Raw genomic sequence first — 144,179 nt, 5'->3', positions numbered from 1 at the left:
CTTGAACTATATATTACAGTGAACTTTATGTGGAGATATAAATAAGAATATGTAAGGCTTAGTATGGTGTCCCTTAAACCAAATAGTCCATGGTATTCTAGAAAATCATGGTCTACATTCTTTATAGTAAATTCTTGGTATATAATATCCTAATATGTTACAACATCTCTCCTCAAGATCAAGGTGGAGGCTCGACGAAACTAGAGTTTCAAAGAAAAGTTGTCAATGTAAGGAAGGTCTTTAATGCCCGTTGAATGAATCAAACCCATCAAGAATCATCTAAAAATATCATTGTCAAAGAGGAAAATGCTCGTGAAGCTCATAAAGCATGTGAAAACATGAAAAGATCTTTGGGCATGACAGTAAAATCTTCGTATTTTTATGATAAGAGAAAAAGATGATGTGCTAACTATTTATATAAACTTATGTATTATTACTAAATTATACCTTAATACACTTTGATTTGGTGAGCTACATATGATATTAGAGCAAAGTTAGTAACATAAGCATGTTATATCATATATTGCACTAATGTGCGTATTATTTTTTTTTAATAAAACTTCCATTTGATATTAAAAAAAATTCTAAAAAATACATATTTTAAACACATATTAAAACGTTTCTTGTATTATACCAGTACAAATAATCTTCAACCTAATGGAATTTGTTTGTTTTTTAGACCCCTTAAAACTCAATCAAATTAACCTAGTTAATTTGCCAAGTGATTGCTTAGTCAAATTATCAGATCTAGGCTAACACAATCATATAATCATATCAATGTAAAGTGCGGAATATAAATAATTCAAAGATATGATGACCCAAGAAAACCAAACTAGTAAAAAAACCTGGGAATGATTTAACCTAACTATCCTCAAGGAAAACCTAAATCCACTATAAAATAATCAAAATTTTACAATAGTGACTTAGACCACTAACATCTTATTGCTACCTCATATAGAAAACTTACTGACACGATCACGTGTAAGCTCCAAGACCATGGACTCCTTCTTTCTTGGATTCTCCGGCAAGTACAAGCATTTCCGCTTGCGTATCTTTAAGCTCTTTAGTGCAGCAACTAAATGATCATTAAGCTCTCAATAGAATCTCCTTCTTAATAATCCTAAATATGTGTGAAGGCAACCACCTCTCAAATCTCACAAGAGATTCACACACACAGCAAATAGAGCAACATCTAAAACGTGGCTAGGATTTCTTTTTTATACCTAAGGCAAAACATAAAACTCTATACGTCATATAGGCTTAGGGTTGAGTTGGAAATTCTGCAGAAAAAAAAAAAAAAATTGCACAACTTTCGATCGATCAAGTCTAATTTTCGATCGATTGAGTCAGTTAGAATTGCACACTCAATTCTGCAATTAACTCGATTCCAACATTACATAAAAGACATAATTTGAGCAAGTCTAAAATAATACTAACAACTTGTTTTGATCATGGTTTGCCAACAATACAAATTAGAGTTCCAATATATTAGTTCCTAAGTACTTAAAACCTAACAAAATTTCAATACTTTTATCGAGAGTATAGTTTTTTATTTTGTTAAGGCATGTCATTATACATAGCAATTATATTATTAAAATTAATCTTTTTAGTTCCATGTTTGATCTTATTTATATCAAACGTCTTTATTATAATCTTGAAAATTTTCCATTTATTAAGATTTTTTTTTTTATAATTTGAATTATTAGATGTTACTGCCATATATAATTTATTTACTGGATTTAAAATAAATAAAAATAAAATAATTTGAAACTATAATAACATGGGAGTTGGGACAATAAATACTTTTTCTTTTGGCTAAATAAGTATATGAAAGAATAAATTAAACATCATCTCATTCAATCACTTGTTATATATCTTCCTTAAAAACTTACGTAAATTAAAATTTTAAAAAATACATATACTAAATTTATTAAATTGTTAATTAATTGAATTTTTATAACATTTTATAAAATTATATTAAGATAATATAAGTATGCTATTATGCTAATGGGGGGGGGGGGGGGTCCAAGAGTAGCACCTCTACTGGATCATGTTTGAGGAGTGTGCGAGCCCAACAAACAGGCCCCGAGGTAGGAAACTTGATAGAACCTGGTACAAGGGGTGCGCTTAGATGAAGGTCCTATTTGACCCGAGGGCGTCCCTCGGTTGTGGTCCTCCTGAAGTAGGCGAGGGAAATCCTATCCTTGACTGGGAAGCATGAAACAAGGGAAGCAATAATAGCCAGTATTGGGAAAGAGAGGGAGGAAGGAAGCTTCCAAGAGAAGCCTCTATCGCCTCCGCATTAAATGCCCCGCAACAATTATGTCAGTTGCATAAATGCCTGAGTGACACCTGAACAATGTCAAGACAGCTTGTAGTTCACTCAACACCTCCTCCAAATGTGGGATAAAACAAATATCTAAAGGAGATCAGCCACCCTCCATGTGAAGGGTCATGATTAAAAGAAAACTGTTATAAAAGGAGGGGGATTCCTGTGAACAGGGATTAGAATCTTGAGATTAGAGAGAGAAAACGCTTAAAACTTGTAACCCCTAAAGTGTAAACAAGCTCCCTCAACTGACTGAGGAAACATCAATACACCTGCTTTATCCTAGTTTTACCTGTCAAATTTTTACTTTTTTCCATTTGGGCCCTTTCTTTGACTTCAACCCATTGGATTAGGAAACCAAGTGTTCGTCCGTCATACCTATCTCTATAAATTAATTGTAATGGGCTTGTCAGTGAGATGATTGTCCACACACGCACCAATTAAGGTACCTGAAGAATAAGAGAACAAAGAACCAACAGAGAGCACCGGTAGGATGCTGGCCAAAGACCCTCCAAAGGTTAAGTCAGTGATAGAAGAATCTCCAAGAACTCAATAGTGTGAGGATTGAGAAATTTCACGTACCTTAAGGAAGAAGTGGTTTGGTGTTTATATAATGGTGTAGAGCTTACCAAAATCCCTTGAATATAGGAGCTTTCTTTGTAGAGAAGATTTGGAGTTAAGGTTCCGAAATCTTAGGGTTTCTCTTCCCATATAGGGAAGATACGAACGTGTAGTCTGGTCTTTAGGCGTGGTGTGGAAGTTATTTCCATATAGGGACACATGTGTGGAGGATACGTAAAGGCTTGTGGGACACAATGTACTCAACCGTCTAGGGGCGGAGGGACATATAGTCATGCCCCCCCCCCCCCAAAAAAAATTTTTGAAACCCTTATAGTATTGTATAAAAATAAATTGGGTCCCTACAAAATGTAATGATTGGCCCCTCCAAAAATTTTTACAGAGGCAAGATTACTCTTAACTTAGTTTAAATCATATCATACTAAAAGAAAAGATAACCAAGTGGTCCACCTACTTGCATTACATGCCAAAAAAACTAGAGTTTTCTAAACTATTAGATAGAAGATCGTCCCCTAGTTTTAGAGTTCCAATTAGATATGAATGTTCATCATCTTCACAGTTCATGCTCTTTTTTTTACTGTTGTTTTGCTTCTTTTTTTTTTTAATAATGAAAACTTATGACTTTCCTTAAAAATCTCACAAATGTCAGTCCAGTGTTAGTTTTTATGTTTCTTCCCTTTAAAATCTAGCAATGACCACATTTGACTATTTAAAATTCCAATATTTAGTTAGTTTCTCAAGTATACTCCCAAACAAAACACACACTTTTACCAAAACCAAATAAATCCCTAGCCTCTAGGTGCCTTTCTTTTTATTTTTTCTAAGAATACAAATTGTTTACAATTGTGAAATGCAATATGCGTTGCTCGAATTGGTGTGTTTTTCTTTTTTCATTCTTGGTCTTCAAATTTAATTTATTTATTTTTCTCATTATTATCACCATAATCATCATTTTTTTCACAAAATTTGATCTTTTTCTCATATCACCAATTTGTTTTCCTCGTAGTTATATATTTTTTTTCTCACATTATCATCATAGTTATAGTTATATTTCAATAATAAAATATGGTTATTAGTTATGAGTTATGACTAACCTATAAATACATAATTCAACCCCTCAAGTGAAAAATCTTGGCTACGCCCCTGCAACCATCAGTATGATCATCCATTTGTCGGTATGACTATCCACCCGTTAGTATGCACATGATGAGGCGCGAATGTCCATCGGGCATATCCACAGCTACCCGACGGGACTTCAAGGAGTGGAGTGTCGGACTGTCGGAACTTCAAAGGGATCAAATGGGGACTTCATCCCAACGGGTCCTTGGTTGGTGGGTCCATTGGAGGAGGCGTTTATCTTAACGAATCAAAGACAAGGTATTTTACACTAAAAGGTCAAAGTGCACAAAAGATTTTTCTTGACAAAAATACCCCTATCACATGCCACCACAAACCACCAAATCAAACCGCTGACACCAACTCCACGACCCAACCCGATTGAGGCAATCCTCACAATTGAGATGACACCACGACCCTCGATTGGCCGTCCAATGCTGATGATCCACAGCCTTCCAACACTGATGAGAGAGGAGAGAGAGTGGCAGTCTAGCAAAGAGTGAATAAAAAAATCAGCTTAGCTATAGTGGATGTGTATATTTAGACATCCATTATAGCATTTGCAATTTTTTTAACAATGATAAATGACGGGGGTGTGAACTTTTTTATTTTTTTTTTATTATTTTTTTTTTTTGTGGTTATGATATTGGCTAATTTTGCTTAAAATATGTGGTATCCCACTAAATGAGAATGCTCTAATATCTATAAGGAGACGAATGTATCCAATGTTTAAGTCTGTTACTTTTCATTAGCTTAACTTGATTGATTGCGGGCGGTAGTCCAGGCCATGTACAATGAGATCAAGTTTCCCCCTTTTTTTCTATATTTTAAAGAATGCTCAACTTGCTTATTCATCAGGGCTTAAACTTAGGTCCAAGATTTTTTTTTTTTGGAAAGACTAGAAACTTAATTCAAGAATTAGAAAATGCAAGTACATCTTGAAGAAGAGTTTGCTCAAGGAATCAAGGACATTCAATCTAAGCAGAGAAATCAACAATACCTAAAGCATATTTTGCTAATAAATGGTCTGATCTATTACCATGCCTACGGGTATGAGAGAATTCAACCAGTCAGAAATCCCTACAAGCATTCTTGAGACCACAGCAGCTCTACAGAGGAAGGGGGAGGGGAGTATTCAGTTAAAGCATGGTTCACCAATAGAGAGTCACCTTCAATGATAAATCAGAGATTAACTTAATATTAACACTATTTTGAACTAACACTAAGTCTAGAAATTCAAGTCTCATTTTGAACTAACACTATTTTGAACTAACATTATTAACTTAATATTTCATTTACTAATTTAAATCAGAAATTCAAGTCTCAAATATACTTCTTGTTATATTGGATTATTGCAAGTGAAATATAAACATCTTTGATACTTCCCAAGAAATTCTGATAGATTTAAAGGAATTCTAAGGAGTCAGTGGGCTGGAATGTCTCCGGATGTTCTTGATCTAGTAAGATGAGTCCTGAGAAAACAAATAAAGAGTAAAACACCTCAAAGCTTTGGTCAAGCTTCTTAATTCCGTAAGTTCTTTTTTTTTTTTTTTTTTAATTTGTAAAAAAAAAAAATCATTTTGTTTTTATTTTTTCTACCTCTACCCAAATCACATTGAGAGAAAGAAGCAGATCTGCTTCTCTAGAGGTTTTTTTCTTTTTTCTTTTTTTTTACTGGTTAAGCAAGAGAGAGATAATAGGTGAGAGAAAGAAGAAGAGAATTTCGTTTTTATATTGGGCAAGCAAGAGATAGAAATTAGGATAGAATTAATTTGTAATAAATAAGGAAGAGAAACATAAAAGATGCTGTTTTAATTAGGTTGGTTGAGGTGGCTAATATTTTTTTTTAACCGTTAGATTTCCTACAAATCTACGGTGCAAAAAAGGTGTAACATTTACAAAGTACACCTGGTGTAACTTGAATCCATCTCAAAATAAATTGGGTCCCTACAAAATGTAATGATTGGCCCCTCCAAAAATTTTTACAGAGGCAAGATTACTCTTAACTTAGTTTAAATCATATCATACTAAAAGAAAAGATAACCAAGCAGTCCACCTACTTGCATTACATGCCAAAAAAACTGGAGTTTTCTAAACTATTGGATAGAAGATCGTCCCCTAGTTTTAGAGTTCCAATTAGATATGAATGTTCATCATCTTCACAGTTCATGCTCTTTTTTTTACTGTTGTTTTGCTTTTTTTTTTTTTTTTAATAATGAAAACTTATGACTTTCCTTAAAAATCTCACAAATGTCAATCCAGTGTTAGTTTTTATGTATCTTCCCTTTAAAATCTAGCAATGACCACATTTGACTATTTAAAATTCCAATATTTAGTTAGTTTCTCAAGTATACTCCCAAACAAAACACACACTTTTACCAAAACCAAATAAATCCCTAGCCTCTAGGTGCCTTTCTTTTTATTTTTTCTAAGAATACAAATTGTTTACAATTGTGAAATGCAATGTGCGTTGCTCGAATTGATGTGTTTTTCTTTTTTCATTCTTGGTCTTCAAATTTAATTTATTTATTTTTCTCATTATTATCACCACAATCATCATTTTTTTCACAAAATTTGATCTTTTTCTCATATCACCAATTTGTTTTCCTCATAGTTATATTTTTTTTTTCTCACATTATCATCATAGTTATAGTTATATTTCAATAATAAAATATGGTTATTAGTTATGAGTTATGACTAACCTATAAATACATAATTCAGCCCCTCAAGTGAAAAATCTTGGCTACGCCCCTGCAACCATCAATATGATCATCCATTTGTCGGTATGACTATCCACCCGTTAGTATGCACATGATGAGGCGCGAATGTCCATCGGGCATATCCACAGCTACCCGACGGGACTTCAAGGAGTGGAGTGTCGGACTGTCGGAACTTCAAAGGGATCAAATGGGGACTTCATCCCAACGGGTCCTTGGTTGGTGGGTCCATTGGAGGAGGCATTTATCTTAACAAATCAAAGACAAGGTATTTTACCCTAAAAGGTCAAAGTGCACAAAAGATTTTTCTTGACAAAAATACCCCTATCACATGCCACCATAAACCACCAAATCAAACCGCTGACACCAACTCCAAGACCCAACCCGATTGAGGCAATCCTCACAATTGAGATGACACCACGACCCTCGATTGGCCGTCCAATGCTGATGATCCACAGCCTTCCAACACCGATGAGAGAGGAGAGAAAGTGGCAGTCTAGCAAAGAGTGAATAAAAAAATCAGCTTAGCTATAGTGGATGTGTATATTTAGACATCCATTGTATCATTTGCAATTTTTTTAACAATGATAAATGACGGGTGTGTGAACTTTTTGATTTTTTTTTTTTTTTTTGTGGTTATGATATTGGCTAATTTTGCTTAAAATCTGTGGTATCCCACTAAATGAGAATGCTCTAATATCTATAAGGAGACGAATGTATCCAATGTTTAAGTCGGTTACTTTTCATTAACTTAACTTGATTGATTGCGGGCGGTAGTCCAGGCCATGTACAATGAGATCAAGTTTCCCCCTTTTTTTCTATATTTTAAAGAATGCTCAACTTGCTTATTCATCAGGGCTTAAACTTAGTTCCAAGATAAAAAAAAAAAAAAAAAAAAAAAAAAAAACCCTTTCACTAGAAACTTAATTCAAGAATTAGAAAATGCAAGTACATCTTGAAGAAGATTTTGCTCAAGGAATCAAGGACACTATTCAATCTAAGCAGAGAAATCAACAATACCTAAAGCATATTTTGCTAATAAATGGTCTGATCTATTACCATGCCTACGGGTATGAGAGAATTCAACCAGTCAGAAATCCCTACAAGCATTCTTGAGACCACAGCAGCTCTACAGAGGAAGGGGGAGGGGAGTATTCAGTTAAAGCATGGTTCACCAATAGAGAGTCACCTTCAATGATAAATCAGAGATTAACTTAATATTAACACTATTTTGAACTAACACTAAGTCTAAAAATTCAAGTCTCATTTTGAACTAACACTATTTTGAACTAACATTATTAACTTAATATTTCATTTACTAATTTAAATCAGAAATTCAAGTCTCAAATATACTTCTTGTTATATTGGACTATTGCAAGTGAAATATAAACATCTTAATTCTTTGTTTGTTGGATAGAATTTTCCTCTTGAAGAAAGTTCTTATAAGCCATGCTATGGCAGTTCAAATAATTATTCATGTGTATCTCTAATTACATGACAGATTAAATAGTCATAGGATTTGTTTTTAAATAATTTAGTGAGTTTTGTTATAAAAATACATGTGAATGATCTTCTGATTAAAACATAATTGGTTGGAGGATTTGTCCAACCACTTTATAGAAAATTATTGTATTTGTTTGTATTTTTGGAAAAATTTACCTCCAAATTAGTTTAGAATAAAAATTTTCTAACTTACTCTGTGACAATTAATAAGACTATCAACATCTATTTTTAGTTATATAACATATTTAATGAATTATATAACTTGTTTAAATAATGCATGTACATTCTTCTCAATAATAATAATAATAATAATGCATATGCATGGTTTAATGAGTCGATACCTAATAAATTGGAGAGGATTCCTTCAAACAGGTATGGTGGATAATTTTGTCCTTCACTTTGTTTACTAATTATGCGATTTGTTTCTAAATGGGTAAAATGAACATTTATTTGGCCTGGATTGACGGTTTTCCAACAAAACTACAAAGTTGTTCTTTTATAATTTTGTCTACCTTCTTTTGATTTTTCCCACTACTTTAGCCACTGCAAGATGTCCCTTCCCCACCCCCCCCCCCCCTCCCTTCCCTCTGCTCTGCTCTAGTGAATTTCTTGAGTTTTCATTCTTTAGAAAAGTTTTCTAAAGGCTCGTTTATAGAAGTATGAAGTCTACATTTTCCGAGCCTGATCGGTGACTTCCTACCTTTACTCAATCTTAACTTGTAAATTAGTTAGACCAATCTTTTTTTTCTTTTCCCTTTTTGTAATAAATAACTTATACAAAGACTCCCTTTTGTTTTGAATTCAAATCTTTTTTTTTTTTTTTTTTGGACAGTTCCATTGATAAAGTAAAAGGCTTGAATTATAGATATTTTTATTGAAAATACTATAAGGTGTCAATCATTAAACTACATTTTTGTATAGGCTAAATTTAAGTTTTAAATCTCTCATTCAACAACAAAAATTTTACCATTTGAACTAAATAAAACCGACCCAATAAATCTAAACCATGTAATTAGATTAGACATTTACAAAAAAATTCATATTACAATATAGTTTTCATCCTTATTATTAGTAACATGATTCAAACTCATGCTTAAGTCTAGCTCTTACTTGTCCTCCATCGCCAAAACTAAAACCCAAGTGTTTTTTTTTTTTTTTTTATCAGTATTTTCAAATACTGTAGATAAGTCGAGATTAGAACCTTGTAAATGGTAAATCAACTTCTTGACACTTCTAAGAGCATCTCCAATGGCTTCTTTAAAGCCAAATTTAGAGTATCAATCCCTCCAAAACCCACTCCAACAGCTTCTCTATCTCTATTTTTTAGAGTAGAGTTGCTACAGTGCTTCTTTATAAGTAGAGAATACTGTAGCTTTTACTATTCATTCTTCAAATATTTTTTTCTATAATAATAATTAGGTATTGAATAAAAAAAATATTGGAAGATGTGTAGTTGTTAAAAAAAGAATAAAGAATGAATAAAGAAATAATATTTAAATGAGATAAAGAATGGGATAGAGAATCTGTTGGAAATTATATTTGAAAAAGTTGGTAGTTAAAGGTAAAAGTCACTGTTCATTCTTCAAACAGTACAAAAATTTGGAGAATCTGCTTGAGATGCTCTAACTATGATAGAATGTTTGGCAAAAAAAAAAATGATAGAATGTGAGCGCAGTTGACACGTAAAAAAAATAGCGCGTGAAAAAGTATTTGTGAACCCAAAAAAAAAAGGGGTGACATAGACAGCATTAAAGTCACACAGTCCCCATGGAATCCAGTGGAGACAAACAAAGTCTGCGACGAATCAACCACGTAGGGACCATGATAAAATGACATGTGTCAAAACATGAGCAGAGACAGAGAACACTGATTAGGCTCCTACCTTACTCATTGATTAATGAGTAGTGTATGGTCACAATCACGAGGGATTTTGAAAAGCAAAGGGGAGAGACGAGAGGAAATTATAGCCGCAAGCTCCGCGTACAAGACATATGGGCCCCAGTCGTTTCAAGTAACCATGGATGTACTGAAAAATCCAGCATTTGAGGCCATCGCAGTTGACGTGGAACAGCAACGAGGACGTGACCGCTCTGTCACTTTGACATTGACACTGACACTGGTCGTCTATCGCTACTCCGTTTATACTGCCTCGTCACCTACTTGGATAGAATGGACCGACCCCAATGAATTTTCTCTTTTTCACTTTGTATTTTTTCTTTTCTTTTTTAAGGGCGTGCCAACTTATAACGTCGGTGGTTAATAATTCTTTATATCAAATTAAGATATTAATTAAGAGATTTTATCAATTACATTAATTGAAATTCACAATTTTTTTTTTTATCTCTTCAACTTTCATTTTGTGTAAAAAAAAAAAAAAAAGGGTTTATTAAGAGTATATGCTAGTGAATTATTTTTAAAAAATTTTTGAAAAAGTGGCTAACTTTTTAACAATTTTTTATATAACATTTTTAAAAATAATTAATTAATTTTTGCCAAAAGGTATATATTAAGTGTACCCAAGTTGTTATTTCTGCTATGTTCAAAATAATATTCCATTCTCGTCGCTCAAAAGTATGGTGGAGAAAGGATGTCTTTGTCTTTATAATTGTAATTCTGACAGAGAATGCCGACTATCATCAACAAATAGTAACATTGTTCTAACAATCATAATTGGGCAGTGGCCCGCTACCTTTTCTTTACTTTGATAAATATCTCATAGAACTCAAAGTTGAATTCTTGACTTCAATTTGGTGATGAATTATTTAATTCAAAACTATCGTGCTTTAATGCCAAAAATCTTGTAACTCAGTCGATATTTATGGTATTTTAAGATATGATCAAGATTTAAATATATATTATCAAAAGTGATAAAACACGAAAAGTGCGTAGTCAAAATGTTCCTCGTCAACCTAATGGACGACCGGGATATCCTATTAAGAGAAAACAAGTGATAATAAAAAACATAAGGTTGGTACCTGCCAAGTACAGATGATTAGCCTAACTATTCTTGTAATCTTGTACACATTCCCTTAAGATGGATGTTTTCTAAGATCTAAATATCCTTTATAACTGTCCATATGTTGAAGGGTGAAAGATTGTGCAGAAAACATAAACAAAGTTTATGCATAACATAGAGAATTTACTAAATAATAAGCATTTATAGACATATAATCATAGTAATCTTAAAGATACTTCTAAACAAATATGTCTTAAACATAGTTATAAACATATCAGCAACAATAATTATTTTCAAAATTTTCTTCAACTTCATCCATTCTAATGTTTATTATGTCATATTTGTGTAGGTATTCTTCTTGTTGATGTTTTATTTATTTACATCCAATACTTAATTATCATGTTTGGTTTTGATTGGTTAATTTTCCCCTTTAAAAATCATAACTATTATATATATCATGACACTTCCAAATTCCAAATAATATCCTAATACTTAGTTAATAGGGGATTTCATTTTATTAAGCCACAAATGATGAAGTTGAATAGAGGTCTTTTAATATCCAAAGTATGGTGGTTCCATATTTGCAAATAATTTTCTCATTTATAGTCTTTCCATTCAGTCAATATCTGTTAAACAAGAAGACATGAATTTTATCACACAATATTTATAGGAATCATGTTACAACATAATTTTATTATGGTTACTTACCATAGTTTCCAAACCAACATTTAGGATGATAAACGGTAACACGCCCTTGGTATTAATCAGCACTCTATGAGCGGCATTATCACGAAGAGGCATATTGAATATGACGCTCCTTACTATCATAAAACTAACAACATTGACTATAAAGCCCGTGCTTACAACCAATGGACCCGCGTAAAAAATCCCTTTGGAGAAATCTGCTTTTACACTGGTGCTGGCAAAGTAAAAAGCTAACATGATCTCATGCACAAAACCCTCCATTCTATGTAAAATAGTTTGACTTAAAGGCCCAGGGGGTACAAATAGCCCTACTGTAAAAGCAACCACTAAGGAGTAGACACCAATAGAATCTGTTATGCAACCACAAAACATAGCGCCAGCAAGAACAGAAACCAAAAGGTAGTCAATGAAAATTTTATTTAAAGAGTTGTGGTGATGCAAGAGAGGTTGGAGCACCAAGAAGCAAACCAACATAAACGCAGTTATAGCAGCTAAAGAATATAGGGTTGTATATAGGTTGATGCCTACTGGGATTAGGAGAGAGAGAGAGAGGTTGGGTCAAGAAGGGATCTAGGAGGCCATGGTGGGTAGCGGTTGGATCGGTTAGGTAGCATTGGTGGGTGGGGTGTGGTTTGTTGTGAACTGAGGGTGTAACTTGTTTATTACCCTCAAATTGACTTGCATTTTTAGCCACATTAAACACCAAAAATTGGGGAAACTAATTTCAAAAAATATTTTACGTCTAAACAAATGGATCCTAATTTATCTTATTAGACATATACTTTCTTAGAATGGAAATATAAGACATATTATGAGCTTTCCATTTTATAAGAAACAAAACCAATCCATTTCAAACTTTCAGATGATCCTACATACCTAGGGTTCAATTTATCAATATACTAATTCTAATAACTCCTTTCTTTGGATCAATTTTATGGAATTTCATATCCCTAACATCGAAATCAAATCCTTCATTCAATTGTCAGCATATGTAGTTTTCTATTAACTATAAACTATTTAAAATCTTTTATGAGTCAAATTAATTTTTTCAGGAGTCCTCTAAATGATTTATGGCCCAAGATTTTTTGCCAACAAACCAATCTACATTTTCTACATATAAAGCCTGTTGGTGCAAATACAATGATAATGGAAATAACACAACGAAAAACTGAATAATACTTCTAAATATTATTAATGTAAAGAAATGAATTACACAACACTATTTGGACTGAGGCGCAGCACTCGCTCTTTTTAAGGAGATTCAAGCTCTTCGTTGGCTAAATTTTGTAACCGGTGCAGACCGTCTCTGACTTGTCTCCCCCAAGATACAATAGCCTAACAAGTGTCGTATGACTAGAACAACCTTTGCACAAAGTTTTCAATCCCAAAACTCCACCAAAAAGAACACCCTTCCTTGCCAAGAATCGCTCTATATATATATATATTTTTTTTTTTTTTTTTTTTCCTTCCTTGCCAAGAATCGCTCTATATTTTTTTTTTTTTTTTTTTGGTGTATTGCAATGACATGAATTGGGTCTGAATGAGTCTATTTATAGGCTCAATGGGCTTCACAAAATTACTACCTAATTTATTCTGATTAATTAAGTCTATTATTCTAATTAAGTAGGTGTTACAAGATTAATTGTTAGATATTAATCTGATGGGCTGGAGTTACTCAATTAATGGTGAGACAAGGAGTTTTTGAAGAATGGAAAAGCCCAAACGGGTAGTTCATTAAGTGGGTTGATGGATCTTCATTGTCCATAATAAAAATGGAGTATTAATTCGGGCCATTTACTCACCAACGGATATGGTAATTACTCTAAATGGGCTTTCAAGTAGGAGGATCCAAGAGGCTGATTCATTTCCAATTTTGATACCTCCCCCTTGCGCATGTATCTAGCTCAATATCTGAAATAATACATTTTAACCCATTAATCACCACAATTAAAAAGAATAAAATAGCTGCTCTCCTTTTCAATGTGGGTTTAAACATTTTTACTAACTTTATCTTCCATATTTACTCCCACATCTTTACATTTATGTTAAAATGCTCCAACAATCCCCCACTCATTTTAATATTAAATTTTTTTAGTTAAAGAGAGATTACCAGGCAAAGACGGGTTACTATGCTTCATGAAGGTGTGCTCTGCATTAAACCTTCACTTAGTAAAACAGTGATCTCAACTCCAGAGTTCTAGTGGTCTCCGACTTGAATTAGGACTGCTTTAGGGAAATTAATCGTCACTACTTACACATAATAACCTAGGTGTTGACATGAGCTTTTATATCTAGCACTTTATGGCTGTGTGCTGATCCCTGTTTCATGAGTGTATTTGAGATTAAGTCTAAATCTCATAGGGAGTGGCCCCACCCCTACACTCACATAGGTCAAATTTTGTCAAGGGTGCTCCTATAATTCTGACACCCCACTTATACGAACTACAAATTTCATTAAGAGTTTTTTACTCAACCTTTCCATATTACATGATAAATGCACTTACATCATAGGGATGAACAATTAAAAAATTATTTACAAAATAAATAATTAAAAATAAATAAATTGTGCATTTCTTACGACCATTGTATGATTCGTTTTTCCTATTGAACCCAATTCTCAGGGTCTCTGGTCCTTGGGTTGGGTATCCTCATACATGGCTCATGATTCTATGGACTTTAGTCCCATCCCCCTCGATGTATTCCAAACTCTATCTTTTGCTAAGGCCTTGGTAAATGGATCTGCAAGATTATCATTAGATCTAATATAATCCACAGTTATGATGTCACTACTCAAATAAGATCGCACGGTACTGTGTTTTCTTCTTATAGGTTTGTATTTACCGTTGTAGTAATGGTTTTTAACTCTACCAATTGCGGCAGTGCTATCACAGTGAATTAATATAGGTGGAATTGGCTTTTCCCATGGTGGAATTTTATATAACAAATCTCTAAGCCAATTTGCCACTTCACTAGCTAAAGCTAATGCTATTAATTCAGCTTCCATTGTTGAATTAGCAATTTTTGTTTGCTTTTTAGATTTCCAACAAATAGCACCACTACCTAAGGTAAAAATATAACCAGTGGTAGAGAGAGAATCGCCTGACAAAGTATTCTAATCGGCATCACTAAAAGCTTTAATTACAGTAGGGTACTTTTTATAAAATAAGCCATAGTTTTTGGTACCAATTAAATATCTCATGACTCACTCAATAGCTAACCAATGATCTTTACTAGGCTTGCTAGTAAATCTACTAAACACTCCTACTGCATATGTAATGGCAAGTCTAGTACAATCAGTAGCATAACGCAAACTACTAATGATACTAGCATAATCCTTTTGATTAAAAATCTCATCATCATTATTCACAGGAAATAAATGAACACTAGAATTAAAAGGAGTAGTTACACTTTTGTGATCATGAAAATTATATTTTCTCAATATTTTATCAACATAATATGATTGATCAAGATATATTCCATCACATACTTTTGTAATTTTCATGCCCAAAATAAAATTAGTCTCATCAAGATCTTTCATATCAAAATGGCTTTTAAGCATATTTTTTGTCTCATTTATAATATGCATATTCGAGCCAAAAATCAACATATCACTACAAAAAACTTGGCCTATAGTGGCGTTTTTTTTAGCGGCGTTTGTCAAAAACGCCACTATAGGTACCCTATAGTGGCGTTTTATATAAACGCCACTATAGGTACCCTATAGCTGCGTTTAGCAAGTCCTATAATGGCGTTTTATATAAACGTTACTATAGGTACTCTATAGCAGCGTTTTTAAGGGCCTATAGTAGCGTTTTTAAAAACGCCACTATAGGTCCGACCTATAATGGCGTTCCTCATGGTACAAACGCTGCTATAGGCATTTTTTTTTACTTTTTTTTAATTTTTTTTTTTTTCGGCTGGGTTTAATTTCTTTTATAATTATAATAGACCTATAGTGGCGTTTGACAAACGCCACTATAGGCCCTTGTAAGTGTAGGACCTATAGTGGCATTTGTCAAACGCCACTATAGGCATTTTTTCTGGGATTTTTTAATTTGCGCATGCAGAGAAAAAGGCCCACAGTGGCGTCTGTCAAACGCCACCATAGGCCCTGTAAGTGTACGACCTATAGTGGCGTTTGACAAACGCCACTATAGGTTCTTAAAAAAAAAAAAAACATTTTCACAACAAATTTCACTACATTTTAACAACATTTTCACAACAAATTATGGGTAATTAATTGTTGTTAGTTCAAATTTGAATTTAGCAATGAGATTGCTTTTTTAACCCAACAATAAGAACCAATAATAACTCACCATTTAAAATTTGTTATAAAAATATTGTTGTAAAAATATTTTATGGTATGTTTCAAACTATTCTTTAAAAAAAAAAAAAAATCAATCCGTAAAAAAAAAAAAAAAAAGGTGATATATTCTAGCTAGGAATATGCCATAGAATATTCCTAGCATACAAACCATTCCTTAAAAAAAAATTTAAAAAAAAACCTAAAAAAAAATCAATCCGTAAACACAAAAACTATGATTTGTTTTAGGAATATGCCATAGAATATTCTATGGCATATTCTAAACTATTCTTAAAAGAAAAAAAAAAAGAAAAAAAAAAAACCGAATTGATTCAACGTTGAGGTAATATATATATATATATATATATTATTNCTTTTAAAAAATCTTGAAATTTTTCAAAAGCATCACTTTTATTTTTCAACAAATAAATAGTTGTATATTTTGAGAAATCATCAATAAAAGTGATAATATATCTATTTCCTCCACGAGTTAAAATTCCCTCAAATTCACATAAATCAAAGTGAATTAACTCAAGCAATTCGGTATTTCTTACAACACTTTTATGAGATTTTTTTGTAATCTTAGCTTGACTACAAGTTTCACATTTTTCAAAATCTTTTGACAGTCTTGAAATTAATCCTAAACTACTCATGATTCTCACATATCTACTATTTATATGACACAAACGAGCATGCCAAAAATTAATAGAAGAAAGCATATAAACTGAACTGGTAGATGCTTTATTATTCTCAACATTCAATTTAAACATTCCATTACAAGCAAAACCCTTGCCCACAAATAATCCATTTTTAGTGATTACATAATTATTAGATTCCATAGTTTGCTTGAAGCCAGCCTTGTTAAGCAAAAAACTTGACATTAAATTCTTCCTCATGGACAGAGTGTAAAGAACATCTTTCAATGTAAGCATGCGTCCAAAAGTGAATTTCAATTCAACCTCACCACTCCCAAGAACCTTGGTTTTGCTAGAATCACCAAGCATAACAATTTTTTCTTCTTCAAAAGGAGTGTACAATTTGAACCAATTTTTGTCATAGCAGACGTGTCTATTAGCACCAGAATATGCCCACCACCCTTCAACATATTGCACTATATTGATGTCTGTAATCATAGCCACTAAAGGCTCTTCGGTTACGTTAGCCTGATGGACAGATTCATGTTTTCGAAATTTGCAAAATCGAGCAATATGCCCACTCTTGCCACAGACAAAACAGGATCTATTAAATTGATCTTGTGGGAGTCCTTGGTTCTTATTGTAATTTTTATTTGGGTTTCCTCTTCCTTGAGGTCTATTATTATTTTTAAAGACTCTTTTTTTAGGTTTCAATTGACCATTTCTAGGAAAATGATTTTTGGGCATATTATTATTGGATGAAATAAGGTTTACCTTTGTGATGGAATTACCATTGCTCTCTTGTGTCATGAGTGCATCTTGTCCTCTAACCTCCTTCTCCACACGGATGTGTGTGATCAAAGTATCCAAGAATGTCTCCTTTTGTTTATGCCGCAAAGTCTTTTGGAACTCCCTCCAAGATTGTGGTAGTTTATCAATTATGCCAGCTACCACCAAATTGTCTCCAATCTTTATGCCTTCGGATCTCAATTCTGCCACAATCATTTGGAAGTCTTGTGCTTGATCCACCACCGATTTTCCATACATCATTTGGTAAGGGAAAAATCTACTAGCAGCATACTTCTTTGCACCTGCCTCCTCGGTATCATACTTGCTTTGTAAAACTTTCCAAATTTTCTTAGTAGAATTGTAAGTTGTATCATAATAATCATAGAAATAATCGGCAAGACAATTCAATAGATAAGAGTGACAATTATATTCATTTTTTGTATACTTATCTATTTTTTCTTGATGGAGAATAAATTCTTCCTCACTTATCTCATCAGTAGGAACTTTTGATAGATTTTTGTCAGTAAGGATGTAGGAGACTTTAAGAAGACTCAAGTAGAAGAGGACATTTCCTTTCCACCTCTTGAAGTGGACTCCCTTAAAACGAAAAGGCTTGTTAAGATCTCCAGCAGACTCATTTGGTTTCTCTTGTGTAGGCTCCATATGTGTTGAATCTCTTTAAAATTGTTGGTGCAAATATAATGATAATGGAAATAACACAACAAGAAACTGAATAATACTTCTGAATATTATTAATGTAAAGAAAGGAATTACACAACACTATTTAGACTGAGGCGCGGCACTCACTCTCTTTAAGGAGATTCAAGCCCTTGGTTGAATAAACTTTGTAACCGGTGCAGACAATCTCTGACTTGTCTCCCTCAGGATACAACAGCCCAACAAGTGTTGTATGGCTAGAACAACCTCTGCACAAAGTGTTTAAGCCGAAAACTCCACCAGAAAGAACACCCTTCCTTGCCAAGAATCTCTATATATATATATATATATATTTTGTATTGCAATGACATGGATTGGATCTGAATGAGTCTATTTATAGGCTCAATGGGCCTCACAAAATTACTACCCAATTTATTCTGATTAATTAGGTCCTTTATTCTGATTAAGTGGGTGTTACAAGATTAATTGTTGGATATTAATTTGATGGGCTGGAGTTACTCAATTAATTGTGAGATAAGGAGTTTCTGAAGAATGAAAAAGTCCAAATGGGTAGTCCATTAAGTGGGTTAATGGCTCTTCATTGTCCATAATAAAAATGGAGTATTAATTCAGGTCATTTACTCACCAACGAATATGGTAATTACTCTGAATGGGCTGTCAAGTAGGAGAATCCAAGAGTCTAATTCATTTCCAATTTTGATACCTCCACTCTTCACCTCCCGCTTGCGCACATATCTAGCCCAATATTTGAGACAATACATTTGGGCCCATTAATCACCACAATTAAAAAGAATAAAATAGCTTCTCTCATTTTCAATGTGAGATTAAACATTTTCACTAACACTTCATCTTCCATAATCACTCCCACATCTTTACATTTATGTTATAACATTTATTCATTTTAATTATTTAATATTAAAATGCTCCAACAAAGCCTCATAAAGGGTCATCTCAATACTAGACTAGTAGATATAATTATAGGCGAACCTCACTAAGTACAGATGATTAGCCTAACTAATCCTGAAATCTTGTACACATGCCCTTAAGATGTTTTCTAAGATCTAAATAGTCCTTTACAACTATCCATCTGTTGAAAGGTGAAAGGTTGGGTAGAAAAGCGAAGTTTATACATAACATAGAAAATATACTAAATAATAAGCATTTTAATAAACATATAACCACATTAACCTTAAACATGCATTTAAAAAAATGTCTTAAATATATGAAAAATGCTAAAGCCACAAACTGTTTTACAAACTGTTGGTGTGTTATATTATTATTAGTAAGTAAAAATGTAATGTTAGTAGTACGTAGGCCTATATGAAAATTAGAAATTTTTGTTATATCAATAATTTCTAAAATGTTGTAAAAGAGTTCGTGTCTACAACATTTCTCCAAACATATTTATAAACATATCAGCAAAAGCCTCTTCAACTACTTCACCCATTCTTGTATCTATAATGTCTTATCCATGTAGACCCCCCAATACTTAAATTAGTTAATCTCTTTAGGGAAATCTCTACTATGTATTGTAGCTTCAATTGTGTGTCTACTTACTTCCTCTTTTTGGCTTTATATAGCTAACTCAGGAGTAAATGCAAAATTTTTGGCTTCTCTTGATGTTGTGCATGAGATGAGAGATTAATGGCTTAGTAATGGCCATTAAACAGCTCATAAAGGTATTTGTAATGGCTATGAAACAGCTCATAAAAGAAGCTTGTAATGGCTTTGTAACTGTTGCTCATAACCAGCTTAAATGAAGGATTTATGTCTGGCTTCAATGTGATTACAGACGTCCATGTAATGGATGACCATTTGATCACTACTCATCAGTTGCCCCCTTTATTCCTTCATCATCCGAGTCTTGGATGAGCATAGGAATATGAACGGTCGTGGCAGTTTGGACCTTTCTTCGTTTCTCGATATTCTTTTCCATCATAATAAATGCGAAGTGATCTCTTTGTCTGACTACAAACATGTGTCCTTGTCTCATAGGTGAGGTGTGTGAATGTTTCATTGATTTTCCCATGCCTTGATTTCTTCCTTTCCTTTTTAAAAAAATAGTTCCCCTTCCTTTTCTTCTTCATTGTCCCTGCGCCTAAAGTCTGAAGCTTTTCAAATTTCAAAAACTTCCTCCTGGTAAGACTTCTTCACTTTAAAGCTCCACTAATGGTTGATTTTGCTTTTGTTAGACAATAATTTCCCTCTATATCTTTCTTCTTTGCTAGATTAGGGGCTTTTCTTGAGTATTCTTCTAGTTGACGTCCTCAAGTCGTCTGTTCATATCTCGTTTTACTTCTTTTAGACTTGTTCTTCTTACTCTTTATCCTTTGATTCGCCAATCTTTAATACAATATCACATTAGAGATAATCACCGTAAAGGATAGAGATGTTGAAATTAGGTTAAGTGAACTTGAAATGGATCTGTCATCAAATGCTGAGTCCATAGCTAAGGAAGTTGATACTGTTGTGTCAAACCCTCTTCATCTATCCCCCTTCATTTCCTCTCCGAATTTTTCTCTTTGATAGGGAAACAACTAAAGACTTTTAGGAAAAGGTTCCAATTTCCAAGTGACACCATTGTTCGTTTGCCTCATCCTAGTGAAAAGTCTTGTACTTTTGCTCACGTTGAAGTGTGTTTTAATGAAATGATAATAAAAGACACTAGGTTGGTGCCTAACAAGGACCCTCCGATACTTAAATTAGTTAATCTCTTCGGGGAAACCTCTAATATGTATTGTAGCTTCAATTATGTGTCTACTTACTTGCTCTTTATGGCTTTATATAGCCAACTCATGAGTAAATGCGAAGTTTGTTGGCTTCTCTTGGTCGTGTGCCTAAATTTTGGGACTTTGAACTTACTGTTTCTACTCCTTTGGCTAAAACAATGGTTGTCGAGTCCATAAGTAAGTCTTGTGTGATTAAGATTAGAGGAAATGAGTTGCTGGCTGATTTGATTCTCTTAGAAATTCAAGAATTTGATGTAATATTAGGCATGGATTGGTTAGCACTTAGCAGCTTACCATGCTAATGTTGCCTGTTACAAGAAGGAAGTGGTGTTTTGTATTCCAGGTCGACCCAAATTTGTGTTTCATGGGTTAAGAGAGAGCCTTGTGCCTAATGTTATTTATGACATTCATGCTAATAAGTTACTTAGAAAATGTTTTAAAAGTTATCCTGCATATGTGGTGGATAACCAGAATGAAGAGTTAAAGATTGACAACATTCTTATTGTGAGGGACTTTGTTAATGTATTTCCTGAAGATCTCCCTAGGCTACCATTTGATAGGGAGATAGAATTTGCCATTGACTTGGTGTCATAAACTACACCTATTTCTATAGCACCATATCGTATGGCACTTGCAAAGTTGAAGGATCTTAAATTGTAATTGCAAGAGCATTTAGAAAAGGGATTTATTCGACTTAGTGTATCTCCTTGGGGTGCTCCTGTTCTTTTTGTAAAGAAAAATGATGGGTCTATGAGATTATGCATTGATTATAGGCAGTTCAATAAGGTCACTGTGAGGAACAATTATCCTTTACCTAGGATTGATGATTTGTTTGATCAATTGCAAATTTTCTCCCTACTATTGCTTTATAGTTATCAAATATAAAGTGGGAATTTTATGTCATTAGCCCCCAATATAATGTCGGACAAATGAGTTGCTCAACTGCTCAATGTTCGCGAATGATGATGCAAGTAATTTGCTAAACCATACCCTTGTAGCTCCTCTAAGGGTGGCTAGGAAAGACCTATACTAGTCTAGAGTTTTTTGGAGGTTTAGTATTGTCTTGAACGCCCCTATGTGATCAAGGGGATCTTTGATACCATCATAGATATCTAGTTGTGGGAGATGGAACTTGGGAGGCAGAGGACACTCCAGAACACTAGTGGTGAAGGATGAGTCCGTCTTTTTGATCATGCCATCGAGGTTCAGGGCTGTCTTTCCTTTCATGGCATTCTTAACTTCAACTAGCTCTTTCCTCATATTCCTCATCAACTGGTCATTGTCGTGTGTTGACTGCTTAGTGCACTCAGAAGTATCTCTTTCTCTACCATTTTATGGGTTTAGCTTCATCGTCGTTTTGGCCACGGTTGCATCATGCAAAGGACGTATTACTTCCCACTAGACGTATCCATTACCTCTAGTCTTCATTCTACTTCATAAGCTCTTGCACGTTAGTTGTCAATGCTTGGGTTTGTTGGGCCATCACCACCGAATCCGGCAATGCAGTAGTAGTTGAGTCCACTGGTTTCAAGGAACTTGTCGATAGAGATATGATGACTTGTTGTATTGAGTTGCAATTCGTCGATTTTCATAGATGGTGCCAAACTGATAAGTGTGTTGTCAGTATGTTCCTCGTCAACCTAATGGACGACTGTGATATCTTGTTAAGAGAAAATAAGTGATAATAAAAGACACCGAGTTGGTTCCTACCAATGACCATCCGATACTTAAATTAGTTAATCTCTTTGAGGAAATCTCTAATGTGTATTGCAGCTTCAATTGTGTTACTTACTTGCTCTTATGGCTTCATATAGCCAACTCAGGAGTAAATTTGAAGTTTGTTAGCTTCTCTTGACGTTGTGCCTGAGCCCTGAGATTAATAGCTTAGTAATGACCATTAAATAGCTCATAAAGGTATTCGTAACGATCGTGAAACGGCTCAAAAGACACCTATAATGACTTTGTAACTGTTGCTCATAACTAGCTTAAATGAAGGATTTATGTTTGACTTAAATGTGCTAACAGTCATCCATGTAATGGACAACCATTTGATCACTACTCATCAAAAAGGAAACAAAATATAATATATGTGCACATTTTAGATTCAAGGGGAAATTTTAAATAAAATAAAATAAGTTTTGCTCATTTAATGAAGCCTGCATATACCAATGTTGATCAATTAATTCCTATTTTCGATAGTTTTAAGCTCAATAATTCACATTTTTAGTAAAAAAATATATAGGTAAACTCACTTACAATCCATGTGAATTAGGCTCAAATCAATAATTTATCTACCATTATTCATCTCAATTCACTTATTAAGACATTATCATCAACAACTTTTTTTTTAATCGTAAAAATCCTCTCTCCCGTCCATCATGGGATGATCAAAGTACATGTCGTATGTAGCTAATGCCCTAATAGATTAACACAACTAGGTTTCACTTCATTCATTATTCCGACCACGGGTAAAAAAATTTCCCCACACCACCCTACTTTTCCATGCGTAGGATTTCCCTGCCCCACAAAGTTTATTTCCCTGGACCGAGAAATCATCATGATTTTCTCCTACTACTTTCAGTTGGATGTGATAGGCCCAGACCTATACCAATAGCCTAGGCACTCTTCCTGATTCGTTAGGAACCCTATTAAGGGATAAGCCACATCACATTTAATGCTAAGAGAATGATCTGAATAGGATTGGTGGAGCAATTATTGTAGTCCTAATTGATGTGGCCTTCAATACAACTTTTGAAACAATAGAGTCTGATCACAATATAAGGGTGTTGTTCTACTGGCCAGAAAGTCTTCAAGTACAGGTCTAGCTAGACAAAGTTACAAAAATTCCCTTGCTTAATTACTACCCACTCACATTACCTTTACTATCAAAACAATGACATAATTTGCTAGTGTGGCTAAGAAAAAGTCAAAATAATGTTTTTCCGACACATTTTCTTACTATACCCATAATGCTTGCAAAATGTACTGTTAGATGACATTTTCTTCTTATACCCATAATGCTTGCAAAATGTCAAAGATGATCTAAGATCACTAGCTATCTCATTTTATAAAAAAATAAATTAATTAATTAATTTCAAGTTCATGGTTATTAAATTATATGTAAAATATGAGCTTATGAATATTCAAATAATAAAACACATCTGATTTGCATGATATTTGACAAATGTGTTAAAACAAGGAACACATTTTACTTAATAGTGAAAATTTAAAAATATTAATTCAATATATAAAATATTACAATGGAGTTTTAAAAAAAAAAAATTTATAATAGTAATGCCAAAACGGTGTATCAATATTAATCAATATAAAAATAATGTATTCTTCTAATCAAACTAAAACGATTGTCCGATATTGTATCATCAAGTTTGATTTGAGGGAGTTTGGAAGAGATTATGTAGGGTAACTTGTTACTACACAAGGGTGTGGTTTGATGATAGGAGTCATTTTCCCAACACCCAGAGAGGACCAGTTTGAGCAATAGCCCCAGTAAGGCCCTTATAGTACACATGGTATTACCCTTTACCATCACATGGCGTGGGGTCGATGAGCCCACACAAAAGACCCCTTTCTTTTTCATTAAGCAAAAAAAATGTAGGGTAACTTCCTTTTGTTCGTCCAATATTGCAATTCAAATTTAAACAATCCAATATGTTCACGTTGGTCCTATTAGATCCGATTATCCATAGGGATAGCAATTTTTGCCCAACCCGCGAGTACCCGGCCCAGCTCGACCCTAATAGGCTGGGTTTTACCCGGTCCGATTAGGAATAGGGTCGGGTATGGGTTTTAAAAAAAAAAAAAAAAAACCCAAAGCGGGTCCAGGTTAGGTCTAGGTTTTATCAAAAAAACCCAAGACCCAACCCGAAACTTGGCCCGATACCCTAAAATTACAAAAATACCCTATATATATTCCTATATTCTAACCCTAATCCCTCATTTCTTCACTCTTCAGCAGCAAATCACGCTGACACTCACACTCCCTCAGTCCTCACTCCTCACCTCAGTCCCTCATTTCAACTCAGTCCGACACTCCCTTTCCCTCTCCCTCTCCCTCAACTCAGTTCGACACTCCCTCTTCCTTTGCAACTCACTCCGACACTCCCTCACTCCGACACTCTCTCACTCCGACGGTGACACTCCCTCACTCCCTCAGTCACGCCTCCCTCGCCTCCTCACCCTCACTCTGAAGCTCATCTATCCAAGTTTTTGTTTTAAAATTTTGGATTTTTTTTTTTCAGTGTTTCATTAAAATTTGTTTGGAGGTTTTGATTGTGTGGTGGTTCATTGAATTTGTTGTGGGTTTGGAGGTTTTCAATTTTTTAGCTGTGGGTTAATTTTAAGGTTCAAAAATGATTTCGTATGTATTTCCTTTTACTTAAATGAATGGTTCTATATTTTGATAGTTTTGAACAATAAATGGTGTCTAAACATTTCTCTTGCAAATTCCTACAATTTGTCCTCTAGGTAACAAATATTGAGCTGTTGTATTCTATGAGAGAGAATATTTTATGAAGCTCATCTATCCAAGTTTTTGTTTTAAAATTTTGGATTTTTTTTTTTCAGTGTTTCATTAAAATTTGTTTGGAGGTTTTGATTGTGTGGTGGTTCATTGAATTTGTTGTGGGTTTGGAGGTTTTCAATTTTTTAGCTGTGGGTTAATTTTAAGGTTCAAAAATGATTTCGTATGTATTTCCTTTTACTTAAATGAATGGTTCTATATTTTGATAGTTTTGAACAATAAATGGTGTCTAAACATTTCTCTTGCAAATTCCTACAATTTGTCCTCTAGGTAACAAATATTGAGCTGTTGTATTCTATGAGAGAGAATATTTTAACTTTTTTTAAAAAAAATTAATGTTAATCATAAATTAACTTTGTTTGAAATTTATTTTCAATTAACAAGAGAACCAAGAAGACTGATTCGCGAACGCTATAGAACAGCTTCTCAAGTGGTCTAGAACCAAGTTAAAAGCTTTACACTTTCATTGTTGATATATGTATGTCTAGGGCTATGAAGCTGAAGTGTTGTTTAATGTGATCTATTGTTCAATACTTGCATTTCTTGTTTTCTTGTTGTGATTTTGTGATGTCCAAATGCATTTACCTCATTTATTCGTTTAGAGCATAATGGGCCGGGAAAAGATCCCTTCCAATTCCTCCAATTTATATTTAAATCTAAGACATGTGGCATTCAAAAATTAAATAATACCATGTGTCACACATAAGGCTAAAAATATGAGGGGATTGGAGGATGTTGAAATCAATGAAACTAAGTGTGAAATATAGCAGTGAAATATGATGGTGCAAGAAAATCACCAAGTCAATCATTCGTCCATTTGGTCGTCCATAGCAATGTGCAGAGTAGAAAGGAAACAGCTGATACCTTCGTCCTCTACCATTTTTCTTCTTCCTCCATTCACTCGTCCAGTGAAGGACGAGTAGGCAGTGAACCTCGTCCATCCTTAATGGACGAGGTAGGTTCACTTGGGAGTTACATTCATCACACCCTCAACCAAGAGTCATGTTGAAAAGTCATATTGCTTGAAGTTCAACACAGGTCCCGAAGAGATGACCCTTATGACGGTTAAGGAAGTTACCTTATGAATCCTCCAAACTTTACGACGATTAGGAGAAATAACCGATTCCTACCGCTATATAAAGGTCTTTCTGCACAGAGGTAAGGGGACTTTTCTTTTTCAAAAAAAATTTGAGATAAGAAGTTAAGGAAGTCTTGAGAGCTCTTTTTTCTTCAATCTACTAACTTTACCATCGAAGAATTAAAGGCCGGCTTCCACCGGTCTTCTCTGACTTTCTTTGGTTTTCCAGGATTCATTACTCAAGATCAAGTGCATCCGGAGATTTTTCAGCCCACTAATCTTATAGGACTTATCAAAATATATATATATATATATATATGTGTTTGTTAGGAATGCAGAACCTAAAACGGAGATGGAAGACACAAACACAGACACAAACAAATCTGGTTCTTCCTTGCCAAATGGCTCTCCCTTAAGAACCGGATGTTGTCCCTTGCCAAGTATGCGATCTCCTTCACCATTTTCACGATCACCCTCACCATTGTCGCCTGGCAGCTCACGCTCAGGATCACCATCACTTTTATGCCCATTAAACAATAAGTAAGTGTTTGAATTTGTTGTTAATCATGTCTAATTTGTGAATTCGTGTAATTATGAATTTGTTCCTATTAATCAATAAGTATGTGTAATAATAAATTTGTAATAATTTGTTTTGATTCTAACTCCTAAACTTCTGAACCAATTAGGAGTCCGAAATCCCCGATTGTGGACTTAGAGGTAGAGGAACAAGAAAGGAGTCAAGGGAGTCTAGGGACAGAGGAAGAGGGAGAGCAAGAGCCTACAAATGAGGACTTGGATACAAGTAAAAAAAGAAAGACTACCTCAGATGTTTGGACTCATTTTACAAGGAAGAAAGTTGAAGGAAAAGTTAAAGCCCAATGCCATCAATGTGGCAAACTTTACCTGAGTGAGTCTAGCCAAGGTACAACCCATTTGCGTAATCATTTAGCAAGATGTCCACGGATGAAGTTTAAAGATATAAGGGATATGCGACAACAAGTCTTAATTAAACAACAAAATAAGGCGGATGAAACTATGAGTTTAAATACTTACCAATTTGATCAAGCCAGAGTGAGGAATAAGCTTGCTCGTATGGTCATCCTACGTGAATATCCCCTTTCAATGGTTGATTACATTGAGTTTAAAGAATTTGTGGCTGATCTTCAACCTATGTTTAAACTTGTCACAAGAAATACTTTGAAGAGTGACATTCTTAAAATCTATGATAATGAGAGGGAGAAAACTTTGAAGATCACGGACAAGAATGGAAGTAGGATGGCAATTACAACTAATATGTGGACTTCAAGTAACAAAAAGAGAGGGTTTATAGTCATTACCACTCATTTTATTGATCATACTTTGACGTTGCAAAGCCGGGTTTTAAGGTAATTTTTTTATCTATAAATTGAATGTTAAAAACTTTTACATTTAGAATGTTTATTGAGTTATGTTAAATTGAATGTTTATTTAGTTATGTTATAATTATTCCTATTATTTTTCTAGGTTTGTTTATGTTCCTTCTCTACACACGAAAGATGTCCTTGCTGAAGTCCTTATTGATTGTTTTTTAGAGTGGAACATTGATAGGAAGTTGTCCACAATAACTGTAGATAATTGTAGTACTAATGATGTCCTGATAAGACTTTTCTTGAATAAGCTTAATACTAGTTCTCTTATGTTGAGTGGGTCAATGTTGCATATGAGGTGTGCTGCACATATTTTGAATTTGATTGTTCAAGATAGGTAGTCTCTTATTGGTGATGGTATTGAAAAGATTCGTGATAGTGTGATTTATTGGACTGGATCACAAAAAAGGAGGCAAAATTTTGAAGAAAATGCACGTCAATTGCGTGTTCAATGCACCAAGGAGTTAGTTTTAGATTGTAAAACTCATTGGAATTCAACTTACTTAATACTTTCTACTGCATTGATTTATAAAGATGTTTTCTCACATTTGGCTAAACGTGAAACATCTTATACTTGTCAGCCATATGATCATGATTGGGAGGTAGCCAAAGATATTTGTGGGAGGTTGGAGTTGTTTCATAATGTGACTAAGTTTTTTTTAGGTCATAAGTACCCCATAACTAATATGTATTTTACTTTGATGTGTGAGTTGAAAATTTCATTGAATGAATGGAGTTTGTCTTCAAATGAGATGATAAGTACGATGGCAGAAAGCATGCTTGCTAAATTTAATTCTTATTGGGCTAATATTAATGTTGTTATGGCTGTTGTCACTATCTTAGATTCAAGATATAAGATGAAGTTATTAGAGTTTTATTATCCTAACATTTATGGTGATAATTCTGATTTGAAGATTGAAAAAATTAAGAATCTTTGTTATGATTTGCTTGATGAGTATGGAGATATAGATGAGTCCCCTATAGATAATGAAGGAAGTTGTCATATTCCTGCAAGTACTTCAAGCCCTATGGCACAAATGAAGTTTAGGTTGAGTGGGGCAATGTCATTTTTTGATTTGTTTGTGAACAATAGTTCAGGTAGTTTAAAGAAACATGGGAGTGCTAGAATGGAATTTGATCATTTCATTGATGAGGGAGTGTTGAAGAGAAGTGAAGATTTTGATATTTTGGGATGGTGGAAAAGTAATGGTCTCAAATATCCTACTTTACAAAGTATTGCAAGATATATTTTAGCCATTCATGTCACAACTATTGCTTCAGAATCTACTTTTAGCACTAGTGGGAGACTTTTAAGTACACACCATAGTAGGCTACATCCCAAGACTATAGAGGCAATGATGTGTGCTCAAATTTGGTTATGAAGTGAAATCAACGGTTAGCAATTGTCTAATTTCTATTTATAAAATCAAATTTGTATTTTTATATTTGCTAGTTACAATTTGATGAAGTTTATTTCATTTTTTAATTCATTGTTGTTGTAGGTTCTTCAATTATGTCTGGAGATTGTACACTTCAATCAATTCTTGATGATGGAGAGCCTAATGAAGAGGATGGAAGTTGCGTCACAATTGTGGATGATTAGCTGGTGATAAGACATTTGTGGATGATTAGCTAATGATTAGCCCTTTGTAATTTCTTAAGTCTTTTTAATTTGTTGGTTTGTGGAGGATAAGACATTTTGTGATTTCTTAGCCTTTTTAATTTCTTAGACTTATGAGATTTGTTTTGTAGCTTTTTAATTTCTTGAACTTGTTGGACTTATGATACTTAGTTCTTAGACTTGTTGGATTTATTTTATTTTTATGTTTAACTGGTAATTTTAGTTATGATTTATTGATTTATAGATGTATAATTAACATGTGATTTATTGATTTATGATTAACCTATGCTTTGGATTGATCTGCTTGCATATGATTTGGATTGATTTGGCTGCCATATCACATGGCCCAAATGCCAAAAATCTTAATACAAAAAAATCTTAATGGGCTTGAATTGGCTGCCATATATGGCTTGAATCTGGCTAAAATCTTAATGGGCTTTAAAAAAAAATTGGTTGGGCCAGATTTGGGCCCAAGCGGCTAAATGAGGCCCGCGGGGCTGATCTGGGCCCAAAAAAAAAAACCTGATTAATAATCAGGTCAGGTCCGAGTAGCAAGTCTTGGCCCGGGGGTCAAGTCCGGGTATGCAAAAACCCGGCCCGAACCCGGCCCGTTGCCATTCCTAATTATCCATATATAAAAATTGGGAGCCATACAACTAAGGCCCCATCGTACCTAGATTTTACATGGCCTGCACTTTATTCTAATTACACAAATTTGAGCCTTTTAATTGGGATTAAAAAAAAAATTAACCCTCAACTTTTTACCATTTTATTTTTACATTTTATTTTTTCACCTCCCTCTCACACCTTATGATTAATTGCATGGTGCAATTGCAAATACTATTATTTGCTATTGTACTAGATCTCAATCCTTTCAATTACCTGGTATATTGGGCCCACATGTATCAATTGTAGAAATCTTTATAGAAAGCTCGATGCTAGGCCCGATAGTATCAAAAACCTATTTAAAAAGCCCATTTATTTTATTAGGCAAAATTTTCAACATGCATGAAAACCGGTTTCAGCTATACCCATCTCAATCCTCCATAAATAATAGGCTAAGTGGTAAACAGTTTTAGAAGTAACATGGGCTGGGCCACATTGCGGGGTTTTGTCCATAAAACTCACTACGGCTCAACTGATGTTGAAATTTGATATCATTTTTTTTTTTTTTTTTTTTGACAAACAAGAAATTTACCTACCTAATTGTGTGTTTTGGACAACTTATTTTTATAAAATTTTTATTGTTTTTATTTATTTATATATGTTTGTTTGTTTGCTACCTTGAATGAGATATGTGATGCAATGCTATGATAGATGGATGCTAGGATTTGGTATAAAATGTCATGTTATATGCTTAGGTGTATATTAGTGTGTGTGTGTGACTATAGAATACAATATTGAACTTGCCTTTAACGAAATTAAGACATAAGACACAATGAGTGGAAGCCGCCGACTCATGGGTCAGGTGGTTTTAGATACCTAACACATTTTCAAGCTGTACGTAAACTCCGAACCCATACTCTGGTAGTATGATCAGTCATTCCATGAAATGACGCTGTATATATATGGTTCTTAGACTTAAACTAGGCGACAACTCCATATATTTTCTCTGCCCCGGTTTACTCGGCCAAGACGTACTCCCCTCTCCGTTGTGCCCACACATGTGACACAAAATAGAGAATCCAATTAAAAGTTGCAAAAGTCACTTTTAATTTCAACCCTTGAATAAAAAAAATTTTAACTCTCAACTTTTTACCATTTCACTTTTACACTTTATTTTTTCATCTCTCTCACGTCTTATGGTTAATTGCACTAGATCTCAATTCTTTCAGTTGCTTGGTGCATTGAGCCCACATGTATCAATTGTAGAAATCCTGGAGTATCAAAAACCTATTTTAAATGCACAATTTTTTAGTAGGCAAAATTTTCAACATGCATGAAAACTGGTTTCAGCTATACCCATCTCAATCCGCCATAACTAATAGGATAATGGGTAAACAGTTTTAGAAGTAACATGGGCTAGGCCACATTACGGGGTTTTGTCCATAAAACTCACCACTGCTCAACTGATGTTGAAATTTGATATCTTTTTATTTTTATTTTTTATACATGTCAAGAAATTTACCTACCTAAATTATGTGTTTTGGACGAACTTATTTTTATTTTTTATTTTTAACTTTTGTTTAAAATTTAATTTGTGCAAAAATACACTACTTACAAACTTATATTCCAACAAGTTATGTTAAATAAAAATGATATCCTTTTGACTTGTCTTCAATGTTGTCCTTCGGTGACTGCACTGTTATGCTTACCAAAATGACTTCATTTTGGAAAATGGGAAAATGAAAAATATTTTAATTAATGGCAAGATTAGATTGAAGTAGACAAAAATACTACATTGAAAAATGATTAAAGTTCAAGGAGAAAAAAAATAAAGAAAGAAAATTTATTAAAGTTAAAGAATTGAAATGGGAATTTTTTAAAAATGCACTAAAAAGAACAAAACTTAATTGAAAACATGTCAGAGTGAGAGGATATAATTTCTATTTTAACCAAATATATACAGTAAGTTGGTAACCATGAAAATAAGTTGGGATCTAAAAAATTAAAACAAAAGACCCTATGTTAAAAGGACTAAAGAAGGTGAACCGTGAGGCGGTCTAATGAGATTTCTCTTTCTCACAACATGTGAGACTCATATGTGTAAGATTCACCCATTTTGTAACAGAGATGTCTATCAAAACTGTCTTATAATATAATTTCCCTTATGGTAATTGGGCCCGTGATCTGTAATTATATCTCAAAAAGTGCTAAAATCATTACGTCCTTCTCAATGACCATACCGAACTTAACCATAAAGGGACTAACTGGCTAAGGCCCATAGCCTCTTTATGTGGCCCAACAATTTGATATGACATGAAGAAACTTTACCATAAAAAAAAGTTAATTAGCACCTTCATCCCTATTTATATCTGAAAAGTGGATTGCAAATAAACAATCAGAAAAGCAATAGGGACCCAGCCCATTTCCAATGAGAATCCCAGGCTTTTGACCCTAGACCCAGAACAGTTTATGGGCTTTTAAAGTCTAGCTTGAAACGCAAGCCCATCTTAGTCCCTTGTTCCCAATTACCCTCTTTTTCAGGAGCAGACTTCCAATCCAATCTAAAGTCAAAATATTCAGCAACAACCGAAATCAAGCGGCAATCAATGATGTTTGGAATGTCAGCAATCTATGTTCTTCTTTTTTATATCCTAATATTCTTCCGGTGATTACGCGACCCAAAAAGAATTCCTTCAAGATTACTGAAAATTAAATCAAAGAGTAATCACATCTTAAAGTAATTATATATAGGCGTAAATTGATTGACCTCTGCCTTTTCATTTTCATACGCAAATTGAAATCTGTTTTTCTTCAAAAGAAAACCAAAAAAATAATTTGTTCGAAATTTTCAATATTTCAAGAATATATAAAAGGAGGAGATTCAATGGAAGGAAAGGAAAAGGGTACATATCATTTTACATCGGGATCAATATTTTTTATCTTGCATATTTAGGAGTAGTCTTAGCCTTGGCCTTAGTAGTAGTGTAGCAATTACTCTAATCTAAGTAATTGATTATTATATATAATAATATTTTTTTCCCAGATGAGGGTGGTCCTGTGACTACCCTGGCTTCAATGTGGAGCCGCCCAATAAGTGCACAAACAATTTGTTTACCTTACCCTGCTCAAAATGTGCATATTTGTAATACCATGATATTTTAGTTAAGCTGCAAGACTTTTAGCTATAGATATCATATTTATAATTTACTCTATTTATTTTTACATGTTTTATTACCATCCCAAAGCACATTTCCTTATCCCAAATTCGATCTTGCCCCGCACCTCTGTTCAAGGAATTTTGCAATGGACCACATAAATTTTAAAAGGAAAGAACATTCAAACTCCAAATTAAAGGCAGGGAGTTGGAATGGGATTAATTAACCCCACTCTTGACAGGTAAAGGGAGTACCGAAGTATCTCAAATCAAACCAAATTAAAGGTAAACACATTCAAACTTCAAAGCTTTTCCTCACAACTTTGAGAAAAGGGAAAAAGTAAAAGAATCTGCAAAAAAAGCTTGCAATAGAAGCAGGGTAACATGCCTACACCAAAGTAATTACTGTGGGCCTGTGGCCTCCCAGCTATCTTTGGTTAATTGAATAATTTCCTTATTTACTTTCTCCTCTTTCTTTTATAGTTTTTATTTTTTAACTTGCGTTTTTTTCTGGTTGGTGCCTAACTAACTCAACTGCTAATTGCTAAATGCTAGTAATTAGGACAGGGGCATGGCATGGCCGCATGGGTCCCCTCCTTAATTTCAGACAGGAAAAAGGTGTCTGTTTTCGAATCTAGAAAAAGAAAATTGCCACCCTTTTGACTTAGACTCCAATACAAATGTGCTCCTGTAGAAAAGATTAATAGGGGCCTCCCTTGTTAGACATTGTCATGAAATGCACATGCAGTGTGCGCTATATGCCATCATTTTCCATTTTTCCTACCCCACAGTCCTTGCCTTTCCTCAATCCACGCATAATTACCTGGTTCATTAAATGTGAGGGACGAGAGTTTATAAAAGGGATCACTTGGTTACATGAGAATTTCAGTACTGACAGAACTGTTTTCTCTATTTTTATTCTTCTAATGGCTTCCTTAGCAAAACACCTTTCTTTTTTCTTCCTCCTAGTTCTCTTCTCCTCACTGCAAATTCAAGCAAGAGAGAGCAGGTTCTTTAGCAAGTTCACCCATGACAATGCTAACAACAATTTGCCAGATCTCAAAGTCTCCCTTACAGCTGAAGCTCCTACACCAACACCAGAACCAACACAAACTGATCTCAATCCTTTCAATTACCTGGTATATTGGGCCCACATGTATCAATTGTAGAAATCTTTATAGAAAGCTCGATGCTAGGCCCGATAGTATCAAAAACCTATTTAAAAAGCCCATTTATTTTATTAGGCAAAATTTTCAACATGCATGAAAACCGGTTTCAGCTATACCCATCTCAATCCTCCATAAATAATAGGCTAAGTGGTAAACAGTTTTAGAAGTAACATGGGCTGGGCCACATTGCGGGGTTTTGTCCATAAAACTCACTACGGCTCAACTGATGTTGAAATTTGATATCATTTTTTTTTTTTTTTTGACAAACAAGAAATTTACCTACCTAATTGTGTGTTTTGGACAACTTATTTTTATAAAATTTTTATTGTTTTTATTTATTTATATATGTTTGTTTGTTTGCTACCTTGAATGAGATATGTGATGCAATGCTATGATAGATGGATGCTAGGATTTGGTATAAAATGTCATGTTATATGCTTAGGTGTATATTAGTGTGTGTGTGTGACTATAGAATACAATATTGAACTTGCCTTTAACGAAATTAAGACATAAGACACAATGAGTGGAAGCCGCCGACTCATGGGTCAAGTGGTTTTAGATACCTAACACATTTTCAAGCTGTACGTAAACTCCAAACCCATACTCTGGTAGTATGATCAGTCATTCCATGAAATGACGCTATATATATATGGTTCTTAGACTTAAACTAGGTGACAACTCCATATATTTTCTCTGCCCCGGTTTACTCGACCAAAACGTACTCTTCTCTCCGTTGTGCCCACACATGTGACACAAAATTGAGAATCCAATTAAAAGTTGCAAAAGTCACTTTTAATTTCAACCCTTGAATAAAAAAAATTTTAATTCTCAACTTTTTACCATTTCACTTTTACACTTTATTTTTTCATCTCTCTCACATCTTATGGTTAATTGCACTAGATCTCAATTCTTTCAGTTGCTTGGTGCATTGAGCCCACATGTATCAATTGTAGAAATCCTGGAGTATCAAAAACCTATTTTAAATGCACAATTTTTTAGTAGGCAAAATTTTCAACATGCATGAAAACTGGTTTCAGCTATACCCATCTCAATCCGCCATAACTAATAGGATAATGGGTAAACAGTTTTAGAAGTAACATGGGCTAGGCCACATTACGGGGTTTTGTCCATAAAACTCGCCACTGCTCAACTGATGTTGAAATTTGATATCTTTTTATTTTTATTTTTTATACATGTCAAGAAATTTACCTACCTAAATTATGTGTTTTGGACGAACTTATTTTTATTTTTTATTTTGAACTTTTGTTTAAAATTTAATTTGTGCAAAAATACACTACTTACAAACTTATATTCCAACAAGTTATGTTAAATAAAAATGATATCCTTTTGACTTGTCTTCAATGTTGTCCTTCGGTGACTGCACTGTTATGCTTACCAAAATGACTTCATTTTGGAAAATGGGAAAATGAAAAATATTTTAATTAATGGCAAGATTAGATTGAAGTAGACAAAAATACTACATTGAAAAATGATTAAAGTTCAAGGAGAAAAAAAATAAAGAAAGAAAATTTATTAAAGTTAAAGAATTGAAATGGGAATTTTTAAAAAATGCACTAAAAAGAACAAAACTTAATTGAAAACATGTCAGAGTGAGAGGATATAATTTCTATTTTAACCAAATATATACAATAAGTTGGTAACCATGAAAATAAGTTGGGATCTAAAAAATTAAAACAAAAGACCCTATGTTAAAAGGACTAAAGAAGGTGAATCATGAGGCAGTCTAATGAGATTTCTCTTTCTCACAACATATGAGACTCGTGCGCGTAAGATTCACACATTTTATAGCAGAGATGTCTACCAAACTGTCTTATAATATAATTTCCCTTACGGTAATTGGGCCCGTGATCCGTAATTTTATCTCAAAAAGTGCTAAAATCATTACGTCCTTCTCAATGAGCATACCGAACTTAACCATAAAGGGGCTAACTGGCTAAAGCCCATAGCCTCTTTATGTGGCCCAACCATTTGATATGACATGAAGAAACTTTACCATAAAAAAAGGTTAATTAGCACCTTCATCCCTATTTATATCTGAAAAGTGGATTGCAAATAAACAATTAGAAAAGCCATAGGGACCCAGCCCATTTCACAATGAGAATCCCAGGCTTTTGACCCTAGACCCAGAACAGTATATGGGCTTTTAAAGTCTAGCTTGAAACTCAAGCCCATCTCAGTCCCTTGTTCCCAATTTCCCTCTTTTTCAGGAGCAGACTTCCAATCTAAAGTCAAAATATTCACCAACAACCGAAATCAAGCGGCAATCAATGATGTTTGGAATGTCAGCAATCTATGTTCTTCTTTTTTTATATCCTACCATTCTTCCGGTGATTACGCGACCCAAAAAGAATTCCTTCAAGATTACTGAAAATTAAATCAAAGAGTAATCACATCTTAAAGTAATTATATATAGGCCTAAATTGATTGACCTCTGCCTTTTCATTTTCATACGCAAATTGAAATCTGTTTTTCTTCAAAAGAAAACCAAAATTTTAATTTGTTCGAAATTTTCAATATTTCAAGAATATATAAAAATTAGTAGTGTAGCAATTACTCTAATCTCTGTAATTGATTATTATATATAATAATTTTTTTTTTCCAGATGAGGGTGGTCTTGTGACTACCTGACTTCAATGTGGAGCCGCCCTCGAGGCACGAACGATTTGTTCACCTTACCCTACTCAAAATGTATATATTTGTAATACCAGGATATTTTAGTTAAGTTGCAAGACTTTTAGCTATAGATATTATATTTATAATTTATTTTTACATGTTTTATTACCATCCCAAAGCACATTTCCTTATCCCAAATTCGATCTTGCCCCGCACCTCTGTTCAAGGAATTTTGCAACGGACCACATAAATTTTAAAAGGAAAGAACATTCAAACTCCAAATTAAAGGCAGGGAGTTGGAGTGGGATTAAATAACCCCACTCTTGACAGTTAAAGGGAGTACCGAAGTATCTCAAATCAAACCAAATTAAAGGTAAACACATTCAAACTTCAAAGCTTTTCCTCATAACTTTGAGAAAAGGGAAAAAGTAAAAGAATCTGCCAAAAAAGCTTGCAATAGAAGCAGGGTAACATGCCTACACCAAAGTAATTATGTACTTTGTAGTACTACTGTGGCCTCCCAGCTATCTTTGGTTAATTGAATAATTTCCTTATTTACTTTCTCTTCTTTCTTTTATAGTTTTTATTTTTTAATTTGTGTTTTTTTCTGGTTGGTGCCTAACTAACTCAACTGCTAAATGCTAGTAATTAGGACAGGGGCATGGCATGGCCGCATGGGTCCCCTCCTTAATTTCAGACAGAAAAAAGGTGTCTGTTTTCGAATCTAGAAAAGAAAATTGCCACCCTTTTGACTTAGACCCCAATGCTAATGTGTTCTTGTAGAAAAGATTAATAGGGGCCTCCCTTGTTAGACATTGTCATGAAATGCACATGCAGTGTGCACTATATGCCATCATTTTCCATTTTTCCTACCCCACGGTCCTTGCCTTTCCTCAATCCACGCATAATTACCCGGTTCATTAAATGTGAGGGACGAGAGTTTATAAAAGGGATCACTTGGTAACATGAGAATTTCAGTACTGACAGAACTGGTTTCTCTATTTTTATTCTTCTAATGGCTTCCTTGGCAAAACACCTTTCTTTTTTCTTCCTCCTAGTTCTCTTCTCTTCACTGCAAATTCAAGCTAGAGAGAGCAGGTTCTTTAGCAAGTTCACCCATGACAATGCTAACAACAATTTGCCAGATCTCAAAGTCTCCCTTACAGCTGAAGCTCCTACACCAACACCAGAACCAACACAAACACCAGCACCAGCACCAGCAATAGAACCAGTAACAGTACAAACACCAGAAGTAACACCAGCACCAACTTACTCTGAAAGTGAAAAAGGCTATGGCTATGGCCTTTATGGTCATGGCTCCAACCAATTCCCTCCCACAAAGGAGACACCCACCACTACTACCACCAATTTTGAAGATGAAAATCTAACTGAAGAACTCACAGGTGAAAGGTATAAGACAGGGTATCCGAAAACAAACTTGTACAATTACAATGGCAACCCCAACAACTACAACAACAATGGCAACCCCAACAATTACAACAATGGCTTCAGCAGCAGCTACAGCAACAATAATCGTTATACAACCAACTATAATAGCAATGGCTATGCAAACAACTATAATACCAATGGCTACTACAACAGCAACGGCTATCAGAGTGAGAGACAAGGGATGAGTGACACGAGGTTCTTGGAGAATGGTAAGTACTATTTTGAAGTTCAAAATAAGAATACCAATCTTAATGGGTATGAGTCAGGGAGAGGAACAGCCAAAAATGAAGGTTACTATGGAAATAATATGTACCCAAATGAGTTCAACACCATGGAAGAGTACGAGAAGCGGGAGGAGAGCCAAGAGGAGTTTGTGCCATAAAGTATTGGTCCACGATCAACATATAGAGAGAGAGAGAGAGAGAGAGATCTAGTTTAATTTAAGGATGAAAACAAAATTATGGTGAATTTTTATGTGTACTCTTATTTTTCTGTCTGCACAGATTAAGATTTTATGCCTTGCAGAATCATGAAGATCATATTGTGTAATTTTGTACTTTTGCTGTTTTCCCTTTTGATGAAGACCGAATTAATCCATTTGGATTGTACCCGGGTGTGTACTATTGCTAAAAAATTTTAGCAATTGTCAACAGTAAGTTTGTATCTATAGCAACTATTGTAGCAAGTTTGTATTTATTTTTTAATCATTTTTAACTTCTCTCTCCTCCCTGACTCTCTCATTCAATCTCTCTCTCTATTATTTTATTATGTTGTATGTAAGAATAAGAAATTGAATGTTGGGTGTATTGTTAATGAGTTGGTAAAATAAATAAAATATTATTTTAAAATGTAAAATAAATACTTTTTAAGGCGAGTAAAGCTTTACTTGGTGCATGGGACTTCCATACCTTTTCCTTCACAAACAAAGGCAACTCTCCATATTGAAGACCAAACTTAGGTGGGTTGGTCTTAAACCCTCCGCCGATTAAGTCGGTGAAAGGAGTTAGTGAGAGGATAATAAGCAGTAATTATGGCAACATTGTCGTTTACTTTCACAAACTCTAAAGTTACAGAAAATGATTAATGTTGTTGGTAGGATTGAGATCTGGTATAATAGTTAGGGCAATAATTTTTTTTTCTACCTTGGATCAAAATGTTTAACTTTTAACTTTTTTACCATTTTACTTTCTCTAGTTATTGCACTTGATCCGGATCCTTTTTGGTAGACAGTTCCCAAAATCATAGGTAGAGTCGCTTGGACAACTTTTTGTCCCCTTGGGCTAAGTAAGGGGACATGGTGTAAGGTATCTATTCCTACAAGACCAACCTAGAGTGTGGTCTACCTACGCCCTTCGGCCAAGGCTTCATTGAAAGCTAAAATGGGACTCGATCAGCTGATTGATCATAAAACTTTTTCCACTGATCCAGATAGAATCATGCAATTCTTAAGAAATGAAAAGAAGCATGTTTATGTACCATGCGAACATTTAGCAAAGAGAAATGATATGTTTACAACAATTCTATAACATTTTTACAACAAATCCTAAGTGGCAGGTTGTTACTAGTCGTTATTATTGGGGCAAAAAAGTAATCTTAGTGTTAGTTTCAAATTTGAACTAAGAACAACTAACTACCTGTAATTTGTTGTAAAATTGTTATAGACGTAACATCTCTCTTTAGCAAATATTGATATTCTTGATGGACTAAAATCAAGGAACATTGATTGTTCTTGATTTTAGTCCAATTAAAAGATTCTCAAAAGTCAAAATTAGTTCTCATTTTTATCCAAAAAAAAAAAAAAATTAGATCTTATATATACCTAACTTAAGGTTCACGGTAAAAAAATTAAAAAAAAAAAAAATCAGAATTGTAAGATTTAGTTGTTTGGACTTTGGGGTTTTCCAATTTTGATTTTTCTTTTATAAATAAATAAATAAATAAATATATATATATATAGAGTAAAAAAAAATAAAAAAAATAAAAAAAAAACCTCATTAATGCTAATATTTTGATTAGAATCTCATTAATTATCTATCATTTATTATATTTTATATCTATCTCTAAACCCAAAAAAAGTGTTATATTTGACTCTCTCTCTCTCTCTCTCTTTCTCTCTCTCTCTCTACGTTTCTCTCTCTATCTCTTTCTCCTCCACTGTTGTTCCACCTCCATGGATAGATTGCCGGCAGAAGGTTGTGAAGCAATGGTCTCGCATCCCTGCAAATCATACATTCAAAAAAGAAATATATATGATGAGCGGACTTTTCAACACAAACCAGCAATAGCTACTAACCATAAACGCAAGAAAGCATGAAAACATCATAAAAAAATATTTTAAAAAATATATATATGTAGACTCCACCTAAAACTAGGGTAGTCGATACTGTACAGGTACACACACATATATTCTTTTTAAAATTTTCAATTTTGAATGAGTTTCTTTCAAATCTAAATCTCCCATGGATACTTGACACTCTTCATGGCCAAGCATGTTGGAAGAGAAGTGTAGCAAATCCAAAAGCAACACTGACCAACATCGATGAAGATAACGCACATAGACGTTGTTTTTCTATGCAACCAAGTTCTTTTATTAGAATCGCAGGTTACTTTATTTACATTTTTGCTTTAGTTAGGGTAGGAGAATAGTGGCCATAAATATATATATATATATATATATATATGGGCAAAACTTAAGTACAGTACTTTAGGTACAATACTTTAGGTTTTCCACTCAAAATTTTGACACATGTCCAACTTAACACCTCAAGCAAACGGCGTTAAAACTAATTTTTTTTTTTTCCCTTCTTCCTTCTTTTTGAACCACTGCTTCTACTAGGTTTCAAACTTAAAACTAAATTTTTTTTTTCCCTTCTTCCTTCTTTTTGAACCACGGCTTCTACTGGGTTTTAAACTTAAAACTAATTTTTTTTTTTTCCCTTCTTCCTTCTTTTTGAACCACGGCTTCTACTAGGTTTCAAACTTAAAACTAAAATTTTTTTTTCCCTTCTTCCTTCTTTTTGAACCATGGCTTCTACTCGGTTTCAAACCAAAAAGGACCTTTCTCCCTCATTTTCTCACTAACCAAACAGGATAGATAAAAATAAAAAAAAATAAAAAAAGCCAGATCAAAGAAGGGAAACAGATACACCCGAGAGAGAAAGAATCATAGATCAGAAAAGAATCAAAGATCAGAAAAGAAGGGAAACAGATACACCCCCACCGAGAGAGAAAGAAAGAATCATAGATCAGAAAGAATCAAAGATCAGAAAAGAAGGGAAACAGGTACACCCACACCGAGAGAGAAAGAAAGAATCATAGATCAGAAAAGAAGAAGGGAAATAGATACACCCACACCGAGAGAGAAGAAAGAATCATAGATCAGAAAACAAGAAAGAAAACATACCCACACACCGAGAGTGAAAGAGGAGATATAGATTTTCATTTTTTCTTTTTTCTTTTTTTGGGTTTTGGGTTTCAAAGAGAAGGGTCTTGGATGGTTTGGAAGAGAAGCAGTTTTCAGTACAGGAAAAAGAAGGAAGAAGGGGAAAAAAAAAATTTAACGCTGTTTGCTTAAGGTGTTAAGTTGGACAGGTGTCAAAATTTTGAGTGGGGAACTAAAGGTACTGTATCTAAAGTACTGTACCTAAATTTTGCCATATATATATATATATATATCTCAATGTTGGTAGAATTGCCTTAGTCAAATATTACACATATCTCAATGTTGACCAAACACCCAAAAAGGAGGGAAAAAAAAAAGGTGTGGTAAGACACAACAAAGAAAATCAATAAGCAAATAATTCTTGGTACCTCCATTAAAAGATCAACAGCTTCAGTTTAGCATTGTGCTGCAGTGCAATAACAATTGTCTAGAAACAAACCAATTTAAAAATAAAATAATAATAATAAAAACAACAACAATAGTAATAAAAACCTATCAAATGTTACCTTTTTTTTGGGTAGAATTAGAAAGAGGAATTCTATTAATTTACTCGTAATAGAAGCAAAAGAATAAGACCGTTCGTACAACAAACCAGAGGCATCTAAATTAAGCAAAAGAAAAACATTCACTGGAGGATCTAGGAAAATAACAAAATCCTGGTTGAAATTTACTCCACGTCTATCAAAAGCATCTGCACACTTGTTAGCTTCTCTATAGCAATGCTGGATTTTAACCAAGGAATGTGTTTCAGCCCCTCTCTATAATCTGCCAAGATAGCATCATTGGCACTAGAAGGGTCATTAGCCTGACTCAAGAGATCAACCACAAGTTTAGCATCAAACTCGAATTCCACTGCTAAAAGATTCAGAGAGATTCAAATACTAATATCGTCCCTCAAGGCCCAAAGCTCAACAGCAACACTCGAGGTAGGCCCAATTGCTCCAGTATACCCTCTGACCCAAAGCCCATTAGAGTCCCTAATCTAACCACCACCACCGGCACGGCCTAAATTGCCCAAGGAAGATCCATTAGAGTTTAACTTGAACCAATTTTGGGAGGTTTGGACCTCAAATGTCACCTATAGTCATATTGTAACACGCTATTGAATCATACCTTCATGTGAAAAGCAACTACTTCTTCAACAAGCTCCATGAGATCATCAGTTTTTTCATCGTCGCACTGATATGGTAAATGCAAAGAAATCAAATATAACTAAGATTTAGAATAAGTTCTTAAGAATCAGATATGGGACACCAAAGAACATAAAAATATTGAAAAAATTCTTTATTGATGGAACAACAAAGATTAAAAGAATAAGTTCCTAACTAATAGATATAGAACACTAGGCTGTTTAGTTCACCTGTTTCCATAACTCAATTTTCTGTTTCCATAACTCAATTCTCAAAAATGGTGGGACCCATAGCAAAATACTTGTTTGGCTGCACAATTTCTTTGTTTTCATAACTCTGTTTCCAACACTCAATTCTCTAATTTGTGAGTTATGAGTTATGAGTGATGAGTGATGGAAATTGAGTGACGGAAATTGAGTGATGAAAAAAGTGGTGCCAAATATGCCGCTGTTTGGATGGGTAATTTCTGTAACTCAATTCTCAGTTTTCATAACTCATAACTCAAAAATGGTGAGACCCATAACTCAATATCCGTTTGGCTGCACGATAACTCTGTTTCCATAACTTTATTTCCATCACTCAATTCTCTAATTTTTGAGTTATGAGTTATGGAAACTAAAAACACATTTTGGCTGTTTTCAGTTTCTATAACTCATAACTCAATGGCATTTCTGTAAATAACACTACATGGAGGGACCCACTTTCAATCAAAACTACAACTTTTGACTCTTTTTTTTTTCTTCACTGGGTTCGGTGCATGCGTTCATGTTCTTTTTTTTTTCTTTTTCCTTTCACACTAGTGGCTTCTTCACGTTCTTCACTGGGTTCAGTTCTTTATCTTTTTTTTTTTTTTAAAAAAAAAAAAAAAAATTGCACCGAGTGACAATTATGGGACCTACAAATAGTGTGAAAAATATTGAGTGATGGAAAGTGAGTGATGGTGCCAAACGGGTGTGAAAAATTAAGTAATGAGTGATGAGTGATGGAAATTGAGTGACGGAAATTGAGTGATGAAAAAAATTTATCCAAACAGCCTTGTTCTCGAGAAAAATCTTCATACATGCATGTTCCACTACTTTTTTCTGAAGGATGTTCCACTACTAATAAAACATATTGTACATGTGAGAGTACACTGTACACATGTATGTATGTATATAATACATTAATACTAGTACAAAACCATGCCCCATAATTACCATTTCATGGAAGTATGCATATTGTAGTACTAGTATACGATATTATAATAGAAAGTTTCACTTTAATATGTTCTTTAAGACATGCGAAATCAAATTTTAATGCTTGAAGATGTAAATGCAAATGAATAGAGAGCTTTTGTTCACTAATTCAAATAGAAGATTTATAACTTTCATAGCATTCATAAGTTTGATTTCTAACCATTCGCTCAACATAATTTGTGCAATTTCTCCATCTAAGTTCTTGATCACTAGTGAGGATAACATTCATTTATATAGATTGAACTTAAATCACTATTAACAAAAATAAAATAAAAAAATCTATAAGCTAAACCGTACCAAAAAAAATTGACAAGATCTAACTATATTTCAACTAAAAACCCAATGCTAACCACAATTTTTTTTAATCAGATGATGCTCACCTCACATATTCATGACCCCATGAGCCAATAATATCATCTTTTGAACCCAGCAATTTATATTTTAAATTCTCCTAAAAGAATTGACACCAAAAAAAATACAAAATAATTGTTAGAAAAAAGGACATCACAGGAAGGAAACACTAAAGAGAATATACTAAAAATAACCATTCATTTCATACCCTTGAACCCTCTTGACGACATGGTGAGGGCTAGAACCAATAGCACATCAGCGAGGCACTTTTGCATTGGTAGGAAAAGTTAACTAGTAAGCCAATAATGGACAATGTCTAACCAAATAAACTATACCCCGGTTGAGAACCGCATGCTTTCATAGCATGCTTTTAATGTTCCATAGTGTGGACAAAGAAAATTGGCCAAAATGGCAAAATATCCCTTTCGCCGAAACTTTCCAGCAAAATGTCCCCTATCTGAAACTATTTAGGGAAATGCCATTATTTGGAACTCAATTTAATCAAGTTTCAATGAAAAACTTGATTTGCTGAAAATCGAGTTGTTTGAAATGGAACTCGAGTTTCATGCATGATTTTTTTTTTTTTTTTTTTTTTTTAAGTTTGATTGCCTATAACTCGATTTTCGCCAAATCAAGTTTTTCATGGAAACTTGATTTTTAGAAAATTGAGTTTAAAATAGGGGCATATCCTTAAATAGTTTCAGACATGGGAGCATTTTGTTGAAAAATTTCAACAAAAGGGGTATATCCCCATTTTGGCAAAAGAAATTTCAACAGCTTTGGGAACGAAGTCATGGAACTCGTAGAGGTTTGAATTTCGTGCCCACAAGTACATTGTCAAATTTTACATGTTTTCAAAGTTAATCTAAAATCCCCAAAAAGTTTTCATTCAACAGTCCCTAACCCTAAATAAGCTTATGACTATATGATTGTAAATTAGTGAATGAGTGAAGTAAATAAGGATATTAGTTGTGGTTACCCCAAGCTCTGAAGCACATTTCTCTGAACCACAGGGTCAAAATTCAATTCAGAATATTTTCCACATGCAACTCCAATTGATGCTTCAATGACAAATTCTCCTCAGATTGCAATGCAAATACACAATCAAAATCACTACTTGTGATCCATTTAAATTAATCATATAGTACTATTCATTTGCTATGAGCATGACTTTAAAGCAAAGAACAACAACAACAAATTCTTTCAGCAACAAACTTAGAATGAAGCATTATTGCAAGGCTAAGCTAAAATTCCTTGCTAGGGTTTGAAAATACTGTGTTTGCTTCTCTAGAATTGAGTTTTCTTATTCCATAATTCCAAACTCTAGAGAAGCAAACATGATATTTCGAAACCCACCATTTCTTGGATCCCAAATTCTTAGATTTTACAACGTTCTTTCTTTCTTTCATAGATAGCAACCCAATTAGAGATTCTTTTCCTTGTTTTCTTTTTCTTTCACAAATAGCAACCCAATCACAGATAGCAACCCAATAAGTGCTTGTAGGATATGAGGGGCAAGGCCGGAGTTCAAGTCTCTAAGAGGAAGTTTTACACGCATATACACTTAAATTAAATTAAGCGAAAGTAGATTTTCTATCTTGTATCAAAAAAAGTAATGAGCAACCAAACCTGTCTAGTGATAACTCTCAACATTGATACGCATAAGCCCAAACCTTAGGCCCAGATTCTGTTTCCCTCTTTTTCTTATTTATCAGAATCTAGCTGGGAAAGGCAACCTTGCTACAAGGACAAAATTCAGGCCCTCAGTCCCTTACTCACTTGGGCAATTTTTTTTTTTTAATGATAAAATTTGCACAAAATTCAATTTAGTAATTTTTTATTTAACTTTTACTTTTATTCAATGTAATTTTTCTATCTAATTCTTAGTAATTTTTTTATTTAACTTTTGATCTTAGCTTGTGTTTGTTTCAGGTGTAATTGAATTTTTGAAATTGTTTTACACCGTTGCTGGTGTTTGGCAACGCTGGAAATTATGGTCAAACTAAAAATAGATTTCAATTGACCATAAAATACCCACCCCACACCCGTAAATCATTTTACACATTCAATTTACCTTCAAACTATTTCCATTCTCCTTAGAAAATTCCTATCATCACTCTCTAAGTTCACTCATGCCAAGCCAAAGTGGAAGGAGGGGAGAGAGCTAACACACCCGAAGAGAGAGAGAGAGAGAGAGAGAGAGAAAGAGAGATTGAATCGGGTCTGATCGTCGTCACCACCCTCTAGATCGCCTCATCCTTCTCTCGATGTCGTCACCACTGCCCTCTAGGTCAGATCATCTCCTCTCGATCTCGTCGCCGCCGCCCTCTGGGTCAAATTGTCTCCACCACTCACTGATCTGATTTCTCTCTCTTTCCCTCCAACCAACTAAGGCCGGATCGGACACTACATGTCACTAATCTAGTGCCTTAACTCAATAACCACACCCTCTCTTCCACTCTCACTCACGGCACTCTCTCTTATCTCACTTTTTTCCTCTTCTCAATTTGAATTTTGTGTGGGTGGTTGTGGATTGTGCTTGTCCTTGGTGGTGGTTGCTAGTTTGGGCTTACATTTTCTAGAGAATAGAGATTTTTTACATCCAAGAACAAACACAAGAAATAATTATTTGGTGTAATTTCCACAACACAGTCAAACAACAAAAAATGTTTTCCTTTACGAAAAATATTTTACATATTGCCAAACACAGTCTTATTCAATATAGTCTTCCAATCTAATTCTGCCACTTTAATATGACATCATTTTGGTATTTTAAAGAAAATTGAAAAATACTAAAACAAAGTCGTTTTGTGAAAAATTCTAAATGAAATAGACTACAAGTAATAATCAATTATGATAACAAGTGTCGGGTTTAGCACTTACCTCTAGGCTCTATAAGGCACGGTATGATGGATATGAGACACACTTTATCATCGAAGTGAGAGAACTTGTTTAGCAAGTCTTTTTGGTCTGGATCATTGGGTCATAGTCTTTGAGGTCTGTGATGAGCTCTGGACTCACTTGCTTTTTCTTTAATTTAGGCGAAGTGGATGGAATGATCACATTGATGATTGATCCATAAGACACTTAAAAAAACCCCATGAGCCATAATATGGTAGATTGAACCTAAAACTTCTGGTTTAGGTAATGTCCCACATCAATAAATCCACCAATCGGGTATATTTGTGGCATGCAGATCAGGAGAATTGAATGAATCCCATTGGGCTACATTTTATATCGTTCAATGATGTCGTGTATTTAATAAGACCCCACCCAAACACTATATAGGCCGTGAGGCCCAAATAAGAGATAGAGTTGGGTTAGGCTGCCTTCAAGCTAAGCAAACCCGGCCCAATATGTAGGGTTTTAGCTACCTTCTCTTTCGTTGTTAACAAAATACAATCACTCTCTCTCTCTCTCTTTCAGGGTTTTTGCTTGCCTCAGCAGACTGATTCATTCGTCTCTCTCTCTGCCTCTGATACACAATGAAGGTCAAAGCAATATCACGCTCCACAGATGAATTCACTCGAGAACGAAGCAACGATCTCCAGGTAACACCACCAACTCTCTCTCTCTCTCTCTCTAAAATTTTCATTCTGTCTTTCTCAAAGTTTAAATTTTGTTTGTTTGTATGATTCAATATGATTAGAGAGTGTTCCGGAACTATGACCCAAACCTTCGGCCTCAAGAAAAGGCGGTGGAGTACGTGCGAGCTCTTAACGCCGCCAAATTAGAGAAGGTGATTTCAAATTCCCCTTCAAATTGTTTCGGTTTTTGTCGATAAAATGACTAATTTTTTTTTTTGGGGGTTTAGATTTTTGGCAGGCCATTTGTTGGAGCAATGGAGCATAACGAAGCGATTTCGTGTATGGCAAAGAACCCTAATCATTTGAAAGGAATTTTTGCTGGTTCAGAGGATGGAGGTACTGATTCTTCAACATTTTTGTGAATTTCAATATTTATATGCTAAATTTAGATTTTTTTTTTTTTTTTTGTGGGTTTGGTTCATGCTGTAATTCGCAACATTGGCAACATATAAATTATTCTCTGTTTGAAAAATTCAGCAAAGGTAGCATTTTGTTTAGTTTATTTTGCACTGCAGTTCTTGAATTGGTGTGTTCTAGTCATGGGGTCTAAAACAAAACCCATAGAGAGTTCTGTTTCTTCGCATGAATTTTGGTACATATTATTTTGATGCTATTATCTACGCTGTGTATATTGCACTTTTGCCATTAAAATTCAGTGCTCTAGCTTTGTATAAACTTTCTGACTTTCTTTTTGCGATTGTTTTGTAGATATTCGTCTATGGGATATTACTTCCAGGTATCTCACAAAGCATTGAGCTGGAATTTTCTAAACTTTATAGATTACTAAAGATTTAAAACACGCACATTTGCATGCTTGAATGCATGAATTAGCTTATGTATTTAAATTTTTTGGGCGAGTTTGCCATATGTTTCTGGTAGAGTCTCCTTATTCTGGTCCCTTAGTACCCTTCTTAAGGAATTTGAGAAACTCATCTCTTGTTCTTGTTATTTTAAATGCATATAATATGCATGCATGGATGTTTAATTTTTTTGATAGATAGATACTGGGGGAGGGGGAGGTGGGGTTTGAAACACAGACTTAGGCATCACACAGACTTAGGCATAACAAATAATACCATTACTGCTAGGCTATCAGTTGAACCCCATATGTTAGAATATAGAATGATACTCTGTATTTTAATACACAGTAATATATTTGGTATGGTTTGGCCAGGCTTAGGCAGTCGGGCCACATATGCATCTAATCCTGAAGAATTAAGACCCCCATATCAAGCCATTTCTTCTTTTTCTACATGTGTATGTTGCACTTTTTTTTTCTTTCTTTTCTTTTTTTTTTTTTTTTTTTGGGCCACATATGCATCTAATCCTGAAGAATTAAGACCCCCATATCAAGCCATTTCTTCTTTTTCTACATGTGTATGTTGCACTTTTTTTTTCTTTCTTTTCTTTTTTTTTTTTTTTTTTGAGAATCTTATGTTGCACTATGTTAAGCTTAAATAGACCAGAGGGTCAATTAAACTAATTATTTTTTATTTCCTTTTTAGTAGACGTTTTCAGTTATATGTTTCTTTATTGATGCATTAAGCCATGCAATTGTGACATAAAACTTTGAAATTTGAATGCAAAGGCGAACAGTTAGGAAGTTTCCTGGTCACCGAGGTGCTGTACGAGGTCTGACAGCATCTACAGATGGAAGTCGACTTGTATCATGTGGAGCAGATTGCATGTAAGCTACAATTAGCTGGATGTAATTTCAGTTTTTGAAAATAGAGCATTAGTTGATGAATACATATAATCTCACTTAGTGAAATTGGGCATTGTTATTCAGTATCAGGCGATGGACTGTTCCTGTAGAGGACTCATCTGACGATTCTGTCAAGGTAGTGGTTTCTAGATATACACTAATGTTTTAAATTTAGTGAGTTTTCTGTTCTATTCCTACCATTCTGAACAAATTATGAATGGGTTTTTCCCCCCTTTTTTCAGCCAGAAGATTTTCATATTTCGAAGAATGCATATTGGTAAGATTTCCATGGTGACTTATCAAGGATATGCCATGAATTTTCATTTTCAAATAATTATAATGTGATAATTTTTCTGATTTATTATTATTACTTTCTCCTGAGGCCTACTATGTAATTTTCAGGGGTGTTGATCACCAGTGGAAGGGTGATCAATTTGCCACAGTTGGTGCTCAAGTAGATATATGGAATCACACTAGGTTGACTTCTCAACGTGTTTGTAATTTTTTTTTATCTAGTGTACAATTTATTCCAATTATGTTTTGATAATGTTTGTTCATGAAATTAGCAATGCCCCTGTACGGAGCTTTCAATGGGGAACGGACACTGTAATATCAGTCAGATTCAATCCTGGACATCCAGACCTATTGGCAACGTCAGCGAGGTATGCATGCTTACTGCAAGATTAAAAATTTGTGCTTGATGATACGTATGTAAGATAAAGATCTTAATATTTATTGCATAGTATATATTTTGTGAACAGTGAACTACCAAAAAAACACCATAGATCTGTTTTTTCCCCCTCCAAATTTGACTCCTTCCTTTTATTCCTAGGGGATTGAAGATGTTTTTATTGAGAATCTTCAGGTAGAAACTAACTTGATAAAGTCTCTCAGAATAGTACTAGGTGTTTCTGTTCTTCAACTAATGGTAATATATGAAACAAGTAATGGTTAAAAAAGTTTAACCTTTTTAAAAGCCGTAGATATGACATAGGAATTTTTTTTCATAAATTTTTCTAATGTTCCGGAGGGTCTTTTTATTCCATGTTTTATGACCTTGTAGAGAGTATGTAACTTGTAAAGGCTAGGGATCTTTTGAAGGTAAGGAGTAGGGATGCAACTTAGGCTTGGGGAATCAAAGAATCAAGCCAACATGATCACCTTGGGTTTAGTTTGGGCTTTTAGTCTTTTGCTTTATTTCTCGTTTTTGTATTTGGCAAACCTGACTAGGATGGATCTGTTCTCGCCTTTAGGTGGGTAAGCCAACTTGAAATCCAATATAATTTCATTTATATAAAACATATAAAAAATTAAGTTCTTACATGGTTGCATTTGACATGAAGTGCTTCTTTAGAAAGAAAAACTTCTCGCAACTATGTTTGTTTGAACCCAACGAGTCTCAACCTAGCCATGACTCAACTTGGTCTTCTAAACAATTCTAATTGACTGGATAACCTTTGAACAGACCTGAACTCATCTTGTTTAGTTGCTGTAAAGAATGGAGAAATAATCATCTAGCTTTAGGTTGTCAAAGCTCGCTTTCAAGTCAGCATCAAAGGGTTCACAATCTCTCTTCAAGTTCAGGTTGTTTAGATCCCTTGGTTGCCTTTGACTTATTTTAGGACTATCCCTTAAAAGCATAGTAAGTGATTTTAAAGGACATCAAAAACATACCTGGACAAAAGTCACAAAACCATGACAAGTATGACAATTTATTCTAAAAGTAGAACTACTACTTTCTTGTGATGAAGAAGTATTGGAACGAACATTCTTGTTTGTAGCATTAGAACTACCTTTAAGACTTATCAACATACTTCTCCCAATTTGCATCTACAATTGTTCTCTCACTTCTAATATTGTTTCCTACTGGAGCTCTCATTAAGGCTTTTTGTTTAGACTCTTCTAATCTTCTTCCACTTGGTATGCAACTTGAATTGCATCGCCATGGTATAAAGTCTACTTGCAGACAGACCTGAGGACATGTTACGGTTCAATCTTCAGCAATGCATAGAAATTATTACATCTTCATTCCTTGGAAATTCAATCCAAGCCCTAAAACTTGTTGGTGTACTCTTCAATAGAATAACTCCCTCGCACCAACTATATGTGAATAGTAGGTGACCTCCTTGCTTGTAATTAGGCAGTACAAAGCAATTTTTCATAGCAATCCATATGTCCCCTGAAAGATTTAATGGCTTACGGCTACATAATGAGTTTTTTTTATACTTTTCCCCCCAAATTCTAGCCAAACTTTGAGTTTATCCTTTGTGAAAAGGTGTTTTTTCTGTTTCCTTCTATTATATTATCTAAAATAGCTTGCCAAAATATGCAACCAATCGAAGAACCCTCTGGATTGCTCTCCTTGTAAAAATTAGTAAATTCAAGTTTAACGCCTCCATCTACATCAACCAATCTAGGATTTCCCTGAGATTGGACTAATGGTGGATGTTAAGGACCTTAAGGTTGATTTCATTCGATAAAGCTAACACCTTTGTGTGTGAATCCAATATTGGATTTTGTTTGATGTGGGGGCACTTGGCTAATTTTAAGCCCCTAGGAACTTATGGAAAATAATGGTATTGAGCTTGAGGGAAACATAAGGGCTGAACGTGGACCTGGTTTAAGGATTTGGAGTCTTGATCAATGGTTGTTTCGGCATAAACTTTTCCATGAACATTGGCTGACAACCTATCCAAAGATTTTTTTAATAGCAGATAATGTTTAAAGCTTCACTTCACCTTCTCTTTTAACTTATTCGAAGTCTTCTTTATTCCTTTGTAGTCTTGAGAAAAAGACTTAACTTGGAATCTAACTCTGCTTTAGTCCTCATTATCTTGGATAATAAATTTTTTTGAGCAGTTCAGTGAAAGAAATCTGCAAAGAACTTGTGGTAGGATTTCAGCTCTGATATTTATGTAGGAGAAATTGGAGAATTTGTCTATGTGTGCTTGTGGTGTGTTAAAGTTTAGGAGGATCTGTGGATTTAAGGCTTATAACTTTTTAAAAGAAAAGTTTTGTGAGGAAGAGAAAAAGAATTGATATATGGTTGAAAAGAGGTAAGAAGAAACGTAAATTGAATTTCTTCACAATCTGTGAATAGTTTGTGAACAGTGCCACATGGATGGTGCACATGAACACTAGTGTGAACAGTATCTGTGAATAGTGACACAATATCAAAGGGAAGGAAAATGGAGAAAAAAAAAGAATGAAGAACAATAAGGCCAACACGCCTCACTATTCAAAAACAATCAATATTTTATTGATTAACTCCTTGTTTGAGTACAATTATTCACTTATATAGACCCTAAATCTTTTTCTATTTTTTGATAAGTAAATATATTGACCCTAAATCTTTTTCTATTTTTTGATAAGTAAATATATTGACCCTAAATCTTAACTTCTCTCAATACAATTAAGACTAGGGGGTCCATGGGTTGAGTCAAATTGGGTTTGGGATGCACCCACCACTCGGCCTGACAACTTAGGATGTTGAATTGCGTCACCTACTGCCAACCGTGGGTACACAGGTTTCCAACTGCTATGGCTTCGATATTCCAGCAATCGGATGGGCCAAAGCTGATGGATCTGGTCAAGATTGGGTTGTCATGTTGGAGCTATTATGTCCGTTGAAGACTTGCTAGATCTCACCAGATTTGGTCGAAATATCTCTGAAATCTCAATCAATCCACAAATTATTAGCGGAACACAGTGAAGAACAATGGAGATCGATGAAGGTAGAAGGGATTTGTCAGTCAGATCAGGCTCGTCAGATTTTGAGGAAACCAGCCACCATCAGATTTTGAAGGAGGAAAACCGCTATCGACTGCCGCATTAATCTGATCTGTCAGTTTCCGTTTTGGGTGCAGTCAAATTCATCAGGTTTGTCAGGTCCTGGTTTGGATTGGACAGCCCTAATTAAGTGTCCTAGTTTATTAGTAAACAAAACCCTAATAAAAATCAAACCAAAGCTTACATATCAAACTAAATAAATAAATAAAACCAAAGCCCACATGTCAAGACATATAAATTAAACCTAGGACCCATAACCAACAATTACAGAATTACTAAAATACCTTTGAGTCTAGAATAACCAAATAAAATAGACATGGACGCTTATTCTTGGACTTTGGGCTTTCAAAGAGGATATTGTTTCTCTAACCATGTAATGATCATCTTTTATTTGTTCATAAGGAAATTGGTTTTGTAATCAGCTTCACTTCGTATTTAGTGGTGGAAGCTTAAAACATTATGATTTGTGTATGCTTTTTGGTGTTTGATGTTCTTTATAATTCATATATTACTTTCCAGTAATTGTTTGCATACTCTTTTTGGGTACAGTGACCGCAGCATAACATTATACGACGTAAAGACGACTATCCCAATAAAGAAACTGATCATGCAGGTATTGTTGGCACATCCTCATGAGTTATCATGTAATATAGTTCTTAGACTTTTTATTTCTTTAATGTTATTCCATAAACTTTTATAATGTCGTGAATTAACTAATTTAATGATTTATTCATAGCTGTTAAGTTTTAAAAAATGTTTCTAATTATGAGGTCTTACCAAATTTCACTTTTTCTTGCTCCTTGGTTGTTCACTTGGGTTTTATTGTAATCATCATAAAAGGCACCACACATGATCCCTGAATGACTGCAGAGGGATTTTTAGATCCTTTGAATTTTTATATTGTAAAGTAGTACATTTATGATGCCGATAACAAAGAGTATAAGGCAAAACAAGATCAAATAAAGATTCAATATTTGTGGTCTTGTTTTGATGTGGGGCTTTCTTGACACCTTTCATAGGTTTCTTTAATTACTATTGAGTCTTAGTACCAAGTTTTTTAGGTTAGAATTTTTCTGGTTTAGTTTTAATAAACTAGGGGGTAGTTTGGTAATGTCCAGATTTTCTGGAATGAGTGTTACTTTAGGAAAAATTTTGGAGGTATCTTCCTCCAACCCATATACCAGCGATTGAAGAGACCGTCTGTGTGTAGTTTCAGTTACATGACTTTTTTAATGAGTCTTGTGACTTATTTAAATAATGCACATAGATAGTCTTATAAGTCACCACGTATTATGTTGGAGGAGATTCCTTCAAACTAGTTTGGAGTTAAACTTTGTGCATTATTTTATGTTTAGAGTCCTTTTCCTATTTGGTTTAGAAGTTCTTAAGTTATTTTTGTTTGTTATCTATAATCCTAGTCATTCTAGCAACAGGTTATTTAAAGTCACAATGCTTCTAGGAAAGGTTTTAACAATAGCCCCTATAAAGGCTTTTTTTTAGTCTATGAAATTGATAGTGAATTGATTTTAACAAAAAATTCAGCAGCTTATTTTAAGCTTTGAGGGTGTGATTTTTTTCTCCTACCTATGTGTGATTGCTTGGTAAAACCCATGTGTGATTGACTACTGTTAGCTATCATATACTCTGTTATATTCCCTATTTTAACACCAAACACCCATCAACATATTCAGGATTCAATCTTTCCTTAACCTAACCCTTAAACATCAATCCTTGTTCAAGAATCCTTCAAGATCTCATCAAGAAATTCAATTTAGTGTTGAATTCTTAAAGACCCAATGTCAAAATTAGTATCAGAGCCCATTCAAGCTTCCACATACGTCAACTTTGTATTTGAGTTTTCTCCTTATATCAGTAAAATATCCTTGGCAAACCAGAGATTAAAAAAAAATACTACTGCCTTTGTATTGTTCTGATGCTTGCCTCTTAATATGTTGTTTGGACTTGGGATGCCAACTTTGCTCATTTGGAACAGAATTTATCACTTCTTCTCTTTACCTTCTCTCCCCACTGTTCTCTCTCTTTAATTGAAAGGATAGTGAGGATTCCAGTTATCACATGATGGAACTCTTCAAATTCAGACTTCTTGTCTAAGCTCATCATTGGTTGAAAGTATTTTATCAAGGTTTGAATATGAACAAATTTTTAGATATTGATCCGTCAAAGGTTGGACTTCAGACTTTTTTTTTTAACATGTAAGAGGTAAAACTGAGGTTATTTTGGTAAAATGATATTAAACTTGAGGGGTAAAAGTCAAGTTTTTAAAAGATGGTGAGATTCACTCCAGGCTCCAGCAGGAAAATTTCTCCTACTTTTCTTTCTTTCTTTTTATTTTATTTTTTCTAGGTAATTATTATCTTTTAGCTGCCCAAGCTCTTATATGGCTTTTGAGTGATATTCAATTCATCACTTGAGAAGCTCTGAATGTTATTTCCATAAAATTAAATAATAATAAAAAAAAAATTGTTATCTGACAGTCATAGCCAATCTGACATTTTTTTTTTTTTTTTTGTTACAGACAAAGACCAATTCTATTGCTTGGAACCCAATGGAGCCAATGAACTTCACAGCTGTAAGAACTGCCATTTTTTCTGTACAAGGGTGTGGTTTCAAGTTATCTTTCAGTGACAGTGTTGTATCTTGGATGTTTGAGAGTGCTGTCCAATTTCAGTCTACTTGTGGATTCTACAGTCAGAGTAGGGCATTAGTATTATATAGCCAACTTGTGATGGTTACCAGTCCATTAATTTTACCTATCCCCCTCCCAAACCTGTGATAATTACTGGTCAATAAATCTTATGCATCACCTCCCTTCCAGTGATCTGAACTAGAGACCCAACTCTTGTTTTTGGTTGTCATAGTGATATGGGTTTTACCCTTGTTAAAGCATGTAATAAGAAGTCAGACCTTTCTGAGGTTTGCGTATCACAAATTAAATTGATAATGTCTGCAAGTTTTCAGGTCATGAACCATGATAGGATGTGTGAACTTTGTGTACTTCATTTATAGCATCTTCTTTTCCCGCTTACTATTCACATTCCATAATGATGCAGGCTAATGAAGATGGCAACTGCTATAGCTATGATTTGAGAAAACTTAATGAGGCTACAATGGTACACACAGATCATGCTGCAGCCGTGTACGATGGTTTATGTGTACTTTTAAAATCATTATGTTCTTCATGCCTATATTTTTTTTATCCTTTGTTGACAGTCATTTTGGAAAAGATCTAATTTAACACCTCAATTTAATTTACCCAGGATGGATATTGATTACTCACCAACTGGTCGTGAATTTGTTACTGGATCTTATGATAGAACAGTGAGTTCTGCCTTGATCTGTGTCATATGATTATGTTCCATACTGAATGGAAGGAGATGATTGTAGTACTTAATTAAACTTGGTTACTATGCAGGTGAGAATATTCCGGTATAATGGTGGTCACAGCCGGGAAATCTATCACACAAGTAGAATGCAAAGGTTACACTAGTCATAATAGATGGATTTATTTAATTTCTTTTACTTCTGAGGAGGCCCTTGTGGGATAAACTCTAGCTTTTAAGAATATCTACTTGAAGATTGAAGAAACACACTTTTGAGTGTATAGATTTTTGTTTTCTGACTAAAATTTCCTATCTACACAGGGTATTCTGCATTAAGTTCAGTTGTGATGCAAGTTATGTTATTTCCGGGAGTGATGACTACAACCTTAGGCTTTGGAAAGCTATGGCATCAGAACAACTGGGAGTAGTAAGAAAGAAATTTCTTTCTGCATATATTGCATTTCTTGTAGAATTAAGAAATGAAAATTTTATTTATACTGAAATTAATTAATACACAGGATGATTATAGTACATCCTCTGAACAATATTTGCAGTCCTGTTTTAAAACAATATTTACATCATAAACGTTTACTTAACATCACAGATAGAATTTGTATGTTAAAGCCTAGTTTCTTCGGACAAAGTTTGGCTACAAACTTGGTTAGAACCTTAGGCTACAACCAACAATAGGAAGATGGCATGTGTCCTTGTCATGTGCATTGCACATGACACGCTTAAAATGATTGTATGCAATGCACGTGTCCCTGTCATCTTCCTATTGTTGGTTGTAGTCTAAGGCTCTAACCAAGTTTGTTGTCAAACTTTGTTCAACTTCTTATCTTTTAGACATCCATTACCTTGTCAGCTAATTTCTGTTGTTTGGATTATTGCATATTATGGTAGTGAGCATCTCTTTATGCTGCAGCTTCTCCCAAGGGAAAAGAAAAGGCACGAGTATGATGAGGCTCTCAAGAATCGTTACAAACACCTCCCTGAGGTCAAGCGTATTTTGAGGTATGTAGGGATACACACACTTTGGCTCTTAAGTAAGCCTGAGTTCTTCGAAGGATAGAGATGGCATTTAGAATATTTGCTCCCACTAAATGCTAGGACCTTATGATGAGTTTGCATGAAAGCATTCGTGAAGCATTGATGAGTGATCCTTATGCATTTAGCTTTAGCATATTATCATTTGTAGGTTTTTGGAGGCATCCCTTCAGAAGCCTACTGTACTTGTTTGCAATTAGCCCACTTATCTAATTTTATACACTTTGGCATGCTTGCCAATATGGAGCATTGCCATGTAGGTCCCACGATAAAATCAAGTTTTGCATTTACAGGCTTGGCTTAGGTACATTATTTTTGCTCTGCATAAAAGTTTATACATACCAGTACGAGTCAAGCTTCAGTCCACTGCTCCTGTGCACTGGATGAGACACTGGGACAACACGTGGCCACTTTAGACATGTGGTGCACCTGTGTCTCCTCCAGTGCACAGGAGCACTGGAGGTAAGCCCTGTCTTACCAGTGCTTTACAAGGTGCTCTAGCTTGTTTATTTGAAACCACAAAATGGATATGGATATATACATACCAATGCTTTTTTGATAGCTCTCTCTCTCCCCCTTTTTCCTTTTACATCCTGGTAGCTCACTTATCCATCTTGGTTTTAAATATGCAACTATGCCTTTTGCTAATCCATGCAATACAAAGAAGCTTAGCAAATTTTTGGGCACAAATGGGGACCTTTTTGTTTGGTGGAGGTCCCAAGATTGCAATGTGTTGAATTCTAGAAATGTTTTAGACCCTAGGTATGACTGCTAGGACAATGCTCTGAGGTGATGACAGATGAATACTCTTGAAAGAAATTATCACAGACAAGCTTATTATGTTGGATGATGATTATGCAGGCATAGGCACCTGCCATTACCAATATATAAGGCCGCTGCTCTCAGGCGCACCATGACTGAAGCTGCAAGGAAGAAAGAAGAGAGAAGGAAAGCTCACAGCGCCCCTGGAAGCATTTCAACGAAACCATTACGTAAAAGAAGAATTGTCAAAGAAGTTGAGTGAGTTACATATAAAGCAGTGCATGTAGGAAGCGTGCTTGTGCATAAATGGTTTTCTCATATTGGATTAGGCTTGAATTCCATTGGCAAGTTACTCTTCAGCTCAACACAAGGTTCCATCAGTTTCATAACCTACTAATCAATATGTCACGACTATTGCAGTCCAAAGCAAGAAAAGTAATGAGGTCTTTACATATAAGTTTTGATGGCCAAGTAATTTTATTGTCACTGATGTAATCTGTTGTATTTGTATCAGAATTAAGTTTTTTTTTTTTTTTTTTTTGGTTTTTTTCTTTTTTGGATAGATTTATAAAGTGGTACACCAGTTGAAGCATTAATTATTTTAATTTACAATGAAAAAGAAAAAGTTCAGAGTGCTCTTATGTGAATGTGTAGTTTTGTTTCTTTGCAGACTAAAGTGGATACTAGCCTGGATTGAGATCTGGTGCAATAGTTAGGGCTATTGCACCATGTAATACCTTCTCAGTGGTTCAAATCAAAAGTTAAAAAGTTAACTTTTGATATGAACTATTGGATTAAGGAAGTTAAAAAAGTAAAAAAGTTTAGGGTTAAAAAAAAGTTAATAATTTTGAAAAAATGAAAATGGTGTGAGAGGAATCGTAGGGTGCAATAGCCCTAACTATTGCACCGGATCCATATCCATACTAGCTTATATGGGTAATTGACTAAGGTCAACAATGTTATTCCAAGACTACTTGAGCTGCATCTATGAGCAACTGCCGTCTTATCCATGAGTTAGGGTGGATGTGGAAATGTATCTATAAATGGAACTTATAGTCATGGGTACTTATGTAGATTCTACTAATAAACTATATGTTGGATTATTTTATATATATATATATATATAAGATAGAAATTCTACTCTAACCTAGTCTAAGTGTATATGTATACGAAACTTCCTTCTAAAAACTTGAACCTTGTCTCCCCATACCTTACAAGTAATTATATTTGTGAAGTAATTATCGTGCTAACTTCAAGGGTGCATAGTGGTAGCTAACAGGATTAAAATGTTATATTTATGCTACTTTTATTGCAATGGTTTTAATTTTGTTTATATATAAATTTTTTAAAAAAAATCCCTAAATCTTATAAATTTGGGATTGAAATCACAAGAAACCCATCTTATACAATTTAACAAAAACACAAGAACTCAAAAACTGAACATTAAATCTATCACAAACATGAGATTTTCTTGTGCCACAGATTAAATCAAATCAAACCAAATCATTGCTTCTGTAATGATCATTTCAAAGTTTTTTTTCATTTCACTTGAGTCATGAAGACATTCTATATGGGGAAGTCGAATTTATGGAATCAAGAAACTCTAGCTTGGATTTCTTGATGGGGAAGAGTTTTGAGGCAATTTCAAAGGTTAATGTATACAAGTTCGCTCCTTGGATGGGAATATGCTTATACACAATGTTTTTACAACACGTTTTTATAATGCTTTGTTTGTTTCGATAGAAAACCTTGTGTAAAGATAATTTTCCAGTGTTTGGTAGCATAAAAAAATGAGTTAAAAAAAATTATCTTTAGTTAACATAAAAAGTATGACTTATTTTTAGAGATTGTTTTCCACTAAATTTTTTTGGAAAACGAATCTATCTCATAGCAAGCTAAAGAGAAGTTAGGAGATTATTTTTTAATTCATTTAAGTTTGCTACCAAATATTGGAAAATGAAATAGTTTTTAAAAAAATACTTTATAAAAAATACCCATTTTTTAGAAAATATCATTGCTAAAACAAACAAAGCGTAGGTCACACTCTTGGCTCTTTTGCTTTATTGATTAGTTTATTATGCTTTCTCTGTTTGTTTCTTAGTTCTTACTAAAGTGTGTTTTTGCATTTTACCTTTACCAGAAAATATCTTTGAAAGAGGATCTAAGATGCTATTTCTTTTGCCCAATTGGAGAGCTAAGAAAAAATATTCTGGCAGATTCAGGATTTTAGTATAGTTGAGTTTTTTTATTTTATTTTTCATAAATCCCCATGGCAGCCCACATGACAATATAGGTAACACAACAATTTTTTATATCAACTATTAACCACATCAGTTTTTACCATCCACTTAAAGGCAGAATAATAATTTTCTAATGTCAACTATTAACCACATCAGTTTTTACCATCCACTTAAAGGCATAAAGTATCTTGAGTGACTATCAAAAAGTTAGGAGCTAGACGAGTGCATTTGAAACGATAGAGATTATTTTAAGAGTGACCAAAATGATAACTAAAGCTAAAAAGATTACCGTTTCTTTGGGGGGAGCGAAAAGAGTTATTTCTTCTTTTCTTTTTTTGGTGCAATAGTACATCAAACAGTATTGCTGCTAAGTTCTAACCATGCGCTTCTCAATACATATAACGGTACAAATTGAAGTGCGTGCTGACGGCTGCATTTTCTTAACGTGCCATTTTCATTTCTCCAGTTCATTTGTTTCCATGTAGAAAACCACCCTCAAATTCAGAGACTGAACATAGCAGTGAAAATGCTTCAAATAAAAAGCAAAATCTGCTGTTTTCCAGTTGTTGCACTATTACATTGAAACATAACTAAATTCAGAAACATGTTCTCTTATCGAACCACAGAACAGAAATGCCAACAAAATGTCACTATATAAATCAAAATACAGTAACACGAATGTTACTAGGATCGTCGCTTCCGATCATCTTCCTCGTCATCATCAGAGTCACCACTCTCTCGGAATCGGGGATTCTTTTCCTGTCACATCAAAACAATGTGAAATTGATAGAAAATATCAATATTGAAAAAATTACAACAGAAGCACATAGCATCCATGATTCCTGGCCTCTACCAATGCCAAAAATTGTGGCTGTTGCCACTTTGTAATGGCAGTTATCACTTGTTGACAATTTAATGAAATGGAAGCACATTATATAAGTTCTGTGGAAAGATGTTTGCAACAGGTTGGCAATTGCAACCATGTGTTATGTGCACGTACCCATTTGGGAGAGCGGTTTAAAACCGCACCTTATCAAAGAACAGTTTTTTTTAGCCCAAATTTTTTAGGAACAGCCTTTTCAAACAGTCCAGTTTCAAAAAAACTGAAAAATAACCACATGAATTAGGCCAATTCATTAGAAATTTACCGGTCTCGAGTCATGATCAGAACTTCTCCTGGATTCATGATCTGAGATTCTCTTTGAGGTCTCATGCCCATGGCGGTCATCATCTCGGTGTCGCTTCCTATGGTAATCTGTGTCATAAGAGACATCAATTAGAATACAATCTCCAACCATATGAAAGTCTAATACAATACATAAATGAACCAAACAATTGTATGGACCTAAAAAAAATCAAATAATAAATATTCTTGAAAAGCAGTTACCTCTACGATAAGATCCCCCATGACCATGGCTTCCACCATGTCTACCATCTGCAAGACTTAACAGTCAAGTGATTGTTGAAGCAGTAATTTTAATGCATAATAGATTTAACGAGGAGAGTGGGGGTGGGATAACTATGCATAATAGATTAAAATTTATGCCAACAATAAAGCTTTTCTAAGGGCCCAATATGCAAAACCCTGAATGACTTCAAAAACCAAAGGAAGATAAAAAATAAAATAAAAAGTCTGTTAATCTAATGGTATCCAAGAGGCCACCAAGTGATCTTGGTGTAAGATTAGGTTCATGCCACTCCATGCCATGTAAAGGGGTCACATGTCACGTTAGGACTAATGTGGTTTTCCAAGAATTTTGTACATAAGTTTGTTTTGTCGGCAATAATAAATATATTTAAGAGATAGTGGGTGCAAAGGAACTACCATCAATCTATTAGCACTCTGCAAAAAAGCGTGCTTTTACTAACCAAAAATAAACTTCTTAACTGCACAACCCCCCCCCCCCCCCCCCCCCCCCCTCAAACCCCCCCTTCCTTTTTTCTCTAAAAAAATTATTTTAAAAATATAACCAAGAATGAGTTGTATGATAGAGAGGGAATCATGGTAGTCCAGGTGGGCACTTAGAACCAAGGTAAACAATTTGTCAACTGAATAACATTATTTCAAACAATGGTTCTCTAGGTCCAGTCGCTTTTCCATGATGCTTGATCCTCCTTTTATAACAGTTGTCTATTTTTCATTGTGCATTTCTTCTCAATAACAAAAACTAGCTGTACATTTATCCACACATGTAACCAATTTACCAATACAACACCCTTACAATTGATTGAATAATTAATAGTCAACCAGGATTCACATGAAAATTAAAACGGACATGGGTGTATTTTGTAACCTAGAGATCTATATATGAAAAGAATCGGAATAACTTACACTGAGGTGGCATAACTGGTGGGAAAGAGCCCAAGGAACCAGCACCATAATCTACAAGCTGCCTTTGTGCTTCCAGCTCTCTCTGTACTAACTTCCCATAACCTCCTCTACGTATAACATATTAAGGAAACTAATCGAGCATGTCTAAAGTTTTACAGCAAATGATTAAGAAGGCAAGGGTACAAATGCATGTCAGCAACTTGAGACAACTTTTCTTTTGAGAGCACAAGTCAAATGAAGTTAATTTGCAAGACATACCATATATAAATTTGAGGCTAAATTGCACATTTGAATTTGATCCTCGAATTTTAAACCTTGTTTTTAAAATCGTTCCTATAGTTTTAAGTGTTTCATTTTAGACCTTATATTTTTAAAAATTTTCCAAAAAGTAATCACCATTCCATTGATTGATGGAAAATGCTAATGTGGCAAACAGAATTCATTTAACTAAGGACACTCAGATGGCATCAAATCTACATGTAAATAAATCTGAACAAAGGAAAAAAAAGGGCCAAATCAGCAACAAGTGTGATTTGCAAGTACTACACAGGTGATTAACATATTGGGAATAAATTTGAACTCCCTAAGCTATTCTCTCTCTTTCAAAATCATCTGAACACCAGAAAATCAGCAAAAGATGATTTTGAAACAAGGACCAAACTTGGAAGCTCAAACGTGCAATTTAACCAAAATTTGACAAATGGAAAAGAAGTTGACAGAACAAACATGCACTGTCATTTACATCCCAACAACTTAGAACCTCAAATGACAATGAAATCTTTCTTCTTTTTTACAAAACCCAAATAGTAGTGAACTCAATCCCAGAACAAGTTAGACTTACTTTAAAAATCAAGCATATCCTACTTATCAAAAAAAAAAAAATCAAGCATATCCCATTTGGAAGCTCCTAGAGTTGTCATGAATGATCTTTACTTCTTTATATATGCAACTCTTAGCACCCTTCACCTAGGAGGATTCTAGTTCCTACTATACACTCAAGAAAATATTATTGAGTAAAAACATGACTGCTCAGAAAAATCAGCACTATCATGACAAAAAAACCACATTGTAAGACATTACAGATATGTTAAACTAAAATGCCACTGCCAAAAGGATATCAGGATCGTAATCAGTACGATATTCATCACGCACCTGTACAAACAAGACTAAATTAAAGCAAGTAAAAGGGTAATGTTTGGCAATAAATTTCAGGCACAGCAGCTTACCTGCCCACCACTTCGCCCACGGCCCCATTGCCTTCCTTCCTGGAATCCCCAGTCAAAATCAACACGAATAGGGCGATCATCGAGAATTGTGCCGCTTATATATTTGACAGCATCCTCAGCATCTTCTCGAGAGTAGAATCTGATAAGCACAAACTTAATGATCAATAAGGAGATTTAGTTATGATAAATAAGTTGCTGCAAGAAACCTGGCATCCTTCTTCGCAACTTAGTACCAATATAAAGCACATAATTCATGAAAAATGGTACCAAGATATGACAATTTCATGAATGGATTACCAAAAATAAACATTACACAAGCAACTTGCCCCATCCAATACTGGAATAAAATTATAAATCTGGGTATTGGCATTATCAAGTTCATAAAATAGATAAAGTGAATTTTATTTTTATTTTTTTGATAAGTAATAGAATAAAGTGAATATTAATTATGGAAAATTGCAACTCACGATAACAAATAGTTTATTTATATCAAAGCATGCAAAAGAACCAACTTTAGAGAGTAAATAAACAAGCAGGGACACATATAGAAAATACCATACATGATAGGTATACAAGAGATACACAAAAGGAAAAACTAACTAAAGGAAATTCTAGATTTAATATGCTCAGCAACAAACTATATTTTTTATGATATAATAAGCAAACATACCAACAAGCTCTAGCTAAAACGGCACCTCCTCCCCTTGTTAAAGCAAGGTAGAGGATGAGATCATGGGTTCAAGATTCACCAGGTGCTTGTGTAAACTTACCAATAAAAAAATAGATGAGGGATGGATATTTATCATAATCAAATTGATATGCTAGTTTCAGTACATGTCAGGTTGACAAGAATTGAGTTATATTTGATTTAGAACTGTCCATTCAGGCTGCCATCACTTCTTAGAAAGCTTGGCGTGAGTGGATTGACATGCAGTAACAACAAAAATTACTTCTAAAAAGTCCAAATGTGACATACAGAATAGGAAGTGATGAAGCATGAAGCAGCTTAAACATTTTAAAGAAAAACATTGGACGGTCTTAGCTTATGAAAGATTAAAACAGTCAAAGAAATCGCTTAAAAAGTGTTAACCAACCAAAATTAAAATATAAGAGCACTAGAAATGGACTAGCCATCTGGATAGTCCAGTTAAAATTTTGTAAACCAACCCGAAAAAAAGGGCAAGAGTTGGAAGGAAAGTTAGACTATTTATACCATCAAAACTTCTTTCCAATATGTTAACGATTAAGAAGTACAGAGCCTTACAAGACAAAACAAAAGCCGCAAGGTGTTTTTGTGTTCTTATCCAAGCCCATAATTATCTTCTTAATTTCTCCAGCTCGGGAGAAAAGCTCATAAACTTGCTCTTCTGTTGTATAAAAGGACATATTCCCTACATAGACAGTTATTGATGCCAGGAGTGCACGTTCAAAGTCTTCTTGTGATCCAGAAAACCTTCTATCCCTATATGCTGAAAGCTTTGTTGGATCCTAAAAATAATGCGAAACAAGATGATCAGTTCGTTACATAAATAGTTTAGGAACAATGACTGGTAGCTTCAAGCACACAGCAACTGTTGAATTGTCATCGCGGTCTTTTTCATCAAAAAGAACAGAATAGTCTGGTAATAAATAAAGTAAAAATACTTTGATTTTTAACAAGCACTGATTTTTTTTTTTTTTTTTTTTTTTTTTTTTTAGGAGGATTCTAGTTCCTACTATACACTCAAGAAAATATTATTGAGTAAAAACATGACTGCTCAGAAAAATCAGCACTATCATGACAAAAAAACCACATTGTAAGACATTACAGATATGTTAAACTAAAATGCCACTGCCAAAAGGATATCAGGATCGTAATCAGTACGATATTCATCACGCACCTGTACAAACAAGACTAAATTAAAGCAAGTAAAAGGGTAATGTTTGGCAATAAATTTCAGGCACAGCAGCTTACCTGCCCACCACTTCGCCCACGGCCCCATTGCCTTCCTTCCTGGAATCCCCAGTCAAAATCAACACGAATAGGGCGATCATCGAGAATTGTGCCGCTTATATATTTGACAGCATCCTCAGCATCTTCTCGAGAGTAGAATCTGATAAGCACAAACTTAATGATCAATAAGGAGATTTAGTTATGATAAATAAGTTGCTGCAAGAAACCTGGCATCCTTCTTCGCAACTTAGTACCAATATAAAGCACATAATTCATGAAAAATGGTACCAAGATATGACAATTTCATGAATGGATTACCAAAAATAAACATTACACAAGCAACTTGCCCCATCCAATACTGGAATAAAATTATAAATCTGGGTATTGGCATTATCAAGTTCATAAAATAGATAAAGTGAATTTTATTTTTATTTTTTTGATAAGTAATAGAATAAAGTGAATATTAATTATGGAAAATTGCAACTCACGATAACAAATAGTTTATTTATATCAAAGCATGCAAAAGAACCAACTTTAGAGAGTAAATAAACAAGCAGGGACACATATAGAAAATACCATACATGATAGGTATACAAGAGATACACAAAAGGAAAAACTAACTAAAGGAAATTCTAGATTTAATATGCTCAGCAACAAACTATATTTTTTATGATATAATAAGCAAACATACCAACAAGCTCTAGCTAAAACGGCACCTCCTCCCCTTGTTAAAGCAAGGTAGAGGATGAGATCATGGGTTCAAGATTCACCAGGTGCTTGTGTAAACTTACCAATAAAAAAATAGATGAGGGATGGATATTTATCATAATCAAATTGATATGCTAGTTTCAGTACATGTCAGGTTGACAAGAATTGAGTTATATTTGATTTAGAACTGTCCATTCAGGCTGCCATCACTTCTTAGAAAGCTTGGCGTGAGTGGATTGACATGCAGTAACAACAAAAATTACTTCTAAAAAGTCCAAATGTGACATACAGAATAGGAAGTGATGAAGCATGAAGCAGCTTAAACATTTTAAAGAAAAACATTGGACCGTCTTAGCTTATGAAAGATTAAAACAGTCGAAGAAATCGCTTAAAAAGTGTTAACCAACCAAAATTAAAATATAAGAGCACTAGAAATGGACTAGCCATCTGGATAGTCCAGTTAAAATTTTGTAAACCAACCCGAAAAAAAGGGCAAGAGTTGGAAGGAAAGTTAGACTATTTATACCATCAAAACTTCTTTCCAATATGTTAACGATTAAGAAGTACAGAGCCTTACAAGACAAAACAAAAGCCGCAAGGTGTTTTTGTGTTCTTATCCAAGCCCATAATTATCTTCTTAATTTCTCCAGCTCGGGAGAAAAGCTCATAAACTTGCTCTTCTGTTGTATAAAAGGACATATTCCCTACATAGACAGTTATTGATGCCAGGAGTGCACGTTCAAAGTCTTCTTGTGATCCAGAAAACCTTCTATCCCTATATGCTGAAAGCTTTGTTGGATCCTAAAAATAATGCGAAACAAGATGATCAGTTCGTTACATAAATAGTTTAGGAACAATGACTGGTAGCTTCAAGCACACAGCAACTGTTGAATTGTCATCGCGGTCTTTTTCATCAAAAAGAACAGAATAGTCTGGTAATAAATAAAGTAAAAATACTTTGATTTTTAACAAGCACTGATTTTTTTTTTTTTTTTTTTTTTGGGAGGGGAGGGAGAATTGAGAGAGCGGTGTTAATGCTCAATTTTACTTCTTGGCAGTTAAGCACTTCAAAATATAAAATAAAACAATATATGCAATTAGAACCACGTATAAAAACCAATCGAAAAAAACATATCGATCAAGAAACCTAAAACACATGCACAGAACAATTAGGGCCAGTTTTGTTTGTCCTCTAAAAACAATAACAGATAAGTCAAAAAAACCAAATTCATCCACAAGAATCCATGATATACTTTTGCTTCAATCTTCTATTATGCTATTTCCCATCCTTGAATTGCCCCCTTCTTAGTTACAATATACTATCATGACAACCGACAAGGTCAAAAATTTCATGGGACAACCACAGCCACTCTCGAAAATGCACGTTTCCGAAAGCAAGAACATCTTACCCTTCTTAACACAATTACATATGAACTTCCTACTTATTAATTTTGTTAATACACAAAATTAACAACAACAACAACAACAACAAAACCCAATTCTACTTCAAGTTTTGAAAATCTAAAAATTTTCGGCTCTAATATACGAAAACTTAAACACATTTTACAAACATTACTAAAAAAAAAAAAAAAGAAAGGCGGGCAGCGATTTTACCTTGAACAGAGAAGCCATGGCCCTCCGAACTAAGCTTGAAGTTGAAATTCGAGAATTATGCTCCACAAAAAATTATCAATCTGCAAGTTCACAAATCCATTACACTAATATGCGATTGCTGCTATAAACAATTACTCGCAACTACATTATCAAATTTCGCGAAAATTTTGTCCACACAAGAAAAACCCTAGGTTCACTCTAAAACCCTATATTTTATGAAACGCACACTCCACAGAGAGAGAGAGAGAGAGAGAGAGAGGAGAGAACCTGTTGTTTCGCGCTGATTTGCTTTCCTTTTATCTCTCCTTGACCATTTGATTTGNCAAGAAAAACCCTAGGTTCACTCTAAAACCCTATATTTTATGAAACGCACACTCCACAGAGAGAGAGAGAGAGAGAGAGAGAGGAGAGAACCTGTTGTTTCGCGCTGATTTGCTTTCCTTTTATCTCTCCTTGACCATTTGATTTGTTAGGTTCGAACTTCGAACTGGCTTGAGTTTTGTGTATGGGGGGCAACAGTGGGTGTGTGTTTTTTATTTTAATAGCTTCCTATTTGTGGATTAATTAAAAAATTTATGAAAATAAAAGACTATAAGCAAATTAATATAATATAAGCAAATTATTAACTAATTAAAAGAAAATTCGTTTTATTTTAATTTTTCAAAAATTTTAAATTAGATAATAGAATTTTACTTAAATTTTTTTTTTGATAACTACTTAAAATTAAATTATCATATCCATTACTAATTACTAATATAAATAGAATTTTAATTGGAGTAGAATTTTCACTTTAAATAATAAAAAATTTTGGTTTTTTTTAATGAAATAAACTAATTTAATAATTATTAAACCTATGATGATCACTTTTTATTATTACTTTTTATTATCAAACAAAAACACCAATTAGTTTTTAATGTCAACAGAAATCAAATCTTATATCTCTTATTCGTCGACAAAAAATTCTACCAAATTTTTTACCTAATCTAATAATTAATAATTGTGCAACAACTTGTCACATATAAAAAATTAAAAATATATATATATATTAGTCATTTGGCACAACCTCAACTTCTAAAACCCAATTTTTATAATATAAAAAAAAAAATTTATATGATATGATATGGAGTTACGAGCAAATATCATATATGGTTGTATTTGTTTTATAGCAAAGAGTATCCTAAAACAAGGATAACACGATATTGAGGTTTGTTTTCTAAATCACTTTGTTCTTTCGTTGTTTACTCCTTTATTCTTTCACCTGTAATTTACATGATCAATGGTCAAATTGTTCAATTTAAAGAAAAAATATATAAATGCATGGAATAGTCATGTTAACATTATTTTGATATAACATTAATAACATCTTTTTTTTATTAAAAAAAATGTAATTCAATAGTTATGATGGGTAACTTGAACTCATATTACAATAAAAAAGATATTAAGTAGTTTTGTAACTATTGTTCTTTCAACACGAAATCAAATAATTCAACAAAAATATTGTTTGTTTTTTGGTGTTATTATATATATATTATATATATATATATATATATAATTTCACGTATTAATGTTTCACAACTTTTACATTAAATTATTTTTCTTTATTTATTCTTAGTGAGTTATTTGATTATTTCTATATAATAAGTTTTTTTTTTTTTTTCTTTTTCTTACGCTTCTCTCTTAAATCTCAAGTTTATAAAAATTCTTGTTTGGAATCAATAAAACCAAATCAATTTTAGATCTTTTACTTGTTATTATGATTAATAAAATTGTTTTATATAACAAAAGTCTAGAACCCTATAAAAAATTGTTACGCCAAATTCACTCTGTAGCAGGCTGACCCACTTTAACCCGGCTAAAATTGGGGATAGATTCACCTTAGAACAAGACCCTGATCTAAGATTAGAGCCAACACCAAGCAGAGCATTAGCATGACTCCGAAACATTGATACAGTTGATAAACATTATGCACAGCAGGAGCATTTCTGCACATAAATAATAAAAAGGGGAGGGAGAGATGAGGTTCAAATTACAAACACGGCACATCACAAATGATAACATTATCACTAGGCTATCACTTAAAACGCCAGAAAAACAACGTTAATGGAATTACCTAGAATGATTACATTGATAATAAATAACAACATAAGAGACATAAATTTAAACTACAATGAAGAAAAAAAATAGAATGATCCATTTAGCTGGTCACATTTTTCTGGAACCCACCCTAATGATCTTCTTCTCTATAGTCTGGATTCTCCTTCAAGATTACAAACCCTTCTAATATTGGGGATAGTGGAATATATCTACAACAAAAAAAGAAGTGATGTGAGCAATTTAATAGCACATAAAGGCTATAGAGTGACTTTTTATTTGTGAAAATTGCAAAGACACTGAAGGGAATGCTTACTTCTCAGTGGCCAATTCTGCTCTATCACCAGCAGCCAAAAGAACTGGTGTTGTGTGTGTCTGAAAACCAGTGATGGTCTTGGGACGACCCGCCTGACCAACAACATCAACAGCTTGACCCACTCGAACAGGTACGGAAAGAGGCTTGTTATTCTCATCAACAGTCATCAACATTCTTGGCTGTCAAAGCAACAAAAAGGATTAACCATCAGAGGCCAATATATTAAATTAAAAATTGACCACCAAATTGAAGAACAAGAGATAGGGAGAACCCAAACCTGCATGGCCAAAACGAGGAAGTAGAGCATGTAATGATATTTTGCCAATACAACTGTTTTCATATCAAGGCATGCATGTAGCATGACAGTTATTCCAGCAAGTGCAGTCCTGATGGATAAAAAGAATTTGTTTACACAATATACAATGGAACAAAAGGCAAGAGAAAATAATGGAGGGGAATCCTCAATGACTTAGGTTAGGGTGGTAAAGATAATATACATTTTAAACAAGTGAAGTGGGCTGCAAAGGTTTCCATGAAAAACAATTACTTACGGGGAAAGCAAGAACCGTTCAGAATGAAATGGATTAAGAGTTAATAAGCCTTTCCCCATATGTACAAGACCTTGAGCAATTCGCACCTGTAAAAAAGGCAAAGGAACTCCATCATTTTCATATAAAAAAAAAAAAAACTCTATGAAATACTGTATAGAAAAGTATAAGAAATTCAATAGAAGCATTACACAGAAAAGAAGGCTGGCATCTTTGTAGTAATAACTTGAAAGATTACGAAGCATGCCAGCTATTCGAGCATTGTTGGTGCCCGCACCTATCAAGCCTAACGACATTACTGCAGCCTGTAGCATCCAAATACATACTTTTAGCCTTAAAACGGTAACTGAAGAAATAACAATACAAATAGATATAAAAGTTCTAATATCATATTACCATTGCTACTTCTGAATCTGTGTCATGGCTAAGTCTGCTTAATGTGTCCATAACATTGACCTGACCATAACAACCAATCAACAAATTGATAAGCAAAGCAAAATCACGGAGAAATACTGTTTGTCCTCAGCTTAAAAGCGATTCAAACAGCTTATCTGCACACATCATCGTTATATAATTTCCTTAGATTACAAGGGGATGAATACTCAGATTACAAGCAAAATGCAGAAAGTAGACTTCCAATACAGGTTTTCCTTGAATTTGGGTGTCAAGTGAATTCAATTTTGTATAGATGAGTTTTGTTAATTTGCTTATCCAATACTTAGGAAGCATTTCAAAAGCCATTTAAAGTCAATCCAGCTGAGACTGATGAGCAGGAATTTCTTCTCTTTCTTTCCTTATAATTTTTTATTTTTTATACCTTGATCGTTGGGGGATGGGGGATTTGAACCAAAGACGTCTCCATTGGAAACACCAAGATGTGTCAGTTGAGCTACAAGGCACTTGGCATGAGCAGGCATTTCTAACCCCACCATCTGTGGCTATCTCACTCATCCAAGAAAAGATACAACCTAATGGTCCGTTTGGATTGAAGGGGAGGGAGGGAGAGTAGAGGGCAAGAAAGTGGAGTTGGCTGGAAATTAACTTACTTTTTAGCCAAATCTACTCTACTCTCCCTTGCTCCCCCTCCCTCCTGGGAGGGAGAAAGAGTAGAGGAGTAGAGGGCAGGAGAGTAGAGTTAGCTGGAAATTAACCTACTTTTTAGCCAAATCTACTCTACTCCCCCTCCCTCCCCCCTCTATCCAAACAAGCCATAAGATTTATATAAGGACCAAATTGTCCCAACCAAAGAGTAATCAGCAAGGGCTAGAAAGATAAATACCTTAGGGTTTGATATGCAAAGGAGACCAAGAGCCAAAGGAACAGCACGGCGAATATTCTGCTCTCCATACTGCAAAAGATGCTCTAATGAACGAATTGCCATCTCAAGCCCCAATTCTTCAGCCATTGCAACCATAGCAATTCCAAGCACAGCAGGACCCTGGTGAGTTTCACCTTTGTCTAGATGTTGTGAACAATGACCCAGAAGATTTTGAACCTACACAGAAAAAGTATCAGTTACTATGGACAAGTAAAAGAAAGTAATAAATTATATAATTTACTACCAAAAAAATAAATATTCGTAATTTACACATGCCCAATTATTGTGAACCCACGACCTGAAGCTCCACCCATTTTGAGGAAAAGCCTTTTGAGCCAAAGCTCATTGGCAATGGACTATAAAAATTTACAAATGGTATGATTAAATTGCCTTTAAAAGAATACCTTAAGAACATTCCCTGTTCCAGCATAGGCACAGGAAAGTAATGTCATATCACAGTATTTTCTGATTTTTTCATTAAAGGTCTTAGAAACTTCAGCCGTTGCCTCCACACTTTCCTGTCAAACACCAGAGACAAATTGAAAGATAACCAAAGGGTTAGAGTCGTAACCTTCAATAGTCATGTTGTATGGCATCTTTGGCCACATTGATGGTAAACCAAGAAATAAAAATTAACATTAACAGCTCACTTGGGAGGAGGGAAACAGTTGGAAAGGAATGGAATGATCATTCCCATCTTTAGAAGTTTAAATAGGAGAAAATGATGGCTAAGGAACACCCTTTTTCTTTTTTCTTTTTTTTGATAAGTAATAATGCTTCATTGAACCAAAAAAGAAAATACCCCTCTTTTTTATTTGTCTCACCTTACCCAATAATACCTCATTATTTTTTATACTCCTAAATTTTTGTAATTGAATCTTGTTGTCTTACACAAAATGTGATATAATTTTGATCCCCCTATTCATAAAATAAGCTCTAAGCTATCATCAGAATCAGTTTGTTTTTAGCGCTATTATCTTCTTGCTTCTTTTATTTTATTTTTATCCCTTTTAAAGGACAGTTTTCTCCCAACCGGTTTGAAAGAATCTCATTTAACCCATTACGTGGCAACTCATGACATTATCCAAATGTTTTTTTTTTTTTTTAAGTCACAGCAATCATCAAAAAAGGCATTGACTAAAAAGTACATGTCAATGTTTTATCAATTGCCACATAGTGGTATTAAGGAATTTTCTTCTAATCTGATTTGCAGATAATCTTTTTCCTTTTCTAGTACTAATAATAATTATTATTGATACTAATATAAATATATGAAAATAATATAATGTTATAAAAAATGCCCCTTTCTTACATTTTTCTAAAAGGAAGGGAATAAATGTAATGTTATTATAAAAGTATTTATCAACATTCCTTTCCATTTCTTTTTCTTTTTTTTTTAATTCAAACAAGATAGTTTAGTTCCATTTCATTTAATTCCATTCCGTTCCTTGCCATTCTTTTTACCCACTCCATTCGTTTCGCTCATTTCAACTCCTTTATAATTTAGTCATTCCATTCCATTCCTTTAATATGAATGCTCCCAAACAATGCCTAAAGAAATTTACATAATGGAACGAAAAAAATCCATGTTCTCAAATCAACCAGTACAAGAGTAAGAAGGGAAGTAGTAGAGGGTACCTGCTTCCCGAGGTATAGAAGACCAAGCCCAAGTGGTAAAAGACGAGTTAGGGGCTCCGTCAACTCTGACTCACTTCGGTCCATCAATGCAAATATAATTGCCTGAGCAACCTCTTCGTTGCAAGAACCCACGTATATTAAACCCAATGAGATTGCAGTGAAAGCAATCACGTCAAGAGGAGCTTTAGTATCATTGAGTATAGGAGCCAATTTACTCCGTAACTGACAAAAAGAGTTATAAGTTAGCTTTCATATGAAAAGACATTACAAGCCCAAATCTTTACAATTTAAAGACTTTTTCAACCAAGTAATTTTATATATCAACCTCAGTAACCATTAGTGAAATAAAGCATCACTGCATGGGATCAGTAAATACATGCAGACATGTTATTCTTTGCATAAAGGATAAAGAATGACATCACAAAACATTCACCAACATAAAGAAAAAAGATACTTCACCTGCTCATTCTGAGCACCAGCATACGCAATCCCAAGGCCCATTATTGCCCCAATCCGAATGAATGGGTCTTCTTTATCTATATACTCTCCTAGAAGTGCCAGTGCCTGATAAAAAAAGAGTAAGACTAATGCAATTCAGGTCATACAATCTTCAGTGTAAAGAAAAATAGTTGATTAAACTCACCGGATCACAATCATTCTTGATACCACAATTTACGATCCCAACTCCTAATAACGCACCAGCATTGACATGATTGTCACTAGCGTGGAAGTATTTGTCCATTTGGGCAAGTCCAGAGTCAACATCCCACAGTAATATCATACCCTGTTAGGATAGAAGGCAATAAGAATTTGGCATAGAGGATGAATACATAAAAATAGATAAACCATGCAGTATAGGGATGCATACAAGACTTGCTGTGGCACTAGTCTTCCCGTGTTCTTTATTTTTGAAAAGCCAGTTAGCAGAAGAACCAGAACTTGAATTGTCAGATGGGACTGTCATTAACTTATCCTGCAGCAAAAATAAGACTCAAAATCAAGAGAACTCACACCCGTATGATATCATTCATGCAAATAAAAAACCACGTTACCTGACCAAAGCCAGCATTTACAAAAGCATTAACAAAGGTGGCAGCAAGGTTTTGTCTAGCCGAATCAACAGTTGCACCAGCACTAGCCCGGCCATCAAGCAAGTGTGCCTATAAAAATGCAAGAAAAAGCAAATTAGTCAACATGACACAAATTCTACTTTCCTTTTTTTATTATCTCCATTTATGGTAATTAATGCACTTAGGATAAAAACTTTAAGTTATAAAATCACAAACATTGTTGCCCAAGCAATTCAATGATTATGATTTTTACCTAGCTAGTCATATAGGCTACGAGCACGTTGCATAAAACACACACGCACATGTAAGTAATGATTTTATTAAAGAAAAAAAGTATATAAGTGATAAAAAGGAAGGAACAAAGAGACTAGCATAACATCAATATATTGGCAGCAAAGTATTCCTAGACTACTCCATAAAAAATTGGAAGCATCATAATTAGAAGAAATAAATCACTATATGCATAGTAGAACTACTAAATGACATTGTTTGTCATCAAGGTCTCCAAACAAAGAAATAAGAGCAATACCTTTAAATGTCTTAAATATCAAATCAAATATTCAAGATAGAAGAGCAATAATTTTAAATGTCTTAAAAATTAGGGCCCATAAATTATTATCAACAATCACAATATAGAAGTTCTTTATTTGAACTAGCTACCTTTAGTCAATAAAACTCGGCTCAAATGCCACTTCCTCTCCCCATAAGAATAGAGTGGAAGGATAAAATCATGAGTTAAAAACTAACTGTGGTAGTGTGACTAACCAATAAAAATAAAACAACAGTATATTGAACTTCTATTATCATATATGGGAAGACTTCTGATAGGACAATAGCACAACTCAAGAGGAACCCAAGAAAAAGATTTAAGCAATCTTTTCCTACTTTTTTTTTAAAAAAAAGGGGGGGAAAAAAGAACAAAGAACAAAGAAAAGAAAAAAAGAAAAAGAAAGAAAGAAGAAGAGAAGAAAAGAAGAGAGAAGAAGAAACAAGTGATGAGAACATTTTGGCAAAAGTATAGACTAAGAACCATAAACAAACAGAGGAATCATATATGAGGAGTGAAACTTCATGATATCACTAGATGAAATTCCTCCATGAAAAAATGTAATAATAAACAACGCTAGGGCAGGTACCTCTAAAATACATAAAACAAACAACTCTTTTTTACTTTTTTTGATAAGTAAAACAACCAACTCTTAAATCTTTAGAAAACCAAACTAAAAACTCTATGGTCATTGAGGGTCAAATCTATCTAGCATTATGAATTATACAGATCAAAAGCTCAAACCTTGTAAATATCTTCAGGAGATTTGGGCTCCATAACCTCAATATCACGAGCAAGTGTTAGATATCCTTCACTTAGCTTGGTGTTGTTTATTATGTCCTGTAACGCTTCCCGGTCATCATCATTTGCAGCCATCTCTTCATCTAGCTCAAATGTAATACCCTGAATGGAAGAACAAACAACCAAATATCAGTTAGCAAACAAAGTACCAATAACAAAAATTCATACATAAGAATAGTTAAATTGATGCCTTTCAAACAAAATGACAACAGCAACTCCCTCACATCCAATTCCAAGCCTCACCCACAAGTTTCTTACCACTTGCACCCTCTCTGTTAATCATCTAGCATAAGTTACCCTTCCCATGTCAAAAAATAGCAACAAAGTACAAGAAATTATCAAACTCTACAATCCATCCCTAAAAAATAAAATAAAAGAAATATGCTGACCAAGGACAACAGTCATGACTATTTCATCATCCTATAATAATACCCAGCAACAATGATCAGGACAGAGTAACTATATTAGACAGATGCTATAACCCAATAATATGGACATGACTGCCTTTAAATACAAAAAGAGGAAATTCCTATATAATCCTAGCAACAGTGCAGGATCATGCCAAATAGTTCAATTCATAAAGAATACAAAATCAAACCCAATCTCTAAAATTCATCCAGATGAACAAGTTAGTCAACAATATAAACTCAAAGGAAATCAAAAGTATGTAGAATTCAAGACTTACATGGCGAGCAAGGATGTAACAGAATTGCTTCTTTCTCAGCTGATCATCACAGGAAGTAAAAACTTGCTTCACATACTGCCAACAAATACTTTAGACTATGAGGACCAAACCAAAATAACATTTTAAGGATTGCATCATAATTTTAACAAGTATTTAATAAGATTTCCTAGTAATGTGTAGCTGTGAAATTCTTCAATCAATGAAGAAATATAATTCCTCTTGCAGCTCTTCACCAAATACAGGTGAACACAATGCACAATTGAATAGTAAGGGAAGGATGAGTTGTAAAAAGTATTTTTCTTAAAGTACAAACCTGCATGTTATCCAGAAATAGGGCAATCTGAAGTGCATTTGGATACTCCTCAAATTTTAAATAAATCATGTAGGCAATATCTAGAACCAACATGTCATCAGGTCCAGGGAGGTATCTGCATTATGTTGCAATGTGAAATGTCATCAAGGGGGGGAGAGAGAAAGAGAGAGGTGAAATAAACAACACGAGTCAAAAGATTGTAGTTTACTGAGCAATGATAAACTTAGTTTTGATGCAGCATTTCATGCATGACAAAAAACTAATGTTGCAAGTTGCAATACTCTTTAGAAATAAGAACCTAAGGAAAAAGGTTGTCATTTACTGAACGTATTGGTATAGCATTTCATATAAGGCAGAAAATTTATGTTGCAATGTTCTTTAGTAAATAATAACCTGTTCATCTCAACCCTTAACAAGCAGCAAAAGTGTTCCAATTATTATCAAGTATAGTGTTCCAAATCCTTGAACAAGAGCAAGCTCATGTCAGATGTCAATCTTTTACATAGTTACATAGTATTCTCAAGGGATTTAATTTTTGAGCCCAAATGCAGATATCTTTTTATTTTAAGAAATAAATAAACTTTCATGTGACTTGACCAGAAAAAGAGCAATAAATGACCAAAACAGAACTCAAAATTAAACATACTTAAAAATAAAATAAAATAAAAAAACAACAACAACATAATAATAAGTAATACATGCACCAAATTGGTCTAACCACGAACCAGTACCCCCCCTATAAAAATCCCATGCTAGCTGGGGAACCGTAACTTTTAATTCCTCTCCTGTTTTTTTTAATTCAGGCTTCTATAGTCTTAAATGATTAATCTTTTTTTTTTTTTTTGTGACAAGTAAAAAGATTAATCCATTGGATAAAAATCTCCACAAATTTATGGTATAATCCCACTTACCTAGCCGAACTAGTCAGATAAAGACACGTCCTTCGGAAATTCGTGCTGTCGACATGCTCTATTAAAAGATCAAGGTCTTCAACCTAGCATTAGTCAGATTACACAAATCTCATTATCGGCCAAACACCAAAAGGAGAAAAAAAATTTGAGGGCAGGAAAGCACAATAAACAAATCAGATCAAAAGAGAAATACTGCTCAATACCTCCATTAGAAGATCAACAGCTTCAGGCTCGGCATTGTGCTGCATTGCAATTCACATTGATTAGAACAAAACTAAAAACTAAAAATAAAATAAAATAATCCTATCAAATGTCACCTAAAGTCGCCATACTGTAACATGTTACTGAATCATACCTTCATGTGAAAAGCAACTATTTGTTGAACAAGCTCCATAAGATCCTCGATTGGAACTTCTTCACTCTGTTGTGGTAAATTCAAAGAAATTAAATATATTAAAATTAAGAACGAGTTCTTAACAATAAAGTATGTAAGGCCAAAGAAGATAAAATTCTAGAGAAAATACTCTATTGAAAGAGAATGCACCACTCTTTGAAGCAATGAGCATTATTAAGATGTAATACTACTCCAATGCCATACCACATAATACATATTTTCAAATCCAGGGAAGCAAGGATATCGTAATAAATAATAGTATAAAGTTTAAAGGACTTTAATCTGTTTATCAAGATGCATATGGAACCAAATATTAAATTTTTATTGCTTTGAGCTGTAAATGCATATGAATGAAAAGTTGTTTTTTACTGATTTTTAAAAATAAGATTTATAGAATGGTCCTAGTACCTCTAACAAGCTTTTTTTTCATAAAGAAAACTAATATAGCATTGATTTCTAACCTGTCGCTTAGCATATTCCTGTGAAATTTCTCCAGCTAAATTCCTGATTACACATAAAAAATAATAATAATCAATAGTGAGTGAGGGTAATATTCATTTATATGGATTGAACTTCAAACACTACCATAACCTAAAAGCCATACAATGAAATTTGATTTGACCAGATCAAACTACATACCACCACCTAAAAACCCAATAGAGACCACAATGTATTTTAATCAGATGACACTCACCTCACATATTCATGGCCCCATGAGCCAATATCACCTCCTGAACCCTCCAATCTATATTTTAAGCTCTCCTAAAAGAAATTTCAGCAATAGAAAAAGCAATGAAATATATGTTAGTCCCAAATAACATGAAAGGAATTTACTTTAGCAATTGTAAATAGAATCAACTTAACAAATCAGCAAAAATAATACACTAAACTTCAGCCGTACCCTTTCTCCCTCAGCAGACATGGTGAGAGCCAGAACGGATAGTATATCAGCGAGGTACTTCTGCATTGACAAAGAAAGTTAATTAGATAAGCCAGAATGCTACTTCTATAATAGACAATGTCCAAGCAAACAAAATTATACCTTCAATTCCGAGTTCCCCATGGTTTCATAAAATGCCTTTAATGTTCCATAGTGTGGACGCAGAAATTTCAATGGCTTTGGGACCGAAGTCATGGAGCTCGTAGAGGTTCGGATTTCCTGCCTACAATTATCAAAATTTTACATGCTATCATGACATATGTTTCCATTCTATACAAGGAGCTAATGTTTTCAAAGTTAATCTAAAACCCCAAATATGTTTTTAACTTTTTATCAATCAAGGAACCAAATTGATGAATTCTAACTTATACCCAAAAATGCTAACAAAGTCCCAAACTTAAACCATAACATTAAGATCAGAATTATATAAAGTGAAAGCAACTATTACCTCATGCTCTCAAGCGCAACCTTCTGTAAGTTAGGGTCAGCATCCTGAACTCTCTCCACATACAGCTCCAATTGTTGCTTCAGAGCAAGATCCTCTTCAGACTGAAACACAATACACAACACAAAATTTGTTATGCGAATGACCCAACAACAACCAAAAAAAAAAATCAATAGCTACTATACAACAACGACATCAACTATGTGTTAAAATGAAACCCACCAGATCTTCGTCTCTCTTCTCGTCCTTCTTGTTCTTCTTAGTATCATTTGAATCCTTTGCCATTGTTAGTTTTGATTACAACTGAATGAAACCCAGGCAAAACTCAGTGGTCAAATAACGCCGATGTTAAACCTTGTTGCAGAGAGGAAGAAGGACAAGACAACCTTCTCTCTTTTTTTCCTTTTTCTTTCTAAGAATCGGACAGACAACTTGTTCGCTAGGAAACCTCTTTTAGGCCGAGCCCAGTTCTGAATATAACTTTCAAACCCAAGCCCATTTTAAAAAATAAACGGGCCTCAATTTTTTTTCTTTTTTCTTTTTTGTGGAAACAATCATTCCCAAATATTTTGATGTCTTAGTGCAATTGTTAATAAACCATAATAAAAAAATTTTACATTACTTTCATTAAAAATATAAAACTTTCAACAACATTTTTATTTTATTATTTTAAAAATACTTCTAAACTAATGTCCTAAGGATTGGTTAACATTCTCAAAATAATAATAATAACTTATTAACTTCAGTATTGTAATTCTTAAAAAAAAAAAAAAAAAGGTATTTGGTAGTGAAGCCTATGTTTATGCTTCAAATCCTACCTTTTTTTTACCGCACTATTTATTAATCCTAGATTGGTATAATTAATCTAACCATTTTCCTAATGTAATGTTTTATAATTTCACCTTAAAAACACAATTTGTCTCTTTTTTTAACTCAAGTTTATAACTAAGATGCACGGACACTTATTTGGGTGTCATACTCGTATTCTTATTTGTGTCATACTCATGTCGTGATAGTGTCCTATCAACTATATCATATTATAATTTTCAAAAATTGTTCGTATTACTATATTGTACTTGTAATATTATTTGTGTTCGTATTTGTGTATCATAGATTTATAGGAGTCCTTAATCATATTTTTTAATATTGAACTAGTGATTACAATATAATTTATGGGGTGTTTAACGTTTTTCATATGTTAAATGAGATTTTTATGATTAAATACTTTTATTTAAACTAGACCTTGTATGCTATATATTTTTATTGAAATCATAAATATATATATATATAGAAGAAGTTTAATAATTAAGTGTATTTGATAAAACATATTTTGGTAATATGAAAAAAAAAAAAAAAAAAAAAAAGAGTTTGACTAATAATCTTTATCAAACAACATTTTGCATTATTTATCACAAGAATCATCTAAAAACTTGAAAATTTTCATGCATGCTTAATAAAATAAAATAAATAAAAAAAAAATAAAAAAAGAAGTTCATAATCCCAAAACCTTAAAAAATAAAGAAAATATCATCTAACCCAATGGCGGAGCCACATAATAGGTCCCCAAACTGAAATATTTTAATATCCTATATCTCTTAACTATATAAAGAGCGGCTATGCCACTATAGTGCTCTGCATTGTGCATTTTGGTTTCGTGAGCCACATAATAAAAAATAAAGAAAAAATATATATCATCTAATCCAATGGCGGAGCCACATAATAGGTCCCCAAACTGAAATATTTTAATATCCTATATCTCTTAACTATATAAAGAGCGGCTATGCCGCTACAGTGCTCTGCATTGTGCATTTTGGTTTCATGAGGTAGCCTTCCTTTCTTTTTTTTTTTCTTTTTTTTCTTGTTTTCAACAGTAGCTACCGTACCAAGCAATACTGTAGCTCCAAGTTTTTTTTTTTTTTTCTTTAGTATTCCATATGTACTTTTTTTTTTCCTTTTATATATATTGTTATGTTGACACAATAAATTTCACAATTATTGAGGTGTCAATTTCATATAAGTCAAAATAAAATAATAAAATATGAAACTATGACCAACCACAACTACGCGAATACGCATACAGTGTACAGTGTACATTTGGTTTAGTGAGCCTCTGTCTTTTTTCCCCCCAAGTTTTGAACAGTAGCTATAGTACCAAGCAGTGCTGTAGCTACAATAGGTACAGTTTTTTTTTTTTTTTTGTCTTTCGTTTGTACTTTTTTTTCCTTTTACATATATTGTTATACTGACACAACAAATTTCACAATTATTGAGGTGTCAATTTCTTATGAGTCAAAATAAAATAATAAAATATGAAACTGTGACCAACCACAACTGAAAATAGATGTTTTGTGAAAATGTTATGACACTTGTTAGGTGAATATGTAAAAGTTACAGAACTTTTGTTTGTTCAATATGTACTTTTTTTTTTTTTTTCAATCATCGATTTGTGCCCCTTTTGGTATAGTGAGCCATTTTTTTCCCCAAGTTTTGAACAGTTGCTACAATGCCTCTTTGGTTTGTTCAAGTAGCACTGTAGCTACAGTAGCTACAACTTTTTTTTTTTTTAGTATTCTGTTTGTACTTTTTTTCTTTTAAATATTTATAAGAACCTGCATATATATTGTTATACTGACGTAATAAATTTCACAATATTTTCACAATTATTGAGGTGTCAATTTCTTATAAGTCAAAATAAAATAATAAAAAATGAAATTGTGACCAACTACAACTGAAAATAAATGTTTTGTGAAAATGTTGTGACACTTGTTGGGTGAATGTGTAAAAGTTACAATACTTTTGGTTTGTTCAATATGTACTGTTCATCTTTTTTTTTTTTTTTTAATAATTTTTCCCCAGTCATGAATTTGTGCTCCTTTTTTCTATATATAAAAAGAACGAATGAGCTCATGAATAGTGTTATAAACAGTATTTTTTGTTTAGTAACTTACGTTTTTCCTCCTTTTTTTTCCTTCAAGTTCACCAACTTGGTCTGAGCTTGTTTTTTTTTTTAAAGGATCTTTATATGTTTACTTTCTACTTGTAATGTAAGCTTACATTGTGTACACACAAAAAGTAGCAAATATTATACACATTTGCAAAAAAAAATTGTACAAATTTTACAAATGTGTACAACATTTACCAATTTTTATGTGTTTACAATATAAATTACATTGTAAGTGCAATGTATATTTTATATATATACATTATATATAAAAAGAGTGAATAGGAAAAGTTACAGTAATTTCACTACAGTAGTTATGATTTGTCCACAATAATTTATATTGTTGTACACAAATATGGTTCAATAATTTCGCTACAGTAATTTTTTTTTTTTTTGTGAATGAATAAAGTTGTAGTATATTTGCTATATTATTTTTTGTTTGTCCACAATAATTTTCACAACACTTTCATAACAAATCAAATATGGTCAATTGTTATTGTTCTAATTTATACTTATCAATGAAACCACTTTTTACTCACCAATAACAACTTGTAGTAACCTACTATTTATGATTTGTTGTGAATATGTCATGGACATAACATTTTTTTGTGTGAAAAATGTTAAGACATCTTGATGTTGTCACAATATTTTTCAAAACTGATGAGCTATCAATTCTTTACAAGTAAAAATAAAATATAACAAAATTATAAAGGTATTATGAAAATGTTGCGTCATTCTGTTGTGTTTTTAGAAATTTTTGTCGTTTAATCAACTTTGTTGAACCAAAATTCACTATTTCACATACAATTTTTTTGAGTTGACTTTTTGTATTTTTTTTTCTTTGCACACTATTTTAAGTAAAAACACATAGTTTTGCAAAAAAAAAAAAAAAAACAAAAAAAACAAAATAAAATTAGGAAAAAACATTTTTCATCCTTTATGTTTGGGGTAGATTACAATTTTTCATTAAACTTTAAAATCATGCAATTTTTCTCTTAATATTTTGGAAAATAGCAAATATGTCATATTGTTTTACTCTCAGTTAAACCTTAATGAAAGTTTATGATTCTTAAAATATTTATTGTGTAATGTCTAAATTACTCCTGCTAAATTTGAAAATCCTAAAAATTTTCTTTAAGAATTTTGAGTTTTAAATGATAAAAAATTCTTAGAAAGTTAGAATGATGATATTCGATTACACAAGCCTTTTGTTATCTTTTTTTTTTTTTTTTTTAATTTCTTAGCAAAACTCAATTGTTTATTAATGGAAGATGATGATATTCATTATCATTCTTAGAAGTTTTTAGAGAATAGATATATTGTTTTTAGTAAGTAGGTACTAAAAAACTATTATAGTTAAATAAATATTTATATGTTAAATAGCTACCCTAACTTTATGGTTGATCAAAATTCTTAAACGAATGAGATTAACTTTTTTTGACATAATTCTCAAAATTCTTAAAATTAATGTCTCTTTTGATTAATGTAAATTATATATACTTTAAAAATCAAATTATTCGTATCTTTGTTTTGTAATACAAAAAAAATTTAGAATTGACCTTAATTACTACAATACTTTTTTTCCACGACAAGCACGTGCTTTGCATGTGCTACCCTAACTAGTATATGTTATAAATTGGTTAAGTGGGGCAAAGAAAAATGAGATTCCCCCCCCCCCCCCCCCCAAATTTGAGTTGCTCTCCAATAACATTAGGAAAAAAAAATTGGCTTCCCCCAAGAAAAAACAAAAATAAATAGCTTAATTTTCCAAAACAATTTAAAAAAAAAAAAAAAAAAACTTACACAAAAATCTCCATTATATATTTTTTCTTTTTTTATCTTTTCATTTATACATCCAATCAATTGAGTTACAAACTCCTGGCTCCATTATATTTAAAAATTAATCATTTTTCTCTTTGGATTATTTTCCATACATGTTTAGAGTAAAGTAGACAATTTGTGTATACTCATTAAAGTTTAGAAAGATTATGTTCATTAAAAAAAAAATTAGGAAAATAACGAGTTCCTGCTAATCTAATTGTATATGAATATGTTTTGAATTTATCTAGACCTATTTATGAATACCATAGTTTGGCTTCCCTAAGCCAAAATTCCTAGCTCTGCCACTGATCTGACCTAAGTACAAAAAACACTAACTAAGGGCCTGTTTGGATTGAGAGGGAGGGAAGAGAGTAGAGTAAAGTTGAATGAATATAGGCTAATTTTAGGTCAACTCTACTTTACTCTCCCTTCCTCTTTCTCAATCCAAACGATCATAAAAATCAAAGAAAGATAAAGATAGATACCTTTACAATCAAAATCTCCAACATCAAACTCTCTAATTCTAAAACAAGGGCAAAAAAAATTGTTAAAGCAAAGATACACAAAAAAAAATTTTAAAATAAAATAAAATAAGAACCCAAAAACAAAGAAGCATTAATTTTTCTTTTTCTTTTTTATTTTATTCATTAAAAAAAAAAAAAACCGTAAACTGTATAAGTTTCTCATTCTCATTGTGTGAGAAACTTTTGATTGTTTTCATTTTTTTTTTCTTCAATATAATTATAGAAGATTTTTTTTTTAGTGTGACCATACAAGAGTTCAAAGGCAGAGAGTCTTGCAGTAGTCTTTCTATAGACCAAAAATGAAATAGTGGGTATTTAATGCATTAATCTTTTGTTGTATAAATAGATATACGAAGTGCTTGACCAAGTTAAAATGTCTACCATAATTTAAATGAAAATAACTTATATGGTTTTAGCTTACCATATAGCAATAGCACTCAGCAAGTAAACTTTAGGAATTAAAACTAATGACGTAGTTTCACCATTTTTTTTTTATCCTTTCTGTTGGGTGATTGAATACCATGACTTAAAATAGTAAACGTGAATTTTTTATTTTTTTTAGAATACTAAGTATTTTTAACAAACACACACACATAGAGAGGGGAGAATGTCTTAAAGAATCTGACAGTGGTGTATATCCAAAAGGGTCTAACTCTTGGATACATAGCACAGGCTTTAAACCTCTTTAACTCTACTCGGCAATGGTTTGTTAAATGGTGGGACAAGTTTTCCCACACTCAAGATGTTATTGATAATGTTACCAGAGAGCTCCCTACCGTTACTCAAAGCACTGTTAACACTATTACTCATGTTAAAACTCAAGATCTAGCTTACCCCTTTGGCAAGCAGCCATGCCTTAACCCACTACACCTGCTACCACATTTGCTACTAAACCTACTAAGTCTTTTGCCAAGACCAAAAAGAAAAGCTCTGCTTTTGATGGTCTCAGCAAATCTAATATAATTGCACTGTTAAAACAAAAATGAAATGATAAAAAAGAACCTGCAAATGCTAACTCAAAAGCAGAAGAAGATGACCAAGAATCCAAAGCATCCTCAGAAGCCTCTTTTGCTAATGACAATCCTTATTACCCATATAATCATGAATTATTTAGTCATGATGAAGCTTCCACACCAGACTTAGGTGAGGATTAACTTTGTTAGCATAATGGCCAAAATTGCTTAGTCCACAGACAAAGAATCTCATGTTAAAGTTATTGATCTACATTGATTCCCTGCTAAAGTTACTAAAGCTATTTTGATTCCCTAATAGAAGTATGGCTTTTGTTGTGACTGTTCTCCACGGGGGATGATTCCCTCCAGACAGCACATGTTGACAAATTTGCTAACCTGCTATGAATAGTAAAAAAATCAATTTTACTATTTATTATTCACTGTTTAAATAGTGTTTTATTTTGCCTATAAAGGGGTGATGTCCCTTTTAGATGAAGGCATCACTTAATTTTCCTAATTTCAAATTCCATATAGTTTCAAGACTGCTTCCTAAGCTTGTAACCTTTTTCTGTTCCGGTTCAAAGCTTTGTATCTACTATTATCTCCTCTAAGTGTTTAAATCTATTATTAAAATCTTATTAAAATACCTATTGTTATTATTTAAAGCTTTCTGATTTTCATCATTTATTTTAAGCATTTATACCTACTACTATTGTGCACTTCTGCCCCCCTTATCTATATATCTATATCTACATCTAAATCTACATATTACTAAAAGCTGAAGCATAAAATTTAATATTGCTATACTCATGTTGAGCCACGTCAACAGCCATGTCATTTTCATCATCTTTTTTGTATTTGTCCAACAATTTTAAAATAGTTTTTATCAATTTTAAAAAACTAATAAATATAAAATAAATATTAGCTCTATTTCCACCATAAAACCCACTTCTTATTTATTTAATTCCATCATAAAGCCCAAACTCAAAGTCTTTTCAACCTAAACCCTTTGTGAAACCCTTCATTTTCACGGTTACAAACTTTCTATTTTTCCTTTCCTTTTGTTGCACGCACAGTTTCAAATTCCTTCCCCTTCCCCGTGTTTTGTTTCTCATGCAAAACCCTTTGTGAAACCCTTTTTCACGGTTTCAAACTTTCTGTTTTTCGTTTCCTTTTCAAAATTACACAATTCAAATGACACTTACACTAATGAACATCCCTCACACACTACTTTAAGGTTTGTCTTCGAGTAGCCATGTGTTTATGGTATTACACAGTATCATGGGGCAAGCCATAACCATCCACATTCCCCATTATCTCTACTCCATTTGCTCAAAATCAAATACACCAAACATCAGGCATCTTATATGCACTGGCCTTCCTATAATTATTTTCCCATTTTTAATTTTTTTTTAGGTGGTTCTTACTTATTCAATTGAGGTGTCCATCTTTAACTTCAAATAAATGTTTTATTTCTCAAACAATTTAATAAATCTACAAAAAAATCAAAGTGACAATTTCCTAATCAATCTAATTTTTACATAACAATCACCAAAGTCAATAACTTTGTCTTCGGTAACTGATGTAGATATTAATGAATTTTCAGCTATTTCAAAATTATTAATAAATTATTTATATATCGATACAACTTATGCATGGTTTGTGTTTGGACGACCCTTTTCCTATTTCTTCTTGCAATATTCAATGCTTGCACTATCATCTTGCAGATGAACTTTTGTCATGCTGATTGTTGTTCTCTTTATTCAAGAGCCTATCAAGGTAACACCGGTCAAGAAAATGAATCAACTTGGGGTCATATTTACTTCTCGCTAGCAAAGTTGTGGATATATGACACCAGTTTGTCAAGATAAAAGGGACGACTATTTATTGAATAGGTTACATGTTCAATCTAAAATTTACTGCTCTGTTATGCAAAAGATATAGAACTATTCAATTGCTTCACAACTATTATTTTACCATTAATGAAAATAATAGACATGTGTTAATTTATTTGCTACTCTCATCATTTGCTAATTATTTAGATACATGGAATATGTGATTGCTAATGAAAACCCTATCCTATTGATTAAGACATGGCTAGGTTGGCGGATCAAAATTATGCAACACAAATCAATTCAAATCAAGACACCTCAATAATGATACACTTTATGGAGGAGAACATTTAAATGTAAGTTACAATTGAAATATATATATTCAATACAATAAGATTTAAGCTTTATAGTGGAGGGTATATGAAAGATTTCTATTACCAAAAAAAAAAAAAAATTGCTAATAACTTAAACAGTCACTCATCCCTAAAACAAGCACAACACTATAAATTACAATCCTAAACAATTTCGAAAAATACAAACCAAAAATATCATAAAAATACTTTCTACACAATCACAAAAATGAGCGTACAATATGAATTACTTACAAAATTATTGCTCGAAATATTTTTCAATGTTGAAAGACGAGGTACACATATTTAAATTCACAACTGATGTCTGTTACTTTCACATAAACTCTCCACTTTTTCTCTACTAATCACAATCTTCCATGTTCAAAATTGTTGCACAAAATATTGTAGTCCTATATTTTCTCTTTTTATTAATTTTATACAATGAAGTTGTGCATAGTTCTAGAGTTAATGTTATATTTTTGAAAAAAAAAAAAAAAAAACTTTGACTTCATGGATCCAATATTGCAATTGTGATGATAATAATGTTCACGTGTCATCCTTAGTATATAATTATTATCATGTTTTATCACCAGTTGATTTTTTTTTTAGCACATTCATTTCTTAATATGTGTTTCTATTTAACAACTGCAAGTGATTCAATCGGCTAACCAAAAAAACAAAAGTTCTTCACCACATCAATTTGACTGGACTACTCCAAAATCCTTTATTCATTCGAAATAATGAATTAAAACTCATTCATCAATGCTTTAGGGTTGAAAACAAACAAGCACTATTTTGGTTCGGAGCTCACAAATATTTGTACAAGATCAAACTAAAGCGGGAAAATAAATCTTTCTTTAAGCCAACATAGAAGGAGACAAAAATGCAAAATATGGACTCACAATTTTGCTGTTATGCAAATCAAATGATGAAGGAATACAACTACTATTATTAATTCTAAACCAACCAGATCGAAAACAATTTTTGCAAAACTATCGACAGTCCTTTGACAAACTACTTTTGGAACAAACACATTTCACATCCCAAAATACCAAGCAAGCAAGGAAAAATGGAGTGGGTCATTGGGATCATGAATGCCCTTACCCTTATGGAAACAGAGAATTACATGTTGTTAGGGTTATATTTTATGTAATTGACTAATCTTTTGACAAAATACACTTTACTTGTAATTGGGTAGATCTAAAATGGGTTTAATAAATCAAGAAATATGTTGTTCAAGCATATAAAGTTTTTGTATTAAAAGACATGAAGATTGGTCCAAGAAACAAGTGAAAAAAAGCTATTCATTAAGTCTCGACAAATAATTCGACAAATGCCTGCTATTGAGACTTAATGTGAAGCTCAATAGATAGCTCGACAATAGCTTAATTTATTGAAAACTACGATTTTCAGTTTTTTAGATCTGAATTTCGGCCCAGACTTTTGTATTTGATTTGGGTTTCTTTTCTCACAACCCTAGACATATATATATATATATATATATATTTTTAAGCCATTAACACGTATTCAGTGACCAAGAGATTTATTTTTCTCTGTGAGAAGCTACTTCGTTTGTACGCCATAAGGTTTTGTGACCAAGTGCTTCCAAATCTTCATTGTTGATGAAGTGAAGAACTTTGCAGCCAACAACATTATTCAAGTTGTTGGAGTTAGTTATGTACTAAGATCCGTGCAAAAGGTTAGTCACAGATTGAAGATTTGTGCATCAAGGGAAAGAATGCTACTACAAGATCAAGTCCAATTGGGTATTGGAGTGAAGGTTCAACTGTAGGTTGGTATTTTGGGATAGGTCAGGGTAATTGGTAAGATTTTTTATACTTGTAACAGCTTGATTGTTGATTAGTGGATTTTTTGGAGTGGTGACCTTAAAATCTCCCAACTGAATTTTTGCCTTGCGAAAGGTTTTTCCCGTTTGTCAACAAATCATCATGTCAATTTAATTTCCGTTGTATTTAGTTTATTTGGTGATTTGTTGGTACATTCACGATTTGCATACAATTGAACCTAATTAATCAACTTGGTAATTGAATTAATTAATCGGGGTCAAGGTATATTAACCCAACGCATGTAACATGCAAAATGTGTTCAATTGACTTGAAAATGTACAAATTAGCCAACTGAGTATGGTAGAAATTATGTTTCAAAAAAAAAAAATCTACAATAAAATTTCCTCTTTCTATTCCAAATACTAATCTCCAATAATACAAAATTAATTCCATGACCAAAACCTCCGGTCACCATGAATCCTACAATATATGGTCATACATACATACATACATATATATATATATATATATTGAGAAGATATACATATATAATGCAACTTGAGTAGTAATACATAGAAAATATACTAATAATAATAACACTACCATAAAAAATTTATCACGCACAATGTGCGGGTCTGCGACTAGTATATATAAAACCGAAATCCCTAACTTTTGGTTGACCTCTCTATAATTTTGCACATCAGCATTATCAATAATTATTGTAATTTAGAAATAAAAACACAATTGGTTCTTTTCTAATATTATTCATTTTTCAAACAACAACTTTAGACAGTCTCACAATGCAACAATAAAACGAATACAGTAAATAGATTTTGTATAAAAGACAAATTGTCGAAAGTTGTTATATACTGTTGCTTTAGTCTTTGATATAAAGAAGTATATATAAAACTATCAAATTGGTTTTGAGTTGCTATTTGGTGGATTTTTTGGACGACTTATATGCATTTATTTATTGCATAAACAGCATGATTGTTTGATTTATAGGCTATATATATTTGATGAGAATACATGTCTAAGTAGGGAGCCATTCTTTTCTTTCATGAAACTGCAAATGGTTTGATGACCCAAGCCTTGTACGGGTTTCGGTTAATGGAGGAAAAGAAAGAAACAGTCGTGAAACCACAAATAGTTTGATGATCCAGGCCTTGTACAAGTTTAGGTTAATGGAGGAAAAGAAATAAACAGGTTTTGTTCTAGAAGGTATATGGTTTCTGACTTATGTGCAAGATTGTAATGGCAAGAGTTAATGGTATGTAATCTATGAGTCATACATTTTTTTTTTTTTAGAATCATGAGTAATACATATATATTGATACAATGGTTGATATCTTTTGTTAAATACGAACATTAGTTGTGTATTTGGCAATACATGCATACATTATGAAAGATCACATGGATTTAAATGACAGTTAAACATGTCATTAATGGTAATACCATAGCTTTGGCCTTTTATGTGCAAAGGTGTATGAATTTGATGAAAAATTGGTCAATATAATAGAGTCAAATATTTTTGAATCTATTTTGTGGGGGGAAAAATGCCCAATCTAATACAGGGGGCCTAGAGCCCCATGTAAGGATTACTGTGCGTCCGAAGAGAAGGAGAGGTAAGGGCAAGGCCCATCTGGAAGAGGGACCCCCAGAGAGAAAAGTGATTACAATCCGAAGAGGTCGCCTTCTGTCCGAAGAGGTTATACTCCTCTGATGCGAATAGTATGGATCAATTGAACGTATAAAAGGTCAAGATGATCTTTCGAGGACTCCTCCTGATCAAGATAAGCTCTAAGTATACTTAGAAACGATAAGGATGAAGAACTATCTAAAGAGAAAGCTGCTACCACCGTATTTAATGCTCTGCAACAACTTTTCTGGCCCATTTATGTGGAGAAGACCCCTGAACAGTGTATCCTCACCTACCGCCACTTACACAGAGTTAAAAGAGATGCTTGGCATGACATATACTCAAGTATATTCACAGATGAGGTACAAGTGGACGATGGAGATGAGGAGAAGGGAGGTTATATAAAGGAAAAAAGCTCCTGAGGAAAGGGGGAGGAAGAAAAAAAAAGGAAAAATGAGAGAAAAGAAAAGAGGAGGAGCTTTATTATAACCCTAAGATCTGTATTCACCACATAATCAATAATATAGCTCTTCGGACACCCATTCTTTACGTGTAAATTCATGTTGGTTTGTGCTTGAAGGTTGTGATTAGTTGTTATCGACCCCATAATCAACCTAACTCTTTCACTCATACTCTACAAATTCATTGTTTTGGGCTTGGGCCACAAATCCTAACCCTACAATTGGTGCCGTCTGTGGGAAGAGTTTGAGTGTAAGGGGAAGCAGCAGCAGTTGGTCATGGCCGAACTAGGGCAACAAGCGGCAGAATCTGGGGCGTCCCAGCATATAAACCCTTTTCTCAATTTGGAGCGGAGACAAGATCGTGAAGGCAGTGTGCATACTACACACACTGAGCGAACTCAACCTTGTAGCAAAAGTCATGTGTCTCATGTAGAGAAGAATAGCATGCAAATAGAGATTGAAAGGTTAAGGAGGGAGTTGCGCCATGCAAAAAGAAAACATACTGCCTCACATTCTGATGCAGACTCGGGTGACGAACAAGACTTCACTTATGAACAAAGGTCTCGGACTCCAATCAGTGAATCTTTTTCATATGAAGATGAACACCCTCGCAAGAAGTAACCTCAAAGGCCATCACATAGAGGGGTGAGAAATGATGCCATGAGTAAGGTGTTGAATCAAATCTCTAGGTCACCTTTCACGCGTAGGATTAAAGGAGCAAAGCTTCCTCGGCGCTTTAACCAGCCAACCTTCACTATTTATAACAGTAAAACGGACCCTGTGGAACATGTGAGCCATCTCCAGAGATGAAGCTTTGATGTGCAAGGTATTCCCTTCTAGTCTTGGACCCGGGGCAATGAGGTGGTTTGACAACCTGAAAGCAGACTCCATTAATTCCTACCAAGAGCTCACTCAAGCTTTTGGTTCACATTTTGTCACATGCCAAAGGGTGGCCAAGCCCTTGTCTTCTCTGCCATCCTTGAGCATGCGTGAAGGTGAGTCCCTTAAGGCGTATTCGAATAGATATTGAGAGATGTTTAATGATATGGAGGGCAACTTTGATGCAATGGCCCTAGACACGTTTAAGCTGGGTCTCCCCACTGATCATGGTTTAAGGACATCCTTGTCCGGCAATCCTGTCACTAACATGTGTCAACTTATGGACCGTATTGAAAAATATAAAAGGGTTGAAGAAGATCAGCAGCAAGGGAAGGGTAAGGATAAGGTTATCCCCCAAGACAGGAAGGACTTCAGGTCGGATCGTTACAACAACAATAAGCCGAGGAGAGATTTCGCTGGGTAGTTGGGGTCAACAAATGCTCAAGCAGTCAATGCAGTGTTCAAGGAGCCAGTTCATCAAGTTCTGGAAAAGATAAAAAATGAATCATTTTTTAGGTCGCCGAGTAAAATGGTAGGGAACCCTGAGAGACACAATCACAACCTCTATTGTCAATACCATGGGTATGCCACTGAAGACTGCAGAAGTTTGTGGGATCATTTGGACCAGTTGGTCCGTGAAGGCAGGTTGAGGCACCTTTTGCACCACTCCAGTGGCCGAGGAGGTCAAGTGAATTTTGAGTTCAAGAAGAGAGATTCTACGAAACCTCCATTAGGTACTAGTAATGTCATTTTCGCAGCGCCAGAAAGAACAGGGTCATGGCCATCCAAAGTTATGTCAATGGCTCAGCTACTAGCAAGGGATATTGGTCGAGATCTGAGGAGCTTTAGAGAGGCTGTCCCGCCTGTCTTAGGCTTTTCAGACGAGGATAAAGCTGGAACCATTCAACCTCACGACGATACTTTGGTAGTCACACTCAGAATCGGGGGATATGATATGAAGAAGGTGATGGTGGATCAAGGTAGCGCGGTGGAGATTATGTATCCTGACCTCTATAAGGGGCTGAACCTCAAGCTTGATGACTTAACTCCTTACTGTTCTCCCCTGGTTAGTTTCGAGGGAAGGATGGTCACCCCAAAAGGACAGATACGGCTGCCCGTACAGATTGGCTCAGAAGTAGTTGAAGTGGACTTTATTGTTGTAGATGTTTATTCCCCTTATACGGCAATTGTAGCCAGACCTTGGTTACACATGCTGAGGGCTGTTTCCTCCACTTTGCATCAAAAAGTTAAATATCCATCCGAATGGCGCGTTTATGAAATCCGCGGAGATCAATCCTCGGCTAGGCAATGTTTGGTGGCTGCCATACGGCACGAGCCCGAAACTGAATCCTCAGCCAGGGCGAAGGGAGACTTATAGCAGTTAAGAGGTCAGTTATCACCCGTCGAAGATCTTGATAAAGGCGCTAAATGCGAGGACTTAGTGCAGGTTTTAATTGGAAGCAATCCTGAAAGGTACTTTCAAATCGGGTCTCAGATACCTCAACCAGAAAAGGATGAGCTAATTGATTTCCTTAAAAGAAATATTGACGTATTCGCCTAGAGTACTTACGAGGCCCCAGGGGTGGATCCAGAGTTCATTTGCCATCATTTGAGGGTCAACCCACTGAGTGTACCCAAGAAGCAGCCTCCTCGGCGGCCATCCAAAGAGCATGCGGATGCAGTTAAAGAAAAGGTGATGAAGCTCAAACAGGCTGGGGCTATTAAAGAAGTTTTTTATCCCGAATGCCTGGCAAATATTGTGGTGGTAAAGAAGAAGAGTGGAAAGTGGCAAGTTTGTGTGGACTTCACGGACTTAAATAAGGCTTGTCCTAAGGATCCTTTCCCTATGCCGAAAATTGATCAATTAGTAGATGCTACTGTCGGCCATCCTCGGATGAGTTTCTTGGATGCTTTCCAAGGTTACCATCAGATACCGTTAGCCCCAGATGACCAAGAGAAAACCGCTTTTGTTACCTCCATTGGTAATTACCATTATAAAGTCATGCCTTTTGGTCTGAAAAACGCAGGTTCTACTTATCAGCGGATGATGACCAAGATGTTTGAATTACAATTGGGCAAAAGCGTTGAGGTCTATATAGACGATATGGTGGTAAAAGCAAGGTTATTTCTGAGCATGTGAAGGACCTTGATAACGTTTTTGAAACCCTGAGAAAACACAAATTGCGCTTGAATGCCTCGAAGTGCTCATTTAGTGTGGGATCAGGCAAATTTTTGGGTTACATGGTAACGCACAGGGGAATTGAGATCAATCCCGATCAAATAAAGGCTATTCAAAATCTGCAGCCTCCTCGGAATCCGAAAGAGGTTCAGAAGTTAATAAGGATGGCAGCTGCCTTGAACCGATTCATCTCTAGGTCCGCGGATAGGTGTAAACCCTTCTTCTCGCTAATCAACAAGTGGAAGGGATTTGAATGGACTGAAGAATGTGCCTCGGCTTTCCAACAACTTAAAGACTACTAGGCTCGGCCGCCGATTATGTCCAGCCCTGAACCAGATGAGGTCTTATTTGCCTATATCGTGGTGGTTCCCCATGCTGTAAGTCTAGTATTGATAAGAGTGGATCAAGGTATACAAATGCCGGTTTATTGTGTGAGTAAGTCTCTACATGAGGCCGAGATCAGATACTTGCCACTGGAAAAAGCTATTTTGGCAGTAGTACTTGGAACACGAAAATTGCCCCACTACTTCCAAGCACATACTGTCGTTGTGCTCACGCAACTCTCGCTTAAGACAGTACTCCGAAGTGCCGACTACACGGGGAGGATAGCCAAGTGGGGCACTATTTTAGGAGCTTTTGATATCAAGTATATGCCTCGCACTTCAGTCAGAGGGCAGATCCTTGCGGATTTAGTGGCCGAGTTCACAGAACCCAGCTTAGAAGAAATAACGACAAAGAGAGATATGGATGAAAAATCGGTTGGCATGATTTCTCAACAAGATCCTGCCCGCTAGGAAGTATATGTAGACGGTGCTGCGAACTGAAAAGGTTCTGGAGTAGGACTAATCTTGATATCTCCAGAGAGAATCATCATCGAAAAATCATTAAGGCTGGATTTCGGTGCGACCAATAACGAGGTAGAATATGAAGCTCTATTGATGGGAATGTCTATGGTCCGAAGAATGGGAGGAAAGGCAGTGGAGTTGTTCTCGGACTCAAGATTAGTTGTGGGCCAAGTACAGGGGGAGTTTGAAGCGAAGGATGAAAGAATGCAAGGATACTTGAATCGAGTCAAATGTCTGGAGTCGGAATTTGAATTTTTCAGCTTGCTACATGTTCCTAGAAGCAGTAACACACATGCAGATTCTTTGGCCACACTAGCCACCTCTTCGGAGCAACACTTGCCGAGAGTTATTCTCGTCGAGGATTTCCATGAGCCCACCGGGACAAAAGGGGATGCAGTCCGAGTCTACCAGATCAGAGATAGTCTCTGCTGGATGGACCCTATAATCAAATTCTTGAAAGATGACATTTTGCCCATAGAGCAGGGAGAGGCTGACAAAATTCAAAGGAAGGCTACCAGATTTTGGCTGTCCGAAGACCGAAAATTATACAAACGATCCTATTCAGAACCATACCTGTTATGTATTCATCCAGAGATGGCTGAGTCGCTACTAGAAGAGTTGCATGAAGGAATTTGTGGAAGTCACACGGGAGGTAGGTCTTTGGCTTACCGAGCCATTACTCAAGGGTATTGGTGGCCGAACATGCAAAAAGAAGCCCATGATTATGCAAAGAAGTGCGATCAATGTCAACGATTTGCGCCGAACAAACACCAACCAGGTGGAGTCCTCAACCCACTATCTAGTCTGTGGCCGTTTGCACTGTGGGGTTTGGATATAGTGGGTCCATTCCTAAAGGCCGCAGGAAACAGGAAGTACCTTCTGGTCGGCACAGACTATTTCATCAAATGGGTTGAAGCTGAACCTCTGGCCAATATCCGAGACATAGATGTGCAAAGATTTGTGTGGAAGAATATCATTACTCGTTTTGGAGTTCCTCATACTCTCATCTCAGACAACGGCTTACAGTTCGACAGTAATGCATTTCGGAGTTATTGTAGCGAACTGGAAATCACGAATAGATATTCTACCCATGCCTATCCTCAGGGGAATGGGCAAGCTAAAGCAGTTAACAAAGTCATAGTTAATGGATTGAAGAAGAGATTGGACGATGCGAAAGGCAAGTGGGTTGAAGAGTTGCCACACGTACTTTAGGCTTACAAAACTACACCTCGCAGATCTACTAGAGAAACCCCTTTTTCGATGACTTATGGCGCTGAAGCTGTCATTCCTTTGGAGACGGGGTTCCCAACTCTAAAAACTAGCTCATTCAGTCTGACCAGCAATGATGAACTCCTAGAAGCGGGCTTAGATTTGATCGAAGAAAGGAGAGAAAATGCAATGGTTCGGCTGGCGCACTACTAGCAGAAACTCAGGTAGGGCTATGATGCCAACGTAAAGCTAAGACCCCTAGAACCCGGTGATTTGGTACTCAGGAAAGTCGTTGGCACTGCGAAAAACCCAGCCTGGAGGAAATTAGGACCAAACTGGGAAGGACATCGTATTAGTTCAGGGGCTGGCATTGGGGCATATTTCTTGGAAGACTTGGATAGTTATGTAATACCACGCCCCTGGAATGTAAATAACCTCAAAAGGTACTATTATTAATCGAATCATTTCTTTGTTCACTGTGATAACTTGTCATCCTTATCGATTCTCTAAGTGTTTAAACTTAAATCCAATCATGCTTGTAGTCCTCGGACCAGATGATTTGAGTTAGTTAACACTCCTTATCAATTCTCTAAGTGTTTAAACTTAAATCCAATCATGCCCGTAGTCCTCGGACCAGATGATTTGGGTTAGTTAACACTCCTTATCGATTCTCTAAGTGTTTAAACTTAAATCCAATCATGCCTGTAGTTCTCGGACCAGATGATTTGGGTTAGTTAACACTCCTTATCGGTTCTCTAAGTGTTTAAACTTAAATCCAATCATGCCTGTAGTCCTCGGACCAGATGATTTGGATTAGTTAACACTCCTTATCGGTTCTCTAAGTGTTTAAACTTAAATCCAATCATGCCTGTAGTCCTCGGACCAGATGATTTGGGTTAATTAACACTCTTTATCGGTTCTCTAAGTGTTTAAACTTAAATCCAATCATGCCTGTAGTCCTCGGACCAGATGATTTGGGTTAGTTAACACTCCTTATCGGTTCTCTAAGTGTTTAAACTTAAATCTAATCATGCATGTAGTCCTCGGACCAGATGATTTGGGTTAGTTAACACCCCTTGGTTATTCTCCATAAGTATTTAAACTTAAACCCAATCCTGCCTGTGACCCTCGGACCAGGTGATTTTTAGTTAGTTAATACTTTTGTGTTGTTATTAATACTGAAGGTTAATTTTAGAATAAATCTTGCCTGACATTCTTAACTATGTTTAATAGCAACTCTAACCTATGCTAACATTTCTAGTGTACGTGCGAAAAGATCTATCCAACTTTTATAATACTTATGTTCATTACTGAACAGCAACTTTTATGTACTGTCCTCTTCGGAATTAATTTTAGTTATATATATTATTTGCCAGATCTGATGATTATGTTTGCCTATGTTACCATAATTACAAAGTAAAGTTACTTGTAGCAAAAGTAAGTCATATGGTATGCAACAAATACACCAAAAGTAAAAGAGAAACTGTTTCATTGATCAAAACAAGATAGTTTACAATCCCTTGCATAGAAGGAGAACAAGAGTAAGAAAATAGTATAAAAAAAAAAAAAAAAAAAACTAAAATCTAAGTGTCTAAGCTTCTGCTGGAGCCTGGCCCTTGGGCTCTGAGGATGTTTTCTTTTTTTCCAAGCCCTCGCCCATATTCTTAGGTGGCTCAGCTGGGGTGTTCTGATCACCTGGCTGGCCAAAATCCTTGGGAGGCTCAAGGGTGATTAGGGGAGCTTGGCTGACCAAGGGTTGCTCCGAGGCCTCTGAGAGTTGTGTTGGAGGAGGGGGATCAGACTCTAGGAGCTCTCGGATGTCTGGGTTGTAATAAATGCTCCTAGGCAGCCTCAGTTTCGAGTCAGCAGACACCCTAGCAGCATCCAGCGCCTTGCCCCATGTCATATCGCAGTAGTCTCGGGCGACCGAAGCAAATTGCTCAGTAAGACCTTTTTCGGTCACCTCCACTCCCAGTTGGTAGGCTGCTTTCTTTTCGGCCTTGTTCGCCTCATTGGCCAGCTGAGCGTCCCTCTGAGTCTGCTTGGTAGCCTCCCTGGCCTTCTGGAGTTCGGCGCGAAGTTCCTTCACAAGAGCTTTCTCAGATGCCAGATTGTTCTGAGTGTCATTTAGCAGCTTGCGTTGGGCTTCGGCCTGGGTCTCAGCATTTCTGAGACCAGCATTGAGGCTATCCCTTTCCTGGGTCACCCCTTTTAGTTGGTCCGAGATCTGAGAGACCTCCTCCTTTAGGCTGCCCAATGCTTTTTCCACCTCGGACCTAGAGTGGGCCTCCGCTTGGGTTTCAACATAGGGTTTTCGGTTCCACTCTTCGGCCACGAAGACTTGCTGGGTAATTTGAACAAGTAAAGTAATAGAATTAGCATAAAATATAGAAAATTAATATGCCAACCGAAGAGCTGGATAAGCACGCTTACCATGGCCAGGTCCCTCTTCAGGGACATGAAAAGATCATACCGGCTGAAGCGCCTGTATGACTCCATGTCTCGGGGGAGGAGCAATGGTTGCTCTAAAGCTTCAACTATCAATCCCGCTCTACCCCTATCATAGTTCCTAACAGAGGTCTCTTAGGAAAAAGGGACACCATCTAGTTCCAGCCTGGGAGACCACGTGCGTTGCCCTCGGCGCACGTCGGCCACAGGAGGCTCCTCCCTCCTCTCCACGGATGAGTCCCTCTTGCTCCGATGGTCCCTTACCACCTTTTGTTGCTTTGTGGTCTTTGGTGGCACCACCACCTCCCGCTCCTCAGGCTCGAGAGACCTCTTTTTCTTTAAGTCTGATATTGGTTTCAAGGCCGGATCAGGAACCTGAGGTAGGGGTGGAGGAGGTAAGTTCACCATTGGTCGAGAAGTCCCCATCCCCTTGGACTCAGCCTTCTTACCCCTTGTCTTCAGCAGAAGCTTTAGGTCAAACATCTCTTCTTCCTCCGAAGAGTCCTCGGGGAGAGTAGTTAGCAAAAGTGGTGGGTGGACACTGGATTGCCTGTCAGCCTTGACCTCGGAATCTGTGGAGGGTATTACTTGCACTCCCCCTGAAACTTCCCCTTCAAATCTAAACTTGTCTATCTATCCTCTAGCGAAGAGGATGAAGAGCCGACCCTTTCTCCTACGACCACCGGCTTGATGGGAACTTGTTGAACCGGTTTGATTAGCAATGGAATGCCCTGTGGGTTGGGGTGTGGAACTGGCTCAAGGTCGTATGGCGCTAAAAAGTGTCGCCGAGCGACGTCTATTCGCCGAAGCCGGTGATCACCTCGTATAATGGCATTGTCGGCCAGCTGGATATCTGCTTTCTTGGGCGCATAGCCGAGTATAAGTGGGATGGACCGGAGCTGTCTGTCTTCACTCATGAATATCTCCGAGCATAGTAGATAATTAAGGGCGGGGGCATTGATAAGGCTAAGCCGAAGAGCAGTATGTGCCTTATCTGTAAACAAACAAACAAACAGATCCGGTCAGAAGACTGAAATATGATGGCATAAAAAACAGGTTATGAAGAACGAAGATCCTAAGACTCTTGTTAGAAATCCTAAGTCTAGGAAGTCACACCTGGCTCTCTTGGCTCGGTCGGACAGTGTAGACCGTCATGCCATGCGCCCGAGACGATTAAATAGTTGTCTTTCATCTCTTTATTTGATTTGGGAAGGCAGGAGAACAATCTAATGATATCGGATCGGGATTTAAGGTAGTATCCCACCCCTTTTTGGCTATGACATTCATACATATATGCCAGGTCATGCCAGGTCAGCCCTAATCCTAACTGTTGGTTCAAGGCATTGATAGCTCCTAATATCCTAAAGGTGTTGGGCGCGCACTGCTCAGGAGAGAGCCTGTGGTTGCGAAGGTAGTTCAAGGTGATGGAACCCATTGGGAGGGTCATTCCCCCTTCGATGAAGGCTATCATTAGGATTACGACCTCTCCCTTTCTTCGGGCCGTTAGTATCTACTCCGGAGGGCAATATCTCAGATTCACCCCCTGCGGTATACCATAATTTTGCTTAAATTCCTCTATCAACGCCGGACTATCGACGAGATGTTGAAATTTGCCCATTCTTAGACAGTGATTGAAGCAGTGGACAGGAAATGGGTTTCGAAGGTAGAAAATACTAGCCGAGAAGAAAATAAAGGACCAAGAGATGCCGAAACTTACACAGACAAGAGTGGAGCACAAGCCCTGGACTCGAAATGGACTCTTGGTGGATCTTGGAAGAAAAGAAGACAGGAAATCGAAGAAGCTTGAAGGGTTTTGAATGAAAGAGCTCGCTGGGTATTCTGAGGATGCGTAAAGTAAAGAAAAAAAACCTCCTCAGAGGGTTTATATACGGGGACAGGTGAAAGGGTGTAATTCATCCCGTCCAAATCTCGAAGAAGAACCCTGTCCATTAGATCAACAACCCACCGTTGGATGCAAAAGACAAAACGCCGCCTGGAGTAATTAATACAACGCTTTGGGTATACGAAACTGAGAGCAGCAATAATGAAGCGCTTGTCTCTATGCCCGCGCACGTGTAAACTGGGGTATTTATGAATTCTTTCTTTTAAACTTGTTTATTTTTATTTCTTTTTCGTTACGTGGCAGGTCAAAATCTTATTCTTTCTCCTCGGATGCGAGGGAAAAATTAAAATTTTGAGGGGCTATTGTGGAAGGAAAAATGCCCAATCTAACATAGGGGGCCTAGAACCCCATGTAAGGATTACTGTGCATTTGAAGAGAATGAGAGGTAAGGGCAAGACCCATCTGGAAGAGGGACCCCTAGAGAGAAAAGTGATTACAATTCGAAGAGGTCGCCTTTTGTCCGAAGAGGTTATACTCCTCTGATGCGAATAGTATGGATCAATTGAACGTATAAAAGGTCAAGATGATCTTCCGAGGACTCCTCCTGATCAAGATAAACTTTAAGTATACTTGGAGACGATAAGGATGAAGAAATATCTAAAGAGAAAACTGCTACCACCGTATTTAATGCTCTGCAGCAACTTTTCTAACCGCATTTATGTGGAGAAGACCCCTGAACAATGTATCCTCACCTACCGCCACTTACACAGAGCTAAAGGAGATGCTTGACATGACATATACTCAAGTAGATTCACGGATGAGGTACAAGTGGACAATGGAGATGAGGAGAATGGAGGTTATATAAAGGAAAGAAGCTCCTGAGGAAAGGGGGAAGAAGAAAAAAAAGGGAAAAAGGAGAGAGAAGAAAAAATGAGGAGCTTTATTATAACCCTAAGACCTGTATTCACCACATAATCAATAATATAGCTCTTCGGACACCCATTCTTTACGTGTAAATTCATGTTAGTTTCTGCTTTAGGGTTGTGATTAGTTGTTGTCAATCCCATAATCAACCTAGCTCTTTCATCCATACTCTACAAATTCATTGTTTTGGGCTTGGGTCACAAATCCTAACCCTACATATTTTATTACTCAATTTTGGCGTGGCTGCCACTTTTGTTATTGGTTAGCATTTTTACTAATTCATCAAGGGACTCATTAATTAATAATTAAAATTGCATTATGAGAGCTATTGTTAATATTTTCGAAAAATTGGAGCATAAGCCCAATATTTGGATGCGTCGAATTTTATTAAAAAAAAAAAAAAAAGACGGATTGCACACTGTTGGGGTTGTATAATATAAAAGCAAAATGTTATACTTTTTGTTGACTACTCCTTATTGCACCATATGACTATATAAATTTATGTCATGTATATATTTAAAAACACCATATGATTGTGCCTTTTCATTTTTCAATAGGCACATTTTCATTCTTCAATAGACACATTTACGATTAATAGACACATTTTCATTTAATAGACGCCTTTTAAATCAATATGCACATTTTCATTCAATAGGCACATTTTCGGTCAATAGGCACCTTTTGGTGTATCAAATATGAAGAGTTATGACATTTTAATATGCAACTTTTGATATATCTAATTTGAAGGGTTATGACTTTTTAATAGGCACCTTTTGGTATATATATAACAACCTATCTTATATATACCTATATATACAACACAAATTAAACTAGAGACACAATATTCTATCTCTTATTTATTCCCTTAAAAAAGCTTTCTTCTGTCTAATTAATAAAATTTTGTGCTATTTCTTTTAATATCATTTTAAAAAAATCATGCATTGTTGCTTACTACTCCAACTAAAAAATAATGGTTTTTTTTTCCTCAAAACTCATCCAGTAGCTATTCCCGTGCATCGCACGGGTTAGCGACTAGTGTGTATGTGTATATATATATATATATACGTATGTATATCTCGGTAACTCTGAAATTGTAAGTCAAAATAAGAATATATTTATTTATATTTTAGTTAATTTTATATTTTTATTAATTTAATATATTTATTTATATATATTAAATAATTATAAAATTAATTATGACATCATCACGGTTCGACCTCAGTTCAATCTCGATCCAATCTTAAAAACCGTGTACGACATTGGTACGTTGGCTATTTCACTGTGTTTATGCTTTCGATGATTAAATAACAACGTTGATCATTTTACAATTCTAGTTTATTGCATTTGGATACACTGCAATAAATAATTTCTATTGCAACGGCCACATAATGTTGCTAAAAGCCCAAAAATGCTACAAAACGTTTTGCATCATTTTTTTAGCGCCTTCCCAACCGTTGCAAGAGTTGTGCTGCAATTTCCCTATTGCAATACTTTTTGAAAGCATTGCAATAAAGTTTTTGTTTAGTAGCGGGCTTTGACAAGCATTGCAATAAAGTATGCATTGCAACATTTTTCAAAACATTGCTAAAAGTTTCAATTTTTTTATTATAAAAATAATTTTTCACTAAAATTGATTTTGAAAATTTAACATTTATTTTTGTAACTTGATTGCAAATACATAATGCTCAAAATATTAAAAAGTACACATGGAAAAAAATGTCATTTATTCAAATAACGTAATTACACCATTAAGTTTCACCAATACACTTTAAGTACAAAGATCAATGTTGTGAAATTCAACACTAAAATTTACATTCTATTCAATTTAATAGGGTTTTTGCCATGTTTGAATTTATTAGTTTATCGTACGAGTTAATGATTTGGTGATTTTGAATGATTTTCTATTATTCTTCACCACTATTTGGGTTTAGATTTTGGGTTTTTGGTTCTTTTCTCTCTATCTGTCTTTCACTTGGTTCTTGATCTTTTCTCTATTTTTTCTGTTTAATTAATCTTATTAGAGTCAATAAACTAATTCGATTCCCTTTTACACACCCAAACCAAGAAAAACCAAAAAAACCCAAACAAACAAAACAACAAAAAAGAAAATAGAATCATTTTCCTCGTTTGATTCCCACCAACCCAAATTTCATGCCTTTATACATTGCTTTCATTTGCCTCTTCAATAATCAGGTTAGTAATTCAATTCCCAATTTTTTATTTTTAGAAGAGAATTCATCTTTAACTATTATTTTTATTGTTTATCAGTAATATTCATGTCTTTCTTTTTTCTTTTTCTTTTTTCTTTTTTTTTTAGGTGTGGAAATATTGAGAATCTGAATTCTGGGTTTATTTGTAGCTGAAATTGTGATGGGTTTTAAGCTCTAATCAAAATTTTTTGATCCAGTGATTTTTATTTATTTTTTTAAGTTGGGGTAAACCCTGCTAATTGTGGCTGTGTTCTCTACTACGTTGACTTTAAAGAATTCTTGGTAATGGCAATGATGTTTGATCGCTGGATTCATATTGGTTTTGCATGTTTGTCATTTTTGCTTGGTGGGTTTTTGATGTCTATGTGGTTGGAATGGTTTTTGGAAAATGTTTTTTGGGAATTCTTGTTTTTGTTCTTTTTAAAGAGCATCGTCATAATTTCCATATGATTCTGTGAATTTTCGTTTCTGAATGTGATTTTCATTGATAATGCATGAATATGTGTGTTTCTGTAGCCAAAAATTAAAAGATTTATTAACAAATGTATGAGTTCCTATTGCATTGAATTCTGTGGGCCATGAATTAAAAAGTAGTGAAAATCTTAGAGTTCTTGTTCCAATTGACTTGTGTAGCTGTGTGTGTGTGTGTAAATAATTCTATGAATGAAAATGTAAGTGACTAATCTAAGAGTTCATGTTGCATTGAGTTGTGTAGTTCTAGAATGTGGTAATTTATGTTGCTTGGTTCCATGAGATTTTGTGAAAATTGTTTTTGAATGTACAATCTTAATTGTGAGATCTCTTGTGCTGTTAATATTTTGGGCTGAGAATGAAAAATTTATGGACAGCTTTGAGGTTGAGTTTTTTAGAATGTGGCGATCATTGTAGTTTTGTTCCTTATGGTTTCTGTGTAATTGAGGTAAATTATTGTTAATTACTTGAAACTGTGATAGAACTGGGAGTTTGATGCCAATAAACTATGTACCGGTGAGACTAACATGTCCTGAAACCGTGTCCTTAGAGTTTGTCTACCCTGCCATAGGCAATTTCTTTTTAGTTATTTAAATCACCACAACGTTTTTTATTTTTCTTTTACAAACTGTTCATACAATTATACATAGATGTTATCAGTTTCCATGTGAAGATGTTTGTGTCAAAATTATCTTTGTATCCAAGTACCACAAGTATGAAAAAGAGATGCTCCTTTATGTTGGGGCTTAGATAAGCTTAATATTTTTTTTTTCCTGCACCTATAAGAGGGACACTGACTTTATAGAGGAAGGATAATTGCATTGCACCAAAAAAATAAGGTAATAAAGAATTTACAAGATACTGACAGTAGGGAATAAACTTTGAGGAAATAATGGTCCAAAGTTTCAATTAGAGAAAGCTTAACCATTAAGTACTTGAGCCAATAGATAAGTGATACTATGACCTAATTTACCATTGGTTTCTACATGTTTTATGGCTTTTTGAGCTCAATATATGATTTGCTTGAAGGGTTTCTTCAAGTTGTGAAATATGCCTGAGTGCGTTTGTTTTAATTTTTCCAAGTTGTGAAATATGTCTGAAGGGTTTCTTACAATATCAATATGTGAATTGTTCACACATGCATCACTAATTGTGTGTGTGTGTGTGTGTGTTTTTTTTTTTTTTTTTGCGGCAGCAAATTGGGAAATTTGTTCCATGGGTCGTAATACAAACTATGCACGTAATATGCTTCTAAATGACTTGGATTCTGATGATGATTTTGAGATAATTGCGCTTCTTGCATTGGAAGAAGAACGATTAGAAAGAGAGAAGGCATCAACATCACATCGTGGTTTTGTTCCAGGCCATAGGTTCATCCAACGTGATCATGAGCAAGGCCACCAAAGACTTTTTCAAGACTATTTTGTAGAATCACTAGTATATCCTCTTAACGTATTTCAAAGGAGGCTTTGAATGAGTCGTTCTCTTTTTCTATGTATTAAATCTAATCTAGAAGAGAAAGATGAATATTTTGTTCAAAAAAGAAATGTTGCCTGAGTGCTTGGTTTGTCTTCCCTTCAGAAGATGACTGCCGCACTAAGGATGCTTGCGTATGGAGTAGTGGTGGATTTTACAGATGAATATGTGAGAATTGGAGAAAGCACTGCAATAGAGAGTTTCCAAAATTAGAATTATGAACAAGTGCCTGAAAGCATCCCTACAACAATGTCCCATGAGCCTACAGAAGAATTTAGTCAATTTACGGCGTTCATTGCAGCCCATGAAAAAATTAGAAATAAAGAAACTCATTCTGAACTCCAATTGGATCTCGTTGAGCACTTATGGCAATAATACAACGATCTGTAAGATCATCTAATTTTAAGTTTTATGCTCGCATTAATTTTTATGTCTTTAGTCTTTATTGTAATTTGAAATTTCTCTTCATTTATGTTAGTCTTGTATAGGTAAAATTCGATGTAATTTGAAATTTATCAAATCTATGTTAATCTTGAAATTTATCAAGTCGTTTGGAAGAATATGACAATTGAGAAATATTACCATTTGAAAAAATGACCCTTTAAAAAAAGGGTATTTGGAAAATATAATTATTGAAAATTTTGAAAATGTTATCGTTGGGAAATTTCAAAATATAGCTGTTAGGCATTTGAAATATAGTTGTTTGGAATGAATAAAGAAAGATTAAAGAAGATTAAAGAAAGAATGAAGAATGAATGAAGAAATAATATTTAAATGGGATAGAGAATGTGATATAAAATCTGTTGGAAAGTGTATTTGAAAAAATAAGTAACTAAAAGGTAAAAGTCACTGTTTATTTTCCAAACAGTACAAAAATTTGGAAAATTTGTTGGAGATGCTCTTAAGTTACATATATATTATCCTTATTATATTATTTAAAAAATTATTGTTAATTTGTTACTATTATTATTATTGAATTGATATTTGGGCTTAGAGATTGAAATATGAACAAATAATTTTAAGACTCTATGTGTAGGAATGGCAACAGGTCGAGTTCGGGCCAGGTTTCTTTATGCCCGAACCCAACCCGCGGGTCTATCCCAGAAATTCGAATCCGCCCCGTTTAGTAAACGTGTTTTTTCTACGCCCTAGACCTACCCCGTCGTGCCCCATGGGCCCCGCCCAGCCCATGCCACTTCTAAGGCCCAATTCGTGGCCTAATCAAAAAAAAAAAAAAAAAGGTTGCTTGAAGCCCTAAACCTAGATCAAAAATCCCCCCCCACCCCCCCAAAATCTTGTTAATTAACCTAGATCAGAATCCCAAAAACAAAAACCCTAGGATCTTATTCTTCAATCAGACCAGAGTAGTAACTAAAAACCCAAAAAAAAAAACACAAAATTTCAAATTTTTTATTTTCCCTTTCAAAATCACAAACACAAATACAAACACAAACACAGAAATCACAAACCCAAACCAAATTCTCAAAAAAAAAAAAAAGAAAAAAAAGAAAGGGAACCCAAACCCTAACAATCCCAAAGGTCCTAAACTGTAATGAACCCAAACAGGAATGGCAAAAGAAAAAGAAAAAAGAAAAAGAAAAAAGAGAAGAACATATTGTGATGTTAGAGGCATAGGAAGGAAGGAGAGTGGAAGCGATTGAGGGGGGCGACAGTGAGGCAGTCAGTGTGGCTGTACGGGTTGGTAAGAGGGACGGCTTGAGGAGTTGAAGGCGGCGGCGGCGAGGCGTGGCCGTGTGGCTGTGGCTGTGGCCGTGAGAGTGACTGGAGTTTGGAGATTTGAGAGAGGGAAGGTAGCAGCTTAGAGATGAGAATGGAAGAATGAGATGAAAAATGAAATGAGACTTAGGGTTATTTATAACTATATATATAAGGGTAGTTAGGTCATTTTATATGTCACCGGGTCGAGTTCGAGTCGGGTTTTGATGAAACCCAGACCCGGTTCAAGTTTTTTGTTTTAAACCCATACCCAACCCTATTTTTAATCGGGCCGGATAAAACCTAACCCGTTAGAGTCGGGTTGGGCCAGGTACCCGCGGGTCAGGCTTGGATTGCCATCCCTATCTATGTGTACATACACACACACACACACATATATATATATATATATTGGTAACTCTAAAATTGTAAGTCAAAATAAGAATATATTTATTTATATTTTAGTTAATTTTTTATTTTTACTAATTTAATATGTTTATTTATATTTTAAATAATTATTAAATTAATTATGATGTCATCATTGTTTGATCTCGGTTCGATTTTGGTCCGACCTTAAAAACTTTGAACCTTTCTCTTTTACAGTTCAATAAATGGTTTGAGTTTGAAAATCATGCACGGGAGCTGTGTTCGCGTCAGAAACATGTATGACACTAGTACATTGGCAACTTCACTGTGTTTGTGCTTTTGAGGATTATGTAACTATGTTGATCATTTTATAATTCTAATTTATTGCATTTAAATACACTACAAAAAATAATTTCTATTGCAACAGCCACATAATGTTGCTAAAAGCCTAAAAATGTTGCAAAATGTTTTGCATAATTTTTTTAGCGCTTTTTCGACCGTTGCAGGAGTTGCATTGCAATTTCCCTATTGCAATACTTTTTGAAAGCGCTGCAATAAAGTTTTTGTTTAGTAGTGGGTTTTGACAAGCATTGCAATAAAGTATGCATTGCAATATTTTTTCAAAATATTGCTAAAAGTTTCAATTTTTTATTGTGAAAATAATTTTTCCCTAAAATTGATTTTGAAAAATTAACATTTATTTCAGTAACTTGAATGCAAATACATTGTTAACGTGTAAAAGGCTGTGGGTTTTAGGCCCACCTTTTTCCTTTTTCTTTTTTTGGTAAATTGGAAATTTCATTAAAGTTAAGAACTACAAAGTCTAGGGTAAACTACACCCTAAGCATCAGCCAAAAGCTGGTACAAAATATAGGGAGGGGGAACAAAATGTAAAACAAGAAAGTTTGGATTATTGATTCCCTCCTTAGCCAAAAGGTCCGCATAGTGATTTCCTTCGCGGTGGATGTGACTAATATGAGTTTCCTTAAAATGTTGGAGGAGTAACCAGCAATCAATAATGAGCCCACCGTAAGGATGAGTTGTGATTAGATGGGTATTATGGAGCTTAATAACATTGATAACGACCTTGTTTACTTGTATAGCACATATACTTGTACCATATATTCTGCCTCTTATATAAAGACACTTATATATATTTTATTACTTGTGAAATATAATACTATTCATTTAGTATTTCTAACATAGTATCAGTGCCACTGCTCTAATTTTTTTTGTGTTTTGCAGTCTTGCCTTTGTTGGTATTTTTCCACTACCTCAACTTCCCCAGTCAATAAACTTTGTTTTTTGTAATGCCCTCTCCTGACAACTCTGCTATTGTTAGAGGTCCTCAAGGTTGAATCTTTGTTGCTAGAAGCTCGCTCTTCGCCACAAAGACCGCTACCCTCGTCGGATCTTCACTTCGGACCTCTGATTCCAACATAAGGCACATCCTCGTATAGATTGTAAGACAATCTACTCAAACCCTCTTGAATCGTCCACATCAGACAAGCCACGTGCCAGTTGAAATTTGGCGAGATCTAGCCACACACTCCATGTGTATCCATACACCGGTTGAAGTTTGGCACGTTCCTACCACGCGTTACACGCGCCACTTAGAATCTTGTTGATGTCGTTTGTGACGTCATCACTTGCCACGTCACCCCTAGCTGACGTCATTGTCACGTGTACAATCTCTTGCTTATATCATCTGTGATGTCATCAGCTTATGTCAGGTCACATTAGCCGATGACGTCATCACGCTACGTCATTCGTTGACTTTTCATGTTAGCCGTCGTGACTTTGACCAGCGTTGACTATTGATTTTGCCAAGTTTGACTTTTTACAGTTCAAGTGCTCATTCCTCAGTTTTTCACGTAAATTTCATTTTTGCCGTCCATTTTTGCATATTTTGCTTTTAAATGAAGAATAAGGACAAGTCATCTTGGTCATAATATTGAGATTTGCTATCAACACAACAAATCAGCTGGTTCCATTTCTGCTGCTACTACTGCTAACACTAAGGGTATCCAACCAATGGCTCCCATCTCTGTAAAGTCCAAGTATTTTGGATCCATTATCACCATTTCCACAGTTGACCTTCAAAATATCATCGCTAATACCATTCGTATGGTTGGTAATGCATCTTATTCCTCTTCACTCTCAGTTTCATTTGGTATGTTTCCTTCCTCTTGGCTTATGGATTTTGCTTGTTGCAACCACATGACACCTCACTCATCCTTATTTTCTTAACCTGAACCTGCACCACACCCTCTTAATATTTGCACAGCTAATGGTTCCACAATGTTTGGTCATAATATAGGTTCTATCTTGACCTCCAACCTCTCGGTTCCTAGGGTCTTTAATGTTCCTAACTTTTCTTACAATTTATTTTTTATGGGACAATTAACTGAGTTGGGTTATCGCATTACCTTTGATTATTCTGAGTGTATTGTGTAGGATTCAAGGACGAGATAGGAGCAGGAGCTTGGGACCGGTCCCAGAGTTGGGCGTATGTTTTCTGTGGACAACCTTCGTCTTCCACCAGTTGCTCTAATTTCTATTGCTACTGTAGCTACTGTAGTTTCTTCTATTCCTTCCCTTACACTTTGGCATGCTCGACTTGGTCATGCATCTTCCTCTTGAATACAACACTTGGCTTCTAGAGGTTTGCTAGGTTCAGTGTCCATAGAAAATTTTGATTACGTTTCTTGTTAATTAGGAAAACAACCAGCTTTGCCTTTCAACACTAGTGAATCAATGTCCACTAATATCTTTAACCTAATTCATTCTGATGTCTGAGGGTCTTCCTTTGTCTCTAGTATTGGTAGATCTCGATATTTTGTTATTTTTATTGATGATTATTCTTACTATAGTTGGATTTTTCATATGCAACATTGTTCTGAATTATTGCAAGTATATTCTACTTTGCAAAAATGGTTGAAATTCAATTTTTCAAACGAATAAAAAAATTTCAATCTGATAATGCTCTTGAATACACTCAATATGCTTTCCAAGCTATTTTGCATTCCTATAACACTATTTATCAACTAATTTGTCCAGGTACCTCTCAGTAAAATGGTAGAGCCAAACAAAAACTTTGTCATATTCTTGACACTATTTGTGCTCTGCTTCTCTTTGCCAAAGTTCCTGCTCTTTTTTGGAGCGAAATTGCTCTTTATGCTATAAATTGCATTCCCAGTCCTGTCATCCAAAATCAAACTCCATATGAGCGTCTTTTTGGATCACCTCTAGACTAGATGTGTCCACGGGTCGGGCCAGGTCGGTTTTCGACCCGACCTGAACCTGACCAGTGGGCATTAGGTGGACGAAAAAGTGACCCGAAACCGACCGCTGACGTCAATCAGTCGGATCGGTTTTGAGTTCGGGTGGAGATCGGGTCTGTTTAGGTGGAGATTGGGTTGTCATTAGAATTGTAAAATCATCGTCGAAATCTGCAAATCATCGCCGAAAAATGTAAAAAATCACCAAATCTGCATCAAAATCGCTGAAATCTGTTGGGAATGGCCGGATCTGGCTAGATCTCACCACATATGGTTAAGAACTCTCTGGATCTCCTTAGATTTAAGCGTGATTTCGCTAGATTGTATATAACCTTCATCGAGTCTAGTGGCTCGGGTTTTGAAGAAAAAAACCCGTCACTCGACCCGTTGGTGTCGGGCCTTGGGCGCGGAAACTCAAAACCGATCGACGGAAGTGTCAGTTCGGGCTGAATTCGGGTGGAGATCGGGTAGGTTGGTCGGTCTGGCGGGTCACAGTCGGGTCTGGACACCCTTACTCTAGACTATCACCACATTTGCCCCTACGGTTCTATCTGTTTCGTTTTTCTTCAACCGCATGAGCATAACAAACTTGAGCCTTGGTCTAGACTTTGTTTTTTTCTTGGTTATGGCGAAACTCAAAAAGGGTATCGGTGTTATGATCCTGTTTCTCATCATCTTTATATCTTTAGCAATGTTGTCTTTTGGGAACATCACTCCTTTGTTAAGCTCTCTTACTTCCTTGCCTCCCTATCTACCTTCTTTGTCTTAGATCTTTTTTCCAGATGAGCCATATATTCCTTCTGTAGTTGCTCCTGATCCTCCTATAGACTTCTCTGTCCAACCACTAGATATTTTTGATGTCTTTCTTAGATTACCCTCTAATGAACAAGTAGAAGATGAACAGATCAAAAACGAGCCACCCAACCCTAAGCTTGGGTCCACTACTCCACCTGAAGATCTTGCACAAGATATTCCACCTCGTCACTTAACTTTAGTAAGATCTATTTTTGCACATTTACTTAACTATCATTGTTACATTGCCCTTGCTACACTGCATGAGCCTCACACCTATCGTGAGGCCTTCACTAACCCTTTATGGCAAATTGCAATGAAAGAGGAACTTGATGTATTATCTAAAAACCATACTTGGGATTTGGTGACTCTCCTTCTTGGAGAATCTGTGATTGGTTGTAAATAGATTTACAAGATCAAAACTCGCTCTAATGGGCTCATTAAGTGATATAAAGCTCGTCTTGTTGCAAAAGGTTTTACATAGGAGTATGCGATTGATTATGAAGAGTCTTTTACTCTGGTTGCTCGAATCTCATCTGTTCGTGCCCTCTTAGCTATTGCCATTGCCAGTAAATGAAACATTTTTCAAATAGATATTAAAAATACATTCCTTATGCGAATTTAAGTGAAGAAGTTCATATACAACATCTTTCTAGTCTCTTTATTGAACCTAACAAGATTTGTCACATTCGACATGCACTTTATGGCCTTAAACAAACTTCACGAGTTTGGTTTGCCAAGTTTAGCTCTACCATATTTTGCTTGGGTTACATTGCCTATCATTATGATTCTGTCTTATTTCTTCGTCACATTGACAAAGAAACTATTTTGCTTCTTCTTTATATGGATGATATGATCATAACTAGTGATGACATTAGTGGCATTCAAGAACTCAAGGATTTTCTCAGTCAACAGTTTGAGATGAAAGATCTTAGACATCTCAGCGACTTCTTGGGTCTTGAAATCACATATCCTACAGATGGACTTTATATTATACAAGCCAAGTACGCTTCTAAACTTTTGTCTTGAGCTGGACTCATTGATAGCAGGATTGTTGACACTCTAGTTGAATTTAATGCGCATCTGACTCCCTCAGGGGGGAAACCATTGTCCAATCCCTTTCTTTACAGATGCTTGGTTGGTAGCCTTGTTTATCTCACTGTTACTCATCCAGATATTACCTATGTTATTCACCAGGTGAGCCAGTATCTATTTGTTCCATGATCGACTCACTATGCTGTTATTCTGCGCATTCTTCGATACTTGAAGGACACTCTCTTCCATGACTTTTTCTACTTTGCTCAGTCTTCTCTTGTTCTCCATATATTCTTTGGGACACCTTTGTGCTTTAGTTGACAACCTCAAGTTGGCTTCACACCTATCTTGAGTTTGAGGGGGGCTGTTAACGTGTAATAAGCTGTGGATTTTAGGCCTACCTTGTTTACTTATATAACACACATACTTGTACTATACAGTCTGCCTCTTATATAAAGGCACTCATGTATATTTTACTATTTAAGAAATACAATACTATTTATTCAGTATTTCTAACATACATAATGCTCAAAATATTAAGGGTAATTGTAAATTACATTCCTAAAATTTGAGGTTGATTGGATTTTATATCCCAAAGTTTTAGAAACTTAATTTTACACCATGAAATTTAGTTCCATTAACAATTTGCCCCCACAATTAGTTTATGTTGTTAAGTAACACATCATCATGTTGATACATTTTATTTTTGCCAAATTAGCCCTAAAACTGCATCGTTTGAGTAATGACTAAGTGAATAGCTGTCACAATCAAAACTATGTCGTTTTAGGCCTAAACTAAAAACACAAACATGTATCTTAAACGGCAGGCCAAACTCTAAAATTTAAATATAAAAATAATAAATAAAAAATAAAAACATAGAGAAGGCAGACCTCATGCCTCCCTAACCCAAACCCCACAAACCCAAACCCCATGAACCCAGGTGGTGACAGCAGCAGCAATGCCAATAGTGAGCTACTCTTCTCTTTTTCTCTCCTTTCGAATTTGGCTTTTGTAGTCTTAGTTTTTTGGGGTTTTTGTTGATGGAGTTTGCTAGATCTTCATTCATGAAATCGTTAGACCACAAACAAAAATAACCTCCACATTTGTAAGAAAAGAGAGAGGAAAGCAAAAATTAAGAATTAAGGAGTAACGATGAGCGAAGGAGGAGAAGGAAGTATAACGTTAGAGCACACACCAATGTGGGTGGTTGCATCAGTGTGCATTGTGATTGTCGCCATTTCTCTTGTCGTGGAACGTGTCCTTCATTTCACTAGCCAAACTTTGACAAGGAAGAACCAAAAACCCCTTTTACGAAGCTTTACAAAAAGTTAAAGAAGGTCTTTCATTCTATTATATCTGCAATTTCATTCTACGTTTACTTTTTCTTTTTGGTAGAGTTGATGCTTTTGGGATTCATATCATTGCTTCTATTTTAATTTTAGAGTTTGGCTTGTTGTTTAAGCTACATGTTTGTGTTTTAAGTTTAGGCCTGAAACGACGTAGTTTTGAGGTTGATTTTGCAAAAATAAAACACATCAGCATGATGATGTGTCACTTAATAGCAGAAACTAATCGTGGAGGGTGAATTGTTAACTGAACCAAACTTTAGGGTGTAAAATCAAGTTTTTGAAGTTTTGGGGTGTAAAATTCAATCAACCCTAAACTTTAAGGGTGTAATTTGCAATTTACCCAAATATTAAAGAGTACACATGGAAAAAAAAAATGTCATTTATTCAAATAACGTGATTACACCATTAACTTTCACCAATACACTTTAAGTACAAAGATCTATGTTGCGAAATTCAACAATAAAATTTACATTCTATTCAATTTATTAATTGTTTGTTACAAAATAACGATTAGTCTGAACCGTGCTTTATGTCCCCAAAATCAAATTTCATCATCAAAAGAGGGGAGGAGACTCTTGATGAGAGTATCTCTTGACCCCCTTTATGGCAGCCCACCATTGAGAATAAGGCTGGGGGGTATAAATAGAGGCTATTTGCACACATAGAAGAGAAGATGATTCAGATAAATCAAAGAGATAAAAGTTTAGAGAATTTGTATTTGCTTTTGGATGCATGTATCCTCAAAAAGATTAGTCCTAGGTTGATTATCAATAATAAACTTGTATCATTCAGCTTCTATTCTTGTTATAATCTCCCATTATGGATTTATCCATCTTCCATTTTTTTTTTTTTTTTGGGGTTAAAACCATCTTCCATTCATTACAAATTAGTTGTGAAGATCAAATTCTAATTAACTGCTCAATTAGTTAGTTAATTAGTTTATGACCTCCACACTATCATTTATTTATATTAATTAATCTATTTAATGGCCAATTAAGACTAATATAGGATTATCCAAATAAATATGAATTTTAATAATAAAACAACTTGGGCATTATTATTATTATTATTTTAAAAATGAGTCAATAAGTGTAATTTGAGACAAATGGACCTGCCTGGGGTTGAAAGTGATATTCATTAGAACTGAGGGAATGGGCCTAAAAATATATAAAAAAACCTATTGGGCCACCGAGGTTTCGTAAGGAGGCCGCATTTCTATTCCGTCGTACTTTTTTTTTTTTTTTGATTGAAATTTAGTAATACTTTAGTGGTAGTAGCGTCTGTGTATCTAATCTGTATTGTGTAGAGACCAACCTGGTTGTTTTACTTCACACACTTTACTCTTCCGCAATACGCATCACCGCAACTTTTCTTCTTCTCAGACTCTTCACTCATCAGATTCAGAGGAGGAGGGTTTCGTTTTGGTCGTTGTAATCTAAACACAAATTCTGAGAATGGCAAAGGAGGATAATAATAATAATAATAAGAATAAGAACAAGAAGGAGGAGAAGAAAGACGAAGATCTGGTGAGTACCCCTTCAATTTCAATTTCAAATTCAAACTAACAAACGAAGTAGTAGTAGTGATTTTGTGCTGATTGATCGTGTATTGCAAATTGCAGTCGGAAGAGGATCTGGCACTGAAGCAGCAGTTGGAGCTTTACGTGGAGAGAGTTCAAGATGCTGACCCTAATTTACAGAAGGTCGCTCTTGAGAGCATGAGGTAATATTATTATAACTCACTCTTACTTTTTGGGGTTATAAACCAAAATTTTCATTTTAGGGTTAGGGTTTTAATGTTAGGGATTTTGTTAGCTTTTTGGTCTTTTTAGATTAACTATGGGAACACTATTAGCTCTTTGTATGGAATAATGTAAAAAATAAAAAATAAAATAAAAATTTTGGTATTATAGGCAGGAAATCCGAACCTCTACGAGCTCCATGACTTCGGTCCCAAAGCCGTTGAAATTTCTGCGGCCACACTATGGAACGTTAAAGGCCTATTACGAAACCATGGGGGACTCTGAAATGAAGGTATAATTTTGTTTGGTTGGACATTGTTCATTATGGAAGTATTAGCTTTTCGGGCTTATCTAATTAACTTTTTGTTTTTTTTGGTCAATGCAGAAGTACCTTGCTGATGTGCTATCCGTTCTGGCTCTCACCATGTCTGCAGAGGGCGAAAGGGTATGAATTTAAGTTTTGTTGATTCCATTAGTTAATTCTCTTTATAAATGTAAATGTGAATTCCTTTCATGTTGTTTGGGACTAACATTTATTTCGTTTCTTGTTTATTTTTTTTGTGACAATTCTTTTAGGATAGCTTAAAATATCGATTGGAGGGTTCAGGAGGTGATATTGGCTCATGGGGCCATGAATATGTGAGGTAAGCACCAACTGATTAAAATAATTGTGGTCAATTAACATAATTGTGGTCAGCATTGAGTTTTTAGGTGGTATTTATTTTGTTCTGGTCATATTTTTTTGTAAGGTTTATAGGTTCTAGAGTTCTTTTTACTAGTAGTGATTGAAGTTTAATACATGTAAATGAATATTACCATCGCTCACTATTGATTTTTATTACTATTTTTTGTTTGTAATCAGGAACTTAGCTGGAGAAATTTCACAAGAATATGCTAAGCGACAGGTTAGAAATTAATCTTATTGAATTCTATGATAGTTTTCATTATGAAAAAGGCTTGTTATAGGTACTGGGAGCATTCTATAAATTTTCTTTTTTGAATCAGTGAGAAAAAACTTTCTATTTGTGTGCATTTACAGCTAAGATTTAAAATTTGGTTTCATATGTACCTTGAAAAACAGATTAAAGTGCTTTAAATTTCTACTATCATGCACTACAATATTCATGCTTCCCTGAATTTGAAGTTATGTATCATGCAGTATGTTGTTGGAGTAGTATTACATTGTAATAATGCTCATTGCTCTGATATATATGCAGTATCTGTGATTAGAGTGGAATATTCTTTGATAAATATTTTTCTCTAGAGTGTTCATCTTCTTTGGTGTTCCATGCTTTATCGTTAAGAATTCATTCTTAATTTTAATTATGTTTTCTTTGAATTTACCATAACAGAGCGAAGAAGTTCCAATTGAGGATCTTATGGAGCTTGTTCAACAAATAGTTGCTTTTCACATGAAGGTATAATTCGGTAACATGTGACAATATGACTATAGGTGACATTTGATAGGATTTTTGTTTTGTTTGGTTTGTTTCTAATCAATGCGAATTGCAATGCAGCACAATGCTGAACCTGAAGCTGTTGATCTTCTAATGGAGGTACCAAGCAGTATTGCTCTTTTGATCTTTTTCCTTTGTTGTGCCTTCCTGCTTGTCATTTTTTTCTCCTTTTGGTGTTTGGCCAACATTGAGATATGTAATATCTGACTAATGCTAGGTTGAAGACCTTGATCTTTTAATTGAGCATGTTGACAGTACGAATTTCCGAAGGACATGTCTCTATCTAACGAGTTCAGCAAGGTAAGTGGAATTATACCATAAAATTTTGGAGATGCTTATCCGATGGATTAATCATTTAACATATATAAGGATTAATCATTTAACACTCTGATTGCAAGCTAAGTGGGATTATAACTAGCATGGGATTTAACTCTTTGATTGCAAGCTAAGTGGGATTATAACTAGCATGGGATTTTTTTTGGGGGTGGGGGAGGGGGTCATGGTTAGACCAATTGGGTGTGTGTGTGTGACTTATCATTAAAAAAAGTATGTTTCATTGTCAGTTCTGTTTTGGTCATCTATTGCTTGTTTTCTGGTCAATTCACATGGAAAGTTTATTTAATAAAGAGATATCTGCATTTAGGCTCAAAAAACATAGGCAAGTCTCAAGAGAATACCATGCAACTTCCGAAAAGATTGACATATGACTTGAGCTTGCTCTTGTTCAAGAACTTGGATTACTATACTTTATAATAATTTTGACCTTTTTGCTGCTTGTTAAGGGTTGAGATGAACAGGTTTTTATTTACTAAAGAATATTGCAACATAAATTTTTTGCCATGTATGAAATGCTGCATCAATGATCTAATATGTTTAGTAAATGACAACCTTCTGCCTCGGGGGTTATTATTATTATTTTGATAAGTAATAAATTTTATTAAGAGAGAAGATTGCTTTAATTACACGATGATGAATGAAACATGAAGAATCTTTAAAAATCATATAATCATACAAAAAGCAGAGTCTTGGAACTCAATAACAGAATTACAATGAGTAAAACTCAACATGCGAGACCATTCAAACAAAATTTGAATTAGCAAGGATTGCAACTGATCAAGAGAGCTCTCAATATCCTTGAAAGTGCATCTATTACGTTCCTTCCACGCTATTCACTTCAAACATAATGGAGTAAGGATTCAAACATCCAACCAGTGTTTCCCAAACCAATTCCTCCAACTAAACAATAGGTCTGCTACCATTGATGACAACACTCAATGAGTCCCAAACATCTTAAAGACTACACTCTACAAAATAAATGCAACTTCACAATGGAGCAACAAATGATCCATTGTTTCTCCACTGCACTGACACATGCAACACCAGCCAATTATAAAGTATCCCCTCTTGATGAAATTATCATAGGTAAGAATCCTACCCCAAGCTGCTTCCAAACAAAGGACATTTGCTCAGGGACCTTAGCACACCAAATATTCCTCCAAGTGAATAAAATAGCATTGGTGCCATTACCATAGCCTTATAATGGGAACAAACGCCAAACTTTCCACTCATTCAAGAACCATCTCATCCTACAAAATCCCTCCCCTCTAGGCACCTGAGAGTAAATATGGATTAGAAAGGAGTTCACAGATTCTAACTTCCAATCTTGAAAGTTTCTGTGAATCGCACATACTAACTCTGAATGCCTTTCATATGGCTGTCTAGAAAATCAGAGACCAAGTGGTGCAGCCATGGAAGATTGATGTAAAATTACTTTGCAAATTCGCCCATTCAAGAATTATTATACGGGCTCCACGTGTAAAGTCCAATTAAAGTAAAAGTCATGTAGTTTTATAGGTCTAGGTTTGAGTCTTTAAAGTTGCAATAGTTTCTTATTTGGGTTTATATTTTATTAGTTATGGTCAATTTATGTTATGGGGAAAATACGTGATTTTAGCAATTTCTACAAATTAAGGGTATTCTGGTACTTTAGTTGAGTCTAGAATTTTCTAGGAGATCCTAAGGGGCTGTTTGGATTTTGGTGTTTCCATCACCCATCACTCTGCTTCCATCACTCATTACTCAAAAATGGTGGGACCACGGAGAGAAAGTCTGTTTGGGTGTGTTTTCAAGTTTTGTTTCCATCACTCAATTCTCTGATTTTGAGTGATGAGTTAGCAAAACTGAAAACAACTTTTGGGTGTTTTTGAGTTATGGAAATAGAATTATGATGGCATTTTGGTAAATACATACACATCTGAGGGATCCACGGTCAGAGACAAGTCATGTCCAGGCGCTACTTTTGACAAACCAACCAATGGCTCCTTCTCAGTCTTCACACTAAAAATCAACCCACACAAAAATATCCCACGTCCAACCTCAGAGCTCCTCACACACACCCTCAGCCAGGCCATGCCTACTGAGCAGCCCCACCTCAGCCAACCTGCGCCGGCCAAAGCTCAGACCGGCAAACACGACGCCGCTGCACCAATCTTGCAAGCAGACCCATAGCATTTTTAACTAAACAATGGTATTCTCTAATTACAGATTTTTTATGATCCTTCAAGTCCCAAAAAACCCAGATTTAGCACCAAATAGAAACAAACAAAACCCACTAAAATTAAACTTAGAAATCTGAACATATGAAGTCAGACCCATTTGAATTCAATCAAGATCAACTCAAAATTTAACATCAAAATCCATAATCCCCTTAAGGAAATCCAAAATCCAAAATCCAAAATCCACACAAATCGCTAATAATAGAAAGAAAAATGGAAATTTTGTGATAGAGCGTGATCGGCGCTGCTGCTGCACATCGAAAATCCAAAATCCATACAAATCCTTCTCTTTTTCTTCGGGTTAGAGCTCTTTTCCATGATGCGTGATCGGCGCCGCTGCTGCACATCGAAGGAGATCTTGCAAGCTTGGTGATGAGTAATTGGCGCCGTTGGGTTTCGATGAGGAGATCGGCGCTGAGGGGTTTTGATGGACGAGATCGGCCTTGAGGTACGCTCGCTGCTGATCAGCTCCATGGGGTTTCGATGGAGGAGATCCTTCATTGGTTTTGTTGAGGGTTTTGGGAGAATATGTGGGCTGAAGGGGAAAAATAAAGTGAAATGGCCCCCAAGTCCTAATATTTTACGCAGGTAGGCTAACCGTGGGCCTGACATTGTGCTCAGGCAGTGGGTCCCACAAAAAGTAAAATTTTTGAGTTATGAGAAGTTGGAAACAAGTGCCACCTTTAGGGAGTTGGGGAATTTTAAGTGATGATTGATGAGTGAAGAGTGATGAAAATTGAGCGATGAGTGATGAGTGAGGATTTTTTTAAAACCAAACAGCCCCTAAGTATCCTAGGTTTTATTTTCTTTGGGTTCAAGTTCTTCTTCTTCTTCTTCCTCCTCCTCCTTAAAACCCCAAATCAAGCCTTTCCTTTTACCTATCAAAACCCCAAATCCCCACATACTTTCTTATACCAAATAGCCATCAAATAAATAACACAATAAACCACCTTTTAATTCCTAACTCAATCCCATAACCCTTTCTTCAACAACTCTAAATCCTATTTCCACAAATCCTCCTAAACCTTAACCCACCACAACCACATGTATACAAATTTCTCAATTTTTCCTACATCACTAAGGCATCTTTGTCAACTGAGTACGCGTATAGGTCAGGGTACAAATCCTTTAGAGTATGATGTCCGCTACATTGGTCATGCCATAACCTTACACGTGTGCCATCTCTAACCTCAAAGGACATGCTGAGAGAAACTGTCTTAGCCTGCTCTGATACTTTGCCAAAGACTACAACCATGTGTCCCTCTACATGGCCCATCCCTTTCACCCCATACTTCGAAGCAATCACCCAACACCAAAAATGTGTATCTGCATGCCCGAAACACCATAACCATTTTCCTAATCCCCAAACTGCCTACCTCAATAGGTGAACAAACTGTATTCCACTTCACCAAAGTGTATTTGAAATCTGCAAAAAGTTTCTCTGAAGTCTCACAAGCCTATTAGTTATGAACATTTAAATAGTAAATAAAACTTATCAAAAAAAAGAAAAAAAGAAAAGAAATAGTAAATAAAGAAAGATAAAAAGTTGGTAAGCTTGAATTCATACTCTTTGGCAAGGTTAGCCTCCTTCCTTTGATAGATATTATCTCTTTCAACCAGGTTATCTCTATTCCATCTTCTCTAATATAGGATTCCACGCACAAAGAGCCTTAAAGGATGCCTCCAAAGGCATACGCAAGTAACTAATAGGCAAGCTCCCCCAACTTTGCAACGTAATATATCTGCTAGCTTGATTGTGTTACCCACTCTGCCTATTGGGGCTGCTTCACTCTTGCCCAAGTTGACATTCAGGCCTATAAGAGCTTTAAAATAAATCAACACCATTCTTATATACAAAATTTGTTCAATATTTGGATCACAAAATAAAATGGTTTCATTAGCAAAATAAGAGATGGAGATACTTATTGTCTTAGTTGTAGCAGGCCCTACTCAAAATCCATGAATAACCACCCCCACCCCCCTCCTTAGTTTTCTTCAAAAATCTGGCTCAACACCTCTATAACCAGAATAAAAGGCAGTGGTGATAAGGGATCCCCCTCCCTTAACCCCTGCGAACTACTGAAAAAGCTGTAGGGGAATTGTTAACCAAAACTGAGAAATGGACTGTAGAAATACAAGCATATATCCACTTCCTCCACTTCTCACAAACCCCATTCTACTCAAGAGTTAAAGTAATGTATCCCTATTCGCCTCGTCAAGAGTTAAACTTTTTTATGTTACTTTTATTTATTTTTTATTTTATCTCCGCATCTCTCTCTCTCTCTCTCTCTCTCTCTCTCTCTCTATGACATTTCACATTGCTACATAATGCAGATATCTCCCTGGACCTGATGACATGTTGGTCCTAGATATTGCCTACATGATTTATATAAAATTTGAGGAGTATTCAAATGCGCTTCAGATTGCCCTATTTCTGGATAACATGCAGGTTTGTACCTTAAGTAAAGTTATTTTTATAGCCCATCCTTTCCTTATTAGTCAATTGTGAGCAGTGTTTGCTTGTATTTGGTGAAGAGCTGCAAGAGGAATTATGTTTCTTCATTGATTGAAGAATTTCATAGCTACACATTACTAGGAAATCTTATTAAATACTTGTCAAAATTTATGATGTGATCCTTAAAATGTTAGTATGGTTTGGTTCTCATAGTCTAAAGTATTTGTTGGCAGTATGTGAAGCAAGTATTTACATCTTGTGATGATCAGCTGAGAAAGAAGCAATTCTGTTACATCCTTGCTCGACATGTAAGTCTTGAATTTTACATACTTATGATATTCTTTGAGTTTACATTGTTGACTAACTTATTTTTATTTTTTATAATATATGGATGGATTTCTCTTTTTAGAGATTGAGTTTGATTTTGTATTCTTTATGAAACGTACTATTTAGCAATCCTACACTGTTGCTAGGATTATATAGGAATTTCCTCTTTTGTATTTAAAGGCAATCATGTCCATGTTGTTGGGTTAGAGACTCAGAGTATCTGTCTAATATAGTTAAACTTTGTCCTGATCATTGTTGCTGGGTATTATTATAGGGTGATGAAATAGTCAAGACTGTTGTCCTTGCTCAGCACATTTCTTTTTCTCTTTTTTTGGATGGTTTGTGGAGTTTGGTAATTTCTTATAGTTCGTTGCTATTTTTTGATGTGGGGGAAGAGTAAATTATGATAGATGATTAATAAGAGAGGGTGCAAGTGGTAAGAAACTTGTGAGTGAGGCATGGGATTGGATGTCAGGGAGTTTCTGTTGTCATTTTGTTTGAAAGAGGTCAATTTAAACTATTCTTATATATAGATTTTTGTTACTTGGTACATTGATAGCTAACTGATATTTGGTTGTTTGCTGACGGTTGTTCTTCAATGCAGGGTATAACATTTGAGCTAGATGAAGAGATGGCTGCCAATGATGATGACCGAGAGGCATTACAGGACATTATAAACAACACCAAGCTAAGTGAAGGCTATCTAACACTTGCTCGTGATATTGAGGTTATGGAGCCCAAATCTCCTGAAGATATCTATAAGGTTTGAGCTTTTGATCTGTATAATTCATAATGGTGGGCTAGATTTGACCCTCAATGACCAGTTTTTAATTTGGTTTTCTAGAGATTTAAGAGTTGGTTGTTTAACTTAAAAAAAGACAAGAAAAGAAAAAGAGTTGGTTGTTTTATATATTTTAAAAGTATCTGCCCTAGCATTGTTTATTATCATATTGTTCATGGAGGATTTCCATCAAGTGAGATCATGAAGCTTTACTTTACTCTCTTCTTTTTCATCTCCCCTCTCTCTCTCTCTCTCTCTCTCTCTCTCTCTCTCTCTGTTTGAAAAGATAGCTGAAAATTCTGTCTTGGGTTCCTCACTTCCTCTTGAGTGGTGCTATTGTCCTATGTGGAGTCTTCCCATAAATGATAATAAAAGTTCAATATACCATTTTTAATTTTTTTTATTGGTTAGTCACACTACCACAGTCAGTTTTAACCCATGACTTTACCCTTCCATCCTATTCTTATTATGGGGAGAGGAAGTGCCATTTGAGCCAAAGTTTATAGGCTAAAGGTAGCCTTTTCAAATAAAGAACTTTATATTGTGATGACTGATAATAATATATATGGGCCTTAATTTTAAGACAATAAAAGTATTGCTCTTATGTCTTGAATCTTTGATTGTAATTTCTAGGAAGCTCCTTGTTTGCTGCTTCTGTTTACTCTAGTAAAATTTTTTTCTAATAAAAAGAAAGAAAGTAAAATCATTCTTTTTGAGGGTGGAGTGAGTGCTTATACATTTTTGAGACTATTATACATGCTATTATATGTGTGTGTGTGTGTGTGTGTGTGTGTGCGCGTGCTTGAGGAAAGTCAAGCGGGTAGCTACTATGATTTCTTTGTTAGGAGACCTTGATGAGAAAACAATGTTGTTAAATATTTTTATTATTTATGCGGTGATTTATTCCCTCTAATTGCGATGCTTCCAATTCCTTATGGCATAGTCTAGGAATACTCGCTGCCAATATATTGATGTTATGCCAGTCTTTTTGTTTCTTATATCGCATATATACTTTTTTCCCCCATTAAAATCATTACTTGTCTGTGTGTGTAGCTGTTTTATGCAATGTGCTGGTAGCCTATATGACTAGATAGGTAGGAATCATAATCATTAATTATCAGAAACCAAGATAAAAAAGAAAAAGAAAAAAAAGAGGAATGTTCTTGGTTCTCATTATATGTTTGAATGAATTTGTATCATATTGACTTATTTGCTTTCTCTTGTTTTCTTAGGCACACTTGCTTGATGGCCGGGCTAGTGCTGGTGCAACTGTTGATTCAGCTAGACAAAACCTTGCTGCCACCTTTGTTAATGCTTTTGTAAATGCTGGCTTTGGTCAGGTAATTTGTTTTGCTATTTGCATGATAGATATTCTATGGGTGTGAGTTCTCTTGATATTGAGTCTTATTTTTGCTGCAGGATAAGTTAATGACAATCCCCTCAGACAATTCGAGTGCTGGTTCTTCTGCTAACTGGCTTTTCAAAAATAAAGATCATGGGAAGACTAGTGCTGCTGCAAGTCTTGTAAGCATCCCTTGACTGCCTGGTTTATTATCTCTTCTTATATGTTCAACCTGATTGCGGGATTCTTACTGCCTTCTATCCTAACAGGGTATGATATTATTGTGGGATGTTGACTCTGGACTTGCCCAAATGGACAAGTATTTCCATGCAAGTGACAACCATGTCAATGCTGGTGCGTTATTAGGAGTGGGGATAGTAAATTGTGGAATAAAGAATGATTGTGATCCGGTGAGTTTCATCAGTTTATTATTATTATTTTTTTGCACTGAAGATCGTATGATCTGAATTGCATCTTAATTTCACTCTTCTTTTCTCAGGCACTGGCACTTCTAGGTGAGCATACAGATAAAGAAGACCCATCCATTCGGATTGGGGCAGTAATGGGCCTTGGGATTGCTTATGCTGGTACTCAGAATGAGCAGGTGAAGTATCTTGTTGCTTTATGTGAATAAATCTTTTGGGCCATGACAATCATATTTATGATGATGGATGTTTTGTGATGTCTTTCTGTATCCTTTATGCAAAGAATAACATCTGTGCATGTATTTACTGATCCTACACGATGCATGCTCTATTTCACTACTGGTTACTAAGGTTGACAAATAGTATTACTTTATTCGGTTGAAAATTCTAAATTGTAAAAATTTGGTTTAAAAGTGTTATAATATGTCTTTTTATATGAAAACTAACTCTTGACTCTTTTATCAGTTACGGAGTAAATTGGCTCCTATACTAAATGATACCAAAGCCCCACTTGATGTAATTTCCTTCGCTGCGCTTTCTTTGGGTTTAATATATGTGGGTTCCTGCAACGAAGAGGTTGCTCAGGCAATTATATTTGCATTAATGGATCGAAGTGAGTCAGAGTTGGGGGAGCCGCTAACTCGGCTTCTACCTTTAGGCCTTGGTCTTTTGTACCTCGGGAAGCAGGTAACCTTCTTACTTTTGTTCTAGTTTATCTGAGACAATGGATTTTTCTTATTCTATCCATTCTATAAATTCCAATAATGTTGATTTTTATTGCATGGTTGATGTCTAGCATCTTTTACCATCAATGTGGCCTAAAAGATGTCATTCAATGTGACAATATTGAACATTATGGCTCTATCCCTATGATTGTTTTTTGAATAAGTTTCTTGTGTTTGACAGGAAAGTGTGGAGGCCACGGCTGAAGTTTCTAAGACCTTTAATGAAAAAATCAGAAAATATTGTGATATGACGCTACTGTCATGCGCCTATGCTGGAACAGGGAATGTTCTTAAGGTATTCTTTTAAAGACAATTTAATCAACCGTTTGTAAGTTTTTATAGTTAATGCAAATGAGCTTTGGCTCAAAAGGCACTTTCCTCTTCAAAATGGGTGGAGGGTGAGGTCGTGGGTTCACAACAACTGGGTGTATGTGTAACTTAAGAATATATATTTTGGTAGTTAATTATATAATTTATGAGTTTCTTTTACTTGCCCAAAGTAGCTGATACTTTTCTCTGTGTAGGTTCAGAATCTTCTGGGTCAGTGCTCGCAACACCTAGACAAGAGTGAAACTCACCAGGGTCCTGCTGTGCTTGGAATTGCTATGGTTGCAATGGCTGAAGAATTAGGGCTTGATATGGCAATTCGTTCATTAGAGCATCTTTTGCAGTATGGAGAGCAGAATATCCGTCACGCTGTTCCTTTGGCTCTTGGCCTCCTTTGCATATCAAACCCTAAGGTATTTATCTTTTTAGCTCTGGCTTCCCTTCAGTTGGGTCGATTCAGTCTGCTAAAGCTGATGTTGCACCTTTTTCCTTTTCAAAGGAGTGATATGACTGCAGGTGGTTTGATTAGAAAGCCTGCTCATCAGTCTCAGCTGGATTGACTATAATAAATGGCTATTCCAATGCTTCCTAAGTTTTGGATAACTAAATTAAAAAAATTCATCTAGCCAAATTTAAATCACTTCACTCCCAATCCCCAAATTCAAGTATAACCTTTGATGCAAGTCTTATCTTCTTTATTACTTTCTGTATTTTGCTTGTAATCTGACTATTCATCAACTTTAAGGAAACTATACATCTATGATTTGTGCAGATAAGCTGTTTGAATCTGACTCTTTCCTTTTTTTGAGGATTGGGGGGGGGTGGGGGGGGGGGGTAATTATAAGCTGTTTGAATCTCTTTTAAGCTGATGACAGTCTCTCTCTCCATGATTTTGCCTTGCTTACCAATTTGTTGATCCATTTTTGGTCAGGTCAATGTTATGGACACGTTAAGCAGGCTTAGCCATGACACAGATTCAGAAGTAGCAATGGTAATACAATATTAGTACTTTCATATAAATTTGTATCATTATTTCTTCAATTACCTTTTTGAGGCTAAAAATATATATTTGGATTCAACAGGCTGCGGTAATCTCGTTGGGATTGATAGGTGCGGGTACGAACAATGCTCGAATAGCTGGCATGCTTCGGAATCTTTCAAGTTATTACTACAAGGATGCCAGCCTTCTTTTCTGTGTAATGCTTCTAATGAATTCTTTAATTTACTTTTCTGTACAATATTTCATGGAGTTTAGAAATATTGATCGTGTCCCCTCTTTTACAGGTGCGAATTGCTCAAGGTCTTGTACATATGGGGAAAGGATTATTAACTCTTAATCCGTATCATTCTGAAAGGTTCTTGCTATCCCCGTAAGTAATCTTTTTGCATGGAACCTTGCAACCCCACCTCACTTGTTTAAAATATATTTAATCTTTACCGCCCTAAGTCATTGAGAAGTGTTTTTTCATATATCATGTAAACAATTTCCTTCTATCTAACAGGACTGCACTTGCTGGAATCGTTATCATGCTACATGCATGCCTTGACATGAAAACAGTGATATTGGGAAAATATCATTACATGCTCTACTTCCTTGTTTTGGCCATGCAGGTTTGGGGACTTTCTCTTCAATTTTTTAATTTCAGTTAATTCATTAGCTATTGATGGTCAATTCTCTTTCTTTGTTGTGACAGCCAAGAATGTTGATGACGGTTGATGAGAATAACAAACCTATATCTGTACCTGTTCGTGTGGGTCAAGCTGTTGATGTTGTTGGCCAGGCGGGTCGTCCCAAGACTATCACTGGTTTTCAGACACACACAACACCGGTGCTTTTGGCTGCTGGTGATAGAGCGGAACTGGCGACTGAGAAGTATGTATTCCCTTCAATGTCTTCATATTAAAAGAAAAAAGAAAAAAAAAAAAAGTTTATGCTATTGGGTTGCTTACATTACCTTTTTTCTTTTTTGGTAGATATATTCCGCTATCCCCTATTTTGGAAGGGTTTGTTATCTTGAAGGAGAATCCTAATTATAGGGAAGAAGATCACTAAAGTTGGTTCCAGAAATATCTTGCGGCTCTGACCAAACTCTTTTCGAAGTTTTCATAGAGGCTGTAATTTTTTAAAGTTTTTGATTTGTTATCAATTTAATAGTTCCATGTAAATCTACTAACCTTTCTTGTTCTGTGTCCTTGCAAGCAGAAAATAAAATGCATACAAAGACCATATAAAGCTATTAAGGATATATTTATTAGGAAAAACTAGTTTAAAAGAAAAATGTCTGATAACTGATCTAGTGGCCATGATTAGCAAGCAAACTTCTACCATGAAAAGGAATTTTGTCTATCAGTTGAGTCGTAGAGTCCTGGGCTCAACGTGAGGCCCGGATTGCAAGGAATGACATTTCCTTTTATTTGTGATAGAGAAATACCCAAACTACTATAATGAAACATTAGAGGCTGTTTGGCCACTCTTTTTGCTCACTCAATTTTCGTCACTCATCACTCATTACTTATCACTCAATACTCATCACTCATCACCCATCACCCATCACTTAATATCCGTTTGGCACATCACTGAAATACAATCACTCAACATTTTCACACTATTTGTGGCCCAGCTGTCACCCACTACAGCTTTTTTTTCCTTTTTTTTTTTTTTTTTTTTTTTTTTTTTTTCACTGGGAAATTCACCGTGAACCCAGGGCGTTGAACCCAGGTGAAAAAAAAAAAAAAAAAAAAAGAAAAAAGAAGCAAGAATAGGGACGGACGGACGGTGAACCATGTGTGAAAAAAAAAGAAAAAAAAAAGAGGAAGAAACCTAGGGCGTTGAACCCAGGTGAAAAAAAAAAAACAGAAAAGCAAGAATAGGACAGACGGACGGTGAACCCATGTGTGAAAAAAAAAAAAAAAAAAAAAAGGAAAAACCAGGGCGTTGAACCCAGGTTGAAAAAAAAAAAAAAAAAGAAAGAAGCAAGAACCCAGTGAAACCCAGACCCGTGAAAGACAAAAAGAAAAAAAAAAAAAAGAGAAAAGAAGATAAAGTGGGAGCAAAAATCTGATTGTGGGCCCAGCTATGTGATGTTATTTACAAGTTTGTCATTGAAAACTGAAAACTAAAAACTGAAAACTAAAAACTGAAAACAGCCAAAAGTTGTTTTCAGTTTCCATAACTCATAACTCAAAAAGTAGAGAATTGAGTATTGGAAACAGAGTTATGGAAATAGAGTATTGGTGCAGGTAAACGAGTATTTTGCTATGGGTTTCACCATTTTTGAGAATTGAGTTATGAAAACTGAGAATTGAGTCATGAAAATACCCAATCCAAACAGCCTCTTAGAAATTATCTTAATTTATTAGTATTACCATCTTGTATGGCTTGGCATAATTTCAATAGTCTTTTATATGAGAACATTCAAATAAATAATGATATATTATTAGTAATAATTCTCGCAAACTTGGAACAAATGACCCCAAAAATGTAGGACTAAAAGTTATGAACTATGGTAATAATTTAAAAAAAAAAAAAACTGTCATAGGTCGTCGAAATGAACTTATTTTTTTTTCTTCGAAGTATTAGTCCAAAGAGTTTTAGGATGGGGCTACCCCCCCTAAGCTGACAGCCTTGCAAATGAATAACTACTATACCATATGAATGTGTCTTCCTATTATTCAGCCCAAACACCAGCCAATAGGTTTTTTTTTTTTGGGTAATCTCACCAGCCAATAGTTATACCATATGAATGTCTTCCCATCATCGAGCTTTGTTGTGGTCTGCGATGACAAGTTCTTTCTGCCTTGGGATTAAGACTGCCTATTTTGATCTCTCCTAGATTTCTCAAAAGTGGAGATTGGTGCATTGGATGCGACTTTTGATTAAGAAACCGGTACAAGTTCATTATGGGAGAACCTTTCTGTTCATTATGGGAGAACCTTTCTATTCTTTTTTGCTCATTACATGTATAAAAGAGATAAGGGTCTTGCCAATGAGTGCCCTTAGGGCACTCGTTAATAATCCATTTAAGAAAAGTTTTGATACCATTTTTATGTACTTTTTTTTTTTTTTTTTTTTTTTTTTTATTAAATTAGCAGAAAAGTACTGATATTCTTATCCCGAAAATTATCATAGAAATGTCCAACATAGTGTTATACCCCTTGCATAATTTGATTGAATTAGACTGTATAAATATATGCTAAGTCCAACTTTGGAGTTTATTAACAAATTTTGAATATAGATGTCAACCACATTTTTTTTGTGAATCATGACAAATAATATCATAGCCAATCTAGATGACTCATATGAATTGATGGACTCTTATTCTTATAGAAGTGGAAATATTATGTAATTATATAAATAGACTACATTAGCAATTGTGGAAAAATACAAATAACTGTCCCTATTTTTTTGGCTATTAGAGAGAGAGAGAGAGAGAGAGAGAGAGAGAGAGGTTGCAAGAAGAAATGGAAGAGAGATGAAGGAAAAAGAATGAGCAAAAGAGTTACAAATAAAGAGAGATTTTTTTTTTTTTTTAAAAGGGTTGCCAAGAAGAAATGGAAGAGAGATGAAGGAAAAAAGAATGAGCAAAAAGATTAACAAATAAAGAGAATTTTTTTTTTTTTAAAAAAAAAATAGAGAATGAGAGTAAAGTGAGAATCATCAATTTTTTTTTTTTTTGGGATTTTCATTTGATTTTGGAAAATAAGAATTGTAATATGCATTATGAATAAAAAAAAGCATTATCAAAAACCAAAAAACTTGCCAAACACTATCAAAATTACAATATGTATGATTTCAAATACCATTTAATCACAATAATTATTATTATTTTACAATTGTAAACCAGAACCTAATTCTTGTGAAGGCTCGATACTTTTCCACTTGAAGAGAGTAAAGGTGAACAATACCAAATTTGAACGGATCTACTACCTTGACTTTGAGCTAATTGCATAGTTGCCATGAGATTCCAACAAAGATAGGCTGATGGTGGGAGCAATGACATATTTTCGATGTCTATTAGCCGAAATGTTGATTGTTGATTTAGGACATTATCAACACTTGAACTGACACACAGGCACACACACATAATGATGTCATATATGGATAATGTTATTTTAATAATATATGCATAAACCAAACAACACTATTTTGTTCTAGGATTATTGGGTACGACGCGTATGTCATAAAACTCTTAGGAGCTCACTTTTTTTTTTGATAGGTAATTCTCTTAAGAGCTCACTTTGAAATCACAAGCTTAGAACTCTCTCACTAACCTCTTTGCGATTCGCCTTGCCCACTCCAAACCCTAATTCAAGTTGTTGATCCTCCGAGTTCCACCACTAATCTGCAATGGTAAGTCATTTTCTTGTATTTTTTTTCCTTTATATTGTCTCACTCTCAGCGTCTTTGGTAAGGCCGAATCAACCACCCAAACCAAGCATAGAAAATTCGCTCGACTAAGATTGGAAGACTATCATTTATCAAGGCTACTAAGTACTTGTCCGGGCCTAATTGACTAAAATGGTTCAACTAGGAAAACCCAAAATACTCGAAATTTTGACCATTAAAAAACCTAGGGTAGAGCTAGAGGTACCATCCCAACTAGAGGTAAGATGGTTTAAAATTTTAAATCACAATTAAATTATTTGAATAAATTGCATGAAGATTCAATAATAGGACAAGTAACTAAAAATTCATGTGGTATCCGATTGAAAAAATAAAAATAAAAAAGCTTTTTGGTTTTTTTTTTTTATCTAAGTTTTTTTTTTTTTTTTTTTTAAATAATTAGCTTAAAAAAACTAGCTTTATTTTTTTGTCAACCATTTAACATAAATGCTACCAAAACTATATATTTTTTTTCATATCTAGCAAATAAGTTAGAGAAAATTACGAGATATCAACCACAGAGATAATAGGTTGGACTCGAGGAAAACCCATTACATTTTTTTTTATTGTAGAGAAAGAAAATCTAAAAAAGAAAAAAGAAAAAAAAAGTTGTAATTATAATTTTGTTGACTGCCATGTGAGTGAGTGATCACACACAAGAACCCTCTCAAAACCTCTTAACAGTAGGTAAGTAAACACTTCCACTTTACAAACCAAAGCCCAAAACCCCTAACAAAGAACCTCACAACATTTCCGAAAATCCTTTGCCATTTTTTGCAATCTCCGATGGCCTCAGCAGCCGCCGCCAGATCCATATTCGGTCATGCTCCGGCTCCGCTCGCGGCGCTGCGGCTCGTCTCGCTCCCAAGCCACATCTACAGCTAAAACGGCTCGCTCTCCCTTTCGCATCCCAACCAAAAATTCTCTCTCTAATTCCGCTCTCAGGTACAAACATATATATATATATATATGTCTGAATCCGATTTTTATAGTTTCTCAATTTTCGCATGAAAGTTTACTACATTATTTTGGAACCGAAAGTAAAAACAAAGTCTTTATTGAAAGTTGAAACTAGTTTGCTTTTTGTTTTTGTTATTTGTAATCAGAGAAGCATTGCACATTTTCTCTGAAACTAAACAGGTTACCTGGGACTGGGTGGCAATAAAAATCCAATCTTTAGATAAATTCAGTAAACACATAAAATGGGTTTTCGTGAAAATTAACTTTTCATTTTATGTTAATATCCGAAAGTTTAGATTGTTTTCTTTCCTACATTTCTCAGTTCCAAACAGAGTTACTTTTAAGTTAAATTTAATCATTAATGATAATTACTGGAGAAAGAGAGAGATTTGAAGTAAGGATAATGTGAATAATGATATTTGTTTTTTGTGTGGAAGGTGTCCTGTTCAAACGAGTTTTTGTGTGGAGTCAATGCTGCCATACCACACTGCGACTGCATCGGCTTTGATGACATCAATGCTCTCAATCTCTGGCGGCACTTACGGTTGGCTCCCAGATGGTATAGTCAGCTTACTCTATTCTCAGATATATATTTTTATGGTTTGGTGCTAGAATCCTTTAAGTTTATCTTGAATTGGGTATTAAGCGCCGTGATGTCATTTTATTCCATTTAGTTTTCTCTAATTGGTGTTTGTTGTGGGTGATCCCTATGGTCATTAGAAATCTAGTGGACGAGTAGTCAAGAGCATTGTAGTTTATCTGGCACACTAATGTTTCCAATGGAGACGTCTATGGTTAAAATCCCTCTCCCCAATTGTAACTTTTGAATTATCAAAGGAAAGAACTCTAATGGACAAATATGCACATCACAAGGATACATAAGTTGATCGCAGAGCATGGAAATTTTTTGTTTCCAACCAAATCAAATTGCATAATCAAATTCTTTTTCCTGCTGTTACTGTTGTTTTGGTTTCTTATAAACATAAGTCGATCTACCATTCTCTTTTACCCCCTTTTTTGTAAAAAGCATACTACTTTTCTGTTGTAGGCCGAGACAAGACTAGATGAAGATCACGAAGCAAAGATGGAATGACTTGGATTTGTTTATGTTTTTTGCTTTTAAAGTTGTAGGGAGTGATATCAGCAGTAGATTAAGCAGGATACCTTTCTTTTCTGAAGTAATGATGAAATGAGATGTGAAGCAACTGATTTATATTGATATTTTGGAGAGGATCTATCAATTAATATGATGCAGTAGCTTTTTGTGTATCATTTCATTCTCTTAAAATTATGTGTTGCTTATGATTGTAATTTTCTGCTTCCATAAGAGTCCATCAAATCATTTGAGTCATCCAGTACATCTTCAGGAAGGTTTTTATGAATTGTGGTAGTCTCATGGGTTTGTTCAGTTGGGTTGTAGATAGAAGGATATTTACTGATAAAGAAAATGATTCGCTCAACACACACTTTTGGACAAATGGTAGTTAGATGAAGATTTACTGATGAAATAACAAGAAAACTTTGCTTAAACACACTTCCTAAAATAAGAGTTTGAATCTTTTAGATTTTCTTCTTAAGGCTTGAATCTTTAAGTGTTTATGGAATGTTATGGTTGAACAATGAATACTTGATAGAAATGATGGACTAGATGCGTTCTTTTCACCTTTCTTATTTTCTTTCTAGATTTTTCCGTTAGGGCATAAAGAGTGCTCATGATCCACAATACGTAGGAACTAGACCCTAGATTTCAACCCCTGAAGTCTAGACTTGTCTGTAAAATGATTTGAGTTGTGTTACATAATGTTTACATGTGACTATGGTCGGTGAGCAATTCTGTAATATTAAGCATGAATAATTGATTCTGAATATTGTTCTGGATTTTAATTAGTTTAGCAATTTAGTCACTGGGATCATTAAGCCAGCGTACTGAATTACTGATCATTTCCATCCAATCAGCTTGCAATGATGATGTGTGATGAATGCCGAGGATTCAAGCAAAGTTTGTGTACAAAATTCTTCATTATAAGACAGTGACTGCTGATAAGTTAGAAGTTTTGAATGAGCTGCAGAAGATACAAGTTGAATATCCTGAGCTCCAAAACTTAGATGAACTAGTGCACTCCATTAGTTTTGTCAATGACATAATGGCATTAGTACTATTTGTCTGATGATTGATGTTTGATATGTAGCTCATAGACTTTAAATGAGAAGATGTATTGCAGAACAATGAATTCAGTTATTTCTTCTTTCTTCAGAGATTTTTGCATCAATGTTAATAAGCTCAATGTAGCATCGTACTAATATCTCCTATGCAATCAGCTTGCAATGATGATTTATGATGAATGTCCAATGGGTTCAGAAGAGGTTTTGTCTGAAGTTATTGCATTCTGAGAGGACGCTGATAAGTTAGAAGTATTAAATGAGAGCTCTACTGGACAATTCTGTTCTGAATTTTTTTTTTGTCCTTCTTTATCTGGCTTGAGTCTAAGCCTATGAGAATTTCATGTATAAATTTTGAGATGCTAATTACCTTTTTCACCCATATGTCATTGAATCATGTCAAACAGATTTCTATTTTTCGTTCTTCACTCATGCAAGTTTATTATCACATATATATAGCAGGGGATGTAGGTATCTTCTTGATAAATGTGATGAACTGGAAAAACTTGGAAGGTCCTCCCATGAGAACCTGTACTAGTACCTCAATCTAATTCTCCAAGTACTACTGACTGTTATTAGGGTTGAATACTGGGAAGGAACATTCAACTGGTCAAGTAGTTATACATTTGCAATGCAGTTAGCTTATGGTGGCAGTGCTGTTCTAAAACTCTTAGGACAAAGATTCAAAGAAGTAAAAAGTCCATATGTATGTATGTCTGTATGTAGATTGATAACTATGACAGGAATTGTCATGAAAAATTTTGGTGCTACTCTTTTTAGGTGATCTGGTTTAAATTTTAGGTTGGAAGGATTATTACTATATAAACATTATTATTTATTTGAATGTTCCCCTAAAAGAAAATCCCAAAGTAATGCGTAGAGATACTTGATGGTAATACTTATTCATGCGAGATGATTTCTAATAGTAACATTATAGAAGTTTCAGTATATATGTGTCTCAAATAACTCAAGGATATGTCATCTCTTTCTATCCGGGTTTTGCATTGAGCCCAAGGCTCTGCAACTCAACCAATAGATTTTTCTTTTTTCATTTCTGACTCAGTGTTTTGTTTGTTTAGGGCTGTAATATCCTCTAATCATTGGCAATCCAACCTGGAGAAGGACTATGATCATGATGACCTTTCCTTGCTAATCATGGCTACTAGATCAGTTATTGGATTTTCTAGTAGTTTTACCTAATAAATATATCTTAATGATCTTTAAATGGGGTTTTTTTTTTTTTCCTGTTGTAGACGGATGAATTGTATTTGTGCAGGTTTTAGTTACCTTGGGATTTGGTGGCAGCGTTATCATTAACTATAAGATGTAATCTGCCAAATCTTTATTATTTATTTTACTATTCCTTTTCATGTAGAATTGATTTTATGTTCTGTTTCTCTTGATTGTCCTTCATCGCAAACTAGGTCAGGCTTAGTTATAATACATTGATGTTCTAGTCAACTAAAATTTGGCACAGTTTCCCTTCCTTTTGATTGCAACATAATCCAAGACCAGGTGCTTTCTCGTCAAATTAGCTATAACTGTTAGTAAAAAAATGTTCTGTGGTAAGCTTCTTGGGGGTTGTGTTTAGTATCTGTTTCATGTCCTTAAATGATCTCTTCTTGATAGATGTTAGGGTTCAAATTCTTACTGCATTTTCTACTTGGTCCTTTAACTTGTCAGTTAGGACACTCATGGCTAATATCTCATTAATAAAATTAAGGTGATCGCAGAAATCCTTCTAGTATCTGTGAGCATCTTGGTAGTATTGACCATGTAGTGCTACTGAATTTGAGTTAAACTGGTCTTCCTCCCTGGTCAACACTGCAAGTGAAAAAGACTTGCTTGGTCATCGCAGCAGTGTTCTTTGTTCGTGCTAAAATTTGTGATTGTTTTTCTGCAAGAGAATATGTGATTTGTCAATGCTGAAATTTGTGATTATTGTGGGTTCTTTGTTTCTGCACCTTTTATTATCTGTGCGTGTGTTTTTTTATTTTTGATGAATATGACCATATTTATATGGAATAGAGAAAGAATAGATAGTCTAATATAGGTGTACTTGAATAATGGGTTAGCTAAAGTAGACAAAGGTGGAGAACTTGGGTAGAACCTTATTTTTTTGGGTGGGTAAAAGGTGCATTAATTAAAATAATCAAATGCAGAAAACAATTGGCTTATTACAAGCACCATTTTTTTGCTGGCAAGTCGCACAATGATTTCTTTCTGTTACTGTAGACCCAGTTGCATGAGTTGACTTATTTTCAACCAACATTTCCTAACCTGAAGAAAGTTGAAGTATTAAGTCTGTCATAAGTCTTGACAAATATGAAATAACAACATGGTAGCCATAAAAAGGATTGAATCCTTGGTGGAGCGTTTTCAAATGCCATAGCCATTTTTAATTATGATGAATCCTGAAGCGGGCTTTTCCCCATTTCTAATAACCCAACCGAACCCTTTTCTTCTCACAAATCCCACGCTTTAGGATTAGAGTTTGCTATATTTGTTTTGGGCAGGTATTTCGCTTTTAGAATTTGAGTCCATGGCCTTGAGTCCTCATTGAGAAGTCGCCGGTTTTGTTTGGCTAGGAGAGATGTTCTTTTTATGTTCAGATGACTGGCTAGGAGAGATGTTCATTTTTATGTTCAGATGACCCCCATGTAAAGTTTCTGCGATTTGTTTACAACAATTTACAGGGAGTTCGAACTCATTGCATCACACCGTGTTCACTTGCCTATTTCTTCGACCTTCTCTTTTTAACACCCAAATGAACAGTTAAGCTACTTTGACAATCTCTTTGCCCCATTCATTTCAGAGATTCAGCCACAAACAATGAGAATATTTTTTCTACCTCCATTTATTTAACCACCCAATGAACTGTTAAGCTACTTTGAGTCTTTGACAATGTCTTGCACCATCCAGAGATTCAGCCATAAACGTTGACAATCATAGAGCAGCAAATGATCTGAGGAAATATTGAAACCTTCAATGCAGAAAAGTGAGCAAGAAGTCTGAATTGTTCTCAGAAGCCACTACCTCCCTTACCAGTACAAAGTTTGGATCAAGAATAAATCACAAGCTGTTTCTTTCTATACAGGGAATGTAGGTTAAAAAGTTATCAACAGTTCCCTCATATTATGACCATAAGTCCCATATAAACCCAAATAAGAAACACAAAATCACATTTGTAGTGAGACTGCAGCTTGATACCTCAGCAAAATAAAAATGGTAATCCAGAATTCTATGAAAAAATGTACAAGCAACCAAGTAAACACAAAATGAGCAGAAATGTATTGTTGACAACATGAAATTTCTATTCTGACCTGCATTGAAAATGTAAGATTTACTTGGTGTTTACCACAAAATCCATCATATTCCCAAATTCACAATTACTTGGTGTTCACCACAAAATATATTAGGGGCAAAAACAACTTCAGCAAGACTCGTGTACCACATATATAAAATTGCAACCCAGATAACAGTTCATTGCGAGGAAAAGAAATCAAACCCCTAATGCCAAAACATTGACTTCCATAGACACACTCACTCTTCAACGACATTAACTAATTCATACTCAACTAGAGAAAGATTGTTATCCTCCTTAACTTCAAAAGTAGCAGGTTCAGTGACTTCAACGCGTCCCCATTTATCAACTGCTAGCCTCATAGACCCTTTAAACATGTCAATCCTTGCATTCCGCAGAATCACAGTGGCACCTGGCGTCATCATATCAACTGCACATACATAAATCCCTCATTCAATAACAGATTATAATACATGAGAGCAATATTCTCAGAACCTTGTCAACAAACATCCATCACACAGCATTATATAGTGTTACTGCAACAAAAAAGCTAAAGCCAATGTAAGTGGCTGTCACGTAAACACTTATCCTAGATTCAGAATACTAATAGTGGTCCAAGACATATATTTTACTCAAATTAACAAAGTATGACTGTCTGAGTGACTGGAAAAGTAAGATACTCACTCAATTAATGAGTAAAATAAATGATACTAAACCAATTGAAAACTTTGAAGATTAACAGTCAGCCATTAAGTTGCACTAAGTGCTATTAATTAAAGGATTTTATCATTATCATGCCAAAACACAGATAGATAGGGTGAAACTTAAATCTCAAAACCCTTCCTCTTCCTGCAATTTCTCAGCAAAAAACAGAACACAATGACCAATATACATACACATAACTACACCTGTATATACATCAAACGTAGATGAATACATGCATGGTTTCAATCCAACAAAATCCCATAGTTGCATCAATGTCAGACCCCAAAAGAATTATAAACACAGCACCAGCCTGGTAATAGCTTTCCCAATTTTTCCAACCAAACACACTACAGATGCATTATTTGTAATTTCTACACAGCAATACACAGTTACTTTAAATTCCAGTTTACAGCTAGAGTTGCACCAATCCCAAAACATGAATTCCTTCCCTTTCTCCAACCTACCATAGCAACCAAAGACACCACCAAACACCACCAAAACAACCAAAGAACACTTTCAGAAACATACGCATACATAACCAAACCCCAATAGTCATTCAATAGAACCCCCAAAATCAATACCCAAAAACTACCAATATCTTCCCATTTCCCAAAACCCATCAACACCCAAAAAAAAAAAAAAACCCAGAATCAATTTTCCCAAACAAAGCAAAACCCATCACCCAAAACACCAAATTCATAAAAAATTCAACACAAACTCTCTAATCATCCAACACAAAGACCCATTAATTTAGAAAAAGTAAACTACAGAAAATGATCAATAAACCTTGGTCGTTGCGAGCAGTGAAGACAATGGTGCAGTCTCATCGCCGACGAGGCACTCGGCAATACGAGTGGGGTGGAGAGGGCGAGAGAGAAGCATGGTAGATCTGCCAGGCTTGTTGTTGTTGGTCGCCTTGACGGTCTTGGAGCTGACCACCTTCACAGTGAGCGTGTGACCTGAAGTACCAGGCTTCAACTGGTCAACCTTGATGAACACGGGCTTCCTCTTCGCTACAGCAGTATTATTAGTATTGTTGGTATTCCCTGTTGCCACTGTCGCCATTACTATGGTCCAAGAAGAAGCTCAAAAATGAAAAAACCCTAGGCAAAGTGAGAGAGTCTCTTCAGAACTTAACGAATAGGCAAAGGCAAAAGCAAAAGCAAAAGCAAAAATGCGGAGTTGAAGAACTTAGTGAAGAAGCTAAACCCTACGGTCCCTACCTATAAGCTTTTTTGAGGGAATATTGGGATTTAATTCCGGGTTTGGGCTAGAGTCTAGAGAAAGCCCTATTTGAAACTAGGCCCTAACTATAACCTTTTTCTTAGCCAAAATATTTTTACAAAGAAACAAGGAAGACAATTTAATAGCATTGGGAATTTGGGATAATTTATATTACTTGTCCTCCCATCAGGAGTATTATTACATTTTTTTTTTTCAATTTATAGCATTAGTTCTTGATGAATACTGTATTTTTTATCATCAACCACAACACTAAATCACCAACTAACTTTTTGTGTAAGCATAAATTGATCTCTAAATCTTTTATTCAATTTATCATTTGGGCAAATTGAAACCCAAAAAAAAAAAAAGTGTTAGGATTTCTCTTTAGAAATCATGATTTTTCATCTTTTAATTAACCATTATCATTGCTAAATTGTAGAGTTTTACTTTATATAAGGTTTAAACAAATAGATTGAGATCAAGTGCAATTGCTCTCAATGACCAGATTGAGAGCGCAACTTTCAATCTCAGCTATTAATAAAAATAAAAAAAGTATAAAAGTGAAGAAGTAAATTTTTTTTGTCAGAGTAGTTGCACATGGTGCAAGGGTATTGCACCAAATCTTGTCCTAAATGAGTACTCATATTGAACAGATAAGATTTGATCATTTGATTTTTACACCAATGTTCTTGTTTTTTACAAGAGAAGTGCTATGTCTATAACATTTTTCACAACAAATCTTAGATAGTAAGTTGATATTGGTTCTAATTTAAACCTACCACTAAAATTACTTTTTTGCCAACTGTAACAACCACTAACAACCTATCACTTATAATATGTTGTGAAAATAGAAAATATGAAATATATCATATAAACCACTTGGGATAATGTGAGTGGATCAATATCATCAAAACAAGCCTATTTTGGTTATGCGCTCTTCACATATCAGGTTTCACAAATTGCATTCTAAGCTGTTGCATCAATAAGTTTTGCCATAGCCCCTTCTCATGTTTGCATTGTTCTCGTTCTAACAAAGTTCATTTTCTTCCTTTAAATTGTCAAAATAGAAGTTGTTTTTCTTCTACTTAAAGACTCTTGTTATTCACTTATTTGCGCATCATGAGCGGCACCCAACAAAAGTATGACTCAAGCTACAAGGCTGTTGGCATTATTATGAACATTGTTTTTACACTAAAACTAAAATGATGTTTTGTTAGCTAGGGTACAATTACTCAACAAACTTTGTGCATAAGGACACTCAAAGCATATGATTGCTTCTGTTAATCTGGCACACAATCCTGGTGTAAAAAACCTACTTTCAAAGACTTCAATTAATAGCTCATTATTGAATATACATCTGTTAGTTATCCATCAAAGGCTGTACCAAGAACTCAGTTCAAAGAAAATCCTCTTGAGTAGTTAATCAAAATTTGTGCTGTATCACTTGAACAATACATCTGGCTTGTTAAACCAAGAGATTCTCAAAAAAAAAAAAGAAAAAAGAAAAAAGGCTTCTTAAACCAAGTAATCGCCAGATATTTATTGCCATAATTTATTTGTAACATTTTTTATTAAGTAAATGATAGATAATATAGATTCATATGGAATACCAAACCAAACGAAAAGACAGATTTCTGGTACACCATGAAAAAAATGGGAACACCATATTGCCACTTCTATATATTTTAGTTAATGTACTCACAATCACAAGCAGGAGCCTATCCTGAAGATCTAGAGGTTCATAAATTCGCTAGGACAAATCATTTAAAAAACTTTAATTTAAAATTTGTAGCAAATGAAAATGGAGAAGGATTAAAACCAC

At 34.7% G+C, this 144,179-nt stretch overlaps 9 protein-coding genes across 10 annotated transcripts in view; 3 read left to right on the top strand and 6 right to left on the bottom strand.

The window, feature by feature from the left end:
* Positions 1-38,209: 38,209 nt before the first annotated feature.
* On the top strand, positions 38,210-39,420 carry LOC112013198 (protein E6). Its single transcript, XM_024045584.2, has one exon. It carries the CDS (start codon positions 38,263-38,265, stop codon positions 39,076-39,078), a length of 816 nt encoding a protein of 271 aa, XP_023901352.1. The 5' UTR covers positions 38,210-38,262; the 3' UTR covers positions 39,079-39,420.
* An 8,823-nt stretch (positions 39,421-48,243) lies between these two features.
* Positions 48,244-59,726, top strand: LOC112013272 (uncharacterized). The gene is made up of 17 exons (XM_024045668.2): positions 48,244-48,405; positions 48,504-48,593; positions 48,669-48,777; positions 49,150-49,177; positions 50,030-50,128; positions 50,231-50,282; positions 50,389-50,423; positions 50,549-50,623; positions 50,713-50,808; positions 54,485-54,548; positions 56,472-56,525; positions 57,007-57,092; positions 57,214-57,274; positions 57,369-57,433; positions 57,598-57,703; positions 58,202-58,290; positions 59,185-59,726. Exons 1-17 carry the CDS (start codon positions 48,340-48,342, stop codon positions 59,345-59,347), a joined length of 1,338 nt encoding a protein of 445 aa, XP_023901436.1. The 5' UTR covers positions 48,244-48,339; the 3' UTR covers positions 59,348-59,726.
* A 2,034-nt stretch (positions 59,727-61,760) lies between these two features.
* Positions 61,761-66,389, bottom strand: LOC112013239 (nuclear cap-binding protein subunit 2). The gene is made up of 7 exons (XM_024045628.2): positions 66,148-66,389; positions 64,884-65,022; positions 64,776-64,809; positions 63,658-63,768; positions 62,713-62,760; positions 62,474-62,580; positions 61,761-62,084 (listed from the first exon to the last, which is right to left on the bottom strand). Exons 1-7 carry the CDS (start codon positions 66,267-66,269, stop codon positions 62,010-62,012), a joined length of 636 nt encoding a protein of 211 aa, XP_023901396.2. The 5' UTR covers positions 66,270-66,389; the 3' UTR covers positions 61,761-62,009.
* A 244-nt stretch (positions 66,390-66,633) lies between these two features.
* Positions 66,634-69,681, bottom strand: LOC136061496 (nuclear cap-binding protein subunit 2). Of its 2 annotated transcripts, none has more exons than XM_065773114.1 (5): positions 69,553-69,681; positions 69,139-69,218; positions 68,102-68,325; positions 66,838-66,976; positions 66,634-66,763 (listed from the first exon to the last, which is right to left on the bottom strand). In XM_065773114.1, exons 2-5 carry the CDS (start codon positions 69,154-69,156, stop codon positions 66,704-66,706), a joined length of 441 nt encoding a protein of 146 aa, XP_065629186.1. In that variant the 5' UTR covers positions 69,157-69,218; positions 69,553-69,681; the 3' UTR covers positions 66,634-66,703. The 2 variants fall into 2 exon arrangements, with proteins under 2 accessions (XP_065629186.1, XP_065629185.1); XM_065773113.1 differs by lacking the exon at positions 69,553-69,681 and adding an exon at positions 69,406-69,466.
* Positions 69,682-71,089: 1,408 nt separating this feature from the next.
* On the bottom strand, positions 71,090-81,564 carry LOC112013240 (26S proteasome non-ATPase regulatory subunit 2 homolog A). Its single transcript, XM_024045629.2, has 25 exons — positions 81,378-81,564; positions 81,159-81,259; positions 80,813-80,933; positions 80,672-80,731; positions 80,465-80,532; positions 80,232-80,274; positions 79,732-79,797; positions 79,580-79,618; positions 79,377-79,459; positions 78,466-78,580; positions 78,153-78,227; positions 77,411-77,569; positions 76,102-76,209; positions 75,918-76,022; positions 75,693-75,833; positions 75,509-75,613; positions 75,050-75,271; positions 73,816-73,929; positions 73,373-73,588; positions 72,490-72,549; positions 72,285-72,398; positions 72,097-72,182; positions 71,823-71,931; positions 71,546-71,724; positions 71,090-71,441 (listed from the first exon to the last, which is right to left on the bottom strand). Exons 1-25 carry the CDS (start codon positions 81,438-81,440, stop codon positions 71,363-71,365), a joined length of 2,631 nt encoding a protein of 876 aa, XP_023901397.2. The 5' UTR covers positions 81,441-81,564; the 3' UTR covers positions 71,090-71,362.
* An 18,602-nt stretch (positions 81,565-100,166) lies between these two features.
* On the bottom strand, positions 100,167-101,506 carry LOC136067377 (uncharacterized). The gene is made up of 3 exons (XM_065773133.1): positions 101,199-101,506; positions 101,009-101,144; positions 100,167-100,919 (listed from the first exon to the last, which is right to left on the bottom strand). Exons 1-3 carry the CDS (start codon positions 101,504-101,506, stop codon positions 100,167-100,169), a joined length of 1,197 nt encoding a protein of 398 aa, XP_065629205.1.
* Positions 101,507-117,745: 16,239 nt separating this feature from the next.
* Positions 117,746-130,858, top strand: LOC112013202 (26S proteasome non-ATPase regulatory subunit 2 homolog A). The gene is made up of 25 exons (XM_024045588.2): positions 117,746-118,012; positions 118,108-118,208; positions 118,399-118,519; positions 118,613-118,672; positions 118,804-118,871; positions 119,090-119,132; positions 119,580-119,645; positions 119,745-119,783; positions 119,902-119,984; positions 124,574-124,688; positions 124,928-125,002; positions 125,626-125,784; positions 127,035-127,142; positions 127,222-127,326; positions 127,414-127,554; positions 127,644-127,748; positions 128,035-128,256; positions 128,476-128,589; positions 128,819-129,034; positions 129,553-129,612; positions 129,704-129,817; positions 129,906-129,991; positions 130,124-130,232; positions 130,316-130,494; positions 130,596-130,858. The coding sequence occupies exons 1-25, from the start codon at positions 117,941-117,943 to the stop codon at positions 130,672-130,674; spliced, it is 2,640 nt and encodes an 879-aa protein (XP_023901356.1). The 5' UTR covers positions 117,746-117,940; the 3' UTR covers positions 130,675-130,858.
* Positions 130,859-140,477: 9,619 nt separating this feature from the next.
* LOC112013225 (uncharacterized protein At4g28440) lies at positions 140,478-142,369 on the bottom strand. Its single transcript, XM_024045609.2, is given in 3 exon segments — positions 140,478-140,858; positions 141,920-141,949; positions 141,952-142,369. Coding segments are annotated over 3 exon segments (468 nt in total). The 5' UTR covers positions 142,199-142,369; the 3' UTR covers positions 140,478-140,667.
* Positions 142,370-144,002: 1,633 nt separating this feature from the next.
* The window catches only part of LOC112013261 (uncharacterized), a 5,335-nt gene continuing 5,158 nt past the window's right edge, over positions 144,003-144,179 (bottom strand). The window contains exon 6 of the mRNA XM_024045655.2: positions 144,003-144,179. This exon is cut by the window's right edge and continues 53 nt beyond it. The gene's annotated coding sequence lies outside the window, so the exon portion shown is untranslated.

This window comes from Quercus suber, unplaced genomic scaffold (genome assembly GCF_002906115.3).
Source record: "Quercus suber isolate HL8 unplaced genomic scaffold, Cork oak 2.0 scaffold_69, whole genome shotgun sequence".
Taxonomy (NCBI): domain Eukaryota; kingdom Viridiplantae; phylum Streptophyta; class Magnoliopsida; order Fagales; family Fagaceae; genus Quercus; species Quercus suber.
This window is presented reverse-complemented; position numbering and strand designations above follow the sequence as displayed.

Excerpts from the sequence above, each read along its gene's own strand:
- LOC112013198 (XM_024045584.2), top strand. The coding sequence starts at position 38,263 with ATGGCTTCCTTGGCAAAACACCTTTCTTTTTTCTTCCTCCTAGTTCTC.
- LOC112013272 (XM_024045668.2), top strand. The coding sequence starts at position 48,340 with ATGAAGGTCAAAGCAATATCACGCTCCACAGATGAATTCACTCGAGAA. Across the intron at positions 48,778-49,149 it reads TGCTGGTTCAGAGGATGGAG|ATATTCGTCTATGGGATATT; the intron begins GTACTGATTCTT and ends ATTGTTTTGTAG. Across the intron at positions 50,424-50,548 it reads ATTTCGAAGAATGCATATTG|GGGTGTTGATCACCAGTGGA; the intron begins GTAAGATTTCCA and ends TGTAATTTTCAG.
- LOC112013239 (XM_024045628.2), bottom strand. The coding sequence starts at position 66,269 with ATGTCCTTTTATACAACAGAAGAGCAAGTTTATGAGCTTTTCTCCCGA. Across the intron at positions 65,023-66,147 it reads TGCGGCTTTTGTTTTGTCTT|ATTCTACTCTCGAGAAGATG; the intron begins GTAAGGCTCTGT and ends TGTGCTTATCAG. Across the intron at positions 62,085-62,473 it reads CTGATCATGACTCGAGACCG|GAAAAGAATCCCCGATTCCG; the intron begins GTAAATTTCTAA and ends TTGATGTGACAG.
- LOC136061496 (XM_065773114.1), bottom strand. Across the intron at positions 66,977-68,101 it reads TGCGGCTTTTGTTTTGTCTT|ATTCTACTCTCGAGAAGATG; the intron begins GTAAGGCTCTGT and ends TGTGCTTATCAG. Across the intron at positions 66,764-66,837 it reads GTGGGCGAAGTGGTGGGCAG|GTGCGTGATGAATATCGTAC; the intron begins GTAAGCTGCTGT and ends TTGTTTGTACAG.
- LOC112013240 (XM_024045629.2), bottom strand. The coding sequence starts at position 81,440 with ATGGCAAAGGATTCAAATGATACTAAGAAGAACAAGAAGGACGAGAAG. Across the intron at positions 81,260-81,377 it reads AGAAGAGAGACGAAGATCTG|TCTGAAGAGGATCTTGCTCT; the intron begins GTGGGTTTCATT and ends ATTGTGTTTCAG. Across the intron at positions 76,023-76,101 it reads TAAATGCTGGCTTTGGTCAG|GATAAGTTAATGACAGTCCC; the intron begins GTAACGTGGTTT and ends TTTTTGCTGCAG.
- LOC136067377 (XM_065773133.1), bottom strand. The coding sequence starts at position 101,506 with ATGTTTGACCTAAAGCTTCTGCTGAAGACAAGGGGTAAGAAGGCTGAG. Across the intron at positions 101,145-101,198 it reads CGCCGAGGGCAACGCACGTG|GAACTATGATAGGGGTAGAG; the intron begins GTCTCCCAGGCT and ends GACCTCTGTTAG. Across the intron at positions 100,920-101,008 it reads TGAAGAGGGACCTGGCCATG|CAAGTCTTCGTGGCCGAAGA; the intron begins GTAAGCGTGCTT and ends CAAATTACCCAG.
- LOC112013202 (XM_024045588.2), top strand. The coding sequence starts at position 117,941 with ATGGCAAAGGAGGATAATAATAATAATAATAAGAATAAGAACAAGAAG. Across the intron at positions 118,673-118,803 it reads TGTCTGCAGAGGGCGAAAGG|GATAGCTTAAAATATCGATT; the intron begins GTATGAATTTAA and ends CAATTCTTTTAG. Across the intron at positions 119,985-124,573 it reads TATCTAACGAGTTCAGCAAG|ATATCTCCCTGGACCTGATG; the intron begins GTAAGTGGAATT and ends TACATAATGCAG.